Below are 136,095 nucleotides of genomic sequence, written 5' to 3'. Positions count from 1 at the left end.
GGATCATGGAATCATAGAATCAACCAGGTTGGAAGAGACCTCCAAGATCATCCAGTCCAACCTAGCACCCAACCCTAGCCACTCAACTAGACCATGGCACTAAGTGCCTCATCCAGGCTTTTCCTGAAGACCTCCAGGGACGGTGACTCCACCACCTCCCTGGGCAGCCCATTCCAATGCCAATCACTCTCTCTGCCAACAACTTCCTCCTAATATCCAGCCTAGACCTCCCCCAGCACAACTTGAGACTGTGTCCCCTTGTTCTGTTGCTGGTTGCCTGGGAGAAGAGACCAACCCCACCTGGCTACAATGTCCCTTCAGGTAGTTGTAGACAGCAATGAGGTCCCCCCTGAGCCTCCTCTTCTCTAGGCTAAACACCTCCAGCTCCCTCAGCCTCTCCTCATAGGGTTTGTGTTCCAGGCCCCTCACCAGGTTTGTTGCCCTTCTCTGGACACTTTCCAGCATCTCAACATGTCTCTAGAATTGAGTAGCCCAGAACTGGACACAGCACTACAGGAAAAGTTTAATACCCTTGATGTCATGCACAGAGAATTCTCTTCACTCCCTTTGTAGAAAGGCTCTCCTGCTCAGAGGCTCTTCCCTGGATAAAGATGGATGTACTGTGGGTTTCTAAATGCACCATCCAACAAACCAGATTGGTCCATTTTATGGCTTTTGTGGCCTTTTCCATCATGTTGCATTCTGCTATATTAAAGAAAAAAAAAAAAGATCTCCATCCAAACGAAGCCTTTTTAAGGAGTTCTGGAAATGCTCTGGGCTCAGCTTAGTTTTTACTCTTTGTGTTTTCTCAGTTCAACCAAATGCATCTTTTGACACTGCAGCAGCTCCACTGTTTATAGTGAACTTTTCAACATCAAAAGGCTGGATCACAATTCATTGGCTTGTTTGGGGTTTTTTTTTAGTTCAGGTTGGAAGTGACCTCAAAGATCATCCAATTCCACACTTTTACTGCCAGTTTTTGCCATCTCTGACATGTAGGAGCTTAACTATTCCAACTTAGAATCATAGAATGATTTAGGATGGAAGGGACCTCAAAGATCATCCAGTTCCAACCCCCTGCCATAGACAGGGACACCTCCCACTACAACAGGTTGCTCAAGGCCTTATCCAACCTGGCCTTGAACACCTCCAGAGACGGAACAGCCACAACCTCTCTGCACAACCTGTGCCAGTGTCTCACCACCCTCACTGGAAAGAACTTCTTCCTAACATCTAGCTTAAATCTCCCCTCTGCCAGTTTAAACCCATTCCTCCTCACCCTGTCATTACAAGACCTTGTCAATAGTCCCTCCTCAGCCCACCTGTAGCCCCCATTCAGATATTGGAAGGCCACTCCAAGGTCTCCTCAAAGCCTTCTCTTCTCCAGGCTGCAGAGCCCCAACTCTCATAGCCTGTCCTCATGGCAGAGCTGCTGCAGCCCTCTGAGCATCTTTGTGGCCTCCTCTGGACTCTCTCCAACAGTTCCATGTCCTTCTTGTGCTGGGGGCTCCAGAACTGCACCCCTGAGTGGTAACCTTTGTTTTTTGGTTATGGCAGCCCAGGCCAAATACCAATGGAAACAGACCCATTGGCAGCATCAATTTCTTCCCTTTTCATGTTTGAGTTTTATACAGCAAAATAAAAGAAGCAGTAAGGCAGGATTTGTGCCAGGGGAAATGCACTTTTGGATTTGAATGCATGGAATCAGTTTTGAGGAGAGCCCCATTTGCTCAGTGTTTTGGGGATCATTAGGCTGTAAGACAGTGCAGCACAACCCAGCACAGGCCAAGTTTGCCAGTGATGGCTCTCATTGAACGTGGAGCTAATTAGCCCCTCTGAAACTCCTGCTCCATCCCTTGTGGATTTCTTTCTGAAAGGAAAAAACAGAAAGTCAATATAAAAAATTCTTTTAATGCTTTACATATCCAATTCACTCTGTATTTTCCAGAGTATGGCCAGGAAGAATTTCACAGCCTTGAAGAGTGTTCACATCTCATAGGATCATAGGATCATAGGATCATAGGATGTTAGGGGTTGGAAGGGACCCAAGGAGATCATCGAGTCCAACCCCCCTGCCAGAGCAGGACAATGCTATCTACCACAGATCACAGAGGAACACATCCAGACAGGCCTTGAAAGGCTCCAGAGAAGGAGACTCCACAACATCCCTGGGGAGCCTGTTCCAGTGCTCTGGGACCCTTACAGTAAAGAAGTTCTCCCTTGTGTTGAGGCAGAACCTCTTTTGCTGCAACTTACACCTATTGCTCCTTGTCCTATCTCAGGGAGCAAGTGAGCAGAGCCTGTCCCCCCACTCCTAGCCAGCCTTGAGATACTTATAAACCTTTATCAAATCCCCTCTAAGTCTTCTTTTCTCCAGACTAAACAGCCCCAGGTCCCTCAGCCTCTCCAGCTCATTAGGGTTGCAAACACACACACCCCATTCATCTTTACAATTGCTGCCATTAATAAGAAAAAATAAAAGCAAAGGCTTTGTCCTGCTTTGATTTTCTATTGCTAAAGTTAAGGCTGAAGATAAAAGGATGTGTAACTACTCCAGCATTTCTACCTTCAGTGCCTGTAAGCACTGCCACACACAGGAGAACACCATCAATGAAAACACCAGGAATATCCGTGGATCTTCAGGGAAGCCAACAGCTCTGCTTACAAAAGAGCTGATGGCTGCACACCAGAGCCCTATCTTCTTCTGTTCTTCACTTTTTGCTTATTCCTTTCACCCATTCATCTCCTCTCCTGCAATGCCATCATTTATTTCTGCTACATCAAAGGCTTTCTGTGAACAACCACGGTGAAGATACTTTGCCAACCACAGCACAGACTCAGGGTCAAGCCTGAGTGGTTTCACATCTCCTTGTTCAGTAGTGTTGAAAATAAAACTACAGAGCACACTTTACACCTAAAACCTGCATGCACTTTGTATAGATATGTGTTTATATAGAAATAGGACATTGTATGTCCACATCCATGGGCTCCTGCACATCCATGGGCTCCTGCACATTTTAGGCTTGAGGTGAGGAGAAAGTTCTTCACTGAGAGAGTCATTGGACACTGGAATGGGCTGCCCAGGGAGGTGGTGGAGTCGCCGTCCCTGGGGCACTTCAAGGCAAGGTTGGACGTGGCACTTGGTGCCATGGTCTAGCCTTGAGCTCTGTGGTAAAGGGTTGGACTTGATGATCTGTGAGGTCTCTTCCAACCCTGATGATACTGTGATACTGTGATCCTATGCAAAAATAGCTGTCCCATTAAGGCTGTGCAAGGCTTACTATGCTAGTTTGAGCCTAGCTGGGATATTTTAGTGAGAGGAATTAAATTATAGGCTATGAAAAGGAAACAATGGTGATGTCTACTTCACAAAACACCAACAGGACATAGGAAGGAGCACAGCCAGCTTTGAGGGCTTGCAACATGAAGTTTTAACCTTTGGTTTTCAGTCATGCCAGCGCAGGCCAGACACCAATGGAAACAGACCTTTTATGACCCCCATTACGAACTCAGACTCTCACAGTGGTTGTCTTAGCAGAGTAGCAACATGTTTTCTCTTTGTCTGAGCAGTGCCATCAAGCAGCTGCAAAAAATTAGAGGCCGTGAGATCTCTGTATTGTTCCCTCTGCTAGTGGTAAGCATCTGTTGGAGCTGACTCCCCTTGCAAATGTGCAAACTGTGCTCCCTAGGAACACCCTCGATAACTCTGCTCCAGCCGGGCACTGCTGGATTATTTCTAGGCATTAAAAACATTTTCTTCAAACAAACACGTTTAGGATTTTTCCAATAGCAATTTAAACCTAATCTGAGAATGTCTGGAAGTGGAAAATGACTTCTACATGCTGAGGGTACCCTTCCATTACCAGCAATTTATTGTCTTTAAGAGCATCGCTGGAACGCTTATTGACACAACAAAACACAGACATTTCTGGTTTGTTGGAAGATCTCATTGCACTCAGCCATTTGTGACTAAGCACAGCAGTACCCAGGCAGGGCTTCCCTATTTTTCCAAGTGTGTTTGGGCTCATATGAAGATTGTATGATCCAAGGGGTTCAAAAAACAAAACCCACACCCAAACGACCCTGTTTAAAACAAATGGAAAAATTACAAACACTCTTAGTGGAAGAAAATCAAATCAAATCTGTTCAAAAGAAATTTGATTGAGACGTTTTACCATAGAGTTTCCCATCATGTGTGCAAGCATTGGAGAGATTATGACAGATTTCGTGAAGCAAAGGATTTCAGTTATTCTAGATCACAAATCATGTTTCTCTGTGTTAAGCTTTATAGTTCAACAAGCTCATGTAAGACATGAACTTAGAATCGTAGAATCAGTCAGGGTTGGAAGGGACCACAAGGATCACCTACTTCCACAGTATCACAGTAGTCTCACAGTATCACCAAGGTTGGAAGAGACCTCACAGATCATCAAGTCCAACCCTTTACCACAGAGCTCAAGGCCAGACCATGGCACCAAGTGCCACGTCCAATCCTGCCTTGAACAGCTCCAGGGACGGTGACTCCACCACCTCCCCGGGCAGCCCATTCCAGTGTCCAATGACTCTCTCAGTGAAGAACTTTCTCCTCACCTCAAGCCTAAATCTCCCCTGGCGCAGCCTGAGGCTGTGTCCTCTTGTTCTGGTGCTGGCCACCTGAGAGAAGAGAGCAACCTCCTCCTGGCCACAACCACCCCTCAGGTAGTTGTAGACAGCAATAAGGTCACCCCTGAGCCTCCTCTTCTCCAGGCTAACCAATCCCAGCTCCCTCAGCCTCTCCTCGTAGGGCTGTGCTCAAGGCCTCTCCCCAGCCTCGTTGCCCTTCTCTGGACATGCTCAAGCATCTCAATGTCCCTCCTAAACTGGGGGGCCCAGAACTGAACACAGTACTCAAGGTGTGGTCTAACCAGTGCAGAGTACAGGGGCAGAATGACCTCCCTGCTCCTGCTGACCACACCATTCCTGATGCAGGCCAGGATGCCACTGGCTCTCTTGGCCACCTGGGCACACTGCTGGCTCAACCTCCCTGCCATGGGCAGGGACACTTCACACTAGAGGTGTCTATTTACTTGTGTCTATTTACTTGTGTCTAAAACATAAATTCCAGGGAAATACAATTTTTATTAAAAGGTTAGACAAAAGAGCACTGATTAGAAAGCCTGGTTTAGGTCTCTGGGTTGGTTTTTATTTTGATACTTAAATACTTATTATTACTGCTAGCACATTCCAGGGTCATGTCCTGTAAAGTTGTATCTCAAAGTCAGGGATTATACATGTGAGGAACTGTTAGGGATGTTAAAGTATATGAATTGAAATCTTCCTTGAGTTTCATCCACCTGCTAAGGGTGAAGGGATAAATCCATGGATGGTTTTAAGCTGCTTTAAATGCCCTACAACAGCCAGGTTTTTGTTCCAGGTGTCTAAGGATATCCTGAGTGAGTCAGAAGTGTAGGTAAGAGGTGGAGATCATGCTGATATTCTACTGCAATATTCAGGACAGACTCAGAAACAAATTTTGCAAGAATTTAGAGCTGTCCAGTGTGAACTTTAAACTTCCCTATCTTTCAGAGATGATTGAGTCTATTTACTGTGTTACCTTTGGCCAATCCATCCTCCAGCCTGACCTTTATCACTTTTCAAAAGGGAAGGTTGGATGAGGCTTCGAGCAAAGTGGTCTGGTGGGAAGTGTCCCTGCCCTTGGGAGGGGGGTTGGAAATCAATGGTCTTTAAGGTCCCTTCCAGCTTAAGCCCAGGTGGCCAAGAGAGCCAATGGCATCCTGGCCTGCATCAGGAACAGTGTGGCCAGCAGGACAAGGGAGGTTATTCTTCCCCTGTACTCAGCACTGGTCAGGCCACACCTTGAGTACTGTGTCCAGTTTTGGGCCCCTCAATTCAAGAGAGATGTTGAGGTGCTGGAGCATGTCCAGAGAAGGGCAACAAAGCTGGTGAGGGGCCTGGAATATAAACCCTATGAGGAGAGGCTGAGGGAGCTGGGGGTGTTTAGCCTGGAGAAGAGGAGGCTCAGGGGGGACCTCATTGCTGTCTACAACTACCTGAAGGGAGGCTGTAGCCAGGTGGGGGGTTGGTCTCTTCTCCCAGGCAACCAGCAATAGAACAAGGGGACACAGTCTCAAGTTGTGCCAGGGAAGGTATAGGCTGGGTGTTAGGAGGAAGTTCTTCCCAGAGAGAGTGATTGGCATTGGAATGGGCTGCCCAGGGAGGTGGTGGAGGCACCGTCCCTGGGGGTCTTCAGAAAAAGACTGGATAAGGCACTTAGTGCCATGGTCTAGTTGACTGGATAGGGCTGTGTGCTAGGTTGGACTGGATGATCTTGGAGGTCTCTTCCAACCTGGTTGATTCTATGATTCTATGATTCTATGAGTCTCTGACTTCATGTTTGTCTGGGAGAGCCACATTGCTCCACCTTCAGAGTTGCACCTCCCTTGTTTTGTTCTGATGTTCACTAAAAATCTTTTCATTGTGCTTATGCCCAGATAGTTCTCAATAAGAGAAAAGAAACTGATTTATTCTATGACATCCTTCATGGAAGACTTTCAAGCATCACATACATGTTAACTAAAACGATGGCAAAAGCAGATGACACAAACCTCTTCTTCTGCCATCTCACCTTTCCTCATATGAGCAGGACTAAAGTGATTCCCTCCAGCCCAGGCAGTTAACATTTCTCATTGACTGCATTTATTTGCAACACATTACACACAGCTCTGAGAAGATTTCATTTATGTCAACAATATAAACAAGGCCACACAAAAACTTTTCATCTCCCAGCTAATCTACTAGTTTTGGTCATGCATTACAGTTCTTTGTCTTCTCACAAGCTCTGAACGTTTCTTTGTGCTCTTACCCCACAATGATTTCATTAGGATTCTTCATGAGGCTGTTGCATCAGCACAGCATTTTCAGCCCAGGTGTTACTAAAATTAGAACCTATGGGAAGCAATCATAGAATTCTACAGCCTGCAAGCCAGACCTGCTCTGTGTGGGTGGCTTGTTTCTCATTATGAATTGTCCACAGGGTTTCATCCAGAACAATATATTTAGGTGTAGGTCTGGCAGGAAATTCAAGGATCTTGAAGTCGATTCACTTTCTGCAATGGATGGGTTTTACTCTTAAAAGCAGGCCACTTTCACTAGTGATGATTGTGTACTTGGGGGATACTACTATCATAACAGTATCACAGTATCACAGTATCACCAAGGTTGGAAGAGACCTCACAGATCATCAAGTCCAACCCTTTACCACAGAGCTCAAGGCCAGACCATGGCACCAAGTGACACGTCCAATCCTGCCTTGAACAGCTCCAGGGACGGCGACTCCACCACCTCCCCGGGCAGCCCATTCCAGTGTCCAATGACTCTCTCAGGGAAGAACTTTCTCCTCACCTCCAGCCTAAATCTCCCCTGGCGCAGCCTGAGGCTGTGTCCTCTCGTTCTGGTGCTGGCCACCTGAGAGAAGAGAGAAACCTCCTCCTGGCCACAACCACCCCTCAGGTAGTTGCAGACAGCAATAAGGTCACCCCTGAGCCTCCTCTTCTCCAGGCTAACCAATCCCAGCTCCCTCAGCCTCTCCTCGTAGGGCTGTGCTCAAGGCCTCTCCCCAGCCTCGTCGCCCTTCTCTGGACACGCTCAAGCATCTCAATGTCCCTCCTAAACTGGGGGGCCCAGAACTGAACACAGTCCTCAAGGTGTGGTCTAACCAGTGCAGAGTACAGGGGCAGAATGACCTCCCTGCTCCTGCTGACCACACCATTCCTGATGCAACCCACAAACCTCATTCTTGTTACTGACCATATTTCTTAGTAGGTAGGGTTCAGTTAGTGCCTGGAGAGGACTCTGCTTTCCTGCAAAGCCACCCGAGAGGCAGCGCTTCCAAGAGACCTGCAAGCGGTCAATAGAAATGCAGTTTATGTGCAATGACTGAATTCCTCTGAGCTCCAGGGACATGGAAAGGTTTGGTTTTTGTCAGATGCCTTTTAGTTTCAGGCAGATTTCTGAAGAAAATAATTAGGTTTGTAAAACTGAGGGCCAGCCTGCCTTCCCATTGATCGCAGGACTAACGCTGGGCTGCCCTCAGGGTTGTCTTCACTGTAAACAGAATAGCAGCTTGGAAAGGACAGATGAAGTAAGGCATTGTTCAGCCAAGTCGTTTTCCAGCTTTTCATGTTCCTGGCTTTATTTGTCTGTGAATGTGTCAAAGCTACACTTCACCACTGCTAACCTGTGGTCAGTAGTCCCAGCTTTGGGCCAAGGCTGTGTGTCCCAGTTTGGGGCCACGAGCTACCTGGGACTGGAGGACAGAAATGCCACTTAGTCCTTTTGAAGAGTCAGAATGAAGATGCTGCTCACTGATTGGAAGCTTAAAGGGAGATTATATTTACTAGTGCATATAATCAAAAGGCAACCAAGTAGACTGGATACATCCACAAGCTGGACCAAATCTATCAGATTAAAACCTTCTAGAATCCTCTACCCCTTCCCACCTTGGAATCACAGAATTAACCAGGTTGGAAAAGACCTAAAAGATCACTGAGTCCAACCTACCACCTAACACCTTCTAATTAACTAAATCATGGCACTAAGTGCCTCATCCAGCCTTCTTTTAAAAACCTCCAGGCATGAGGACTCCACCACCTCCCTGGGCAGCCCATTCCAATGCCAATCACTCTTGGTGTCAAGAATTTCTTCCTAACATCCAGCCTGAACCTGCCCTGGTGCAGCTTGTAACTGTGTCTTCTTGTTCTGTCCCTAGTTGCTTGGGAGAAGAGACCAACCTTATCTGGCTACAACCTCCCTTCAGGTAGTTGTAGAGAGCAATAAGCTCTCTCTATACAACTACAATAAGCCTCTTCTTCTCCAGGCTGAACACCTCCAGCTCCCTTAGTCTCTCCTCACAGGAGGGGAGAGGCTCAGAGAAGAGATGCTCAGAGAGGAGAGGTTCAGAGAGGAGAGGCAAGGAGAGGCAAAGAGAGGCTCAGAGAGGAGAGGACATCATCCAGGCACTGCCTTATAAGTTATGGTACCAGAAAGCATAATAACCATATTACAACATCCTGGGGTGAACAGGTCCATCCCTTGGGATGGGACTTCGTTTGTGTGGTTTTCTTAAGAGAACTTGGGACCCCTCCAACTGCCACACTGTGTGTGAACAATATTTTAGAACAAGTGCTTGACTTTGAAAACCTTTGCTTTTTAACAGGTTACATGACTCACTGCACAGTGATATCCCATGCTATTTGGTGTTGTGGCCCAGGATTTTCTCTGTGACAGATGTCCAGATAGCTGTCACTTGCCATAAATATCCCAACAAAGCATCACCTATTTATTTTCATCTCTCCCCCCAGCCCTCTTCTGCTGTAGCCTGCCTGTGCCTCTGGTGAATCTGCACCTCCTGCCACAGTGTCTTGGTGCAGTGATGAAATGGCTGCCCTGTGCTCCTACATTAAAATGAACATCCTTGTCTCTGTGCAAAGGGGAGCAAGTGATGCTTCACTTCTGACAGACCCACCAGCTGTGTTAGGTCTCTTTTTCCCTTGGGTGCCTTTTCTCTGCCTTCAGCCCATCTAGCTTTAAAGATTAATCCCTCCTGTGCCTCAGACTTGGTTATTACAGACATCATTGTTCAGTTAAACAAATGCTTGGCATTCTAGATTAATTGATGTAACCCTCTTAAAAGCAACATTTCTGCTTGCTTGCCTCACTCCTCTGAGCAGCCCATGCCACAGTGAACAATTCTATACATAAATATACACATTCACACCTACTGAAGATTAAACTACAGAGCATATCCTCAGCCTCTGGAGAAGAGGGGATGCATTATTCAGTGGAGCTAACTACCACACAGTCTTAATACAGAGTAATTAGTGGCATGACTGTCGGGCAGAGAGGAAAAAAACCTCTTGAATGAGCTACAAAGGTTGAAAAAGCTGACTAAGGATGTTAGCTGTTAGCAAAATTTAAGCTGCCAGGTATGTCTTCCAACCCAAATGGTGAGAATTATTTATAGCAGGGATTTTCTCCAGCAGCAATAACTGCAAATGATTAATTCATCCCAAAAGCTGAGATAATTATGAATTATGGCAAATTAAACCCCCAAGCACTAAAAATGCATGCAAACCTTTAAAACAGATGCTTGATAAAGGGATTACTTTTCCCAGAGAGGCCAGAAAGGATATGAATTTCTCAACCTGGATGGGTGGGGACCAGAAGTGTTTGTTTCTAAATTTCAGCAGTTAAGGGACCTATAGGCAAATGAGCCAAAAAAATCACTTCTCTCTTGTGCTTGCAACAGCATCATGCAACCTCCCATGGCAGTGTCCAGGACATCTTAGAATCATAGAATCAATCAGACTGGAAGAGACCTCCAAGATCATCCAGACCAACCTAGCACCCAGCCCTATCCAGTCAACTAGACCATGGCACTAAGTGCCTCATCCAGGCTTTTCTTGAACACCTCCAGGGATGGTGCCTCCACCACCTCCCTGGGCAGCCCATTCCAATGGCAAATCACTCTCCCTGTGAAGAACTTCTTCCTAACATCCAGCCTATACCTACTCCAGCATAACTTGAGACTGTGTTCTCTGATTCTGTTGCTGGTTGCCTGGGAGAAGAAGCCAACTCCCACCTGGCTACAACCTCCCTTCAGGTAGTTGTAGACAGCAATGAGGTCACCCCTGAGCCTCCTCTTCTCCAGGCTGAGCACTGCTTGGGATTGTTGTGGCCAAAGCATATAACCTTGCACTTAGCCTTGTTAAATCTCATCCTTGTTAAATCTCATGCTACAGAGGAATGTTAGCTGAGGCTATAATTTTGGCTGCTAATAATTACTATTCTCCTACAGCCTTTCTAGACTGATGATCACTTGCAGGCTCATTGCCTGTGTGCTTATGGCTGGTTTATTTTTCTGTATAGTATATCCAGGCAGCCAAGCAGAGCTTCATAGCACCACAGAAACATTTCAGGAGAGTCTGCCCCTCAGTTTGCACAAGTCTGACAGTCAGATGCCACATTAACATGTTTCATCACCAGCCTTATTATACTCCATGCCTTTAAGCCTATGTCCTAATGGCTTGGTTTCTGTAGTGGTTTTGGGGAGTCTGGGATAATTTGGAACCCTTCAAACCATGCCAGGGTGTTTCACTCAGAGGGGTGTGTTTTTTAAGTCATAAAAATATTGATTCCTAAATAAAGACATGCTTTTGGAATACAGAATGTATTTCTTAATGAAAATTAATGAAGTATTAATATTGCTAAATCTGGGTGAAATAAGCACATGTCTGTTTTAAAAGGCAGCTAGAAACAAGTAAAAGGTAAAGGTTTAACAGAAGAGATGGAGCTGAGAAGCCTTTTATGAAGCATGAAATTTTGCTCAGCTGTTCTGCCAGAAGTTCAAATAACAACTGGAAAAAATCCCATGGCTTTTCTTTCCCTCTTTTTAGATCAGTCTTAATTAACAATTAATTTCATATAATAGTAAAGAGTTCAATAGGAAAACCAAGTCAACAGCTTTCCAAAAGTAATTGCTGATCTGGCTGTGGTCCTATTCCTTTTGTGCCTTTTCTTCAGTAGGTCACTGATGAAAGACAAATAAATATCAGTGAAAGAACTGAGCACAGTTTACACCTGCAGAGAGGCAAATCTAGCAGGTTCCCAACCTGTTAACTTCCTAGAGGTAACCACAATGTTCTTGTCTAAATTAGTGCAGCAATAGCATCCAAGCACCAGTAAGCATCTTCATGTGCAGATAGATGTATTCAGATGCTCTCATGCCTATCCATGCTAATAGTGAAGGGAGGTTTTTGCTTATGTATTTGAGTGTTATTTCTCAGACATTCAGTTGGCTGAAGACAAGAGAAATGGGACAGTAGAAAAGAGGAGGTATGTAACATTCAGCAAAGTGAGGTGGATAAAAGCTGTCAGTGTGAGTGTTGGCACTGCAATGGTAGTCAGATGAAGAGGAGGAATATTCTAGAAGAGTGAGAGAAGAGGCATCTGTGAGGTCTCTTCCAACCCTGATGATACTATGATACTATGATACTATGAGAAGGGAAGCTCTACTTTGCCACTTAGATGATGTAGATGGAAGCAAGCTGCTTCTACAGTCCTGTCTCCCTTCAGAAAATGCTGGAAAAGCATCTTAAGTCTCTCCACATCTACATTCCAACAGGTGACAGAAAGAGCAGCACTGCTGTCAGTTAACTCTGCTATGAACTGCTGTGAATACAGAATACCCAAACCCATGTTTCCCTGGTAGAATATTGCTACTGACCTTTCACTGACATTCATCCCATATCAATGCTGCTATCTCGAGCTGGTGTTCCACTTCTCCTCATAAACTCCACCCAAGTTCTCAACTAGATGATGCAATTTGCTGTGGAAGATGAAACCTTTCTCCCCAGTTCAGCCCAGTAGACTTCAATTTTTCCTTTCCTGTAGCCCAGAAGCAGAAGCTGTTTTGAAGATTCAGCTTCAAAGATGAATGTACCAAACTCCTGGTTAAAACAATTTGGAACAGACAAACTATTTGTAAGTCATCATTTAAGAATCAATAGCTTACCAACTGCCTTGTGTGATATTTGTCAGGTACCAGGTCCCATATGAAAATAATAGGTGCTGGACATGTCAAATACAATCAAAGCTACTGCATGCAAACAAGAGAGATGTGCTCTCTGCCTATGCTCTCCCACTTCCCAGCATTTGAAGAAAATCCTTGTATACCAAGTAACTCCTCCCAAGAGGAGCCTGAGGGGAGACTTCATTGCTGCCTACAGCTACCTGAAAGGACATTGTAGAGAGGTTGGTGCTGCTCTCTTCTCACAGTGATAGAACAAGAGGGAATGGCCTCAAGCTGTGACTGGGTAGGTTTAGAGTAGATATTGGGATTTTTTTTTCCTCAACAAGAGTGGTCAGACATTGGAAAGGGCTACCCAGGGAGGTGGTGAAGTTACCAACCCTGGATGTGTTTAAAGGTCATTTGGCTGTGCTGCTTGGGGATACAGTTTAGGGTGCCCCTTGTAGAGTAGGGGTATGGGTTGGATTCGGTGATCCTGAGGGGCTTTTCCAACCACAACGTTTCTGTGGTTCTGTGATTCTGTGAATAACACATTGTGCTGAAAATTTACTCCCCTTCCCAAAGCCTGTTAAACTTCATCCAGAGATGGATGGATTAGGACCTTAGAGAGCAATTTAGACCATAAACATTTATCTTCTGCTGTTACTCACTTTGGCAAAATTCCACAGTGTAAATGGCTTTTGTTATCCCTGAAGATGAGTGTTTACAGCACGAAACGACAGCTTTACAGGAGCACCAGCATGAGTTTGAGCACTGCTTCCTAAGAAACCTGCTGTGAGCAATGAAACTGCATTGCCCTGGGAACAGACACCACTGAGCTGGTATAGGTGATGCTGCTCTGGCAGGGGGATTGGGATGGATGATCTTTCGAGGTCCCTGGCATTCTGTGATTCTATAATTCTGTGAGCTGGTTAGCACACCCAGCAGGCAATGCTGTCATAGAAATAAACGATTTGCATAATGATGATGTCATCAGTTTCAGCCTGACATTTGGTTCTGAGACCATTAAACTCAGTAAGAGACTTCTAGCACATCCAGTGGGCTTTGCCAGAAGTGAGGCTCAGTGGAGACAGCGAAGCGAAGACCAAGTCAGCGCTGGGTGGCTGGAATAAAGCAGTGCATGATGTGATATGAGAGACCAGGGGGGTAAAAATTCCAGGTTTTGTGAAAAAAAAGCACTTCTCTTGGGTCAGCTCAATGCAGTTCATCTCTTTTCTAACACAGACTGAGAGGAAAAGAAGTTCACAATGGTGACAACCAAATGGTGCAGGCTGCGTAGGACACTTGGAATTCCATGCAGAGCAGACGACTAAAATGAGCCATTTTAGGTGCCAAATGGTGTCAATTCCTGGTTTTAGGACAACCACCAACCAGTGGCACTGTTTTGCTTTCTCCCGCCAGTGAGGCACACCGCCCATGTGTTCAGGTGTATGATGGTGCCATTCTCCCCTCTCTAAGTGCTTTGGCACATCTCAGCGGGCACTCGGAGCTGTCGGCGTGGCCCAGAGGTGCGGGCACGCAGCCCTTCCAGTTGCTTGCCCCGGGAGAGGAGAGGAGAGGAGAGGAGAGGAGAGGAGAGGAGAGGAGAGGAGAGGAGAGGAGAGGAGAGGAGAGGAGAGGAGAGGAGAGGAGAGGAGAGGAGAGGAGAGGAGAGAGGAGGGGAGTCTCCCCCTGCGCTGCTTCCAACACTCCCAGGGCTCACACGGGTGCCGCCTCCTTCTCCTCCTCCTCATCTTCCTCCTCCTCCTTCCCCGCTCCTGCCCTGCCGGGCGGCAGCGTACAGCTGTCCGGGCATCTGCGCCGAGAGGCGGGAGCCGAGAGCCGGGTGCGAGGCAGCGGGGAGCGCGGCGGCAGCAGGTGGCTGCGGGACTCCCGTGCCCGCGGAGCTGCAGTCGCCTGTCCGCGCCTTGTCCCGGCGGCCGCTGACGGCCTTTGTCTCTCCGCAGCGAGAGCCGGCGCTGCGGGCACGGGGACCATGGCTTGGGGCGAGTTCAGCCTCCTGCGGTGGCTGCGGGAGAGCCGGCAGTCCAGGAAACTCATCCTGCTGATCGTGTTCATCGCCCTGCTCCTGGACAACATGCTGCTGACGGTAGTCGGTAGGTAGAGTGGAGCTCTCTTGGTATTTCTTTCTCCTCCCAATTTACGCCGACAATAATCTCCGGTGATAGATGTGCTCCCTGAACGAGCGATTAATGCTCCCAAACCAAACCTTTTCGGGCATGGATTTACTGTTTTTTCAAACGACAAATTGTATTGTGGATTTTGTGAGCACACTCTCATGCACACCGAAGTCTTCCTTCAGTTCTGTGTTAACTGCAGGTTGAGGAATTGTATGAAAAGGTCTTCATAATTATTTTTTTTTCCCCTACTAAGTGCCATTAATGCTTCACAGAATGACAGATAACTATTTTTAGCTCGTCATCATTTTTTCTTCTCCTGTGGTCATGCAACTGAAACAGCAGGCTAGATAGCATTGGAGATGCCTGTTTCCTTGTGATAGGTCGTCTTTGCCCCACATCGGTCTTAAAATGGTAGGTTAATAAGAAAAGTGTCTTGCTGGGTTTTAAGAAAAGCTCTTCTACAAGTCGACTGAACAAAATAATCCAAGTCTTGATCAAAGGCAGAGAGATGAAACTTCTCCTGGCTTCAGTGGCATGGCATCAAGGTTTTAGGGACCTGCTCAAATTGCTTGAGTACTTTTTCTCTGGTAGTTGTAGAAGTGATCGTATGAAAGTGCTGGTGTGAATGTAAAGAAAAGGGTTCAGAGGAGCCAGTAGCTCATGGCTGCACAGACACACACACACACACACAAAGTCCCATGCTTCTCTCAGAAGTGGCTGGGCTGTGCACAGCTGCCTCTTGGGCCATGCTGCTTCTGAATCAGGCTCCTTGAATTTCCTGGGAGACATCAGCTTAAAAAAGCTGATGCCACGATGTAGACACCAATATTTTTATCAAGTCAACTTTGGATTTTTTTTCTTTTAACACTAATATACTTTCCTATAAAGCTATTAGTATCTAATTACTCGTTCAGAAGCCCTACAAGTGAATTACAGTTTGCAGACTAATTGAAGGAGTGGGCTTGTCCAGGAGGAGATGCAAGGCAAGCAGTGGTGATTGTGTCAGGGTTAAACGGCATGAGCCTGACATCTGGTTTTACAAATTGTGAGAGGCTAAGTTTTGAGATGTATATCAATAACATTAAATCACAGCTAAGCTCCTAAAGCATATAAAGAAGGCTCTTTCTAGGTGATCTTTTCAATACAACTTAGAAAAAATAAATAATGAGAGAGGCAAACATCAGCACAGGAGTTCCAATCACTTCATATGGGAGTGCTACATTTATTTATTTGATTTTTTTCCTTCTGGTGGCTGTTACTTATCAACATTTTGGGGATTTTTATTGTGGAAATATGTTCTGTTATTATTATTATTATTAATTTAATATTGTGATTTGATAATAGCTTCCACGATTTCCTCATCTTTCATGTTTTCCCAGCCTGATAAATGGGGTTTGTGCAGTCATGTGTTACAAAGATTCCTCAGGCATGGGTCGTGTTGCTTCTTACATCTTGCTTTTTGAGTGATCTCTGTATAGTTATGAAAACTGACCACAAATAAAGACTGGTGTAAAACAACTTTTTGCTTTAACTGCACTTCTGAGCTATGGGGTGTGCTTTTCTCCCATGAGCAAACCTCTGTTTCCATTCAGTGTTTTCTGCCATTCAAAACGCTTACTGATGTGCTCAGTACTTCCTAATACACAGCAAAGCAAACGAGAAAATTTGCTGATTCCACTTAACAGATAATAAGATGCCAATGTATTTCTATTTGTTTTTCCAGTGCCAATAATTCCCAGTTACCTTTACAGCATCAAACACGAGAAAAATGCCACAGAAATCCACACTGCTAAGCCTAATGTAGTCTCAACAACACTGGACAATTTTCAGAGCATCTTCTCCTACTATGACAACTCAACGATGGTTACTGGAAATGAATCTGATAAGACACAACCCAGAGAGCTGCATCATACTCAGACAGAACAAATGATAGTAAATGTGACTCCTTCCCCATCCGACTGCCCGAAGGAAGATAAAGATCTGCTGAACGAAAACGTTCAAGTCGGTCTCTTGTTTGCATCAAAAGCAGCAGTTCAGCTAATGACTAACCCCTTCATAGGGCCACTGACCAACAGGTAAGTTCCTTTTTCTACTCACTTCGGATTTTACCTCAGTGTTTTCACCCAGGCTGCTATTTCAAACAAAGCCTTCTTAATTCTGTAGTGTCCCTAGCTTGCTAGCCTTCTTGCTTTGTCTGGAAGAATATTTCAGTGATGTAAGTTTGGTGAACACTTCTAAACACCTAACACCCTTTCCAAAATAAGGTGGTATGCTGCATGTGAGCCACCTGATATGGTCAGTGTCGTACAGTTTCCCTCCAGCTCCTGAGACCTCAGTTTTTAACAGAAACTTTTGCTGAAGTGGTGTGGAAACTTCTTCAATAGAGTTATATGGGACCAGGAGCCACTGCAGCATAGATTAATGAATCAAAGAATCACAGAATTAACCAGGTTGGAAAAGACCTCTAAGATCATCGAGTCCGACCTATCACCTAACCCTTCTAATTAACTAAACCATGGCACTGAGTGCCTCATCCAGCCTCCTCTTAAACACCTACAGGGATGGTGACTCCACTACCTCCCCGGGAAGCCCATTCCAATAGGAAGAATTTCCTCCGACTGTTCAGCCTAAACCTGCCCTGGTGCGGTTTGAGACTTTGTCCTCTAGTTCTGTCCCTGGGTACCTGGGAGGAGAGACCAACCCCACCTGGCTACAACCTCCCTTCATGTAGCTGTAGACAACAATGAGGTCTGCCCTGAGACGCCTCTTCTGCAGGCTGCACACCCCCAGCTCCCTCAGCCTCTCCCCACAGAGCTGTGCTTCAGCCCCCTCACCAGCCTTGTTGCCCTTCTTTGGACATGTTCCAGCACATCAACATCTTTCTTAAACTGAGGTGATGTTTTATCTGTTTCACCCACATTAGGCAAGCATGTGTTAGGAGTTAAACTGACCTAAACACAAAACCTTTGAATGAGATGGTTTAATATCTTCCCCGCTTTACCTAATCTCCTCCTGCACAACACCTACACAGTTATAAGAACACCACTGCAAAGTTTACTTTTCCACTGGTACTGCTGCAAGTTGAGAAGCAAACCACGTTTTTGATAGCTGTATTGCATTGTGAGAGTGTGATAGCTCTTCCCCTTCAAAGAAACATTTCAGTAGTAGTACTTTAGATAGTCTTCTAGACTCTCCTGAATGTCTAAATGGTTGCCCTATTCATATTTACTCTGCTGAGTTAGCATCATCATTCCCACAACTAGCCAAACCAGGTGAAAGGCAATAATCCATGTTGCCATTGGCTTTTTCAATAGCAAGGTTACATCATACTGTAGATTCTTTCTTTGGAAGATATAGAATGGAATCACAGAGTGGTTTAGGTTGGAAGGAACACCTTCCTAACGAAAAGGGAGCATGCCCCTGCCAATGTCCCTCTGTGTGCCTGCTCATCTTGAGACCAGATCCTGCTGCTGCCTGTGCCAAGGCATGAGGGAACACCTCTCTCCAGAGCCAGCATGATACATCTCTTTGGTTGTGCAGTGAGGCAGCAGATCTTGCAGCAGCTCAGTTTGCTGTTAGGAGCAGGGCTGGCAACACGGGGTGAACACCAGTGCTGTGAGCTGAGATTTCCTCCTGGAAACATCCTGCATGGTTTGGCATGGGGCAGAGTGTCATGACTACAGTCAGAGGAGCAGGTCTCCAAGCTCAAGGGCCTGACATGAGCAAGATGAAAAATTAAGGAACACATCATCCCAATGTTCTGTGCAACAGATTCTTCTCTCACAAGCAGAAATGAGTGCCTTAGTAGCAAAGTGACCCTAAATTAGATTTAAAGATTACTGGTTTTCCTTCATGCATTATTTGTATCTTGGTACCAGTATCTGCCTTTCTTCTGACAAATGCTTCATGGGAAATACCAGTTAAAACATTTATCAACTGACTTTAGAAGTCACTGGAAAAAAACCCCAAAACAACCAAATGAACCAAAACCCCTTAAAGTTGTTGTTTCCTAGAGATGATGCATATGATCAGTTAGAAAAGAGTGTGAAAGTTCTGCTTATTAGAAATGAAAGAGAAAACATTCAAGTTACCATTATAAATATTCTCCCTTAGCACTGATAAGCTGAAATGAAACAGAAAAGATCCAAGTTACTATTACAAAGACTCTCCCTTAGCACTGATAATTGCTTAGCTCCCTTAGCTTAGTGGTAATTGCTACTGCTGTGAATACTTCTGCCAAATTTCAGCACAATACCACAACTTAAGGAGAATTGTTTGCTTGGTCCAACATTAGGGTGCAGAGTTTACTAAGATGTCCACTTTTCAAACAGAACTGTATTCAGAGGCTTTGTTTTTCAGTCAGGTAAAGTTCAAGAGCGGGTTGGAGTTTTAATTGTGTGAAGTCACTGGTTTGCAGCAGGCACTGGCTGAGTGCTTGAGTTTGAGGATACAACAGGATGTGCTATTCATGCCAGTCCATGCCATTATTTTAGGGTTTTTTGAAGTTCTTTAGGCTGTTTTCCTCTTTTTTTTTCCCCCTTTCTAACTGCTGGAGATGTAAATTCTTTTGGGGAGCCCAAAACTGAATGCAATCCCACCTGGGCAGAGTAGAGGAGCAGGAGAACCTCCTTTGATTTGCTGACCACACTCCTCTTAATGCACCCTAGGATCTTCCAGGTTTTGTCAGCTGATTGGCATGACTGGTGTTGCAGGCTGGACCAAGCCCCTCTTTGCACAAAATCCAGCAAGGTGCTACAGAATCACAGAATTAATTAGGTTGGAGCAGACCTTTGAGATCACTGAGTCCAACCTTTCATACAGCATGGAGCATGGTGGTGGAGAGCACATGGACCATGCTCCCTCTGCGGCTAACCCTACACATTCCTCCTCATCTTTGCATATATTCAGTGGTTCACTGGTTTATAACCTTGAGGAAAATGTTCTCCTTCTCCCCAGTCTTCAGTGGCAGTGAAGATGATAGCCAGACTGTCAACCAGCACAGACTTCACAAGGGGTGCTCCCAGTGCTACTCCTGTAGCTCTGTAACAACAGCGACTTGCAACACTGTAATGGATGGATAATTAGGCTCTAATCACTCACAGATGCTGACCTGGTCAGTGTAACCTTTATTTCTCAGCTGCACAGGACCCATGGATCAGTTATCTTATTGTAGGGTAACCTGGTTAGTGAGTGCAATCCACTCCCAAGCAGTCCTGCAATCTGGGGCCGACGTGAGATTGAAAGGGAGTAGTTTAGGTCTTCTCCAGCACTGGCAACACTCCTTCCTTCAACTAATGACTCAGGCTTTCCCAGAGATCAGAAATACTTGTAGGAAGCACTTTTAGCTGCAGAGAGCTTTGCTGAGACATGCTGGACTCTGCTTCAGATTCTCCTGCAGGGTTTTGAAGTGATTGCCCAAGAAAATGACATGCTCCAGTGTGCCACTGAGAAAAACAAAGGGGGAAGTCAGGCTGTCATGTTCTTCTGTGCTGCACATGCAGAGGGACAGAATGCAGAGGTAACTGTGATGGAGTATGCCATGGCGTGGCAGAGAAGTACAAACTTCATAGTCACAGGTTTCACGTGGTAAGACCCTGGAATGGCCCAGGATGACAGGATGGAATCACTGAGTAGTTGGCTCTGACAGCTAGTGCCTCTCCTCATTTCAGTGCTCTGTGTTATGTAGCGTAACTCTTCAGCACACTCTCCCACTTTATGCTCTCTAGTGTCTAATGGTCATAGACTCATTGAATCATAGAATAAGTCAGGATTGGAAGGGACCACAAGGACCATCTAGTTCCAACCCCCCTGCCATGGGCAGGACACCTTGCACTAGACCAGGCTGTCTAGAGCTTCGTCAGCCTGGCCTTAAACAAGATCAGGCAATGCAGCTGCAGATTAGACACTTGGGATAGAACAACTGCCAGCTAACTAGTGCTGCTGTTTCAGGAGGGGACAGGCTTTGCTAAGATGGTGCAGGAGAGGACAATCTGCACACCCAGCTAAACATCAGTGGGATGTGTGTAAGACTACTCCCTGGGCAAGGTAATCACAGCTTCTAGAGGCTCAGCAGCCTCATGCAGGGGCAGCCCCCCAGAACTGTGCACCTCCAAACTGCTTGAAGGTCCAGGCAATTCTTTGGCTTTTTGGTGCATTATAATGCACATCCCATGGTGAGCTGTGTACCTTTCTGTCATCTTGTGTGATGGACCACTGGCAGTACAGTGGCTGCAATGAGAGCTGTGCCACACAGGCTCGAGCTCTGAAAGCACAGAATCACAGGACCTTAGAGATTGGAAAGGACCTCTAGAGATCATCGAGTGCAGCCCTCCTGCCAAGGCACCTATTGCTGTGCACAACCAAAAAGGGATTGGCCCCATCCACTTGACACCCACCCCTCAGATGTTTGTACACATGGATCAGATCTCCTCTCAGCCTTCTCTTCTCCAGACTAAAGAGCCCCAGGGCTCTCACTCTCTGTGCATAGGGGAGATGCTCGAGTCAGCCACTCATCCTCGTGGCTCTCTGTTGGACTCTCTCCAGCAGGTCCCTGTCTCTCCTGAACTGGGGAGCCCAAAACTGGACACAGTATTCCAGGCATGGTTTCACTGGGGAAGAGTAGAGGGGGAGAAGAACCTCCCTATCCCTGCTGGACACAGTTCTCTTGCTGCACTCCAGCATGCCACTGGCTCTCTTGGCCACAAGGGCACATTGCTGGCCCATGGAGAACTTGCTGCCCACCAGCATTCCAAGGTCTTTTTCTGTGATTTCTCAAATGATTGGCTTCTGTTAGGAAGAAAAGTTGAGTTAGACCTTGGTATGCAACATAAAGTATCATAGACTGCTGGGACTGAGTAATGCTCCAGTTCTGCCCTTATCACCTTCTGATACATTTTGCTCCACACCTTGTTGTGACCTCATCTGTCCAAGATAATACCTGCAGCAATTAAGAACAATGCTTGAACAGCATTTCATGGAATGTTAAACTATTTGTTTTCTTACAGCATTCAACCACCAGAAACTTTCCAAGTGTGAAAAGTCTGTTGGGAGATTAGAAATCTGCTTTCACTTGATAGAGTAGCATTTAGAACTATGAGCCAGCAGTGCACACTTGCAGCCCAGAGGGCCAACCAGATCCTGGGCTGCAGCAGGAGAAGTGTGGCCAGCAGGTCGAGGGAGGTGATTCTCCCCCTCTACTCTGCTCTGGGGAGACCCAACCTACAGTACTGCATCCAATTCTGGAGCCCCCATTACAAGAAGGATATGGATGTGCTGGAACATGTCCAGAGAAGGGCCACTGGGTTGATCAGAGGGCTGGAGCAGCTCTGCTATGAGGACAGACTGAAAGAGTTGGGGCTGTTCAGTCTGGAGAAGAGGAGGCTGCGAGGTGACCTTATTGTGGCCTTTCAGTATCTGAAGAGAGCCTACAAAAAAGCTGGGGAAGGACTTTTCAGGATATCAGGGAGTGACAGGACTAGGGGGAATGGAGCAAAGCTGGAAGTGAGTGGGTTCAGGCTGGATGTGAGGAGGAAGTTGTTGAGCATGAGAGTGGTGAGAGCCTGGAATGGTTTGCACAGGGAGGTGGTTGAGGCCCCATCCCTGGAAATGTTTCAGGCCAGGCTGGATGAGGCTGTGGCCAGCCTGATCTAGGGTAGGGTGTCCCTGCCCATGGCAGGGGTTTGGAACTAGATGATCCCTGTGGTCCCTTCCAACCCTGACTGATTCTATGATTCTATGAACTAGTGTGACTGCTCTTCTCTTTAACTCAGTCATGTTTGTGAAAGATCTCACACCTTATGTCTCTGATCTAGTTGTGGAAATGTGAAGGTGTAAGCCAGTTTGCACTTCATGCAAATAACTATTTCAATCTAGTGTTTTCATGGCAGAAGCAAACTGCTGCCTTATGGCCCCTGTCAAGTCTAAGAACTGCTTGGTTCTGCACTAAAATTAGACTGCTTCCTCACACTGTCTATCCTAAATACCTCTGGGATAGCCTTGACAGACATAGCTCTTTGCACTGGAATAAAGCATAAGGTTGTCTAACTTTTGTTTTCATGCTACAGAGAAAGATGATCACAGAATCACAGGAACACTCAGATTGGAAAAGACCCTCAGCATCACCAAGTCCAACCTAGAACCCTACTCTACAATATTCACATTAAACCATATCCCTAAACACTACATCCAAATGACCCTTAAACATATCCAGGGTGGGTGACTCCACCACCTCCCTGAGCAGCTCATTCCAGTGTCTGACCACCCTCTCTGTGAAAAAAAAAATCCTAATGTCCAATCCAAACCTCTCCAGTCTCAGCTTGAGGCCATTCCCCTTTGTTCTGTCTCCAATTACCTGATAGAAGAGCCCAGCAGCAGCCTCTCCACAATGTCCCGTCAGGTAGTTGTAGACAGCAGTGAGGTCTGAAATGATGTTACTCACCAGCAGCAGCAGCCATACCTGCAGGGTTTTTATCTGTACTTCTGTCAATACTTTAATTGGGGAAAAAAAGTCAAAGCCAAAACAATTATGGCCATCAGCTTTGTGCCCTGATCTACCAGAGCACACTGCAAGGGGAGGAGCTCACTTCTTCCCTAAGGCAGGCAAGAAGTTGGTAAGATTTCCTCAGGTATCAGTGGAGATTAACATCCCAAAGAGTTCCTGCTGTGGAAGAGAAGAGATGGGTTATAAAAATCATCCACTTTAAATAAAGCAGACAAAACCCAGCTGGGATTATTCTCTCATAAACCAGGTGCTGAGGGATTAAAATGATTGTCATGAGGCCACTGAGGAAGTCTGTGGTAGTATCAGGGATTTAATTTGCTCTGGAGATAGCAATCAAGTGCCACATGAGTAACTGTGGAACAACTGGGAGAATCTGTGTAGTACATTTTATCAGATTTTAATGCAGTGATGATATTTCAGGAGAAATTACTCTTCCTGAGAGATTTCTGTGGTGCTGTAGAAGTGTGCATGTTTGATTTCTCTCATTCGTGCCACTCAAGTGTGAAACTGAGATGTACAATGAACCATCAAGCCTGGCACTTCAGAGAGGTTTCCATCATCCACAGATCTTAATTGTATGAAAATTGTATTACTCCCCAAAAAACCCAAAACAAACAAAAAACCAAAGCTCAGAATAATTCTTTTGGTTTGCCTATGTCATGGCTGCTAGTATTAAAAATCAGAAGGGTCATCATAGGCTCTTCTATTATTTCACTGACCTACTTGAGCCCACACTGCCTATATAACTCCCCCAATGCTGTCAGATCATTGGAAGTTAAATTCAATCAGCCCTCCTTTGAAAAACATAGAATCATAGAATCAACCAGGCTGGAAGAGACCTCCAAGATCATCCAGACCAACCTAGCACCCAGCCCTAGCCAGTCAACCAGACCATGGTACCAAGTGTCTCATCCAGGCTTTGCTTCAATACCTCCAGGGACAGCAACTGTGCCACCTCCCTGAGCAGCCCATTCCAATGCCAATCACTCTCTCTGGAAAGAACTTCCTCCTAACATCCAGCCTAGACCTCCCCCAGCATAACTTGAAACTGTTGCACTGGTTCTGTTCCTGGTTACCTTGGAGAAAGACCAATCTCCACCTGGCTACAACCTCCCTTCAGGTAGTTGTAGACAGCAATGAGATCATTCCTGAGCCTCCTCTTCTCCTGGCTAAACAACCCCAGCTCCCTCAGCCTCTCCTCATAGGGTTTGTGTTCCAGGCCCCTCATCAGGTTTGTTTCCCCTCTCTGGACACCTTCCAGCACCTCAACATCTCTCTTGAATTGAGGGGCCCAGAACTGGACACAGTACTCAAGGTGTGGCCTGACCAGTGCTGAGTACAGGGGAAGAATAACCTCCCTTGTCCTACTGGCCACACTGTTCCTGATGCAGGCCAGGATGCCATTGGCTCTCTTGGCCACCTGGGCACACTGCTGGCTCATCTTCAGCTACTCTCTACCAGCACCCCCAGGTCCCTCTCTGCCTGGCTGCTCTCGAGCCACTCTGTCCCCAGACTGGTAGCACTGCTTGGGGTTGTTGTGGCCAAAGTGTAGAACCCTGCACTTGGCCATGTTCAATCTCATCCCACTGGCCTCTGCCCACCCATCCAGCCTGCCAAGATCCCTCTGCAGGGCTCTCCTACTCTCCAATAGATCAACACCTGCTCCTAGCTTGGTGTCATCTGCAAACTTACTGATGCTGGATTCAATTCCCTCATCCAGATCATCATTCCTTGTTGAAGAATGTAGCAAATAATATCTTTGCAAATAGACTTGAGATGCACAATCATGCAAAAAAAAAAGAAACCCTGAATAAAATGCTGAGCAGAATATGCAACCTTCAGAGCTGCTTGGGTAGTGGTTTTGGTTCTAGGATAGATTTTTAATGGTGTGAAAAAATATTTGGTCGAGGTTTTGGTCTTATTTCCATTTTAGCTGCTGAAAAAAGTGTAGGTGTTTCCCAGAAAGAAAATTGCAGATTAAAGCCACCAGATATGATATTTATACAGGCTGCTACAGGCTTAATGAGGAAGAAGGATGAAGAAGAAAGCTTTGACCTGCTCCATTTTTTCTCCTACACCCATGGAAATCAAAACTATTGTTCTCAAGCTCTTCCAGTGCTCCTGGCTGAGGCAGAACTCCAAACAAGGCTGATGATAACTTTTCCCAGTCAAAAAGCCATTGGTTTGATCACATCTCATTATAGTCATTAGGAAGACAGAAACAGATGAGCATGGGAACACTGCTGGAATATTTCAAAGTTGAGCATGTTCAGACAAATCTTCTCTACTCATATACTTAGCAACTTCATGGAGGCCCAGAAGGGCTTTATTTGGAACAATTATGGTGGAAGGAGAACAGGACAATCAGATTCTAATGAGGAGAATCTCTTCCAGGGGCTTTTAGCTAAAAACTCATCTCTGTCAGCTGAAAAGGCATTTGTAATGTGGACAGGTCTGGTCCTGTGTCCACAATAGTTCAGAGCTTACCAAGGAACTGCAGGCTGTGTTTCTGTGGTGTGTTGCACTCAGTGCAAGTCTAACACAAACTGTCTGTGAGACAAGCTCAGAAATGTGAATGCTCTTTTTGTTTTCCAGAATAGGCTACCAGATTCCACTGTTTGCTGGCTTCTGCATCATGTTTGTGTCAACCATCAGTAAGTGTTCACATCTTACTCGGTCTGGCCCAAATGCAACGTTTAAATGAATGATCTGTAGTAGTTACCACAAGGAATCCTCCTCATTGATGCTGATTTCCAAGGAGGTTTGACAAGTACACTGATATGAATGTGCTTGGCTGGTCTCTCCCTTAGCTCAGCCTGTCAGGTTCTTGTAACCTGAAGCAACAGTCGTACAGCACTGATAGCCATGAGAGGGCTATTTTGCAGGATCCTGGCCATGGTAGGGGCTTATCAGAAAGATGATGAGGCTGCACTGGCTCATGAGTACAATGTGAGTCAACAGTATCATAGCAGTTGCTAAATGTTGCTGTGGGATGTGCAAACAGGAGCACAGCCTGCAAATCAGCTGAGGCCATTTGTCTGCTTGAATGACACTGATAAGGCTTTGAGCTGCTGGTTTATGTTCTGCTTTGGTGTGACACTTGGAGTAGTGGCCCAGAGGAAAAGAGAGGAGGATATCAAGGACCATTAGAAGCCTGTGAGGAATGGTGAAAGAGCTAAGTTTGCTTCCAGAGGCAGAGGTAAGATGCATTACAGCCTGTGACAAATGGTTTGCCACGTCCGCTGTGTGTAAGAGAAGGAGGAACTGACTTGAAGCACTGTCAAAGAAAATTTAGCTTAAATATTAGGAAAATATTTTTAATAGCAAGAGGTCTGAAGGGCTGGAGAAAATGACCTGGTCTTAGAGTTTCTGACAACTCTGGATTTTAGGAACATGTTAGACACAATTTGGTTGGGATGGAGATAAAAGCACTGAGCCTAGTACCTGACGTGGGGAAGTACTGTCGATTTTCTGCCATGCTTTCTTCTCTTATCTTTCTTGATTTTTCTCTGTCCCCATGGGCAGGGATTGTTGTAAGACCTGGTGAAAAGCATAAGCCTGGAAGTGGAAGGGTAGGTGAAGGAAGTGCATGTGAATCTTGGCTTCAGTTGGTGTGTAAACAGCCCCGGTTGTAACATACCTGGTGAAACCACAGGATGGTAGAGGTTGGAAGGGACCTCTTGAGATCATCTACTGATTGGCCTGCTAGAACAGGTTTTGAATATCTCCAGATAAAGGGATGCACAGCCTCTCTGGGCAGCCTGTTTCAGTGCCCTCCTCACAGCTGAGAAGTTCTTTAGGTGGTCAACAGACAGGAGTTGAAAAAAGCTTTTTGAAACTGCCTGCAGACTTGATGGCACAGATCATGACACAGGCTCTGCAAGCAGAAATGGGCTTGGGTTTCCAAGGTGACCTTATGGTGGACTTTCAGTATCTTAAGTGGGCCTACTAGAAAGCTGGGGAGGGACTTTTTAGGATGTCAGGTAGTGATAGAACTGGAGGGAATATAACAAAAATAGAAATGGGTCGATTCAGACTGGATGCTAGGAAGAAGCTCTTCAGCATGAGGGAGGGAAGAACCTGGAAGGAGTTGCCCAGGGAGGTGTTTAAGGGCAGGCTGGATGGGGCTCTGTACACTGATGTAGTGTGAGGTGTCCCTGCCCACGGCAGGGGAGTTGGAGCTAGATGATCCTTGTGTTCCCTTCCAGCCTTGACTGATTCTATGATTCTGTGACACTCTTGCTTTCCAGTGCTGTGGATGGGGGTGGTGAGTGCAACGCCCAGAGGCTCTATCCCAAAAAGCTGAATGGAACTCAGGGTAAAATCTCATGGGGAAACATGGAGAGGCATCTTCTCAGGTGCGATTTCTCTGGTATTGGAAGGACCAGGAACTTCCTACAGCCCTTGAGTCATACAATCATAGAATCAGAATTGTCAGGGCTGGAAGGGACCTCAAGGATCATCTAATTTCAACCCCCTGCCATGTACAGGGACACCTCGCAGTAGATCAGGTTGCTCAGAGCCCTACCCAGCCTGGCCTTAAAAACTCCCAGGGATGGGGCTTCTACCACCTCCCTGGACAACCTATTCCAGTGTTGGAGCTGCCTTCCCTGCCCCTTCAGCCAGCTGTGCTGCACACATCTTTTGCAGAGCTGGCAGCAGCAGGGTCAAGCCTCTCTCCATCCATGTAGTTATTGTTGGAAGCACTGGTGCATGTGTGCTAAATCCTGCTCTCCCTGATTGCCTGGAGCTTCAGACTGGGCAGCCTTAGGTGAAGCAAGGCTGGAAAGAAAGGTCTCACTTCTCTGTGCAGCTGAATCAGAGCAGGATGTAATCAAATCCTAAGTAATTAGTTAAAACTGCTTGTGCCCTTACATTCTCTGTTACCAGGAGGCTTAAACACCCGAGAACAATTCAGCAATGACAGATCTAAATGCAATAAGTGCAACTAATGCAGTTAGCATTGAAAGTGGCACAAGTCACTGTAAACACTCAACCAAATTGCAGGAAGTTTTTCTTGTGATGCTTTACAGAAATCTAACTTTCAAATCTAGTTAGTGTTAAGCTAATTTTTAAAGTTTAACTCTGGTTTGCTGTTGATTTTTTTTTCCCCCTCTGTAGTGTTTGCCTTCTCTGGAAGCTACACATTACTGTTTATTGCAAGGTCCTTGCAAGGAGTGGGTTCCTCTTGCTCTTCAGTGGCAGGTAAGGAAAGAGATGAGAGAGGAAAATACAAACAGCCAGCTCTGTAATTTTCAGTATCTTCTGAACTGTTCCCCCCCCCTGCAGTTTCCATAATTAATTTAAAAAAAATATTAAATTAATAAGTTTCACCTTTTTTATTCCTGATCCTTTCATGTAACATAGCTGAAAAGCAAATACCCTTTCAGACTTCCTTGGTATTTGGGTTGCAGTGGGATAGAAGACTAAAATGAACTGCACTCTCCCTGGGATTTCTTCATGTGGGTCTTCAACATTTTAAATTCATTTCTAGCTGTTTTAAAGGTCATCAGGAACTTATGTTGATACTTTTTTATAGTAGAGGTAGCAGCTCAGTCTGTTACTGAAATTTCTGTTATAAAACAGTTCATTTTTTCCCCCCAGGGCTTGCCATGCTGTCTGCCAGTTTGGACTCAGGTTACTTGTACCAGATTTCCAGTGCAAGGTTATGAGTTTTAAACGAGTAGGTGAAATGCAGGAAGGGATCACAGGATATTAGGGGTTGGAAGGGACCCAAGGAGATCATCCTGCCAGAGCAGGACCACAGAGGAACACATCCAGACAGGCCTTGAAAGTCTCCAGTGAAGGAGACTCCACAACCTCTCTGGGGAGCCTGTGCCAGTGCTCTGCGACCCCTTACAGTCAATAAGTTCCCCCTTGTGTTGAGGTGGAACCTCTTGTGATGCAATTTAAACTCACTGCTCCTTGTCCTGTCCCAGGGAGCAAGTGAGCAGAGCCTGCCCCCCCACTCCTGACCAGCCCTCAGGTGTTTAAAAGCATTTATTAAATCCCTTCTCAGTCTTCTCTTCTCCAGACTAAACAGCCCCAGAGCTCTCAGTCTCTCTCCATAGGGGAGATGCTCAAGCATCCCTCAGTCTTCCTCGTGGCTCTCCACTCTCTCCATCAGGTCCCTGTCTCTCCTGCACTGGGGAGCCCAAAACTGGACACAGTATTCCAGGTGTGGTCTCACCAGGGCAGAGTAGAGGAGTAGAAGAACCTCTCTAGCCCTGCTGGCCACACTTTTCCTGATGCACCCCAGAATGCTGTTGGCTCTCTTGGCCACAAGGGCACATTGCTGTCCCAATGACTTTACTGTCATGTAATTCAGCTTCCTGTACTTGAAAGAACACAGAGCCCAGTTTCTTTTCATTATCCCTGTGGCTACTTTTCATGTTTCAAGACGATTTTCACATCTCACATTGTATTTTCCTCTCTGGTTTTAAACTGAAAGCCCTGTAGTTGCCTCTCTCAGGTATTTTGCCAAGCCTTTGGCCACCATCATCGTTCTTCACAGGACAGTCTCCAGTCACCCTCATCTTTCTTCCTCCCTTGTGTCAAACCCAGACCCAACACTCAGCAGAAGCTCTAACTCTTTGCAAGGGCCCATATTGGTGAGAGTCACTTCAAGTACCTCACAGGCAAAGGAAGTTCTCAGTAGCACTGCTGCTACTCAATCATTTATCTGTCCTGATGTGTGCATGTAATCATTCCCACTCAAGTGTAAACTTTGTGCTATCTTCTTTGTATTGCCTCTTGGATTTTTTATTTTAGCAGAATATTTCTCCAGGTCTCAAAAAATGCCTTGTGAATTCTGACATCATTCTCTCAGTTGCTCTTCAACTGTTCATGAAATTCAGTCTCACCCTCAACTTTCTAAGCATGATCATGTGTACAGAACCCTTGGTTTTTGGGTGCATGTGATGGATAAATAGTCACTTAATGATCAATCATACAATTCTCCCCCCTGCCTTTCTTTTTTCTGGCTCACTGGAAAGCTGTGGACTCTATTTGCTGACTCCTACTTAAACCTTGATTTGAAAACAGAATTAGCAGTGTCTATGAGGACTCCTCCACAGGATTTGCCTCTACAGTGCCTGAATGCTTCACAGAAAACACAAATCTGGCTTCATGTTTCCCTTTGTGAAATGAAGGCTCATCATGAAATACAGAAGTGAGGGCATATGAAGACAAAGGCCAAAAGAACCTTTTTATTTTGGACACTGAGCTTGAAATGCTGATTTTCAAAGTAATCATCTTTGCATAATACCTCACACCCATAGCTAGCACTGACCAGCAGCAGCTGGGACTGGTCACCAGAGCTTTGCGTCAAGTACCCAGAGTGTAAATAGCAGAGAGTGAATAATTGTCAAAGGCTTTGTTCCAGCCAGTTGAAAAGCATCATCTAAGAGGTCTGTGAAAAAGCCAGGGACAAACAACCTAGCAAACGAGGGCATCATTAAATTACCTGACTAATGTTGTAGAATAGAACATGGGCTTAGAGATCATTTGCATTTGCCAAACCTTGGGTTTGTTTCAAGGTGATTCCAGGTGGAGAGGAGACACATCTACATCTATACCATCTATGTCTATATCTGTGTCATCTATGTCTATGTCACCTGTATCTGCCACAGAATCACAGAATATTAGAGGCTGGAAAGGACTTCCAGAGATCAAGTCCAACTTCCCTGCCAGGGCAGGATCCCCTGGGGTAATTCACATGGGATTGCATCCAGGTGGGTTTGGAAAGTTTCCAGAGAAGGAGACCCCACAACCTCTCTGGGCAGCCTGTTCCAGGGCTCTGTTTCCCTCACCGTAAGGAGGTTGAGGTGAAACCTTCTCTGTTCCAGTTTGTAGCTGTTGCTCCTTTCCTTTTTGCTGCTGACCACTGAAAAGAGCTTGGCCCCAGCCACTTGATACCCACTCCTCAGGTATTTATTGACATTGATCAGGTCTCCTCTCAGCCTTCTCTTCTCCAGACTAAACAGCCCCAGGGCTCTCAGTCTCTCTCCATAAGGGAGATGCTCAAATCCTCCAATTATCTTCGTGGCTCTTTGTTTGACTCTCTCCGTGAGGCTTCTGTCTCTCTTGAACTGGGGAGCCCAAAATTTGACTCTGTATTCCGGGTGTGGTCTCACTAGGGCAGAGTAGAGGGGGAGAAGAACCTCCCTAGACCTGCTGGACACACTGTGTCTATGTCTGCATCATCTATGTCTGTAGATATTTGTATTTATATATTGAGAGCTATCTACTGTGATGCCTGCACAGCACTTGGTAGGGCTGGCAGATGATGACTGTAAACTCTAGCACACAGCTGCCTCATTTTGTGTCGGGCTTTTGAAAGCAAATGTCAATTAGTTGTGCTGGTTTTGATTTCTTTCAGGTATGGGCATGCTTGCCAGTGTATACACAGATGATCAAGAGAGAGGCAACGCAATGGGAATCGCACTAGGAGGCCTTGCCATGGGAGTATTAGGTCAGTGAGATGCACTCTGCCAGCTCCAGCCCTCCCTAAAGCACCTATCTGTGATCTGTGAGAGCAACAGGGAAGTCTCAATGATTGCAGTGCTATTTCTCCCTCTCCAGATTAGATTCTGAGTGCATGTTAGGAATAGTTCTTCCCAGAAAAGCACTTTTCTTATGCAGATAGATAGGTCAGGCAATATTTTCTGTGATATTTGGGGTTTATTCACATGGAAGAGTGTTTTGGGGAGTGGAGGCTACAGTAATTGCCACGATTAACATGCTTTGTGTTTAGTTTGAGTGTTGTTTTGTTGTGGTTTTGCTTTTAAATTGAGCTTTTATGGTCATCGAGTGCCAATAGAAGGATGTCCACATGCTTGCAGGTGGTATTTGTTCAGAGTCAGAGGTGCAGCTTCACAGCTTTGCTTTCTTTCTCCTTGGCAGTGGGCCCACCTTTTGGGAGCATCATGTATGAGTTTGTGGGGAAGAGTTCTCCTTTCCTGGTGCTGGCAGCACTAGCTCTGCTGGATGGAGGTCAGTGAATACAGGGAGTCAGGCTCACTGTGTAGCATATCCTTTGATATTGCTACCATCTGACCTCTTTGCAAAGAAACGTTACAGCATCAATTTCTTTTCACAGCTATTCAGTTATTTGTTCTGCAACCATCCAGAGCACAAGCAGAAGTAAGTATTAAAGTAAAACACCCTGGGCAACAGATGACACTTTGCTTTCCCTAATCCCAAGCTTTTGTTTCACAGAGTCAGAAGGGGACACCGTTACTGACACTTTTGAAGGACCCCTATATCATTATTGCAGCAGGTACCAGATCCTTCTTTATTTTCCTTTAAACTAACCACTGGTGTTGTACCTGGCACCCTGGAGTGCCTCAGGCTGAGCTGGTCTAACCATGCTGTCATTTGCTGGCTTCATTTATGTGAAGCTCTAAGGTCCTGTTTGCAATAGAGGCTGAATGCACCAGCAGAAATACAAAAGGCAGAAAGCATGAGAGGACACCAATGACTTGCAGCTGCATTGCAGTGCTAGACAATTAAATGTGGCCATGAAGCTTTCTAGGAGGCAAGTGAAAGAGGCCAAGGCTTTTGCAGGGAGGGAATGCCAACACATCACAGGAAGGCACTTCTTTTGTGTTTGAAAGGGTGAGTTTGGTCTCTAGAGCATGGATTCTATCTCAGAAGAGGTCTAGGTTGAATGGTGAATGGCAGTTGGTGTTGTACCATTCATCTAATGAGTATTTCACTCTCAAAGTTTGCCTTTTGCACAGCATTTTGTTCAATGTTTATGCTGAAGCCTGTGATTAAGCCTGGTCTTTTTCTAATGGTCATAAAATAGCTTAAAAGAGGCTGTAGCTTTTACAGTTTTGCTCCTTAATCCCAACCTGCTTGTCCAAGGAAGCAATTCTTCCCAGGCAATTTTTGAGCTTGTTGTTTCTAGTGGGTCTTGGGGAATGACCATTATCCATCCTCTTTCACTAGACACTTGAGCAAGCTTTTGCTTGAGAAATTCTTGGAGCATTAGAAGACCTTTCCATAGGATAAAATATGGCCAAGGGACTGATTTCAGGGAGTACTTTCCTCAATAAAGACTTAACTACTCATGCCAAACTATTCTTAGCCAAGGAAAAGTTACCAAAGAAAGCAGATCTCACTGCTGTGACGGTGTCCCATGTCTGCTAAGAGCAGTGATGGGCTTTGTTACCCTTTTCTAACACGTTTGCTGGTGCTCAATTTCGGCAGCTTCTGTCAGAAGTTGTTTCAGCTGATGTTCAGGGGCTCTCTAAAGCAGGGCTGCACCAAGAGTCTCAGGGCAGCAAAGCGGTGAAAAGCCTCAGGGCTGGACAGCCTGGAATCAGGACAATGTGTCAGAGAGATCTTATCTGTGATCCTTGCTGCCCTGGCTCATTTTGCCTCTTGCTTCCCTGCACCTTTCTGCAGGCACTGCCAGTGTCTCCCGTTTCTGCTCCCCATATTCAATCCACAGCAACTGGGCATGCCCAGGAATGATGTACAGAGGGGTAGAAACATAAGGACCCTCTCTGTTCTAATCCTTCCTACTCTTACCAATGGCTCTGGGTGGCCTGACCAGGCATTAGTGCCTATGATCTGAAAGTCCCTCCCGTGGGTTACCAATGGGGTTAGCTACAGCACCCAGGATGCTGCCTCCCGGAGCAGAGGCTGCCCAGCACTTTGTCAGTATGGATGATGTTGGCATTCTTTAACCTCAGCCTCTTCTCCCCGTGCCTCATTTCCCTTGTGGACCAAATTTGGGTTTCTCAGAACTGAATACCAGATACCAGCTAGAAATTCAGCCTTTTTTTTCGTCCTTCCAGTGCACATCAAATCTCTTTGAATACATTCTTTACATGTCACTTGTTTCCATTGAGAATGTGTTGCTTTACACAGTGAAAAGGGTCTGAAATTTTCGTTTCCTCTCCCTTACCTCAAGGAGAAAACAGAGTTGCTCTGTTTTCTAAGATGGGAACTTCCGAATCTGTTAACTAATGGGGAATGGTTGAAAAGTGATTGGTTGAGATGCCAGAGTTATCTCCGTGCTTTAACACTTTGAGGGCAATCAGCCAAGGCATCAAGCTGCATTTTTCCATATCTAAGCCAGGATAATGTCTTCTGCTTCACAAGGATGCTATGAATATAAGTGTCCCATGCTGTGTGCAGTGTTCAGGTATGATGGCTGGAGAGAGGAAGGTTAGAATTCCCATCAGGGTTGTGCTGCTCAGGGGGATTAGAGGATTTGAATGGCTTTTAAGGCAGTTAACTACCTCATTAAAAACTTGCTTGCCTCTCCAGTGGACTGACTTGTTAAACCACAAGTGAAAAACCAGGGATATTTCAGGCTTGCTGCAAATGGACCAGCAGTTTAAGTGGGTTTTTGCACTCCCTATTTGGGCACACTAATTCCGTGGTATAAATTCAGATTCAATCTCCTGAGTGTGCGTCAGACACTTGAGTCATAATTGTTTGTATTCCCAAAGTACAAGCCCTCTCTGACCAATTTGGCTTCTCTATAACACAATATTGCTCTTTAACACAAGGTATCTTGAACTCAAGCACGATGTCCCTCTCTCTCTTTCCTGAAAGCATGACTCTTCCCCTTGATAAGCTGTGTTGCCTGCGAATTAACGACAGTGACTGCCACAGGGGGCAGGGGAACAGGGCTCTAATTCACCCACTGCACACCCTAGCACCTGTGGCCAATCCTGCTGCCCCTGGTGCCAGCAATAGCTTTTGCAGGATGTGCTGTTGAGGTGGGTTGAGAACTTTCCTCCCTCCTCTCTTCCACTCCATTTGAAGTTTACCAGACTAGCTCAGACAGCTTGGAAGTAAGATAAAGCTATATTTACAGCACAGCAAAACTTACAAACACAAACACACAATATTTACAAGTCTTTACAATTAGATGCAAATCAGAAATAATACAGAAATCCAAACTCCCTCCTAGACAAAGGAACTGCCCAGAAAAGATGAAAGCTACCCCCTTTTTCTCCCTCTGCTTTCTCAGACAGGCAAAGAAAAACAGAAGCCAGCAATGCTTAGGAGTTAGTTGAGATTAGAGGAGAGATCATAGAATCACAGAATCAACCAGGTTGGAAGAGACCTCCAAGATCATCCAGCCCAACCTAGCACCCAGCCCTAGCCAGTCAACTAGACCACTGCACCAAGTGCCTCATCCAGGCTTTTCTTGAACACCTCCAGAGACGGTGCCTCCACCACCTCCCTGGGCAGCCCATTCCAATGCCAATCACTCTCTCTGGCAAGAACTTCCTCCTAACATCCAGCCTATACCTACCCTGGCACAACTTGAGACTGTGTCCCCTTGTTCTATTGGTGGTTGCCTGGGAGAAGAGCCCAACCCCCACCTGGCTACAACCTCCCTTCAGGTAGTTGTAGACAGCAATGAGGTCACTCTTGAGCCTCCTCTTCTCCAGGCTGCACACCCCCAGCTCCCTCAGCCTCTCCTCATAGGGTTTGTGTTCCAGGCCCTTCACCAGCCTTGTTGCCCTTCTCTGGACACGTTCCAGATATTAGAGCAGATCAAAGAAGAAATGAACAGGGCAACATCCCAGGACAAAATGAGGAAAAACTGCTTATTTTTTGGCTTTTTATCCCTCTCAGCAAACCAATGAATGGTATAGACTTCTTCATTATTTTCTTTTCACAGCCAATGATCTAATTTCTCTCACTAAAGCATTCCAGTTAGCCTCAAATCAGCACAGCTGTGGTTGACCATCCAGTTCACAGCGAGTGGGGATGTCTCAAAGGTGTGGGCATCAAAGGGACAAGAGCAGACACTGTGGCAAGCTCACATGAAAACCTCTGCAGGAGAAAGGATATGTGAGCAAACACAGACCCTGCCTCCTGTGTGGTTTGTGTCAGGAGTGATGCTTTGAAACAAGCGCCATCGTTACTCGCAGGGCACAGGCAAAACAAACCCCACTGACCTATTTTGGTCACTGCTGGCAGGAGCTCAGTGGATGAAGTCGGTGAAATTCTCACACCCAGACCTCACTGACAGGGATTAAAGAAAGTTTATGTGCTGTAGGGTGATAAAGTTGCCTTGACACACGTTTAGTTTAAACTGCCAGATGCAAAAATCAGAGGTGAGACAGGTGACAACATGGGCTTTTGAGAAGCCATGTCAGCTTTTCACTAGGTACCTGCTTTTTCACAGCAAAAAAAAAACCCCTCAGTGCTGTCTACAGCATTCTGTCAAAAGGCTTCTCATCTGCAGAGATGAGATCTAACCAAAAGATTGCCATTTCACCCCTTCTGACCAGTGTAGGATGTTTAGTTTAAAGAAGGAACAATATAGGACTTATGCCTTTGAGATGTGGCCCTCTAAGGAGAGGTCAGATCGATGGAAGAGAGGAGACAAATGCTCCATCTTCTTTTGGGGACACTTTGCTAAGGTAGCAGAGCCTTTATGGGACTTTGCCCTGAGTTTGCAGGGCACCAGCTCAGGCTCTCACTTTTCTTCTGGTACACATCTTCAAGATCTGCAGTACTTGGTGGCCATGTAACTGATGGCTTTGGTAACCCTTCTTGAGTTAACGAGAAATAGATGCATTACATGCATGCATGCACACCTGTTTCTCTTTTCTTTGTGCACAGTAGAATAAGACCTTTGCTGTTTCAGCCATCTCTGTCAGGCCATTTTTATGTGGCCATTTTTTTCCAGCATCAAGAAAAATCACTTGAGTGACCATGGCTGATTTTTTTTATTCCTGGCTTGGAAGAGGGCAGCCCTGAGGTGTTCAGCGGAGTCTCCTCACAGACACTGAGCAAGCTGGGGGGGTTGAAACAGAGTGGAAAGGTTTGCTTTGGATCTAACCTTTCATCTGTGGGCTAAAGCAGTGCTGAACTGTTGCTCCTTGCCCTGGGAAGGGAGTGAGCCAGCTAGCCTGGAAGTTCATTTTAGGAATTGTGGACACACAATCTAATACATTGTGACAGGTTTGAACAGAGAATGGCATCAGTGCTCATTTTGGTTTGAACTGTATGGGCAGCAACTTGTTCCAGGAGGAAGAATATTTCTCTGACCTCAGACTAATTTCTATTCTTTTGGGAGTTGTTGGGTTTTTTAAAGTAAAATTTGGTTGTTAAATGACTGTTAAGAGCCTAGGCTGTTTTCCTGAGTTTCAGAGATTACAAATATCAGGAAGAAAAGTGGGAACACAAGTTTGAGGTTGTCACTTCTGGTGACTTCCAAACTCCCGTGAAAGTCGTTTTGCAAGGGATTAGCAGAGGACATGTGTCCTGTTGCCCTGCATTAGGCTTTGACTGCCTCAGGTTCTTTTCAGTAAGTGGAAAATGCATCTGAAATCCACAGAAATACCATGGGGCTTAATAATTCCTGTGCTGAAGCTGAAGTGCACTGCTGAGGATGGATGGACCTGACACGAACCCACTGGAGTCTGGATCTGCAGGCAGTGGCATAGGGCAGAGCTGAGCTGGCAGGCAAGACTGAATCAGCAGTTCCAGTGCTTGTTATCCTTTGTGTCTGGGTGACTAAAGGTCCTGAAATTCAACAGAGATTTAGAAACATTTGAAATTCATCAGGCTGGGCAGGCTCAGCCAGACCCATGCTTTGGTGCATGGACTGAGTGGCTGCTGTGCTTGTCTCATGCTATTTTTAGGATCAAGACCTCCATGTCTCGATGTAGTTATTCTCAGAGGACAGAGATATAGGGTCAGAGCCTGTGCCTCACACACAACAGGGCTCTGCTTTTGCCCCAGGAGACCAGAGAAAGCCTTTAGTTTCAGCTAATCATTTGTACAACAGCCAGACCTCATGAACTTTCTAAATGTCATCAAGCTCACTGCAGACTTTCACATTATGAAAAGGGCTTAACCTTTATTGCAGAATTTCTGGGAGAAGAGAAGTATATATAAAGTTTGTCTTCAGTGATTTCACATTCTGTTCTATTTAATATTCATCAACATCCCGTGCATGACAAATAGGACTGCAAAACCTCAGCACCCTTGGTAAAAAACATCTATTCTTTGCATGGCCTTTTGCTGGTAGTCAGAAAAAATATTTATGACTTCTTTTTGTCTCCTCTTTTTTTCTCCCTCCCCTTCAAGGATCAATCTGCTTTGCAAACATGGCCATTGCGATGCTTGAACCGGCGTTACCCATCTGGATGATGGAGACCATGTGCTCAAAAAAATGGCAGCTTGGTAAAGTACACTCTTATCATTTGCATTGCTCTGTTTTGTCTCAGTTTTGGTCCTGTTAATGATGGTCTGACTGCCTGCTTCTGGGTAATCGTTGCTTTTGCTCTCTTGAAACTGTCAGCCTTAGGTCTGCACAGCTGCAAACATCAGTTTGTGAGAAAACCAGGCTCCAGAAATGGGCAATGCTCATTGCAAGGAGAAATAGGTGTAATTCTCCCAGGCAACCAGCAACAGAACAAGGGGACACAGTCTCAAGTTGTGCTGGGGGAGGTATAGGCTGGATGTTAGGAGTGATTTCCCATTGGAATGGGCTGCCGGGGAGGTGGTGGAGTCGCCATCCCTGGAGGTGTTGAAGACAAGCCTGGATGAGGCACTTAGTGCCATGGTCTAGTTGATTGAACAGGGCTGGGTGCTAGGTTGGACTGGATGATCCTGGAGGTCTTTTCCAACCTGGTTGAATCTATGATTCTATGTTAGTCCTGCACAGATGCAAACATAAGTTTGTAGGAAAATCGGGCTCCAGAAATGTGCAATGCTCACTGCATGGGGAAACAGATGCACAATGTTAGGCCTGTGCAGTTGCAAACATGCAAACATCAGCTTGTAGGAAACTCAGCCTCCAGAAATGGGCAACACTCATTGGAAGGGGAAATAGATGCACAATGTTAGGCCTGAACAGTTGCAAACATGCAAACATCAGCTTGTAAGAAAAACAGGATGCAGAAATGGGCAATGCTCATTGCATGGAGAAATAGCTGCAGGCAGCCATGGCACTGTGCTTCACCCCAGCTCCTTTAGGAGCTCCAGCAGTTCTGGTGGTAAGTGTTGGCTGGGGCAGCTGAGGGATGATAACTGAGTCACAGGAGCAGGCCATTGAAGCAAAACAATTTGTCTGGGCATTTTTCCAAAGGGAAAAGTTCCTAGTTTTAATTTCCAGGACCAGGCAGAGAGAGAAAGCTGCAGTTGGTGCAGTATTTGATGCAAAGCATGCTCATGCCAGCAGATGCTCTAACCAGGGCTACTCCTGGCAATGTGGAAATAAAGATGGGGTTTACCTAACTTGTGGCTGTGAAGAACAGGAGCAGCACTTTCCCTTGAGTCTGACAGATGTGACACCCTTTCAGTGTTCACTTTAGTCATATCATTCCACAGAAAGCAATGAGAGAGCCCCAAACTGGACCACCTTATAATGTAGAACAGGGGGCCAGTCTTGGGAATTGAGTGTCTTCAGTGTCCTCTGCCCCATGTATCAGGTTAAACTTCCCAAACTGTGTGCAGGAGGTTAACGTGAATCATCTTGGATACAGGCAAGAGTTACTGTTAGAAACACAGGATATGTCTGCATGTTTACAAATGGTCTGTGCTGTGACCTTTCCTTAGGGTGATTTTAATGTCAGCATAGGGCACTTGAGTGAAAAAGAAGGTTCAGCTTTCATCTGACCAATATCCCTAGGTTTAGGGAGGTTCTTCTTCCCCTCTACTCTGCCCTGGCGAGACCACACCTGGAATACTGTGTCCAGTTTTGGGCTCCCCAGTTCAGGAGAGACAGGGACCTGCTGGAGAGAGTCCAGCAGAGAGCCACGAGGATGAGTAGGTGACTTGAGCACCTCCCCTGTGCAGAGAGACTGAGGGCCCTGCGGCTGTTTAGTCAGGAGAAGAAAAAGCTGAGAGGAGATCTGATCCATGTGTACAAACATCTGAGGGGTGGGTGTCAAGTGGCTGGGGCCAAGCTCTTTTCAGTGGTCAGCAGCAATAAGACAAGAAGCAACAGCTACAAACTGGAACAGAGAAGGTTTCAGCTCAATATGAGGAGAAACTTCCTTACAGTGAGGGAAACAGAACCCTGGAACAGGCTGCCCAGAGAGGCTGTGGAGTCTCCTTCTCTGGAGACTTTCTGAATCCACCTGGTTGCATTCCTGTGTGAGCTACCCTGCTTTGGTAGGGAGGTTGGACTGGATGATCTCTGGAGATCCCTTGCAACCTCTCATATTCTGTGATTCTGTGCTTCTGTGATCCCTACTCACTGTTTATGTTGGTGTCCTTACATACACTGCATAGAAAGCACAAACCCTAGTCCTAATTAAGGCAGCTCAGATCTGGAGTGGCCATAGGTAGCAGTCTTTGCTGTGCTGCTGTACTACTGAACATGGTAATGATTACTGGCCTGTAATACAGCAAAATTAGTACACAAACTTAGCTATTTTAAACCTGAGGAAGGAGAAAGGAAGATTGCTTATCTGCCCCCTTCAGTAGAGTTTCATATTGCTGCTGCAACAGCAATGAGTCTTACAAATCTCTTAGCTGAATAGAGATTTCCTAGAAGGAAAATATCCATTTTAAATTGGGACTAATTTTATCCCTTAATGATAGGAGTAATTGACTCCATTATGCTTTGTCTGTTTTGACAGCATTAATTAAAGTTTTTAAGCCTCTTAAATTGTAACTTGAACTGTAGGGGTTTAAGCAAATTATTATCTCGGGTGATGTGGAGATCCAACTGTTTGAAGCATGATCTGAAGAAGGTATAAAGAACCTTGATTTGATCAATTAATGTGACTGTGCATAAAGCTTGTTTAGCAAATTACAATTCTGCTTCAGTGTACCCCAGCTGACACACCACCCTGCAAGTCTTATTAAACTGGCCTTGGCAGTAGTTCCTTCTTTGTCAGTGGTCAAGGTCTGCCATAAGTGACCCTTTGGTATGAAAAGATAGCCCTGAGCAGTACCAAAGTAGTTGTGATTACATAGGTGAAAAGGTTTCCTCCAGCATCACCACTGTAACCAATCAAAATTTTAATCACAGGATATTGCTGTGCTAAAAATTACCTCTTGAATGATTGGGTTTTGTTTTTTTTTTCTTATGAATATCAGAGAGATAGGAAGGAAGATGGATAGGCAGGAAATGAGAAAGTCTGTGTTGCCTTGGTGAAAGACAAGGAGCATACACACTTAAAGGGAGTGGTTTGATTGTGGTGTGTAATGTGGCTGCTGTCTAAATCTGAATTGCCTGATTTGACAGGCACCAAAGGGAAGGCTTGTGGTGTGCACTGATTAGTCAGCCTTTCCCAATTTTGTCAGTTGACCATTTCTCCCAAGAAGACACAAAATTGAACAACAAAAAAATACTATGTGTTATTTCTTCTAAGGCACACAAACCACTCAAGAGCGTTGCAGAAGGATGCAGGTTTAAGCACAGTCTCCCTGCTTCTCTGCCTCTTGGATGTTTTCCATACAATCTTTTCCCTGGGGGCAGTCTTTGCTTGCACACATCCCTGCATCATCCTCCCTGCTGCTCTCCAGGCAGCCCCATGCTCTCCATTAGCATTTTTCCCTCCAATGCTTTCTCCCAAGCTGGATGCTCTCCTGTGACATCTGTGTAGGGAGAAGATGAATCCTCAAGTATAGACTGGAACTGGCTTTTAAACCAGGAATACCTCAGGACAGCATCCAGCACCTATGCCAGCCAGCACTTACCTATGCCAGCTACACCCCTGCTGTGTAAACCTCAAGACTAGGAAGAATTGCTGGTCCCAAGAGTATGTTATTCTGAGTGGACATGGAGGAGGTAGGAGGGTACCTGGGCCCTCCCATCAGAGTCAGAAGGAATTTACTCTGAAAGTCATTACTGATGATTAGTTTTTCTGGGGGGGAAAAAATTAACCCAATAACTTTTTAATTTAAATGGTAAAATAGATTAACTTTGACTGTAAATATTTTGGCTAAGCAATTTCAAACCCATTTAAAGTTGAAGAAACCTTAAAATCATTATTGATATACAGAAACATTCAGATTGGAGGAGCCCCTCAGGATCACCAAGTCCAACCAATAACTTGGCTTTGGTTGCTGCTTGACCAAGGATCATATCATGGTGTTACAGGAGAGACTGAAGGAGTCAGGGCTGTACAGCCTGGAGAGGAGAAGGCTCCAAGGTGAACTTATCATGGCCTTTTGGTATCTTAAGGGGGCCTACAAGAAAGCTGGGGAGGGACTTTTTAGGGTGTCAGGGAGTGACAGGACTGGGGGGAATGGAACAAAGCTAGAAATGGATAGATTCAGGTTGGATGTTAGGAAGAAGTTCTTCAGCATGAGGGTGGTGAGAGCCTGGAACAGGTTGCCCAGGGAGATGGTCGAAGCCCCATCCCTGGAGGTGTTTAAGGCCAGGTTGGATGAGGCTCTGGACAGCCTGATGTAGTGTGAGGTGTCTGTGCCCATAGCAGGGGGTTGAAACTAGATGATCCTTGTGGTCCCTTCCAGCCTTGAGTCTATGAAACTGACTGTAAACACAAAGCCTTGCTGTATTTATGCGGTGGGAGCAGCACAGCAACTCGCAAAGCCACAGCAGCATTCCTCCAGCGAGGAATTCACCCACCCCTGACCATCACAGGCATGCTGCATGTGCTGAGCATATGTTGCATAAGCCATGCAGCTGAGAAAGAGCTGCTATCCTTGACCTATCCCAAAGCTTATTGGAGTTATAAACCTTTTGCTTAGTTCCATCCCTTCTCCCAAACCAATTCTGTAGCTGATGCTGAAAAACTCTTTTCACAGGCATCATATCGTGGCTTCTGCATTTCAGAGATGATGCCCTTAGATTTCATGAGAGGGCTGCAGCACACCGGATATTTGATTCTCTGGGCTGTGCACAAAGGCACTATTAGATGCCTTCAAATCAGAATGGCAGGGGCTGGGGCTTATTATTTTGTCCTAACACCTCGCTAAACCCCTGGCTGATAAAACATCTTGTTCATATTTTACAGGCGTTGCTTTTCTTCCAGCCAGTATCTCTTATCTCATTGGAACTAATCTTTTTGGGATGCTGGCACACAAGATGGGAAGGTATGCTTCATTTAAAAGCACTAATAACATTCCACTTCAGGTACCATTGACAGTGCTCAGCAGCACAGTTTATTGATGGTAGAAGTTATTAAAGTTTGTTGTACAGGGGGGAAAAATTACCTGGGTTTGAATATGTTGCTGCTTTGGCTGTGCAGCTCAGCACTTCATCCATGACCCAATCTTGAGTACTGCATTCAGTTTTGGGCTCCCCAGTTTAAGAGGAACAGGGATCTGCTGGAGAAGGTCCAGCAGAGGGCTACAAGTATGATTAGGGGACTGGAGCACTGCCTGATGAGGAGAGGCTGAGGGATCTGGGGCTGTTTAGTCTGGAGGAGAGAAGACTGAGAGGGAATCTAATAAATGTCTATAACTATCTGAGGGTTGGGAGGAACAGGCTCTGCTCACTTGCTCCTTGGAATAGGACAAGGAGCAATGGATATAAGCTGCAACATAGGACATTCCACCTCAGCACAAGGGGGAACTTCCTTACTGCAAGGATCCCAGATCGCTGGAACAGGCTGCCCAGAGAATTTGTGGAGCCTCTTTCTTTGGAGCCTTTCAAGGCCTGTCTGGATGTGTTCCTGTGTGACCTGAGCTAGATTGTATGGTCCTGCTTTGGCAGGGAGTTGGAATCGGTGACCTCTTTGGGTCCCTTCCAACCCCTGACATCCTGTGATCCTGTGACTTTGAAATACTGAAGATCACTTCAGCCTGGAGAAGGGGAGACTCAGGGGGAACCTTATCACTCTCCATAACCACCTGAAGAGAAGTTGTAATCAGATGAGGGCCAGGCAATTTGTGACAAGATGAGAGGGCATGGCCCGAAGGTGCATCAGGGGAGGTTTAGGTTGGATGTTAGGAAGCACTTCCTGATGGAAAGGGGAATTAGATGCTGGAATGGACTGCTCAGAGAGGTGGTGAAGTCATCATCATCCCCAGAGATGCTTAAGGAAATATTGGATGTAGCACTTGTTGCCATGGTCTGTTCAATGTGGTGGTGTTAGGTCATAGGCTGCACTTGATGATCTCAGAGGTCCATTCCAGCCTCAATAATTCTGTGATTCTGTCTTCTGACATCTCAGTACCACCAGCCTCTGAGTGCTGTTTTTCCTCTGACAGGTGGCTTTGTGCTTTGCTTGGGATGCTCATCGTGGGAATCAGTATTTTATGTGTAAGTTCTAAGTGTTTGTGTCCTTATCTTCAAATATGTGCTTCCCTCTGAGATTTTGCTGAAGTTTCTGCTTTATATGTAGGTGATTAAGCAGTGTGCAGTTAACAGGTTGCAGATCAGAGTTTTGACTGCTTTCACATTTCAGTGCTTAAATTATCTTGAAGGAAGGCTGGTTGTGAAAGGAGGAGGATAATCCTGGCTTTCTGAGCTGTCACTCAACAGCCTATTCTTGCTTAGAATAGTAAATGTGTCAGTGGTATAATGGCACTGTTGTGGCCCAGAAGAATCCATCTGTACCAAGAATGTCATCACTACTCTGACAGCTTACCTTAGAAAATGACAACAAACCTCATCAGCAATGTGCAGTGTGACAGAATTAACTGCCTGAAATTTCCTTTACAGGTACCATTTGCTAAGAACATTTATGGGCTCATAGCACCAAATTTTGGAGTTGGATTTGCTATTGGTAAGAAAAATCACTATAACTTCTTGTGAGTCTGTGGGTTATGTATGAAGTTACATGGGAAATCAGTTTTGGTGCCATCCTGGTCTCTCTGAGCTCTGGTCCACACTGGTAGGTAGAACAAGATTACTTCTTGTGAGTCTGTGGGTTATGTATGAAGTTACATGGGAAATCAGTTTTGGTGCCATCCTGGTCTCTCTGAGCTCTGCCCCACACTGGTAGGTAGAACAAGAAAGATTACTTCTTGTAAGTCTGTGGGTTATGTATGAAGTTACATGGGAAATCAGTTTTGGTGCCCTCCTGGTCTCTCTGAGCTCTGCCCCACACTGGCAGGTAGAACAAGAAGGATTAAAGGGTGGTGCTGTGGCTGCTGTTAAACTGGATTCTGAAGTTTGTCTGTCCAAAACTGCTCCCCTGACCTACAAAAGATCTTTCAACCTGTCTGTGGATATATACATTGTTTGCAGAAGCTAAGCCATGTGCTGTCCAAACCCCCACAGTCCTTCCCCTTGTGGAAAAATAAAATACATAAACATTTCCATTCAGTGAGACTTGGGCAGGCTGCAGGATTGGGCAGGAAGAAATTGAATGAAATTCAACAAGGACAAGTGTAGAGTCTGGCACCTGGGAAAGAACAAGCCCAGGGATCGGGATAGGTTTGGGACCGATCTGTTGGAAGGCAGCAAAGGAGAGAAGCATTTGGGAGGTCCCAGTTGATGGGAGGCTGACCATAGGCTAACAGTGTGCTCTGGTGGCCAGGAGGGGCAATGCCATTCTGGGGTGTATTAGAAGGGCTGTGGTTAGTAGGTTGAGAGAGGTTCTCCTGCTCCTCTACTCTGCCCTGGTGAGGCCACATCTGGAGTGCTGTGTCCAGTTTTGGGTACCTCAGTTCAAGAGAGACATAGAACTGTTTGAGAGATTCTAGTGCAGAAGCACAAAGATGATGAAGGGAATGAAACATCTCTGTTGCAAGGAGAGCCTGAGGGAGCTGAGGCTGTGCTGCTTGGAGAGCAGGAGACTGAGAGGTGACCTCATTCACATTTATAAAGATGTGCAGGGTGAGTGCCAGGAGGCTGGGGCCAGGCTCTGCTGGGTGATGCCCAATGCCAGGACAAGGGGCAATGGGTAGAAGCTGAGGCATAGGAATTTTCATTTAAACATGAGGAAGAATTTTTTCCCTGTGAGGGTGACAGAACCCTGGAACAGGCTGCTCAGGGGAGTTGTGGACTCTCCCTCTCTTGGAGGTTCAAGACTTGCCTTGGACGTGTTTCTGTGTGATCTGCTCTAGGTGATGCTGCTCTGGCAGGGAGGTCAGATTGGATGAGATTTCAAGGTCCCTTCCAGCATCTGACATTCTATGATTCTATAAAAAAAACCAAACCAAACCTAAAAACACTCAACAGGCTTATTTGTTTTGTTCATCAAGCAGGAATCTCCAAGTCTCTTCTCTATCTGTGTAAACTTTGCTTATCTTGGACCACACAGTTGGGCTGGAGTGGTGTCCATGGATTGGTTTTTAGTGCTTGGCTGGTCAGTAAGTGTTCAGGGGCACCTTGACACAGGAATGTGTGGTTAGGAAAGAAGCTGCAGCACAACTACAGATCCCCAGTATCTTGGCAATGCTGTCAGCTGCCTTGTGCCATTTCTTGCTATTTCTGAGAGTGTGGCTTAAAAGATATCTTAAAAGCACTGTAATAACTTATTGACTGGAAGCTAATGCAGTCTTGCAGACCTATGGTAAATGTAGCTTCCTACAAAATAGCTTCCCCCCAAATGACAGCTGCTTTGCTGCTCATATGTGGTGAGAGCCTTTGCACTGACAGCTCCTGGGAAGCATTTGATGTGCTGTAAGTTTGCATCTCTGGCAAGCATGACATACACCCCCATGCATGCCCTCAGATGCTGGAAAGATCACAAAAAGCACAGCTACCAGAGTCAGTGAAGAATAAGGTAACTCAGATTTTTAAGAATCTGAACTTATTTAAGACTCAACCTCTCCTTAGTTGCTTTTGTATCCCCTTTTAGCACATAGGCAGACAAGACCACAGCGTCACAGGATGATAGGGGTTGGAAGTGACCTATGTAGATAATGGAGTTCAACCTTCCTGCCAGAGCAGGACCAGAGAATCTAGCTCAGGTCACATAGGAACACATCCAGACAGGGCTTGAAAGTCTCCAGAGAAAGAGACTCCACACCACCTCTGGGCAGCCTCTTCCAGTGCTCCATGACCCTTACATTAAAGAAGTTCTTCCTCATGTTAAGGTGGCACCTCCTGTGATGTATTTTATACCCATTGCCCCTTGTCTTATCACAGAGCACAACTGAGGGGTTTGTCCCCTCCCTCTTGACTCCCAGCCTTCAGATATATATAAATATTGATTAAACCCCCTCTAAGTCTTGTCTTCAACAGACCAAACAGCCCCATGTCCCTCAGCTTCTCCTCACAGGGCAGTGCTCCAGCCCCTTCATCATTTTTGTAGCCCTCTGTTGGACTCTTTCAAGTAGATCCCTGTCCCTCATGAACAGATGAGCCCAAAACTGAAGGCAATATTCCAGCTGAGGTCTCACCAGGGCAGAGTAGATGGAGAGGAGAACCTCCCTTGATCTGCTGGCCACACTTCTCTTAATGCACTCCAGGATCTCATTTTCCTTCTTGGCCACAAGAGCACATTGCTGTGCCATGGACAGCTTCTTATTTACCAGCACTCCCAGGTCCTTCTCTGCAGGGCTGCTCTCTAGCCAGCCTGCACTGGTGCAGTTTGTTGTTCCTTCCCAAGCGCAGGACTCAAGATGTTAAAAGAAAGAAGGCAGCAAAAGAAGGCAGCAGTATTTTGCTGAAATGTGTTTCCCTTCCTCATGAGCAGGCATGGTGGACTCCTCCATGATGCCTATTATGGGCTACCTGGTAGACCTGCGCCACGTCTCAGTCTACGGCAGCGTGTACGCAATAGCTGATGTTGCCTTTTGCATGGGCTTTGCCATAGGTAAGTACAAAGCACCCTGGAGGAAACAGGGAGGATGTGCTGGGGTGCCAGGTGTGAATCCCAGTGGCGTTCACAGGCTCTCTGTGCAGGGGTCCTGTGGTTTGATGAGCAGACAGGTTGCTCTGCTGCTCCAAAAGGGGCAAAAGGATAATGCTCACACAATGGATTGGACGCTATAGGAAAGCTGAAATGGAGAAGCAATTCACAAGCTAGGATGTTACAGTTCTACATGGTGGTGAGCATAGCAAAGCACACAAAATACAAAGATATCTGGCTTTAACACAGAAGCTTATTAAGCCAAAGCTTTACACAAAACCTCCACCAAATCAAATCAAAACCCCATCTGGAATTTAACATAAACCACAGTGGCACAAAACCTCCACTAAATCAAACCAAAACCCCATCTGGAGTTTACCATAAACCCCAGTGACACAAAACCTCCACCAAATCAAACCAAAACCCCATCTGGGGTTTACCATAAGCCACAGTGTTTTTTTTTCCCCCTCCCCGTTGCTAGGCTGATTCAGGCTGGCCCTATCCAAACTGTCCTCCCTCGTTTCTCCCTCCAGAAGCCCATCAAGTTTGCACTACACCACTCATGCCTAGGCTGTAATTGCACAACAAAAATGCCAGGAGGTAAGAGAGGTGCCTGCCACGGGAGAAGAGAGGGAAGAAAGAGGAAGAAAATAACTTTGCAGCCAGATTTATAGGGAGGTAGGACTTATGGGCATGAAATACACCATACAGGGCACCTTCTGGAGGTCAGTAACTTTGTGGTTCTTAAAGGCACCACTCAGCCTCAAACTGCCACAAGGGCTTTCTGTTTTCTAGGACAGACTAAAGCAGAGGCATCTTTTGCCCCTCTTTGCCGTGTAGCTTCATTAGCTGAAAGAGGCTTGAAGGAGTCAGGCACTCTTGCTATCGCTCAGAAAGGGGCCTTGGACCATCTAAAACCTAACATTCCAGATGTGCTCCTAACAGTCTGTGAAGGGAGTAACTCCCCACTGACCCCCTTCCTCCTTGAGAGCACAATACAGATGCACTCTGGCTAGAAGCATCTCTAATTTCTTCAGCCAAAGCAGGGTGTGGAGGAAGGAGCCAGGGCAATTTTATGCTATAATTACAAACATGTCCTCCCATCCCTCAAATCAATTTGTAAAGCAGGAGTCGTGCATATAAAATTAGTGTCGTTGCAAGTGGCTGCTGCAAAATTTCGTGTCTGAGTGATCTTCAGAAGAGGTTTGGGGTTTCGTTCACACCAGGTCCCTCTGCTGGCGGTGCTATTGCAAAGGCCATCGGATTTCCTTGGCTCATGACAATTATAGGGATCGTGGATATCCTCTTTGCTCCCCTCTGCTTTTTCCTTCGAAGCCCACCTGCCAAAGAGGAGAAAATGGTAAGCATAATGTCTTTGGTAAGCTTCTTTGTTTGGGCTTGGTATGGGTTTGCTCTTCTTTAGTGGGGAAAAAAAAAAGGAAAAGGTAACTTATTCCTGCATCTTTGTCTCTAACCTCCCCAAAATAGGAGCTCCACAGTTTGTTTCCACCTCATGCACTCTCTCTGGAATGATCTCCCCCTTCTTTTCAGTGCCTAAAGAAAAGCTTTTCATTAGTTACATGTTACAAAGTCACAAACTCGATTACCACAGAACAGGGTGCAGCATTCATTCATCTACAACAGCATCACCTGTGGTGGCAACAGCATAAAAGGCAGTTTTGTTTTACTTGAATTGCCAGAGCTGTATTGACCAATTTTAGTTTATTCCTTCATGTATCTCAGCCTGGCTTTGTTTGGTTGTTTCTTGGGGGGGTGGTGCTCTTTGTTTTCCCCATAGTTCTCTACAGTATATTTTGCTTCCTATTTTTTTCATGGAATCATAGAATGGTTTAGGTTGGAAGTGACCTCAAAGATCATCTATTTCCAACCTCCTGCCACAGGCAGGGACACCTCCCACTAGAACAGGTTGCTCAAGGCCTCATCCAACCTGGCCTTGAATGCTGACAGGGAGGGAGCAGCCACAGCCTCCCTGGGCAACCTGTGCCAGTGTCTCATCACCCTCACTGCAAAGAGCTTCCTCCTAACATCTAGTTTAAATCTCCCCTCTGCCACTTTAAACTCATTACTCCTCATCCTGTCATCACAAGACCTTGTCAATAGTCCCTCCCCAGCCTTCCTGTAGTCCCCTTCAGATACTGGAAGGCCACTCCAAGGTCTCCTTAAAGTCTTCCCTTCTCCAGGCTGCAGAGCCCCAACTCTCATAGCAGAGCTGCTGCAGCCCTCTGAGCATCTTTGTGGCTCTCTTAATACTAACACTCATTGCTTTCTTTTAGGCAATACTCATGGATCACAACTGTCCTGTGAAAACAAAAATGTACACCCAGAACAATATTCAGTCCTACCCCATAGGTGAGGAAGAAGAATATGAAAGTGATGAGTAAGATGAAAAGCCATATGACACGTTTTTGGTGTACAAAATGCAGTGTTTCATGTGAAACATCTCATCTAGATCTAGGTTTTAGTTGTACTCTACATTTGATAGCAAAATGGTCACAAACCCCAAAGGTATAGAATTCATTGCCCATGGTTACAAGAAGCAGGCTGCTAACCACCTTGTAAGGGGAGGGAAAGCTTTTGTAGAGGGTTTGTACAGCATTGATCTTTACTTTGTGCATTGAATTTTATTGAATATTACACTATTTTTTATTCATTGTGTAGAAGAAACCTGTACAAAGGTGAATTTTAACTATTTTTGGCTTTTAAAGTCAACTCACTGACATACAATACTTACTGTTTTGTTTGGGGTCATGAGTTGCTGTCAAGAGTGTGGAAGGGGAAAAGTAAAAAAAAAAACCTAATACATCCAAATCCCATCCTTTGAAATTGTGTATTTGTAAGTACAGGGAGAGGAGCTGAAGGCAGGAATCCAGACTGTGGACATTGCTACCACCTTTTGGATCAACTTTAGGTCATATATGAGTAAAATAAAAGGCACAACTTCCTTGCCAATTTAAAACAAAGGAATCAGAGTGTCAGGGGCTGGAAGTGACCTTGGAAGATCATCCAGTCCAACCCTCCTGCCTAGAGCAGATCACACAGGAATGCAGCCAGGTGGGTTTTGAATATCTCCAGCAAGGGAGACTCCACCACCCCCCTGAACCCTTCCTGAACCACTCAAGCAAGGCTGGGGAAATAACGTTTTAAATAGCTAAGTGCATTACCCTTAGCCAGCACTATTAATGACGTTTTAATTAGCTAAGCAGTTGTGTAACAGGAACCTCCCTAAACACCAGACAGTGAGCAAAACACCTGGCTGTGAATGTTCAGTCCCTTTCCCTTGCAGGGAATAAGACCAGCATGAGAATGCCTTTTATATTTGTCTTTCCTTTTTATTTTAGATGCTGCTTAAGCAGCTGGTTAAGCAAAGCCACAGGACTGAGTCTTAGTCTACACTGAAAGTAAGTTGGTAACTTAAGCAGTCCAAACAAAAACCTGGTTTACTTGCACTGGCAAACACATCTAGACACTCCACAGAGAGCTAGTTTTGGAAAATGAGTTAAAATATCACCTTTGCTAAAAATAATTTGAGAAAGAGACCATTTCTTGACGTTTTGGCACACAGTTTAATGCAAGTAAAGCACTGCTAGCAGGAAGTCCCTCTCTGCACTGAGAAAATCAAAGGCCAGACTTTGAAAGGAAGCATTTTGAAACACTCCCACCATCTTGAAACACTCCCACCATCTATAGCAACTGTGGTGTACCTTTTCATTTGTAAAATTAAGATCTTTATGTGCCTTCTTTCATGTAATTGCAGATGTTTTATGTACGACAGCATAGCTACTATGCTTACCTATAGTTTTGTAAAGCCTATATCCAATGGTGAGGAAATAACAAAAAGCAGAGTGGATCACACTTCAAGCATTGCTTTGTCACTGATGATGCATTCAGGCCACACTAAAACAAAGTTCTCTGAAAGAAGTTCGTGATCTACTGTAATAAAGGATAATTAAAACACAAAGGATCCTCCCCTCATCATTTGCCTTATACACTGTGGTTTACTGCGTGCTGTGGAGTGGGAGGGGGAGAAGCTAACAGATCCAAGTTGTGGGCAAGCACTTCTCATTTCTAGTTCATGTGTAACTTAGGAGAAAAAATGTCACTTGAAATCATAAATCATAGAATGGTCTGGGGTGGAAGGGACCTCCAAAGGTCATCCAGTCCAATCCCCTCTGCAGCCAGCAGGGACAGCCTCAACTAGATCAGATTGCTCAGAACCCTGTCCAGCCTCACCTTGAGTGTCTTTAGGGGTGGGGCCTCAGCCACCTCCCTGGGCAACCTATTGGTGTGCCACCACCCTCGTGGTGCAGAACTTGTTCCTAACATCCCAATCCAAGTCTGCTCTTCTCTATTTTGCAGCCATTGCTCTTGTTCTATCACTGTAAGCTGTTGCAACCAGTCTATCTCCATCCTACTGAGGTCCCTCGGGTAGTAGCAGGATGCTATTAGATATCCCCAGAGCCTCCTCCAGGCTGAACAACCCCAGTTCACTGAGCCTGGCCTCATAGCAGAGGTGCTTCACGCCCCAAGTCATTGCAAGCAACTTGTTTAGCAAACTTAGATGGCTTCCAAAATCAGTCTGTCACGGGCTTGAGCACTTGGGAACCAGCTGAGGCCACAACGAGCAGCACCCCTGTATGGTCTTTAAATAAAAGCCTGAGGATTCTGAGAAAGCTTTTTAAGAGGCTTAAAAGGTGTTGAGAGGGCAACCAGTACATCCTACTAGTGATCTGGAAAACCCACCGGCAGATGGAGTAGGGATGGTTTTTTTCAGCTGTGTTCTTTTTGAATGGATGAAAACCCTTCCTTCAAATCAGAAGCGTTTGGAGAGAAGCAGTAACACAGCTTATTGCGGAATCACTACGGTTGGAAAAGCCCTTCAAAAGTCACAGAATGTTAGGGGTTGGATCTCAAGAGATCACCCAGTCCAACCTCCCTGCCACAGCAGGATCACCTAGAGTAGGTCACGCAGGAAGGCAGCCAGGCAGGTTTGGAGTATCTGCAGGTGCTGCCTTGCGGCGCGCAGCGACCTGGTTCGGTAACGACGCAGCGGCTCATCCTCGGCCGCGCGGACCATCAGCCCACAGACACCGATGCGGTGGAAAGCAAATGGTGTTTATTCAGTGTGCAACGCTGGGTTATATAGTGTGGAATAATACATCATTTCCGCCTGCTTACATCATTAACTAGATATTATTGGTTATGGCAATAAGGAGAGGGGCCCTATCTTCCCGTACAGCGCGATATCTTCCGGCCGCTGGGCCCTAGCTACCCACATTCAGGGAAGGAGATTCCACAGCCTCTCTGGGCAGCCTGTTGTCATCCTCACAGTGAAGATGGTTTTGCTTCTGTTAACGTGGAACTTCCTATGCTCCAGCTTGCACCCACTGCCCCTTGTCCTACCGTTGGGCATCACTGAGCAGAGCCTGGCTCTATCCTCCTGACATTGCCCTTCACAAGTTTATAAACATGACTGAGTTCACTCCCCAGTCTCTTCCCCTCCAAGCTAAAGAGCCCCAGCTCCCCCAGCCTTTCCTCATAAGGTTTCACTGCCTTTAGCAACTTTGTGGCTCTGCACTGGAGTCTTTCAAGCACTTTCCTGAGGTCCTTCTTGAACTAAGGGAGCCAGAACGTGAGAAAATATTGCAGATGTGGCTTCACCAGGGCGAAGTAGAGGGGAAGGAGAACCTTTCTCGACCTACTAACCACTCCCCTTCTAATCCACTCCAGGAGGCCTTAAAAAAATCCAAACAAATATCCTTAGCATTTTATAAAGTTCTCTATACCTATTATCAAACCCTGCAGAATAAATAAGTACGCAAATAGAAGGAATGCAAAGCCCAAACAGTCCAACAATCAGCAGGTTTTATTTCATGTCAGCTATGTGGCTTCCTTCCAAAGCTTTCCCCTTTAAGCAGTGGCCTCAAGACAATTACTGCAATACAAAGAGTTTAAAAAAAAAATAAAACACAATGCAAAGAAGTTGATAATTTAGCAAAACTATTTTATTAAAGCTTATTCTCAGGATAAAATAATAGCCAACAACAAAAAAAAAATCAATATGAGGCAGATCTTCTGCAGATGTGTGCAGCTGCCACCCAGTCAGATATCATTAAGTCAAGATATTCTTGGTTTCTGTGGTATTCTTTATTTTCAACTATATACAGGTAAGCATGAAGCAAAGATTACACCAGGAATGTAGTCCTACCAACCTTTCCCCTCGAGATTCACGATTAGTACCATAGAAGAATTAATGTTTTCCTTCTTAGCACTAAAACACAACTATTTGCCTCTCTTTTTTTTTTTTTTAGCAGCTTATCAGACAATACACCAACACTTAAACATACAATTTTGCTCTGGGAGGCAACCAGCCTCTTCCCTCGAAGACATTCCCAATTCACCTATACCAATATACTGGTATGGACTTTGATATGTAGCATTATTCAATCAGGATATGACAACCTAAAAGGTCTGAAGAGGATTTTTCTTTTCTTTTACTAGGTTTCATGTTGATTACAACACAAACTATGAAAAGTTCCTTTATTCAAACAACAAAAAATAAATATGGAGAACAAATGATATGCAGCATCGTAACTTCAGTAACTATTCCTAACAGACAGAAATGAAAGAGCATCTGTTTGCTTTCAGGATATGTTTGGTGACGAGACACAACTACCTAGAAGGCAATACAATAGAACTGTGATCATCATTTCAAAGCCTGGTCCCTCAGTGACTTCTGTGTCAGTCATCAGCTTAGGCATGCAACAAGCTTATGATGATTTTTTTTTCCCAATCACAAAATGAACACTAAATGCTCTGAAAATCCTGACAGTTTCCTGTTGAAAACAAAAAGTTAAAAGGGGGGGGCAAGAAAAAAAAAGGGGGGGGGGGCAGAAGTGGAGCGTAAGTAATACCTTGAGGACACCACACGCAGTAATGTGAAATGGTTAAGGTTCCATAATTAGAAAAAATAAAAATAAGTTATTAAAAATAAATTTCCAATATAAACCCCCCCCCCAAAAATGTTGTTTTAACCAGCACAGTTTAACAAAAATGATGGTGCTGTTAGCTGGAGGAGAACCATTTATTAGCTGTAGTCTTACACAGGCAAGTAACCGTGGAGAAGCAGGAGGCGTATGTCATACCAGTGTTTTGATTTAATTGGCCTTGTGTTTGTAATTAAGTGCAAAGTATTCTTCTAGTCAAGTCCTTTGAAGGCTAAAGATGTAGAGCTCAATCTACTGATTGAGGTGGGTCGACTGCTTCTTCTGATATGATATTGAATGTTGGCGCCTCCGTCAGACTGACATCTTCGTTATCCATTTCCTCTGCTACGCTGGATTCCTCTGACTCTTTAGTCACTCTCCTGGACTGCCGCTCCAGGGACATGTTCTCCAAAGACTCAATATCCTCAATGCCTGCCCTGTAGTGGATCATCAGCAGCGTAAGGGCCTGCAGTCTTTCACCTGACTTAGCCAGCGCAGCAGCGATCAGGGCTTTTTTCCTTGCCTCAGTTGTCTCTTTCTCTTCTTTAACGAGGGAATTGTTATTTTCCAGCTCCTGGTCTATCTCGTTCTGCAGCTTATCCAACATAAATTCTAATTTCTGGAAGCGCTCCTCCGTGGGTAAGCTTCTGTAGAGGTCGCGGCCAATCTCTTTGACAGCAATGAAGACGCTGTCGTCTAGACCACCCTCCTTTCGGACCAACTTGATGCCAGTGCCTGACGCGCGTTTGGAAGGACTGCTTGGCCCACTGATTTCGGTATCGCTGCTTTCGTTATCAGAAGTGTTTGGCGTGTGCTTTGGTGAGGGTTCCACCACCTCCGCTCCCTGCTCGGAAAGGCGAGCTTTGGGGACTTGGCGCAGGTTTAACAAGCGAGTGCTCGTGTTGATGATATGCCTGGTCAAACCTGTAGTTCTGTTAACAGATTTAGACTCCGAATCAACACGAGAAGAGGCAGCCTGGGGAGGCTCCTGTCCTTCCGCTCTACAACCTCCCGCAGTCCGATCGAGTCGCTTTTCAGCTCCTACACAAAAGGGTGTCTCAGCCAGACACTTCTCTTGACACTTTTTATGGCAAACATAAGCACAGAGCATGCACTGCGAAGCTGCTTTAGTCCACACTTTCTTTTTGCAATAATCGCACCAAGTTGGATTCTGAAACTGAGTGTCTTGAAAGTTATGCTTGTTCTCTGGGAGCACAGCTGGCCCCGAGTAAGAATCCTCTTTCTGAAGGGCATGAGCTTCTTCTTCCAAGTGACATTCTCTTTCTTTCTCCAGGAGGACGCTTGAATCATCCGTTTCTCCTTCATTTAAATATTTGAAGTGCAAAGTTAGGTCGCCGTAACAAAACTTCTCATTGAACCCCTTATGGGTTGTCAAATTCCTCAATGCTGTTCTTGTGACCACGGCTTTGGGTGCAGGAGCATCCAGCTTACATGTTCTACTGTACTCCATTGAGGATGTAGCTATACAATCTAAAGCAATTTCTTCAAGTTTTATGCTTGCATATCCTAAGCAGATGAAACCACCTGCTTTGAAAGGGTCTCTGCACCACAGTGCAACATTAAGGTACTTATGGTATCCTTCTACTTCAAACAGACAAGAAGATGTTCTCGACTTTGGCCATCGGCCTTGCCGGGATTTATAAGGAATTTCTGGTGATTCCCACGGTTTATGGTCATCTCCACGTGTGTTTTCTGGAAGCCCATCTTTCAATGCATCTTGTTTCGATGCCGCTACCATTTTTGTTACTGTTGGGTCTTCCACCTGATCATTATTCTTTGTTACCTTCTCTGTACACTTATCCCCAATATTCATAGGTGGAGGTGGCCTCTCTGGTTTTTCAGCAGATGCACCTCCAGTTTCTAACACGTTTGGAGTCTCACTAGCAGGCAAACTCAGCTTACTCTGCGGCCTGGGTGGCACTGGAGGTTTAGTAATGGATCCTTGTGATTGTTTCCCCGATAGCTGTGGTGCATCTGAACTCTCAGCAGCTTTGGGTGCTGCCGCTTTAGCTCCATCTTTTTGTTGTGTTTTTGATGTCGTCTGGTAACTTCCTAAGTGAAGCTTTCGATTCAGAATGGGAGATATAGTTCCAAGGGGCTTAGCAGCAAGTATGGCTGCCGAACGTTTGGGACTTGGAGTTGGAGGCAGATCCTCTTTTTGGTCAGGTGTTTCACAAGCTAAGTCCTCAAACTCTGAATCAAAATCTCTACTATCGACATCAGCTGACAGACTGGATTGGTCATCTTCTGGTTGTGTCAAGAAGGTAGTGTCTTCTAAGGGCCCAAATCCATCCTGCAGTGCTGAGCCGTGCTGATTGTACCCCACAGGCCTTTCATAGAAGACTAAAACTTTGTCACCAGCCTGTCTGATCAGCTTCAACACTTGGACAGTTGATGTGATCTTAACGCCTATTAAAAAATTAAAGAGAGACAGAAATTGTTACAATTATTGCAGCAATCTACGCGGCCAAACCCCTTTCCCCGAAACACAGTTGGTAAATGTTTAGATCTTTAATAGTGGTGCTAGGAATTAACTGCTTTTAGTCGTGAGCAACACTATGTCAGAGGATGCTGCAACGAAGGGACAGGGAGCCAGCTTCATGCAAGCTAAGTTCTGATTTCATTAGGCAACATACAGGGATATATATACTGTCAGAAGGGTTAAAATTTTTACCTATTGATTAGTCATTTTATCACATGCAAAATCGTCTTTTCTTCTAATCTAAATTCTGTCTGCCACATCTGCTTCCCGGGGAGCAACAGTCTTAGCATATTCATCAGATAACAAGGCCCTGTTTCCTTGCTTCTTCTAATATGCAAATTCTCATTCTTTTCTCTTGCACAATGTTCAGATCACTCTGACTCAGACAGTCTGGCCAAGGGCTTGTGTTGCAGCTCTTTATTAATGACCTGTGATCCTACAAGAGGAGCTAAACTGAAATCTAACAGATGGATCCATCCCACTTTAATCACACAAACATATCACTGCAGGAGCCACTCCACCTTGCTGTTTGTTACTGATGCTGAACACTTAAGAGTGACATTGATTTTTATGCTAACATTTTCAACCTTGCTCTTGCTGCAAATTTGAACTTCCCAGTGAAATTCAAGGGGCTGCAGCAGCTCTGCTACAAGGACAGGCTATGAGAGTTAGGGCTCTTCAGCCTGGAGAAGGGAAAACTTCCAGGAGAGCTTGGAGTGGCTTTCCAGTATCTGAAGGGGGCTACAGGAAGGCTGGGGAGGGACTATTGACAAGGTCTTGTAATGACAGGATGAAGAGTAATGGGTTTAAACTGCCAGACGGGAGATTGAAACTCGATGTTAGGAAGAAGTTCTTTAGAGTGAAGGTGGTGAAAAACTGGCACAGGTTGCCCAGGGAGGTTGTGGCTGCTCCCTCCCTGGCAGTGTTCAAGGCCAGGTTCGATGAGGCTTTGAGCAATCTCTTCTAGCGGGATGTGTCCCTGCCTATGGCAGAGGGTTGGAACTGGATGATTTTTGAGGCCCCTTCCAACCTAAACCATTCTATGATTCTAAGTTGGAAAATTTAGGCTCCTACATGCCAGAGCTGGTAAAAATTGTAATCAAAAGTATGGAAAATAAACTACTGAATATTCAGTGAGTCTTCTAGGATCACTCAGACATTGCAGACAATTACTCTGTTACTGAAGAATGTTTATACTGCTTGTTCTATATTCCATTTAGTACCTTTAGGTTCACAGTCACATGTGCAGACCTAAGGTGTAAAACATTATGGTCTTCTTTGTGAACTAAGCATGTTTTATCACTGGAAGAAACTAAATAGAGACCCTCAAAGTATTGCTACTGGAACAGTTAAAACATATTTACATTCAAATATTAATACAACTTTTTGTTTTGTTTTTGGAGGTTTGGCTTTGTTTTTTCATTACTTGGCAAAAGAAGAATATGCAAGAAAACCAATGAAGTGAATGATAACCTGCAGTGGCCATTGCATAAATCACAGAACTTTAGAAACTGAAAGGGACCTCAAGAGAACAAGTCCAACCCCCTGCCAAGCAGGATCACCTAGAGTAGGTCACACAGGAAGGCATCCAGGCAGGTTCTGAATGTCTCTAGCGAAGGAGACTCCACAACCTCTCTGGGTAGCCTGCTCCAGTGTTTCCTCACGCTCACAGTGAAAAGGCTTTTCCTTATGTTCACATGGAACATCCTCTGCTCCAGCTTGCACCCACTGCCCCTTGTCCTGTCATTTTGAATCACCAAGCAGAGCCTGGCTTCACCCTCCCACCACTCACCCTCCACATTTATGAATATGAATGAAGGTCATCCCTTAAATTCCTCTTCTTCAAGCTAAAGAGACACTGTTCCCCTTTCTCATAAGGGAGATGTTCCATTCCCTTAATTATCTTTATGCCTCTCCACTGGACTTTCTCAAGCAGTTCTCTGAGGTTCTTCTTGAACTCAGGGGCCCAGAACTGGACACAATATTCCAGTTGTGGCCTCCCTCAGAGGAGGAAGAGAACCTCTTTCAACCTGCCAAGCACACACCTTCTAATACACCCCCGAATGCCCATGGCCTTCCTGCCCACAAGCGCACACTGCTGGCTCACAGTTGTCCTTCTACCCACCAGGACAGCCAGGTCCCTCTCCCCTGAACTGCTGAGCTGTATGCAGACATCCTCCAGGTCTGCAAGATGATGGCTATTTCAAAAGCTGACACATTACTCACTGCCAATTGCTAGAAGTCTGTCTCCCCTCTGTAGATCAGCAACCGCAGCAGGTGAGTTTGGAGTCACCGTTTCAATGACAACATGTCCTGCATCATCTTCTTTGGACTGCACAAGGCGAAGTGTGAGGCCAACACTCTGCAGGTTCCCTTTCACTAGCTCTGCCTAGAGAGAAAGAAGTTCAAAGTATGGTGATTAAGCTGACTGCAATGGATTCCTGGTAACTAACTAGCATTTTAATAAGATCCTACAAATGGTATTATTAAACATTTACATCAGGACAGACATTGTCTTCATTAAGCAGATTATCCCATAACGGATTAATTCTCTGGCAATCCAGTTTACACCTGTGGAGAAAGACAGAACTGAATGCCACCACCTCTGAGGAGCCAAATACACCAAAACAAGGAAGCAGTGCAAGGAACTGTCAGCAAAACCAATATACAGAGGTAGATGTATTTGTGTACACATCTGTGCAGTAGTTTATATACAATTAACAACATTATTGAGCTGCCCTGTGCAAATACAACCAGCAGGAAAGGCAAAGCATGGCTCACCTCTGCAAAAGTCCAGGCCTAACAAAGCTATAACCAAACTGACTCCATCACCTAGTTTATTGGGAAGACCTTTCATTAAAAAGGAGCACTGTGCCACCAACCCCAAAGCTATCACTTTGAATATACAACATGTGTGTTGTAAAACCTGTTACTGTGAGTAGCTCTTTAGTAGTCCACAAAAAAGGTGCTTTGAGTGAAAAAACTTACATATTTACAGGTTGTTAAAGCACATTTAGAACAAATCTAAATTAACAATAGCTTAGACTCAGAACCCCTTCCTTAAATTTATCTGGCAAAATAAATACAAGACAAAAGTTACAAGACAAAAGTTAATGACCTCAAATATATTGCTGTTGTTATTACTCCTCCTCAGGTGCAACTCCTGTAGAAGAATTTAATTCCACACTCATGCACAGATCCCTTATCACTTCAAAGTCTCTATTGAAGACTATATCTTAGTGGTCAATTATTTACACACCTCAATGCCTGAGATATTTGGCAACATTTTCTTCATAAAGGCCCTCAATTAATTGAAAATTACATTTTTTCCTTAAAGCATATTTCTTCTGAACTGTCTTAAATGACTGTCTGCTAGCATTCCTCCAAAGGGTATTCTCTCTGTCTGAAAGGGGAACTGATAGTTTGTTTCAGCTCCAAGGACAGAAATGGAATTTTCTTTTTTGATTCCTAAGAAGGAGACAGACACTGCTTGTAGAAAAACTCCACAGGACATTTTGTATTTGGTTTCAATTTAGTGAGTTTAGGTAGGCAGTCTTCTCCCTCCATCAAGCATTTACTTTGTTGCTACCCAGTCGTGGGTGTTCGAACTGTTTGGAGTTGATCCTCCTCTTCTGAGCTCGTTTGCTCAGTTTAGCACATCGGCTTTCCACGTGGATTATTTCAGTACATGGCTGCTCTTAGCTGCATGGCTTTCACTCCTTTCCTGTAACAGTAAGAGCACCACAGCTTGGGTTTTTCACTAATTGTTCACTTCTTCAAAGAAATAAAACTGCTACGCTGCACAACAGTTTGCTAAAGGACAGCAGCAAGTCAGGGTTGTAGGCGACCACAAGGATCACCTAGTTCTAACCCCCCTGCCATGGGCAGGGACACCCTACTTTAGATAAGGCTGGCCAGAGCCTCATCCAGCCTGGCTTTAAACACCTCTTCTATCCTCCCTGTTGAAGCTACCAACCCAGAGAGAGTGAGGAGTATTCACATGCTCAACGCTTGGCTTCAAGACTGGTGCCTCCAACAGGATTTTGGCTTCTTTGACTATGGGTCCCCTCACATGACACCAGGTCTGCTGGCAGCAGATGGGGTGCACCTCCCTCCAAGTCAAAGGAGGTTTATATCGCAGGAGTTGGCTGGGATCATTAACCATGCTTTAAACTAGGTTGGAAGGGGGGAGGGTGGAAGCCAGGCTTACTACAAGCAAGCCTGAGACAACTGTGGGGCCATGTGTCAGCTCCACTGGTGGCTTGGGGGAGGTAGGTAACAATGAATTGTGTGCTGAAGAAAAGGCAAGATATGGCATATCAGGGAGGAAGGCTAATAGGAGCCTTCAGCCTGATACCCTGTAGGACACTGGGGACACACAAGAACTCTTTAAATCTTGCAGAGATGGACCACGGGGATCAAGCAATGAATCAGCACATGCAAAGCTTACTGCTAGGTTGAAGGCCATGGAGGGGGCTGGGAATGATGAGACAGCAAGAGTGGAAGCTAATGGACTAACTCCCTCCCTGAAACACACACCAATGCACAGAGCATGGGGAATAAGCAGGAGGGGCTGGAGACCTGTCTTAGGCTGAATGACTATGACATAATTACCATCACTGAAAAATAGTGGGACAGCTTCCATGAATGGAATGTTGCCATGGATGGCTATGTACTGATCAGGAAGGATAGACCAGCAAGACGAGGTGGGGGAATTGCCCTCTATGTGCAAGAGCAATGGAAATGTGCTGAGTTCTGTCCAAGGCAGGGGGCAGAACAGACTGAAAGCTTGTGGGTAAGAATTATGGGAGCCTCAACCACCTCCCTGGGCAACCCATTCCATTCCAGGCTCTCAAGAAGCAGACTTTCAATAATTTTCTAAGCTTCACCACTGATTTTCTGCATTTCTCAAAGCCACTCAAAGATGATATTTTCTCTCAAACTTTGTTAATGCCTACCCTGTGAACATTCACCAATGGCATCCTGGCCTACATCAGGAACAGTGTGGCCAGTAGGACAAGGGAGGTTATTCTTCCCCTGTACTCAACACTGGTCAGGCCACACCTTGATTGCTGTGTCCAGTTCTGGGCTCCTCAATTCAAGAGAGATGCTGAGATGCTGGAACATGTCCAGAGAAGGGTAACAAAGCTGGTGAGGGGCCTGGAACACAAACCCTATGAGGAGAGGCTGAGGGAGCTGGGGGTGTTTAGCCTAGAGAAGAGGAGGCTCAGGGGTGACCTCATTGCTGTCTACAACTACCTGAAGGGAGGTTGTAGCCAGGTGGGGGTTGGTCTCTTCTCCCAGACAACCAGCAACAGAACAAGGGGACACAGTCTCAAGTTGTGCCAGAGGAGGTATAGGCTGGGTGTTAGGAGGAAGTTGTTGCCAGAGAGAGTGATTGGCATTGGAATGGGCTGCCCAGGGAGGTGGTGGAGGCACCGTCCCTGGAGGTATTCAAGCAAAGCCTGGATGAGGCACTTAGTGCCATGGTCTAGTTGACTGGATAGGGATGGGTGCTAGGTTGGACTGGATGATCTTCGAGGTCTGTTCCAACCTGGTTGATTCTATGACTCTAAGAATTACAAAACTAAACTGCAGTTCTGAGATGCAAATTTATTCTATAATAAAATCAACAGCTGACTACAGAAACAATTATCTCCAATAAAGTCTTCAGTATTCATGTTTAGTTTGGGGTTTCTTTGTGGGTTTGTGGAGTGGTTTTGTTTGGTTGTTTTGTTTCACGGTTTAGGTTTTTCTTGTTTGTTTGCAATTTGTTTTTTAACACTTTTAAGAAGGAGTGTATTTATGGGTATTTTTTATTCCTTACATAGCAAGCCAGTGGGGAGCTTATTCTTTTCCATTCTGCATGGAAACAAAGAACCTTAGAGGTTGGAAGGGACCTTCAGAGATCATCAAGTCCAACCTCCCTGCCAAATCAGTATCACCTAGCATAGTCCGCACAGGAACACATCCAGGGGGGTTTTGAAGGTCTCCAGAGAAAGAGAGTCCACAACCTCTCTGGGTAGACTGTTCCAGGGCTTTGTTACCCTCACTGTAAAGAAGTTTCTCCTCATATTGAGGTGAAACCTTCTCTGTTCCAGTTTGCATCCACTGTTCCTTGTTGATTCTGTGATTCATTGCTGCTGACTACCAAAAAGCGACTGACCCCATCCACTTGACACCCACTCAGATATTTATAGACATTGATCAGATCTCCTCTCAGTCTTCTCTTTTCCAGACTAAACAGCCCCAGGGCTCTCAGTTTCCCTCCATAGGGCAGATGCTCAAGTCCCCCAATCATCCTTGCAGCCTTTTGCTGGACTCCTTCCCTGTCTCTCTTGAACTGGGGAGCCCAAAGCTGGACACAGTATTCCAGGTGTGGTCTGCACCCTTTCCACATGATATCTTATAGAAACCAAAACAAAAAATAAAGTTACGAAATATGATGGCAATTTCATTCTGAAGTGAGCTACATATTGTACCCAGATCATACTTAAAGTAAAAATTCATTAAGGCCACAACAATACCCACTAATGTTACACACATTTAGCTTTGCTGTCATGTGCTGTTTGTCTGAAATAAATGTGACAATTCATGGTAGTAACCTTAAACATCTGCATGCCTGCCTGATGAGCACTAAAAACATCTGCCATCAGTGAAATCCAGCACAGCCTGCTTGCTGAAGGAATGAACGAGCTATATCTGGAAGCCTACCTTCCAACTGTGTGGTGAAACAGGCTGTGTGACATGCAAACATTAAACTGTTTAGCAGTTACCCTAAATTGCTGAGGCATTCTTACTAAACAGCAATTACAGGAGTTGAACTGAGGAGTTAAAAGACAAACAAGGCAGCAGAAAACCTGCATTTACGTTCAAAATGGCAGAAGCAGGTAAAATGCAGACCTTCAGTTTTATATAGAGCTCTTCTATGGTGAGCAATTTAGTGCAAATGCCAATGGAGCTGCTCTTTAAGTGCTCTTATTCACTGACATCCTTTGAGTCTTTATTAAATCCATCAGTGATAATTTCTTTTGGCCCTGAAAAAATGGGAAGGATGGATGAAAAAAAAATAAAAATCAACCTTCTATCACCATTTGTGTCTCTGATTGAAAAAAGGCTTCTGCCAATATTGCTCAAGCATGACTCAATCATCACATAAATATTTAATAGAAACCTCAAGTAGTCTAACAGCAAATACTTAAATACTTACTGAAACTGAGTATTAGAAAGAACAGAGAAAGTTCATTAATATTACCAGAGGTGACACCAAACCAATAAAAAGCTTACCTAGTTAATGGGTTTCTTGGTATAAATTTGCTACAAATGGCTGCAATGCTAATTACAGATAAAGGAGTTTAGTGGGAACAAAAAGAGTTTATTTACTGCACACCAGAGAAAGGGCAAGCCAAGGTGTTATCCACTGAACATGAGCCAGCAGTGTGCCCAGGTAGCCAATGGCATCCTGGCCAGCAGTAGGAATAGTGTAGCCAGCAGGACCAGGGAAGTCATTCTACCCCTGTACTCAGCACTGGTTAGGTCACATATTGAGTACTGTGTCAAGCTCTGGGCTCCTAATTTTAAGAAAGGTGTTAAGGTGCTTGGAAGTGTCCAGAGATAGGCATCAAGGCTGGTAAGGGCGCTGGAGCACAGCCCTGTGAGGAGAGGCTGAGGGAGCTGGGGGTGTTCATCCTGGAGGAGGTTCAGGGGAGACCTTATTGCTCTCTACAACTACCTGAAGGGAGGTTGTAGCCAGGTGGGTTTGGTTTCTTCTGCCAGGTACCTAGGGACAGAATAAAAGGACAGTCTCAAGCTGCACCAAGGCAGGTGATGGAGTCCTCATCCCTGGAGGTGTTTAAAAGGAGACTGGATGAGGCACTCAGTGCCATGGTTTAGTTAATTAGAAGGGCTAGGTGATAGGTTGGACTTGATCTTAGAGGTCTTTTCCAACCTGGTTAATTCTGTGATCTCTAAAACTAATACGTTCTGGGGTTACTTTTGCTTCCAACTGTATACATTAAAAGCAAACCCATTAACCAGCTAGTAATTACTTATAATTATGTACTTTCAAGCTATGTATTAGTGATAAAATTGTTACTATTTGTCTTCATGTAATAAATTCAAAAGATTTGTCAACTAGGTAGGTAAAAAGTTCATAATGGAAGTTAATATTCATGGTGGAAAGTTTTCTTCTTCGCACAGAGAGAAACATCTTGTCCATTTTGAGACTCTCAGCAGCACTAACCATCTGATTACTGACATGGATATTGCCATCAAAAGTAAAAAAATGGAAATTTATTATCTACTGTAGTTACAGTAACATGCATCACAGATGCCAGTTTCCATGGAAATAAAATATATGATACTACTTTCTAATGAACATAAATCATAACTCTTAGTTCTCACTAATGGGCTTAAAAGTCACATTTTAAAGGGCTTAAAAGTTACATTTCTGCTGGAAAAATGCTGGATAAGTGCACTATTTATAGGTTTATTTTATTCTGGAGCAGAGGAGGTTTTTTTCTTTAGAGCCATCAAAATGCTAATTGCAGAGTTACATTGGAGCACAGTGCATCTTCTGAGATGTGCAGGAGCTTCCAAAGGAAACCTGGTCTGGGAATCTTCAGCAAACCCTTGGATCTGGGCCAAGAGCAGCATCCGCACTGCAGCTGTGCTCCGAGGAAGAGCTTGGTGCTGCCAGTGGCAGGCCAGGAGTACCAGCATCCCTAAGGAGGCCACAGCAGCTGCCCCACTGCTGCTCCCCACAACTGCCCCAGCTGAGCAGCTCGGCTGAGCCCAGACACTGCCCTTGGTTCCAATAGAATGGTTACTGCTGAGCCCAAGTCGAAACTGACAAGCAAGTTCTCTTTCTGCAGAGAAGAAAGCTCTTAGGCTTTTGGGGTGTGATAGGACTAGGGGGAATGGATTCAAGCTAGAGGAAGGGAGATTAGATCAGATCTTAGGAAGAAGTTCTTCACCATGACAGTGGTGTTACACTGGAACAGGCTGCCCAAAGAGGTGGTGGAAGCCTCATCCCTGGAAGGGTTTAAAGCCAGGCTGGATGTGGCTCTGGGCAACCTGATCTAGTGCGAGGTGTCCCTGCCCACAGTTGGTAGGTTGAAACTAGATGATCTTTGAGGTCACCTCCAACTCTGACAATTCTGTGATTCACCATGAATATTATTTCCATTATGAAGAAATTTTACATGGTTAGATAAATATTTTGAATATATTTCAGGAAGATTAATGGTAACTGTTTTATCATTAACATTTATCTTGGAAGTATATAATTAAAAGCAATTACTAGCTAGTTTAGTCAGCTTGCTTTTAACATATACAATTGAATGTTTTGGGATTATCAGATTGAGCTTGGTACCAAAGTTGAGGCAATCACAGAACCACAGAATGTTAGAGGCTGGAAGGGACCTCAAAAAATCTTCCAGTCCAGTCCACTTGCCAGAGCAGGACCACCTATACTCAATCACACAGCACTGCATCCAGGTGAGTTTTGAGTATCTCCAGAGAGGGAGACTCCACAACCTCCCTGGGCAGCCTGTTCCAGTGTTCTGTCACCCTCACAGGGAAAAAATTCTTCTTAATGTTTCCATCAAACTTCCTATGCCTCAACTTTCATCCACTGCCCTTTGTCCTGTCATTGGGCATCACCCAGCAGAGCCTGGCTCCATGCTCTTGGCGCTTGCCTTTTCCATATTTATAAACATGAATGAGGTCATCCCTCAGGCTCCTCTTCTCCAAGCAGCACAGTTCCATCTCCCTCAGGCTCTCCTCATAAGAGACATGTTCCATTCCCTTAACCCTATTTGTGTCTCTGCACTGGACTCTCTCAAGCAGTTTTAGGTCCTCTTTGAACTGAGGGGCCCAGAACTGGACACAGTACTCCAAATGTAGCCTCACCAGGGCAGAGTAGAGGCAGGGGGGAAAATCTCTCTCAATCAAGCAGTATCATATGACTTAAAGATGTGACATATAAAAAAAGTTATTTACATAAGTGTGCAAAAAAACCACAAACTGTAAAAAATAAAATCTATGCTCTCCCAATTTTGGGTAATAGAAATGACCCCCTTATCAATAACACTGAGCAACAGAGACCTCACCTGGACCTAGAACCAATGTAAACATACAGCTTGAAACATCACAGGACTGCAGTTGGTTACTTCTGTACTGCATACACCTCCTATCTGCCTGACAACTGTTAATGTTTCTCATCAGTATAAATGGCTAGCTAGCTATTAATGAAAAGCACAAGCCTGAGAGCTATTAAAGCACAAGCCTGAATAGCATCTTGCACAACTCAATCGTTTCTCAGATTCCTACATTCCCACAGAACCCAAATGAACTGAAGCAGATGTAGTAAAATGCTTTGTCATAGTAAGAGCTTTGCAGAGATTAAGCAGAAGATCCTTCTGTATCAAAATGAAGTTCCTGTTACATTCCAACCCATCCCAGTTTACCACACTTGTCTGGCAGAAGAAGACCACCAGCTTTCTTTTGAATTTCCACATTGCTAAGGCCAGAAAAGATGGGAATTTGTCTCTGGCTTATTCCAAAATGATTACTGTAAAAAGGCCAGGGGTTTTGTATATAATCATTTTCTTCTCCAGAAAGGCAGCCAAACCACACTTTGTTTTCAATTAAGTTCTGGACAGAGCACTGCAGTATAAACACATAACTATCTCCCTAGTAAAGATTTCCACAACCATACACCCATTTCTGGTTATTTTGATGAACACATCACATCAAATCAATTTGTTGATGGCTGTAGGGCATAAGTTGCTGCCAGGCAGTGAAACAGCAGCTCAGTGTCACATCTAATTAGCAGCACCAAGACAACAGCACACCTTGAAGCCAGATTTTCATACCGTTACCATTCATCACTTATAAAGACTGCCGCAACTATTAAACTGAGAAGGATCTTTACAGCAACAAAGTCAAATACTGACAATTCACTCTGCAGAAGAAATCAATACCAAGCTACATTTGCTTTGCACTTGAAAAACATTCCAGATCTCCCACCCCACCCAAACACAACTAAAAAAGCAATTCCCAAAACATCTAAACAATGATTTAGAACCTGAGCATTAGCTATAAAATGGAATCAACACAATATCCATTTCTGCAGCCTTGCTTCTAGAAATGCTTTGTAAAGATCTGAGGGTCTGAAGTTTTCAAAGGATCACACAAGAATTTGGCTTGAAAGAGACGTTGAGGTGCTGGAATGCATCCAGAGAAAGGTGACAAAGCTGGTGAAGGGCCTGGAACACAAACCCTATGAGGAGAGGCTGAGGGAGCTGGGGGTGTTTAGCCTGGAGAAGAGGAGGCTCAGGGGTGACCTCACTGCTGTCTACAACTACCTGAAGGGAGGCTGTAGCCAGGCGAGGGTTGGTCTCTTCTCCCAGGCAACCAGTAATAGAACAAGGGGACACAGTCTCAAATTGTGCCAGGGGAAGTACAGGCTGGATGTTAGGAGGAAGTTCTTCCCAGGGAGAGTGATTGGCATTGGAATGGGCTGCCCAGGGAGGAGGTGGAGGCAACATCCCTGGAGGTGTTCAAGAAAAGACTGGATGAGGCACTCGGTGCCATGGTCTAGCTGACTGGCTAGGGCTGGGTGCTAGGTTGGACTGGATGATCCTGGAGGTCTCTTCCAGCCTGGTTGATTCTATGATTCTATTTTTAAAGATCAAGAATTAATTACAATTCTTGGTTATCTCTGTCATACATAACCAAGACTGTGGCTCCTCGTACACTTCTGTGCATCAGCTGGCAAGAACCTGAATGCCTTTGCTCACACTGGTAGCTAAAAGCTCATCCTAGCTGCTACAAAGGTATTTTTTAGAATATGTTGTTATTTGAGAGTGACTTCCAATAGCTAAAGCTGCAAGGAAAATAGTGGAAATGGAAACATTTATCAAATGTGGCAAAAAAAAAAAATCTTCTCCAAAAAAACCCCAAACATCATATTACTTGCTGAAAGATTGTTTGCACAGAATAAAAATTCATTATGGATGTTTCTGTGGTTTGGCTAAGTGTCCACTGTAGCCAAACTGCAGAAGTTTAATAAGCAAAACACAAACGAAACACATTACTTTCCCCCTCCAACAGGTTTGTAAGCTGAGCCATAGATAGCCTTGATAAAACTCCATTACTGCCTCCTGCCCAAACTGCCGGCAGCAAAGAAATTTTACTCCACCTGAAATCATTCCCATAACAAACAGTCCCTGGACTGGTCTTAAGAATAAATCACTCCTGTTATTAATTATTTAAGCAGTTGGAATTAGTTCAGACAACTCTGCTGTCGTCCCTTCCTGTGCAAGAGTATATAGAATCACAGAATCAACCAGGTTGGAAGAGACCTCCAAGATCAACCAGTTCAACCTAGCACTCAACCTTATCCAGTCATCTAGACCATGGCACTAAGTGCTTCAGTAAGGCTTTGCTTCAACATCTCCAGGGACAGTGACCCCACCACCTCCCTGGGCAGCCCATTCCAATGGGAAATCACTCTCTCTGGGAAGAACTTCCTCTTAATATCCAGCCTACACCTCCCCTGGCACAACTTGAAACTCTGTCCCCTCATTCTGTTGCTGGTTGTCTGAAAGAATAGACAGACCCCACCTAGCTACAATCTCCTTTCAGGCAGAGAGCAATGAGTTTACCTCTGAGCCTCCTCTTCTCCTGGCTAAACACCCCAGCCTCTCCTGATAGGGCTGTGTTCCAGGCCTCTCACCAGCCTTGGTGCCCTTCTATGGACACATTCCAGTACCTCAACATCTCTCTTGAATAGAGGGGCCCAGAACTGGACACAGTACTCAAGGTGTGGCCTGACCAAGGCTGAGTACAGGGGAAGAATAATCTCCCTTGTCCTGCTGGCCACACTGTTCCTGATGCAGGCCAGGATGCCATTGGCTCTCCTGGCCACTTGGGCACTCTGCTGGCTCATCTTCAGATTGAAAAGGGACAAGGGGAAAAAATTAATTTGAGATGATGTTGAGTTGAATAATTCCAGCATTTTAGGAAGCTTAAGACATGACACCTAGCCTCAGGGGAATGCAATGCTGTTAAGAATATAAACTATTTAATTCACGTGACTTCATAAAAATTGCAACATTACATAGGATTGCACTTGGAATAAAGGAATTCCTCCCACAAAATTACAGGCTTCCTTTGCAGTCACTTAAGCTTTTATGGTTGTATTTTGACAACTGAACCACAAAACTTAAGGCCACTAGATATCAACTATTGATGGTATATGAAAGTTCATTTCCTTCTCTCTGAATGTCAAATGACTACATTAAAGAACCATGAGTTTGTTAGTTAAATCATCAATATTAGAATCAGAGAACTATCAGGGCAGAAAGGGACATCAAGGTTCATTTAGCTCCAACCCTCCTGTCATGAGCAAGGACACCTCACAGTAGATTAGGTTGCTTAGAGTCACATCCAGCCTGGCCTTAAAAACATCCAGGGATGAAGCCGCTTCCACCTCCTTGGGCAACCTGTTACAGCGTCTCACCACCCTCACACTAAACACCTTCTTCCTAACATCCAATGTGAATCTACATGCTTCCAGTTTTGCAATGATAGTAGTAATTCTAATACTGTAAGATGAAAAGCTGCAATCAAATGAGAATGAAAACTGCTTACTACCCTAACAGTGGTCGTAAATGTTTAAGGTAAATCCCTCTCCTTCCACTTCACTCTGAGCTGCTGGCTCAATGTGGCCATAAAACTTTGCAAGAAGATGTAACAGAACAGTAGAAAAAGTCATTCTAGAAATACACCAAATAACCCAGAAACCACTTTGTTTGCTCTGGGCAATAAAACACTGTTCTCTCTCTCTGTTTATACAAAGTTAGCTTTCAGGCATCGACCATCTATTTATTTAGCAAGATCAGCTATCACTGTAAACCAATTATTTTGCAAATGAGAAACACAGCTGCTGTGAAAGTGACTTAAAACCCCTGCCCTGCATCCAATATTTGGACACTCAGCTAAAGAGATGACAAATATAATACCAAAAAAAAAAGTATATCAAAATCATCATCACCACATCTAGAGACACACTAAAACAGTTGGCCCATCCTAGCTTTTACAAGCACTCTTAAGTAACAGATAGAACATTTACTTAATAGTTACAAATTCCACTTTAAACATAAAGTTTCAAGTTAAAAGGCATGGCAAGAAAAATCTTACAACTGGTAAGCAAACTGGGTGCTAGCAGGATAGAGCAGAGAGGCAGATAAAAGGTAACTCAAAAGAATATGCACCACAGGTTAGTTGTAAGATGGGTAACCTTCATAGAGAAAAAAACCCAAAAACTATAAAGCAACAACAAAAAAAGCATTTCAGCATTTCAAGAACCACTGAGGAAAAGAACCACTGAGGAACATCAAAGAACCACTGAGGAACATCAAAGAACCACTGAGGAAGGTCGAAGAACCACTGAGGAAGGTCAAAGAACAGAAATAATCTCTCAGCAAGCTTGACGTTTGTATCACTTTTTGCCCTAGAACAGCCAGATAGAGGCCTCACAAAGATGAATTCACTCAGCACAGCCACTTAAAAGGCTTGTGCCCCTTTTGTGACTCTGATGAATCAGGAGGTCACTACCATGCTCTCACAGAGTACAACACCCTGAGAAATGCCAGCTTGGGTGACCCTAACTGAACAGACAGCATCACCAACAGCACCTGTAATACAGCTCAGTTATGACAATCTAATGGAGATTTAGACTGAAATTAAGTGGCTTCAAAACTTATTTCAGGATACAAGTACCCAGCTGCAGAAGAACTTCTCTTCCTAACTCTGAGTATCATGGATGAGTTTTCCTGGCAGCTTTTAGTCAAGGATGAGGAAACACACAGAGCCCTGCCCATTAAGGAATCTTCTCACTCATTCACTAATCTTTTCATCTGCATGTTATGTCCATGGCAAGCAGACAATCTTTGCAGCACTCCAGTGGAGACTGGAAAGGGTCACAACTTCAGGCTGGGATATAAGGAGAAAGAAACTGCATGTAAGGGGAGCTACAGACTTGGTCACACAAGGATGCATTTAGTACCACCTGCTGCCAGATGCAGAAGAGTAGCAAGCTCTGCTTTCTGCCTGGCACAGGTGGGAGGATGTGTGTTCAAGGACAGCTTCTGAATGATTTATAAGCAGGCAAGAAGTATCAGGCCAGATTGTGACTAGGGCCATGATATCTGATTCTAAAAATACCTGAATATACATACACTGGGGAAAAAAAAAGGCTAGTGGAGGATTTGATGTTTGTTTGGGGTACTACGGGGGTTTTGTTTGGTCTTTTTCCCTCAGTGTTCATACTCAAACCCCAGGCCAGTGCATTTTCACAGGAAGTCTCTCATTAAATCACAGAACAGTTTTCCAAAGCCTCAAGTCAAAAAGCTTAAACTTTTAGGATGAGACCAAAAAAATAACAAACCACAAACCCTGATGGCCTTCAAGTTTATTTGTGAGACGGATTACAAAATATTATGTAGAGCACAAATCTCAGCACTATTCCCCATTGTATTTACAAATATGATCAAACTGCACAAGATCATGAATTTTCATACAAAGTGACATTTTCAAAGAGCTTCTCTTGCTTTAATCCTCCTCCTTTCTTTTGATAGGATTAAATGCTGAAATGGCAGGCTGTTAAATAAGCAGGCTGAAATGCCAACTGTGAGGCGTTTAACTCTGTGTATTTACAAATTAACGTTTCACAGTTGCTGTAAAATGTTGACAGTACAGTTTAGTGTCTTCAGGCAACTCATTTCAGAAGGTGCTGGATTTAATTTATGTGATTTCTCACTTTACATTCATATGTTACGGTACTGAAATACCTTTAGGATTCCCTTAATCCCTGATAAAAGAAAATCAGGTTTATGAAAGGCTGAGAAATATTGCTTTGTTTTTATAAACAGGTACCAACCAGCCTGCCTGCAGCAGTTTCACAGTTACCATTAAATTCACCTATAAAAAGCCACATCCATCAAGATCTGGGGCCAGACTCTTTTCAGTGGTGCCCAGCAAGAGCGTAAGGGCCGACAGGCACAAACAAGAACACAGGAGTTCCATTAGAACATGAGGGAAAACTTCTTTGGGTGTGACACAGGAATAGGCTGCCCAAAGAGACTCAACACCTCCCTGCCCCCCCGCAGACCTGATCCAGGACTACCTGCTTTGTGTGACTCTGTTTTAGCAGGGGGGTTGGACTAGATCACAGGATGTCAGGGGTTGGAAAGGACCCAAAGAGATCATTGAGTCCAACATCCCTGCCAGAGCAGGACCATACAATCTAGCTCAGGTCACACAGGAACACAGCCAGACAGGCCTTGAAAGTCCCCAGAAAAGGAGACTCCACAACCTCTCTGGGCAGCCTGCGTCAGTGCTCTGGGACCCTTACAGTCAAGAAGTTCCCCCTTGTGTTGAGGTGGAACCTCCTGTGCTGCAGCTTCCATCCATTGCTCCTTGTCCTATCCCAAGGAGCAAGTAAGAGCCTGACACCTGCCCCTGCCTCTCTGCCCCCCAGCCCTCAGATATTTATAAACATTTATTAAATCCCCTTGCAGTCTTCTCCAGACTAAAAAGCCTCAGGTCCCTCAGCCTCTCCTCATCAGACAGTGATCCAGTCCCATAATCATCCTTCTTAGCCCTCCTCTGGACTCTGTCCAGCAGATCCCTGCCCCTCTTAAACTGGGAAGCCCACAACTGAATGCAGTACTCAAAATGAGGTCTCGCCAGGGCAGAGTAAAGGTGGAAGAGAACCTCCCTTGATCTGCTGGACACACTCATCTTAATATATCCCAGGATCTCATTTGCCTTCTTTGCCACAAAGGCACATTGCTGTCCCACAGATGTTATCTACCAGGACTCCCAGGTCCCTCTCTAGAGGTCTGCTCTCTGGCAGATCACTTCCCAGACTGTAATAGCGCAGTTTTTTGTTCTTCCCCAAGAAGATGATCTCCAGAGGTCACATTCCACCCACACCATTTTGATTCTGCAATAACTTCCCCACCAAAAGAAGTATATACATATATTCATATAGACATACATATATGAATATATATATGCATATACATATGTTGACATAAAGAATCACATAATGGGTTGGAAGGGACCTTCAAAGATCATCTAGTCCAATCCCCTCTGCACTAAGCAAGGGCATTCACAACTACATCAGGTTGCCCAGAGCCCTGCCAAGCCTCACTTTGAATATCTCCAGGCACAGGGCCTCAACTACCTCCCTGGGCAACCTGTTCCAGTGTTCCACATATACAGATTCAGAGTGTTATACTGATGGACTCTATTCACCGGTCTCCTCCTTCAGTTACTCCAGTGCTCAGCACAGTGATCACAATCAGAGAGGGATCTGGGGGTACTGATTGATACCCGCCTGAACATGAGCCAGCAGTGTGCCCAGGTGGCCAAGAGAGCCAGTGGCATCCTGGCCTGCATCAGGAATGGTGTGGTCAGCAGGAGCAGGGAGGTCATTCTGCCCCTGTACTCTGCACTGGTTAGACCACACCTTGAGTACTGTGTTCAGTTCTGGGCCCCCCAGTTTAGAAGGGACCTTGAGATGCTTGAGCGTGTCCAGAGAAGGGCAATGAGGCTGGTGAGAGGCCTTGAGCACAGCCCTACGAGGAGAGGCTGAGGGAGCTGGGATTGGTTAGCCTGGAGAAGAGGAGGCTCAGGGGAGACCTTATTGCTGTCTACAACTACTTGAGGGGTGGTTGTGGCCAGGAGGAGGTTGCTCTCTTCTCTCAGGTGGCCAGCACCAGAACGAGAGGACACAGCCTCAGGCTGCACCAGGGGAGATTTAGGCTTGAGGTGAGGAGAAAGTTCTTCACTGAGAGAGTCATTGGACACTGGAATGGGCTGCCCGGGGAGGTGGTGGAGTCGTCGTCCCTGAAGCTGTTGAAGGCAGGATTGGACGTGGCACTTGGTGCCATGGTCTAGCCTTGAGCTCTGTGGTAAAGGGTTGGACTTGATGATCTGTGAGGTCTCTTCCAACCCTGATGATACTGTGATACAATCATAGAACTTCAGAGGTTGAAAGGGACCTCCAGAGATCATTGAGAATGAACTGCAGAAATCATCGAGCTGAGTTCCACTTTAGTGGTGGGATGCTTATCTTAACATTTCAGTTCTTTCCCTTCAGAGAATATTTATGTGCTCCTGAGACAACTCCTGCAGAAGTAATACTATGGACTACTATATGTGGTGGTTTAGATAGCAATTTTTACTCTGCAGATTATGAAGTACAGTTTCTGTATTAAAGAATCACAGAAATATCCAGGTTGGCAAAGCCCCTCAGGATCACCAAGTCCAACCTAGAACTCTATTCGGTTCACATTAAGCCATATCTTTAAGCATCACATCCAAACGACCCTTAAAACACACTCAGGGTTGGTGACTCTACCACCTCTGTGGGCAGCTCATTCCAGTGTCTGACCACTCTGTGTGAAAAATTTTTCCTAATACTCAATCTAAACCTACTCAGTCTCAGCTACAGCTTTGTGAAGTATTGCTAAAGTTAGTAGTTACAGAAGAGCCACAGAACACCTAGCAATCCAAAGCTGCCAAAGCTACTTATTTATGGATGGACTAATAATGCTTTACATAGCAATGCAGTAAGTAATGTGAACTCCAGCAGCATGTAGTACTAATTATGATATTTAAGAACACTTACAGGTGTCACATTGGAATGTGCCAAATCACCTTTCTGAAGTCTTAGTGTTTCAGATTGATGTGATAAACAGAAGCCTCAGACAGCTTTGTATCAGACCTTCTAGATATGTTCAATAACACAGCATTTTTTTGAACCCAATTCTGACACCTACTAATATTCCAGAAATAATGGGATCAGATGAAAAAGTCACACCAAAATTCATTATGAAGTATTAAATCTGTCTAAGCTTTTATCACTACTACTAACATAATAAAAAGAATGAAAATGCCAGGAAGTAGAGAAAGTTATGAGAATTTTCCTCAGGAGCATCATATTAGAGGCTGAATCAGAGAATGTCTTGTCAGGCCTCTGGGAGGCTCCTGTAAATTAGACTCTTCTAAACCAGAATACACCTTCCTGCCTTTCACTGAAGGGGGCCTGCAGGAGGGCTGGGGAGGGGCTATTTACAAGCTGTTGTAATGACAGGAGGAGGAGTAATGGGTTTAAACTGGCAGAGAGGAGATTTCAAATGGATGTTAGGAAGAAGTTCTTTATAGTGAGGGCAGTGAAACACTGGAACACGTTGCCCAGGGAGGTTGTGGCTGCTCCCTCCCTGGAGGTGTTCAAGGCCAGGTTTGATGAGGCTTTGAGCAACCTCTTCTAGCGGGAGGTGTCCCTGCCTATGGCAGGGGGTTGGAACTGGATGATTTTTGAAGTCCCTTCTATGATCCTATTTCTCCTCCACAGTTTCTAAAGTTGTTATTCACTCTAAAAACTTCCTCTCAAATAATTATTGCACACATGGGTATTAGAAGAAGGATTTATTATTAGAAAGATATTAAATATTGTTGCCTTGTGATTAACACTGTGTTAGAACACAAAAAAAAAATCACAATTAAAGGTAGATGCAAACATCACACTATGATAACATTCATTTGCACAGCTACAACTCCTGAGAAAAACAAATAAGTTCAAGTGTTAAGTGTGTTAGCAATGCTTCTGTTGAGGATCTTTAGCAATACTCATATCATCCAGTGAGATATCCTAACATTCTGTAATGTAACTTGCATATCTAGCCTGATTCACTAAGGTCTCACTGGCCTGAAGTCTCACTAACCTGATTCCATGGTCTCACTGCATCTGTTAAGTGTAAGTTGAGAAGCAAAAAGTAGTTCTGCAAGGTGCTAATTATTTTCAGCTTCCATAGTCTGTGATATTCACAGGATGTTAGAGGTTGGGAGGAAGCTCTGGAATTCTTGAAGTCCAGCCCCTCTGCCAGAGGAGGGTCATAAAATCTAGCTCCAGTCACACAGGAACACATTCAGACAAGGCTTGAAAGGCTCCAGAAAAGGAGACTCCACAACCTCTGTGGGGAGCCTATTCCAGTGCTCAGTGAGCAAAGCAGCTCTTCCTCATGTCGAGGCGGAACTTCCTGTGCTGTAGTTTCCATATACTGCCCCTTATCCTATAACAGGGCATAGGAGAGCAGAGCCAGTCCCTTAGTTCTTGACCCCCAGCCCTCAGATATTTATAAACGTTTATTAAATCCCCTCTCAGTCTTCTCCTTTCCAGACTAAAAAGCCCCAGATCTCTCAGCCTCTCCTCACAATGCAGTGCTCCAGTCCCTTACATTAAAATTTATATTTCATATTACATTATATATTTATATTAAATTTTTCAAAAGCAGCATCTTAAAAATTAGGCTGCATATCCACTGGCCTGAAGTTCAGGGAGGTTGACTACAGTGAATTCTTCACACTGACAGCAGAGCTAGAGATGCAGCAACTGAGATCAAGGAGCCTGCGATCAAGGATCTTGCTTGTTGTCAGGCAGCGTCTGAACAATACTTAATGAAGCACTACACCACAGATGCATTGAAAGCCTTTCTGTATATTGCAGGACAGATTTCCAAACGCTTAAGGCATCTCAGAAACCTGCTCTTTCCTTTCAGATGCTGAAACAGGAGTTTCTGAGAGTCTCACCCACATCACTTTTTTAGCAAGGAGCCAGCCGTTCCAGTCTGCATCACTTTAGTCCTACTGCCATCTGCTGTCACAAACACACCAGTGCCATGCTGTCTGCAGTGGGTTTGCTTTCACAGAATCACAGAACCTTAGAGTCTGGAAGTGACCTCCAGAGATCATCCAGTCCAACCTCCCTGTCAAAAAAGGATTCTCCAGGGTAGTTCACACAGGAATGAATCCACATGGGTTTGGAAAGTCTCCAAAGAAGGAGACTCTACAACCCCCCTGGGCAGCCTGTTCCAGTGCTCTGTCACCCTCATTGTAAAGAAGTCTCTCCTCACGTTGAGCTGAAACCTCCTGTTCCAGTTTGTAGCTGTTGCTTCTTGTCTTACTGCTGTGCACCACCAAATGAGACTGGCCCCATCCACTTGACACCCACCTCTCAGATATTTATAGATATCCGAGGTCTCACCTCAGCCTTCTCCAGACTAAACAGGGCTCTCAGCCTCTCTTCACAGGGATGATGCTTAAGTTCCCCAATCCTCATGGCTCTCTGCTGGACTCTCTCCAGCAGGTCCCTGTCTATCCCAAACTGGGGAGCCCAAAACTGGACACAGTATTCCAGGTGTGGTCTTACTAGGGCAGAGCAGAGGGGGAGAAGAACCTCCCTAGAAGAACCTGCCTTTCCTCTTCTGTTAATGTAGAATACATTACACATTGCAACATTACTACTCAGAATTATCTGAAAATAAATGTAACTGCAGACTGGTGTAGATCAGCCACCTTCATTGCTAGAGCATCAAACCTGTAGCTCCACAAATGGTTTCATACAGAGATTACCCCAACAAAGGGCTCATTCACATCATTAACTAGTCCCACATGCCAAAGTTGTTTGGTTTTTTCAGTGTTTGGTTGGTTGGGTTTCTCTGCCACATCATAAGCTGAAAATAACTATGGTAGCTTTTGTCAGGAGTTTTGAAAACAACACAAAGTGCAATTTAATTGCAGAAACTGAATGAGATGCTGAAATTCTGGATTCTTGCTGTTCCTGTGGAAAAACAATGCTGGTCTCACAACACACCCCCAGCCAGAAACAAAAGGTACAAGGCTTAAACTAGTTGCACTCAGACAGCAGAGGGTAGAGTGCAGAACATGAATTCCTGTTTTATTTATTTCTTTGCATGAAACCAAATATTAACACACAGTCTTTTAAAACCTCTGGGTCCATTTTTTTTTTCAGCAAGCATAAGCCAATTTCAATTTGCTGACTACAACATCACTCTAAAGTGAAACTCCAAGGCTGCTTTATGTGTTGTACCTTTTGTTTGAAGGGGGAAAAAGAAAGGTAACTCTCATCCTCACATGCACACAAAAAGAAACACAATTTATGTGCCATATGCTGCTAAACTCATCAAGTATAATAATCAGTAAAAGATTAACTCATAATTCCACCAGCACCAATTTCTATATTTGCACACATTAGTGAAAGTATTTTTCTTAGCAGATGGCAAGACCCATATGTTCTAAAATCAAGTCTGTGGCCATTGGCCACATTAGCACAAAATGCTGGGGCAAAGGAGGAAGCTGGTCACGAGAGCTACCTTTGATCCCACTCACACCAGAAGAGAATACACTACTAATCAGGTGAATCTTACTCTGCTCTAAACACTGCCCTACCCAAATACAACAAGACTATAAAAATGCATATTTGTTTTAATCCAGAGAGACAGTTGACAATGTACAGCATTGATATGTGTGAATAAATTCAGTTATCACAACTGTGCTTAACAATTTGACAGCAAAATACTTTGGCTTAAAACCTAAACAATTGCTCGGTTACATTTTCTGGCTGGTTCGTTGTATCACTCAGTTGACTGTCCAAATAAAATCTCTTTCTAGACAACATATTAAGAGCATAAGACACTACAACATGGAAAGATTATCTCTCTTATTACCGTTTTAATAGAGCTTCTTGATTTCTCCTCCCAAACGTTACTGCTCAGCTCCATTGTGCAATGAACATTTGTTTCTCTTTCATAAGATCCAAAAATAAGCAACCTGAAAGAGAAAAGCCTACAGTAAGAACTGTAATACTACTACATACAGCCCAGACATGACAGTAAATTCACCCTTCTTCAGTGACACAATATTATCGTCCATGTGTACGTACAAAGAAGTCCACACAGAAAGGATTCCACAGACACAGCCTTTCATCAGAGTTAAGACATTGCCACCATCTAGTGGAAGAACTCCATAAATACCAAATAGAACAATTTTTAGCTGCTTTTTTTTTTCCTTTGGAGTTATGTGGGGGTTGTTCTTGCTATTTTGTTTCCCTTTCCTATTTTAAAATAGTGTTCAGCTGGCAAACTATTAGTTTTTTTTAAATAAGAATAGCTTTCTGGTTCTTTAAAAAGCAACAAGAATCACAAAGTCTTCAATTCTAGTCCTAAACTTCACAATATCCTGCAGGCCACCTTGGTTCAAGAGAGTATTACTGCATATTAAAGTCACAGTTTACTACTACTTATGTTTCTGTTTCACTGAACTGTGATCCTCTCATATCTGTAACCCTCTGTAACAGTCAAGCTGAGGAGTGGTTCTGCATGCAGGATATCCTGGTTCAGAAGGCTGTATTTTGGGTAGATAACATTATTATACAATGAAAAAAAAACCAACCCAAACAGAACACTTTTAGGCTATAGAACTGCAATAAAGCTGTGCACAGCTTATCTCACAGTAGGGGGAAGCAGATAAATGTTACTTGTTGAAAATAATGAGTTTTTAATCCTCCTTCCCAGCTTTCTACATACATTTGACAAGGACAATTTTTAAGCTTCCATACAAAGCATCTTATTTGTGGTTGTGATGTGTTGCACAGCTCTTCAGAGGACACAGACAAAAGATGTCAGAAAAACATATTAGTTTTCTCTGCTTATCTTCTTGATGTTTAACATCAATGTTTCCAGGTCGAACACTTATGATTGAAACAATGACCAACTTCCCACTATGAAGATACCAAATTGACACACACTGAAAATTAAAGATATTGCAAATAACTTTCAACAACAATTACAATTGGTAAAATGAATCACAGAGTCAGTTAGGGTTGGAAGCCTGGCCATAAAACACCTCCAGGGATGGGGCGTCCACCACCTCCCTGGGCAGACTGTTCCAGGGTCAAACCACCCTCATGGTGAACAACTTCTTCCTACCATTCATTCTGAATCTACCTATTTCTAGCTTTGTTCCATACCCCATAGTCCTATCACTACTTGACAGCCTAAAAAGTCTCTCCCCAGTTTTCTTGTAGGCCTCCTTAAAAACTGAAAAGCCACAATAAGGTCACTTCAGAGTCTTTTCCTCTCCAGGCTTAACAGCCCCATCTCCCTCAGTCTCTCCTCATAGCAGAGCTGCTCCAGCCCTCTGATCATCCTTGTGGCCCTTCTCTGGACACCTTCCAGCACATCCATATCCCTCTTGTAATAGAGGCTCTAGAACTGGATGCAGTACTCCAGGTGGGGTCTCACCAGTGCAGAGCAGAGGGGCAGGATCACTTCCCTCACCCTGCTGGCCACACTTCTCTTGATGCAGCCCAGGATCTGTTTGGCTCTCTGGGCTGCAAGAGGACACTGACAACTCATAAAATGAAGCTAGTCCAAAGGGAAAATCCCCTCCCTGTTTTTCAGCTGAGCACATGCATGCATAATGGGTATGGCAGCAGAAGATCACATTTGGGTTGGTACTCAGCATACCTGCTTTATACAGTGCCAGACAGTTTTGGTTCAGCATTAGCTGTATCCTCTAAGCCCATCTCCAAGTGGGAAGTTTGCATGCTCTAGTGTAACACCACAAACAGCAGCCTCATCTCCAGCTTGATGTTTAGCACTCACTTGTCTAGACACTTAATTTGATTACTGTGAGCAGAAATCTGGCCTCAGAACCAACTGATTAGGTACTATGTCTGGACAAGCCTCAGTTTGATCAGGGTGACCTGAGATGACAAACTCAAGCCTTCCTTGCTTTTTTTTTTTGGGCCATCCCCAGAAACCCTCCGTGGCTTTTCTGTTCTGCTTTTAGTAGCTGCTTTTGAGTAACAGGTTTTGCTCTGGTATCAGGCAGTTCTTTAAAGCTTTCCCACAGCTGTTCACTGGTTACATACGTTTCATTTTCTGGCCACCTAAAAACACTTTGGGGTAATTTTCCAGGAGTACTTACTGTCCCTCTAAAATATCAGCACAGTAGCTATTTAGCTGTCTTGTACTAACAACAGGTATGAAAAAAAGGAACAAGAGGTACCTGAAAATAGGAATAAACCATTTTTAAGCTAGAGCCACACCACAAAAGCCACAAGGAAAATGAGCCCTCATTAGATGTCACTGTGCATCAGGGTGCCAACACCCAACTTGAAGAGGCATGTCACAAGACAGCAAAACTACACATTTATAGAGATCTTCACAGTGAAGTTTGTAATTCAACCACAAATATCAGAAAGACAAAAGGTGAAATTTTAACTGCTACCACACTTAAATTTTAGTTTGAATAATGCTTCCAGCAGCACACAGAGGTAGTGTATTCTACTGCCAAGCTGCAGATAAAAACTGACATTGTCACAGCACACCCAAAATTATTGCATATTAAGGAGGTAGCTATATCCTACACATTCAAAGCTTGTAAATCAATATGAAAGGATGTATGGAAGACAACCTGAAACAAAGTTTAGCACACCTGATATAATTCAATCAATAAAGAAATGTGACCACCAACTGACCAATTAAAATGTGCATAGAGAAAGTGAATTGCTTTTCCTTCCCCAGCTGTAAATTGGATGGTTCCCAGCGGCAGGCAAGTGTGAGGTAGAAGAGAGTGATTCAGAGCTGCTGTGGATATGAAAGTAATTATTGGGAACTGTTCTAATTTTCAGTTTGAGAGCTACTAGGACTCCAAGACATGAAGTGCCTGTCCTCTGATAGAGAACAGAAGTACATGGAGGCTGTGGTCACCTCAACTCTTAATCCAAGCCAAAAGCTTCAGCAAGTCTTCATAGTGTTCCAGAAAGAAGGATGAGTAAAAGGTTATATAAATTTCCTGATTTTTTTTTCCATAAGAAATTAAGGTAATAACAGATAACAGCATTTTTAAAATAGATTGAGTTCTGTGAGGGCATTGCATTTGTACAAGAAATGCTGCATCTACAACAGGTCAGATAAATGTTTGCAAAATGCATTCCTTATTTTTTACACTGAAGTTCCCAGTCCTTTAGTTTTTAGAAGTGCAAAATACATTTTCTTTCAACACCATGAGAACATGGAAATTAGTATGAACAAGCCTGCAACCAGAAAAGAAACAAGTGCAAGAAGTGCAGCTATTTGGTTTGTCTGAGGAATACAATGAAATTAAGCTGGACATTTATAACATAAGCAGATTGCCAAATGTTTTATCACTATAGGTTCACCACTGTATTTCAAACCACAATAGAAGTAGCAGCAGGACTGTTACCAGATTATGAGGAATAAAACATCAACAGCAAAGAACCCTGCTCCAAATTCTGTTCAGAAGTCAAAGAATAGCTACTGCACTGAGAGAAAAGAGTATAAAAACCTGCTGGGGAGCTAACGAAGACATACAAATAGAAATGATCTTTTCAGGTCTCTATGGCAGGCATAAGTGAAAAAGCTTTGCAGTTCAACATGAAGTGCTGCACTGCAGAAGAACCATTCAGAACTGTCCCAGGCAAGCTTCACACCAGCTCACATATGGTGGTGATGAGAAAAGGAAATCTTGCCATTGTTACTTCTGCATATACTGTATTTTTTCTTTTACTACCCAAATTCTCTCTCTGTGTGTCTTTCAGCTTCTTCCTCATCAGTACCTCCAGGTGCAGAGTAAGCATGAATATTTACTCATAGAGACAGCATCTGTAGTTTAGTTCAAATAAGGATGGAACATCTGGAAGATCTGAGGAATTATTATGGGGCCAAGAGTCAGACATCTAGACTGCAAGGTGTCAGTTGAGACAAAATTTTCAAGTGCGTGCCGAGAAATTCCAAGTTGCATAGAACAGTTGGATTAAGTCAGACCTGAAGCTTAAAAGACCTGACAAGCCAGCAACTGCATCCTCTTCCAGCCATCTGATAAGCATCTGTGACAGCTGAAAGTACTGAGAGGTCAAATGATGATGTCAAACTGAGCAATCTGGCTTCTAAGTGTAATGGAAAGAAACACAACCCTACAGATAAATTGGTGATGTTACAAAACGTTTCAGATTCACAAAAGAGGAATTATTTAAAAGATTGCTTTCCAAACTAAGAACAACTGCACTCAGCTTAAGATATTTTGCCCTCTTAGTGGCCTTCGCATAATGAAAATGAATACAGTACTGGACTTAAATTGGAGATATGAGTTCCCTTACTCAGTGAGGGTAAAGAGGAAACACTTAGTAGCCAAGGAGTGCACAGAGTCATTTAGTATTCATGAATAACTTAAAAGAAACATAACACAAAAGTCAAGGAGACAGCTAAGCAGAAAAGTAATCATTAAAAAAAATCACTGCTGTGATCCAAACAATTCATAGAATCTTCTGGAAATCCATGGCACTAACAATCCACACAGGTACAGCAAATACAGCTTGAGCAGCTGTACAAGGCTACAGAAAATAAAGTGCAAAGAGGAGCTCATATGGGTTATACATGCATTGAAAACAACAGGTTAAAAAAAGTCTTTCTGCAACACAGAGTTTCGTTCATAAAGAGCAGAACAGCGCATGACTAGATCAAAGGCTAAGTACTACTTGGATAAGATCTAACATAAACCAAGAACTAAGAGGTCTGACAAAAGAGAAAACAAACAAACCAAGAGCCCATACACCTTTTCTCCAGCTTTAAAGGGAGTAATTTTCTCTTCAATGAATGAAGTAGATTTTATTTCTTTCCATTATTTTGTTGAAGGCAAAGACAATAAATAATGCCTTAAAAAAGTTATTTGGATTAATCTAAGTAAGAATGAGTGAAAGAATTGTTTCCCTTTGCTTAAAACAAAACACAATAGGATAATTACAACATTTATATTGTCTTGGAAAGAGATTCATAATTTGTGCCAAACAGAAAAGCAAAACAAAACAAATAACAGGAGGTAAAGATTAGCTTTGCAAGCAGGCAAAATTCAAAAGAAAGGCAAATGCATGATGCACACACAAAATATAGAAGCGCCTCAAGAAACTTAGTGCAACTTTTTGTTCCCTTTTACTTCAACCTTCCCTGGTTAGAGCACAATCAGGACACAAAAGCTGCTACTTAGTGAGTCAAACCAAGCCTACAGTTACAATTACTCCAAAGTTAAGAAAAACAAGTACTTGGTTATTCAAGAAAGACCGCAAAACATACCTTGTACATTCAACTAATGTGACTTTTAGTCGACCTTCTGTCAATAGAATATCTTGTATAGAGAGCTCTCGATCTTCATATTCATCAGGTGGCAATACTTGACATGGAAAAAATGGCTTAAACCTGAAAAAAAAGAGAGAAGATATTTTACCTTAACTCAAATGATGTAATTAACACTAAAAGACGTTTTCAAAAGTAACAGAACTACAACGAATCTGTAACACTCCCAAAAAGAAAGAGTGACATTCCTGTGTATTCACTGGTCAAAAGCAACAACTAGAAGCTGCTAAGAGCTTTTTGAATGCAAAGGCCTGGAGCAGACTGAGCTCTATTTACTAGTGTAGATAATTTTGAGAAGGTGGGAAGTTATTCATATCACTGAGCACTCATTTACGACTGCAACCATGATTTAACACAAGAGTCCTTTTGAAGTAAATATCTTACCAGGTCTTTCAAGTTCTCCTACATAAAATATCACAGCAGTGAAAGACAAAAAACATACTATGAACCTAAAGCATAAATTTATGGCACTGCTGCACTCCTAAGAGGACTGATACATCCTGATAAATCCTGCACTTCCTCTCACTTTGTGAAAAAGCATTTGGTTGTTCTTTCCAGCCAGCCTCCTGGAATTAAAATAGACACAGGTATTCTAAATATTTGCCCTTGAGCTTTATTTCCCTCATCACAGTATGTGATCCACGGGAAAACCGGTTCATGTTCAAGATGCTAAGTGTTTTACACACGTTCTCTCACCACGTAATTCTCTCTCTTTGGTTAGAATATGCCGAGTTACGGATATTGTTCTCATTTTTAAGTGATGGTGCTTCAGTGTCAGACACAGCCACAATTCGAGAGGAGAAAGGATGAGCCAGGAAGCTGCCCAGCTGCAGCTCCATCACAAAGCAGGCATGTACATGCAATCCTAACAGCAACGGTCACAACCCTGCAAAGATATTCTGGACTCTGCGTTTCTTTAACATATTTGAAAGAATACTTGCAGAGTGTTCCTTCTTTCTGTTTTTATTTAGTACTCTCATTTCCTAGAACTGTCTCATGCCTTGGTTTCCATCTTCAGCTTCTGACACAGCCACCCAATGATGATTTCTGTTGAGAAGAGTTACAAATAGCAGGACACAAGCACCACTGCCTGCAGGATGTATATGCCGTTTCATGAGAAAGAAGTCTTTCATAAGCGCTGTTCTCTCAACTATCAGAGGCATCTGCTTGTCACATTCAAAGATCACAATATGTTCAGGAAACAGTCACATGGATCTGAACTGAGGAGTTTCAGAAATACAAATAAATAATTAAGCAGCCTTTAACTGTCAGCACAGTCTTTGGGAAGGAGCTCAATGCTCTGATTCGAGACACTTGGTTTCTGTACGAGCACCAGCCTCATACAGTGCCATGAGAAAGACATCTCTTTTGTTCTCCTTGTGAATAAATACAACTCAACACTCCAGCTATTTTCCTGAAATCCAATTCAGCTTCTAACTTTAATTTGGTTCCAAGTTTCTTCCTCATTAACTCCTTCAGGAAGAAGTTAGTAAAAACATTTTATTCTTTTAAGTCTTTGTATGACAAATGTGAAGCTATTACATCGCCCTGGCAGTGGTTTAGGCTTATGACTGTACTGTAAAGAACCAACTCAAAATATTCCTTGTGTATATGGTATCTGGTCTGACATCTTAATCTTTCTTTATAGCTCCTGAATTCAAGAAATAGTAAACATCATAGAATCCTAGAATTGTTTTGGTTGGAAAGGACCTCAAAGATCAAGTTCAACCATCAACCCAAACCCACCATCGCATGGGTAGGTAAAATACCACCCAGATGATTCCACTATTTTCACTCTATAAGACTTAGTGCCACTTCAGGTCCTGGCCACCTCCGTGCTCAGACCCACCCTGCTCATTCCCATCACAATACAATCCACCCCACACGCCTCTCATGAAGCGCAGACAATGGTATGCTGTTCCTTTTAGGAATGATTTTTACCTCCTCAAAAGACAGACTGAACTCAGATTTTTTTAGGAAAGAAAGAAGAATAATTAGGCAAGAACACTGGAAAATAATGACAAGTTGTGAATGAAGAAATATTTGTTGTTTGGTGGGATTTTGTTGGGGTGTTTGGAGGTTTTGTTAGCTTGGGTTTGTTTCCTTGGTGGAAATAAACTTTTCAATTAGTACCAGCAACTGCCCATATATATTTTCCCAGAATCTAGTTTAAAAAAAACCCCCAAAATTCCATGGGAACTTCAAACTACTGACTACCATTGGTGATTGCCTCAGTGAGCAAACTGAAATGACTGCTGGGAAGGAGGAAGGAGCAGGGAAAAAGATCCAATATGTTACCATCAGCCTCTCTGAATTTATGCAAGGCTTAGAAGTGTTAGTATTGATAAGGCCTTTCCATCATATTATATTATATATATATATATACACATATAAAGCCACACACACACATATATCTCCTCACACCATAACACAGCCTGCAATCTAACAAAAACACAAACCTGGACAAATCTGTTTTCAATACTAACAATAAGAACAAATCAAAAAAGGCAACATAACAGCTTCTAATATTGCTCTGAGCATGCAGATTACCTACTTATATATTCAACATATTCAAACATATCCAAAAAATGTCACCTCTCAAGTAACATCAGGAAAAAAAGTACGATGCAATCTTTTGCTGCAGCATGGAATAATCGTTGGAGGAAGCCATTTTTCATGGTACATTAAGAAATCAAAATTACAGTGAGCATGTCTATTTTCAAAACAGACTTTAATTTAACAGACAAGAATGAAAGAAGACCAAAATTCTAAAGTAGCAACACAGATATATACAGTAACATGCAAAACGCTTCAGTGTATGCTGGACTCTGTGCAGCACTAGTTAAATTTTCTACAAACTTGGGATTAAAAAGTAGTCTCAACATCATTTGTAGTTTAACAATGAGCATTTAGGTTTCACATTCCTACCACTGCAATTAATTTGCAAAACCCTTAGCAGGAAAACCTAACATGTTAACTATTTCCATTGGCATTAGTACTGCACACAGAGCTAAATACCCAGCATTAAATGCATTTTTAATGTTTAAGTGCTGCTCTGAAGCCTTCCAATTTTGTAAGCCAGCACTTATCTATTTAAGGTAATTTACTGAGAGTCTGTACATTTCCAAAATTAAATACCAGACAAATTACTATTTCAAGTAGATTTCAATTAATTATTAGCTAAGTCAACTGTTGACAGACTATTTAAGTAAAGGGTAACCCAAATTTATCTGGAAAGACATTTCTACTAGGAGCTGGTAAATTAATACAGACACAGACAGCAAGTCGGTAACGGCACAAGACTCCACTCCCTTGTATCGTTAAGCCACATGCTGGCAACCTGCAATTCACGCACATAGCCAAGCCAGGCATCACAGGTTCTGCCATACTGTATCCCAGGACTGAGAAAGCCTATGAACTAGTCTCTCTCCTAAAATCACCAATAACCATGGGCACTCTGAGGAGCATGTTCTTACAGAGCCATCACTGCTGCAATTTTGTTCAGGCTGGCAGGAGTGCAGCGTAACAGCAACAAATTTTTTCCTCTGCAGAGAAACCAAATTCTCCACCTCTGCAACATCTAATTTTCCTGATGAAAAACAACTTTGTCCCCAGAAAAAAACAATTGTTTCATAAAGGATCTGTGAGAAGCAGAATAAAACACTTAATATGAAGGCAAAGCTGTATTTCATCTTATTAAAGTGTCAACGTAGGCTTTCAGTTAATAATGCAGACGATACCAATTCAGCAAATGAGACAAGCGATACAATTCTGTTCACAGGCTCTGGAGACCATGGCACATTTGATCATTCAGAATCTCCCTGTCCCAAAGATTCCTATGTAAAGAAGAAGCAAGTTTCCTATCACCCTGAGTTCATAATTACACCAGAGAACTCACACTGTATAAGTCCTTGTGTAAATAACCTTGCTATAACTTCTTTAATAGCGTTAAGAGTATATTTTGCTACTGTTTCATGTTTAGTCTGTCTTTCAATAGCAAAAGGTGACCAAATATATGCCTTGGAAAAGTTCATCCTAATGAAAAAATAGTGTAGTCTACCAGGAAGGCTCTATTCAAAAAAGTCTATAAAGAAACCCTAGCATCAATCTAAATGCCTCCGTTAATCCCAGCTGGTCTCTGTCCTCACTGCAGCTGCCACCCCAGGATCTGATGCGCTCTGGTAGGCTGCTTTTGTGAATTCAAGGCTCTCAATTTGCAAACTGTGAACAGAAAAAAACTGTGTTTTCTGTTTGGCTCTCTAGAACTTTAAACGTTCATTCCTTAACCAGTAACAAAAAAAAAGAGTTAGTGACATAAATCGGTTTACCTCCATCAGTGGAGAACAAGCCCGCATCACTCTGTACACTGCTGCAGACAAAGGAAAAGCTTTTAAGCCATGACAATGGTGCTCCTGACAGTGTGACTGTTGAGAAACGTTACCAAAATGTACTTCTGAGAATGAAATCACCTTTCTGAACGCTGCTGAGCTGTCTGCAGGCTCTCCAAGACAGATTTCTATTGCAACCATATTAGATCCCATTCAAGCAGAATCTAATGCTATCATCTCTCACTACTCACCAAGGTCAAAAGACAAAATTCACACTTGTGTCACAGAACTTTAACCTACAAAACAGGATTACACCAACTTAATTTGAAAATATATCCAAAAGCTGCCCTTTCATTTCCAAAATGAAACTAAATTACTATCTCAGAAGTAGGCTTGATTTTTCTGAGGAAATTTTACCATCTTTAAGCCGTATTTGTTAAGATTTTGTCTTTTTATTACATCATAGTTACACGAGAAAACAGACACCTTGTATCTCTGTCCCAAAATCCTACTTGGATACAGCATGCTATTAAAAGAAGTGCCTTATATTAAACGGATACTCTGTGCTTTCAGTTTGTCTTGCAATTATCACACGAATCTGTATTATTTTTACCCCTTAGCTTACGAGTCAAACAGCAGACTATTAAGAAACTGTTTGTTAAAACCCAGTGTTTTATCTTAATATGAAGATGAAGAGGAATAGCCATCAAGTGAACTTTATGTGACATTTTAACAAGGCAAAAAAAGAAAAGCCTAAGAAAATACTTAAAAGAAGCTGCTGAGTAGCAGAAGTTTTTCTCAAGCATTTCAAGACACAAACAGCTAAAAAAAAAAAAGTCATTACTTGTTAGGAATTAGGTCAGATGCCTAGACTGAAAGATAATTAAGATACTCTATTAATACAAAGGATTAAAGCTATATTTAAAGTAGCATAATACTGAGCTCTGCTACAGATAAAGCACAGCAAAACCCCTGCAGGCACCACACTGTGCGGCTCCTTCGTGCAAAAACCTTCTACATTTCATTCATGTCGTATTTCAGTCACGTATTTCAGAGTCACTCCAGTGGTTCATTTACTCTCATCACCTCAAAGTCTAGATGGAAATCTCATAAAACAAACAAACAAAAAAATAAACTCACCAACCACAAAACAACCCCAAACAAATCAAGTTTGTTCCCCTCATTTTAGGTGTTTTCACCCCCTGAATAATACTGTTTGTCCTTCCAGTTCCCAGTTCTGTGAAAGAAGAATTCACCTGCTTGGAACAAGACTAATCAAGTGTTTAGTTTTAGAAATGTCTGACTAATAGTCCTATTAAATCGTATTCATTATTCAGTGATAATTCTTTTATGGTCCTTTAGCCAACTTTTAATAGAGAAGAGGACAGGAGTCTTTTCCAGTTTAGTTTAATCTATTACTTAAATTAACAGCTCCTACTTAACTATAGTATTTTTAGTTCCTCATCTATTAAGAACTGAGGACAAAAAAATCAGTTTATCTTATCATCTGGACAAAGAAAACCGTGTGCTTATATGTTCCTGTTCATTGCATCTGTTAAGAATATCCAGAACCACAGTTTAAAAAAAAAATAAAGAGCTAAATACAAACTTCAAAAGCTCTGAGAACTCCATTTCCTACTTGAAGTAGAACGACTCAGAGCTTCATTTGTAAATGCACGAGGAGGAGGGAATTTTGTAGAGTTTTTGATAAGTAATGAGAGTATTTTTCTATAGTAAGTCCTTGGAAAAGTTTTACATTGCTCCTTGGTTTTATAAATGAAGGTCTTCATACGTAAAAGAGTGGTCTAAAAATTACAGGGTAGCTATTTAGTACCACATAAACCACTTGGACTATATGAATTCGAGTGTTACCATGAACATTAAATATTGTCTGCTTTATGAATTTTTTGATCAGGTTACCTTAACTGAACATTTAAAGCTTAATAAGCTTAAATAAACTTAAATAAAGCTTAAATCTCAGAAGAGCTCACTGGCTAAGAGCACAAATATCTTTAGCATGAAGCTGCTTTACATACACTGCAAGTCTTAGAATTGTTCACCGCTCTGTGTCAAAATTAAATCGACAGATCGTGTCCAGTAAAGCATCAATTTACTTTTTGTACATGCCAGTATCTGAAGTTTAAATAATATCTGCTGGATTAATTTTCTAGAGCACCCAAAAGTTTCAACTAACTACTGAAAAGAATTCAGACATTTTTAGACAGCTTTTTTTAATCCAAATCATAGAAATACAAGTGCTTGTAAAGTGTAGAGAGTTCAAAAAGTGATTGACATCAGATTTTGAGTTATAAAACAGTCCTCTCACACTGTGTGCAACTGAAAATACTTACTTCTACAAAACTATAACATACCACAATCCACTCATAAAAAAGAATGATCACATTAAAGACTTTAACAAGCATAAATGTTAGCTGATAAATACTTTTAAGGTTAAGCATTATAATGTAAACAATCTGTATCTTCTTCACACTGAAGATGTAAAAGCAGAACTCACCCATCCCTTAACATACAACCCCTTTTGTTTCAAAAAAACCAAGAAAGTACTTTAAAAAGAAAATTACCATCACTGTGGAGTTTGGAAGAGCACTTCTTCAGCATCCACCAAGTCCACAAGGAACAAAACTACAGGACTGTGTCAGTCAGCGTAGTCATATTCAGCGGACTACGCCCTCAAACTATTCTCTCACTCAGTATAGAAATCTACTCATTTTAGCTTTACTCACACCTAAGTAAATCTAGCTTACAAGCAACCTGAAAATTCTTGCAGGAAGAGAGCAAGTTTCTTCTCTAGAAAATTCTATGGAAAACTGCAAATCAGTTCTAGCACTCCACCCACTCTGTTACAGGATATTCTGCCACAGGCACGCAGAAGGCTCATAAACTTAAGTTCTCGGTACATGCACAGTCACTTCTTGAATTAAGATCCAAAAAAAATTAAAAAGGGCATTTGATTATTTGGGATTTTCTTCAAAACTGTTTCAGACTTTTCCATATTCTCCAATTATAGCTTTTTTTCTTACACTGATACCAGTATCTCCAAGGTACATCTCAATTCTGACACTCAAGACAAGCAATTTTACAGCTCTAAGACCCATTCTGCAAGAACAAATAAAAGGCCAAAATGTAAATAGTCAAGCAGCTCCTTTCAAAAAGGCTATACAATACTTTGCTTCCTGCTTATATGACAGAAGTTGCTGTAAATATGACAAGGAGTGTATTAAAGATTTGCCATTGCTGTCTGTATTCAAATACCCAAGGCTAAAAAGGAAATCTTGAATCATACTTACCAAAGCTACTTTCTTATCAGCACAAACGAGATTAATTTGACCACATTCAGACGTTTATGCACATTAAGAATAATAGTTTTCCAAAGTCTAAATTCCATCAATACAGAAATAGTTTAGTTAACTCAATGCAGTCAATGTCTGTTTGATCTCTCAGTTATGATGTGTTTGGATGATTTTTTTTAATAGTATATAACCTAGCTGAAGCCAGCTCTTGGGTCAAGTTAAGAGGAGAAGACAAAATCCTACTATATTTCAGTCTCGGACAGGACAAAGACAGAATTTCCGTGCCTAAGCAGAAAGCCTGAATCATTGTGGCTCTGCTCCAAAGGAGACAGAAGATGCAGAATATGTTCTTGTTCACGTAAAGCTGGATGAGAGACAGGTGTGGTTCAGCAAGCACTTTTTAAGCATTCAAGAAGAGCGGCAGGAAAAACCAACACCTAACAAAAACCACTGCACCAAATAAACCCAAGCCACTCCAAATGTCTACCTTCAGCCAGTTGGACTACAGATTGGTTCCAGTAACTGATGCTAGCAAAATGCCAGCTTTTTCTCACTACACCAATATATTCTCCCAGAAGGAGGTCTCAAGTTTCCCTACAAACATCTTCTCTGGTCAGAGGAAAACGATGCTGACAATCTTATAGAAACTTAAGCTCTGTACATAATTCATTCACTGAGTTCAAGAGTTTTAATCCTCTGCTCTAAACTCCAGCCAACATCCATATGAAAACTAACAGCAACCTCTTGAACAACTTAAACAGAAAACAACTGTCTCACTGCTGAAAAGAGTCTCCCAACAGCTGTAAACCAAAAGTGAGAAAGCATTTGTATCTGTTCTGAATTCTAGACAGGACAGCTTTCCAAGGTTTATTCTCACCACTCCAGTTAATCTTAGAAATGCTGAAGCTTCTCCTCAATCTGCATTTACGTAGTCACTTCTACAAGACAGAAGATGGTCCAACTCACACATTTTTTTCCAAAGTGGTGGAGATGGTTCTACTAATCCTACACTATTTTCAAAGCTGAGTTTACTGACAGTAAATTAATCTTAAAATTTTAACAGCAGTAATTACAGATCTGCTCTACTGACAGCTCCAGTATTCAGACTTTGATGGTGGGAAGGACACTGAAGGGGGACAGGGATGTATAATGGCATATACTTGTCGACTGTTCCCTGAACAAAAGGTGCCAACGTTTGTCACAGCATTTTCACAGAAGCAACCTGCTGACAATCAAATATAGGAAAGGCTTGCACAATTTTGCACAATTAAATTACTAGAAAGAGTTCCTGCACATTGCAAATCGTGTATCAATGACGGCAAGCTAGAGTTGGGACCTGTGATTACAGCTGAAAACCCAGCTGCTTGAGTTGCCATGATCATCTTCCACCATCCACATAACGAATTTGGATACTTTCTCTAATTTTCCCTTCTTTCAAAAGGAACAGGAAAGGAAAAAAAAAAAGTTAAAAAATAAAAATCTGAGGTTTTGTAGTATTGTTTTAAAACAATGCTACTGCCCAACACTGCTGTTCCCACCCCACCTCCCCTTGTAATCCACTGGGCTCTTTGCTTGGCAACATTAGAATTTGTTTTGTGTATTCTCACATACTGCATTAAGTATTGTTAGCAAGTATGCAGAGTTGTTCTTTAAAAGGAAAATATAAAATACAAACTTGAAGTTTTCAGAGTTACACTGCATCATTTCCACTCTAAGTATTTAAGACTCACTGCTCAAACCGGATTATTCACAGCGGTGATTCAAACACCACCATGAAGTTTTCTACCATGTCACGGCAAGGCTATGAACTTCCCTACTCAGTCTTCCTGGTTTAGCTCAGGCAAACAGGAATAATGGTTTAAGTCATTTATTACACAAGTGACATTGATGTAAAACTCCATTTTAGCTCTTGCTACAAAACAGTTTAAAAATATTAATATGAAAAGTGTATTTGAGAAGGTAATTTTAAAGTATTTTAGCATCATTTAAAACATCTTACACACGTGACATTAGTTACTGTTAAGTATTAGCATCTTCATTTCAGTGACACTGGCAAACAACATAGCAAGCAGATCATAGTATTGGTACAAATTTCCTTCTGAAAGGGCATTTTTCACAACTATGTTGCCTTTTAAACTGATACAGGAAAATAGCTTTAATGTCAACCTTCAATATAAGTTAAAAGAAGCCAGGAACAAACTGAGTGTTATGATTTCCATCAGATATCCCCAGATGATCTTAAAATATTAGATGGAAATTAAGAATTAATTTTGTACATTTATGTAAGTTTCACAGCTAAGCAAAACAAAATTGCTTTAAAAAAAAAGAGTATTCCCAAATGATTATCCTAATTTAATTTTATGCTAGTCATATCTGGCAATTAATTACTGTCTTTGAGTAAGTGCAACAGTCTGATTATAATCAGCTGATCTCTGCAACACACTCTCTATTGTGGACAGATTTTTATGACATCTGGGAAGTCTTCAAAAGTGTGAAAACTGTGTTGCTGTAGTAGAATCCCTGTATTTTCCACTACACAAACTAGCTTTAATGGAGAGGGTTGGGTGCATTGCACCTCATAGGCTGTTTTAATGAGCTGTAGCGTGGCTGCTAGCTGAACAAGGGAAGTAAGAATTTATGGAGGTAAGTAGTTTTAAGACTAAAATGAATTGAAACAGGGAGGAAAAATACTGAAATAGCACTCCAGAACCCAACCTAGAATTGAAAACAATTTCTGCCTTTCTCTTCCTCCCTGCTACACTGAGTACCTCCTCACCAGTTTTAATAACTATGTACAGCCACACACAGGTCTCAAAGTCTGCCAGGCTCTAGTTTGATCCTGTAGTACACCCTAAGGGATGGCAAAGGGCTCAGGTCCAGCCAGCATGGGTTTAGGAAGGGCAGATAGTGCCTTTCTAACCTGATCTCCTTCTATGATCAGGTGACTGCTTGGTGGATGTGGGGAGGCCTGTGGATGTGGTCTATCTGGACTTCAGCAAGGCCTTTGACACTGTCCCCCACAGCAAACTGCTGGCTAAGCTGTCAGCCCGTGGCTTGGATGGCAACACTCTGTGCTGGGTTGGGAACTGGCTGGAGGGCCAGACCCAGAGAGTGGTGGTGAATGGTGCCACATCCAGCTGGCGGCTGTCACTAGTGGTGTCCCTCAGGGATCTGTGCTGGGCCCCATCCTCTTTAACATCTTCATTGATGACCTGGATGAGGGCATGAAGTCAGCCATCAGCAAGTTTGCAGATGACACCAAGCTGGGGGCAGATGTGACTGAGTTGGAAGGCAGAAGGGCTCTGCAGCGGGACCTTGACCGCCTGGACAGATGGGCAGAGTCCAATGGGATGGGGTTCAATAGCTTCAAGTGCAGGGTGCTGCACTTTGGCCACAACAACCCCATGCAGAGATACAGGCTAGGGTCGGAGTGGCTGAGAGCAGCCAGACAGAGAGGGATCTGGGGGTGCTGATTGATACCCGCCTGAACATGAGCCAGCAGTGTGTCCAGGTGGCCAAGAGAGCCAGTGGCATCCTGGCCTGCATCAGGAATGGTGTGGTCAGCAGGAGCAGGGAGGTCATTCTGTCCCTGTACTCTGCACTGGTTAGACCACACCTTGAGTACTGTGTTCAGTTCTGGGCCCCCCAGTTTAGGAGGGACGTTGAGATGCTTGAGCGTGTTCAGAGAAGGGCGACGAGGCTGGGGAGAGGCCTTGAGCACAGCCCTACGAGGAGAGGCTGAGGGAGCTGGGATTGGTTAGCCTGGAGAAGAGGAGGCTCAGGGGTGACCTTATTGCTGTCTACAACTACCTGAGGGGTGGTTGTGGCCAGGAGGAGGTTGCTCTCTTCTCTCAGGTGGCCAGCACCAGAACGAGAGGACACAGCCTCAGGCTGCGCCAGGGGAAATTTAGGCTGGAGGTGAGGAGAAAGTTCTTCACTGAGAGAGTCATTGGACACTGGAATGGGCTGCCCGGGGAGGTGGTGGAGTCGCCGTCCCTGGGGCACTTCAAGGCAAGGTTGGACGTGGCACTTGGTGCCATGGTCTAGCCTTGAGCTCTGTGGTAAAGGGTTGGACTTGATGATCTGTGAGGTCTCTTCCAACCCTGATGATACTGTGATACTGAGATGCACTCTCAAGCCCTGGGAGGGCTTATAAACCCAGAGAGGGCAAGAATCCCTCCAGGAAGAGTGCTCAGCGAAGCAGATGCACTGAAATGCCTTTGTGCAGGTGTGATATAGAAGTCTGAGCTACTAAACCCAGCACAGCATATACCTAACTTGCTGGGGAGAGCATACACATCCATGGCACCACATGGATAACCATTTCACTGCTGGTTGAGGACTTTCCTTACAACACAAACTTGTTTGTTAATTGAAGTCTTCATTAGTGATTTTTCACACACACACACACATTAATTTACTAGACAATGCTGGGATCACTGAGTATCTTGAAGATTTGAATTCTAGTCTAGAGTAGATTTGTGATACAACTGCAATTCATTAAATATTGAAGGTAAACACCAACAAGAAAAACTTCTGAGACTGGCATGGGTTTTACTCATATCCCTAGTTTAACCAGAAACCCAGCAAAAACTTCTCAAAGAAACTGTGTATAAATTGTGTGTTCCTCTTAGTATGTCACAATTAACCTGACAAATGTTTTTAAAACAATGACTTCCAATTCTTCTTCCCAGAAGGCAGCATCCATACTCATTTCCAAACTGAGAATTTATCTGCTGTTGCAAACAAATTCTCTTCAATCCCCAACCAACCAACCAGACACTTTCAGAAGAGCATTCTGAATGCTGATATTTATGTAGCACACAGAACAGAATATGCTCAGAAAACTAATTGTTCCCAGCTAACATTTGCAATATTGGATTATTGCTCTCTTCTGGACAAAACCACAGTTTAAGAACATCGTGCAAAGAGCTTTGTAGCTCTGCAAATAATGGATTTTAGAAGACTGGGGTGGCACAAATTATCTATTAATTTATCCAACCACATAGGTATGCAACATTACCTCCTTGCTAATTTTAGACAATAAAATATATTCATCCTAGAAGCAGTTTTTAATTTAAAGCCGTTTACTATTTGCTGAAGGACAATAGTGTCAAGAACAACCAAATGGTGAAACAGTTTTAATCAAACAAGTGTGAACAAGAACAGTAAACACAGGAGCATATTGGGTGACTCGAGGCAATCTCTGCAGGAATGCAGAATAAGCAGTTCCCCACAGAAAAACCCAGTAACATGAAAGCACTAGCTCCAAGTAAAATTAGCAGCCTAAGACTAAGCTTCACCATCAATGGAGCACCATGCTGATTACTAAAACCTACTGTCCTTGCCCAAGCTGCTTAAGAGCTTGCTAATCAAGTATCATTTGCTAATAAAAAGATTAACTATTTCACATGCTTAATATCACAGTATAGATAGAGTAGGTTTTGCAAGAGATTCATACATTCTGACATTAAATGAGATAAGGAGAGCTGTATTAGCTACCCATCTTTACAGGTAAATTCCATGCCTCTGCTCCTCGAGGTAAATCTCCTTCAAGGAAAATCCAGCGTTCAGCTTTGTGTGACAGATAGAGGGAACATAAGTCACACTAACTATCCACTAAGAACCATAATGCAGCCTGTAGAAGGTAACTCAGCCCAACTCTAGTGTTTGAACACACTTACCTGCTTCAACAGAGAGGCTCAGAGCCAAACTCACACGCTGGATGCCTACAGCATCTCAGGTAATCAGATTAACTCCTGTATGCCTATGTTTACTTTGAAATAAGTTGCCTTTCAAAAAATAAAACAGTACAACTGCTTATTTCATATTTTAAAAGAACTGGAAGCTATGTAAATTATGACAAGTGAATAAAAATCATTAGCTCTCACTGAGCAAGATGTAGCTTGAATAGTCATGACTGGAGTTCTAATGAACAAATGTGTTAAGTCCCAGTGCTAGTGCATGCAAAACACCATGAAGTACTAAATGAATCTTAGATTTTTCAGACCTTTCATTCACTGTCCACATGAAAAAAGTTCACTGTAGGACAAAGATCATGTAATTTTTAAACACAAAACAACCAATGAGTTAAACGAGGTGATTTTCATTTTGTTATTACTGCACAACGAATCTTTTACACCTTGTTTCAAATTGCAGGTGGTTTTATTTTCCTGTCAGGCCAATTAACCTCACTGCTTAGTGGTTTGATAGCTGCAGCAAAAGGAAACAGTCTTCAGCGATCTCTCCTTCCAACTGAGATAAATTATTTTTGAGTCTTTGGTCTCACAGTTTCTTCACTAATCCATCTCAAGTTAGTGGCATCAAGTTCACCACTGCTGCAGAAACAAAAAAATGGACCATTTGTTAATTAATCATAGGAAAAGGCTCACTCCTAACCTCAAAAGAACGTCACCTGTATACTAGGAATTGTCCAGTATGTAGCTGGTCATTCATTAAATCTGACTTTATATCAGATGTTACACCAGTGTTCTTTCAGAATTAGGTCTTTCCAGTCTGAAGCTCTGCTAAAAAGATTTAAACCCCCTAGAACCAATAGGTTTTGAACGTCATATGCAGATGAGGAGATTTACATACATACTTTGTACCACACATATCCATTTACTCTGAAGAAACACATATCCAGCAACCCTCCAGACAATCTATATCCGAGATAAACCACTCCCAAAACACAGACAGTAGAAAACTTCACTACAAAAAGCTTCTTTCTACACACAATGAAATTCTACACTGGAGAAATAAAACTGTTTTATGTTCTGGGCATTGGTTTTGTTTCCCATGTGTCAAATTGCCAAGAGATCCATTCATCTAGTTCCTACATGAGTTAAAAAAAAAATTACTTGTCCATATACTACAAATATAATCTTCCACACATGAAAAGATCTGCCTACAGTCAGACCTACTGATTCAAAGCATAGCTGCTTTGCTATTAGTGGAACAAGTCTTTGTGCTGGCATCATTCAGAGCATTATTCCTCTGGGGCAGTCTGAAAACCTACATGAATCACTCTACCTGGGAATAGCACTGCAGTGCTGCTTTGCCAGCAATTTTTGCAGAGCAGAAAAAATACCCCTCAGATTCAGGGGAGAACATGAACACTAGATTTCCAGACCTAAAACAGGCACAGTATTAACAACAGCAGCAACAGGAATGAGAACTTCATAAACAGGAGTGCTTCACACAGATTTAAACTAGTAAGAGAAATTCATATTACAGCTACAGTAGGAATCTCCTCAGGAAAAGAACTTCCATAGCCTCTCCTTTTTGGAGAAGGTGTAGAGAAAGCAGCTATACCTACTGGCTGCTGTTTGCTGCAGTTAAGACAGGTTCACATTCTCAAGCTCAGTATAACCTCATCATATGAATAATATATACTTCCTTTAATTTAATACTCTTTCCAATACCTCTATTACCGTATTATGAAGTCATTTCTATTACAAAGCACAATTCAAATCAATAGCTACTTCCATTACTTCTTAAGTTCTGCCAAAAATAAGAAACTGCTGTGTAACTCTCAAATTGCATTCTATGATGGTAAATTAAAATAGGTTTGGCTAATTATTCTTCCCTTTGAAATTCAATACAGCCCTAGCTCCCAAATAAAGCATACAACTATTTAATATGACTAATTATATTGCAAATGATCAGTTCTAAGGATAATTCTTATTGGAAGGGACCTCAGGAGGTCATCTAAATACTTGATACAGAAGTGTTAAAAGTAATAGTTTGTGAATTACTTTTAAAGAAAAGAAAGCTATTCCACTCAGTGGTAACATGCATTAAAGCAAGGCATAGCTTCTCAGACTAGTCAATACAAATTACATGATTTTTTTTAATTAACAAATTGAGAAACTAAGTGTTCTTAAAATATGCAGAACTGACTCACTGCTTTGGCAATAACCTGCTCTGAAGCTAAATGGATGAAATTCCAAGATCTTAAATTTAGAAAAAAAAATGTAGCTGCTGCCAGATTAATTTTTTTTCTCCACACCGATTAAGAAATATTGTGAAATTAAAGTCTAGAGGGAGACTAGACTGCAAGTACTTCCTCCTCACCCTTTTCATACACACAAAGGGCTTTCTATGTTCATTAAGGCCAAGTATATTTTTACTGTCCTGAAACCAAAGCTCTCTTCACTGGTCAGACCACACCTCGAGTACTGCGTTCAGTTCTGGGCCCCCCAGTTTAGGAGGGACATTGAGATGCTTGAGCGTGTCCAGAGAAGGGCGACGAGGCTGGTGAGAGGCCTCGAGCACAAGCCCTACGAGGAGAGGCTTAGGGAGCTGGGGTTGTTTAGCCTGGAGAAGAGGAGGCTCAGGGGTGACCTTATTGCTGTCTACAACTACCTGAGGGGTGGTTGTGGCCAGGAGGAGGTTGCTCTCTTCTCTCAGGTGGCCAGCTCCAGAACAAGAGGACACAGCCTCAGGCTGCGCCAGGGGAAATTTCGGCTCGAGGTGAGGAGAAAGTTCTTCACTGAGAGAGTCATTAGGCACTGGAATGGGCTGCCTGGGGAGGTGGTGGAGTCGTCGTCCCTGGGGCAGTTCAAGGCAAGGTTGGATGTGGCACTTGGTGCCATGGTCTAGCCTTGGGCACTGTGGTAAAGGGTTGGACTTGATGATCTGTGAGGTCTCTTCCAACCTTGGTGATACTGTGATACTGTGATACTGTGTGATACTCTCCAAAACCTCTGTAAAGCAAGATCAGGACCTGTTCAAAACAAAACTACAGTTGACTGGTAAGGACAGGCTAGACAGCACAACAAATTGGTGAACCAATGCATTTGACATGATGGGGGAAGTATTAAGGTTACCATCAATAAGTAGCTTAGTAAGTTAATGAGCAAGGTACAGTTTCTTAAGAGACCTAGCAGAGATGACCCCATGACAACAGCAAAAGCATAAGCAAACGAGTAGATGTACACCTAAAACAGTCCTCATTATTTGTCTCTGAACACTAAACACACGATGGCAATGCTAATAACTACAGCTTAGTGTTAACTACTTTATCCTGCTATTAAAAGGACAAGATATAAAAAGCTAAAGCCAACATGAACAATGTCTATAGTACTACTTTTAAAGAACTGTTGCTGGATTCGGGACACTAGATAAACTCCACTTTGTGCTGATCTACCATCCTGCTCTAGTAACAGAAACCTATGTGAGAAAGGGTCAAGTCAAGCTATGTCTATGGGCAACACTCACTGAGTATGGCTCCTGAAAATGCAAGCATTAGAGTTTCTGGGACAGCAAGACACAGCTGCTGGGTCCATGGCTGCTCTGCAGAGCACCAATAGTTGACATCAAAGCCAGCCAACAAGGAAATCAAAGTCTTCCATGCTCATTCTCAAACTCCACTCACTGGCCTTAGGAAAACAAAACCAAAACTAATTTAAACAGTTAATTCAAGTGAAAATAGACTTATGGAACATGTAGAGCCAAATAAATGATAGTTTTTTATTAACTTGCTAAGGATTCAGCTGGTTACATTTGAAAAACAGGTAACTGTCAGTCAATATATTTTTTTAGAGTACACCAGAACTTGTGTATATTGGAGAAGAAGGAAAAAAGTCATTTTAGGTCTTCCCCACATCTGAACAAAGAAATTCTGTCAGACCACAAAGTTTACAGCAAAGATGTTTGCATTTCTACTACAAAGCAACAACAAATACCTCAAAGTTGACATGAATTATAAATAGTAGTAACTTGCTACTATCAATTGAATTGCACAAATCCTTTACCAACCACAACTAAAGGAAAAAAGCCTACCAATTACTGAATTTTACCAGCAGCTTTGCTTCCAGTGTCAACCAAAATCTACTACATGAGATACCGATCACCATTCAATGACAGAGCACCTTTCAAAGAGATTGTTTTGCAGGACACAAACACAACCTGTTCTAGTGGGAGGTGTCCCTGCCTATGGTGGGGGGTTAGAGCTGGATGATCCTTGAGGTCTCTTCCAACCTAGACCATTCTATGATTATAGAGCCAAGGAAAAGTAAGGAGACACTACTAGAATAAACCCCAAATTGCTACTTATTTTTTTGTCCACAAAACACATCCCACCTTTTTCAATGAGTAGACAATAGGTTTTATGAAGAAAATTGTACATAAAAATGCTAAGTGAACTTTAGAATGCACTTATTAGTCTACATGGCCTCCTCTCTGACATTTAAGAGCGTGCCAGGGATGCAAGATAGCTTCTTTCACATTCAAGCTGCAGTTATGTGCATTGTACTCCTAGCAATAAATAATACAAGAGAAGATTATCATGCTAATTACTATTTTGCTGCACCAAATTTTGTACTTCCCTGGAAAGAACACAAAAGTGTATGCGTAGTAATTTGGCTGCAGCAACAGGCAGGACAAGTGACAATAATGGTTTTTCAATTAATATTTCACAACCAAGTATCAGAGCAGGGGGGGATTTGCCTTACACACACTTGTAGGATGCTCAAAATAATTTACTGGCAGAAGTCCTCCTCTTTCACCCTTCACTACCAAGTAATAACCTCTAGAAATTGCCCAAAGCACACAGCAAATGGCACATTTTAATTTTTAATGCTACTTAGCATCCGGAAACAAGATAAAACTCCCTAGTGGCCTTCAATCTCCAAGCCAGCAAGGTAACAAAGTGCCCCTTTTAATCAACTGAAAAGGATCTCCTTAGCTCCAAGTGCTTGTTTACAAGGTTGTAATTACTGCTTTTCAAAGATTTATTTACAAAGTTACTTGAGCATGAGTAGAGAGACATCAAAAAGATTTTGAACTACACATGGAAGTAAATACTCTGTACTTGAACAAAAGGCATACAGGCCACACCAAAAAAAATGAGGGGAGGATAAGCACATTTTCTGTAGATGAGAAATTGTTAAGCTTTGAGTAAGGTAACAGGTTATTACCCAGTTGTGAAACTCTCCTGACTTCTTTCTATATATGCTCTGCTCAGGAATATATTAACACGCCATAACCCCAAGCCAATGTATTCTTACAAATGCTATTTAAAATACCAAGCTTTGCATCTTATCAGCAGAGGGCTTGATTTTCTAAGTCAGTTCTCCATACCATCTGGACCACCACACCTCAATTCTCAACAATGCCACCACGTAAGAGTGGCATACTACTCAGCTGTTACCCAATTTTGCTGTCTAGGGATCTACCTCCATCATCTCAGAGACATGCTGCTGGTGAACACCTTTGCAGCCTGTGTTCCACAAAACCTCGAGCAACTGTGGAGGGCTAAATGTTCTTAGACAGCTAAGAATTGCCACACAGGGGTCTGTGCTCCCACTTGAAGTCTTAAAGGCAAAATTCTAGACAGCTAGGACAACCAATGACCCAATCTTCCTCTCTTAAGACAATCTGATTGATGAGCATTAAGCCTTCCCCCTTTACCACAGTGTGTCAGAATGATATGTGCAGAACATGGCATAAAAATCAAAGGTCAAAAGCACCATGTAGAGGGTGGGACATCATTTCACTGAACATCTGCCATCCTCTGTTAGTGACCAGCCTACTATCTAGTGTAAAAAACATGATGATGTATTCCTCACTCAAACATTCATAAACTCCCCACTCCTGATAAGGTAAAAATGTAATATAACAGTTCATTCTTAGTTCTATAATATAATATTGTTCTCAGTGACAGTCACCTATCTTCACACTTCATTTCTGTCTCAAACACTGTGCTTCACTTGCTTCTTTCCTTATTTTCCCTCCCATCCCTTTAACATGGCTCACACACACCTCATCCACTCTTTCTGGCTCAGAAAGTTTGAGGATTATGTGGACAATTCATCGCCTGTAAATAATGAGAGCACCCTACTGCCCATGTGTACCTCCCAAAGGAGGTGTCTGTCTTGCTTTGCATACCATCACTAATTCCACAAGCACCTTAATAACTTGTCTAGAGCGCATAAAGATCATCTGCTCTACCTGCTCTTCCTAGGTGTGCTGAGAGTGCTCACCCTGCACCACAACTGTGCAGCCTCTCCTTTGGACTCTTCTCTATAGTTTATACCTTCAGTCTCTTTCCAACACAGTAAGAGAATGAAAGCAAACTTACACTCAACTGATTTCCTGCTCTCCAGCCGTTTTTCACTTCTGGAGAGCAACTCGGTTCCTCAGTATCTGAGGCACCAACACATTACTTGTGGAAACTTACTGTCCTGTCAGGATTTTCCAAATCTTGGATATTTTACACATCTACTTTCAGGAGAATGCTTATAGACTGCAGCAGAACCAGCAAAAAAGGCTTGGGAAATTACATCACTACAAAGCTAATTACCCTTGAACTAGGCATTTGCAGTTACTCATCCCTGATGAATTTCAGAGGAATGTGGTAAATAAAACAAAAATCCTTACTTAACACATAATGCAGACTACAAAGAATAAACAAAGAAGGCAGTGAAGACGGTATCCTAGGAGTGGTAAGACACATGACTGAAAGAGAACGTGGTACCTGAAGCGTGGTTAAGACATTCAGTATCTTTTAATCAGAAACGTGGGTGGAATCTACAAAGTAAAGATGATGCTTGCCACTTCTACTGCAGAAAGATCACTGATCATTTCACTACATTCACTACACACTCTGCTGTAATGTGTGCATTTATAAAACACAGTCTTACACAAAACGAAACAAAACAAATAAACAAAAACCCCAAGAGGTCTCCCAGTATGGTTTTGCTTGCCGCAATTGTGGTAACACTTCTCTTACCAACTTTTAGATTTCCCCAGTTACTGAAGAAATTCAGCAAGCCTGAAGAGGACATCATGGCATCTCAAAATAATTCCCAAGAGAATGAACTTTATCACATCATTAAGTAACACCCACCTTGCCTCTATAGGTAAGCCACAAGTCTTGCCCAAGTGGCTTACCAGTGGCCAAAGTTTGAAAGAAGGACAGCCCAAACACACACATGATGCCCACAGATCCATCCTCCTATCTTTCCCAAATAGGGATATCACGGTCCTCTCATTGTACACCTGGCAGAAACCCCAAAATTTAGGTACCTCCTCATTCTGTCATTTAAATCCCCATAGTTTGGGGCACATCACAATCTCATTGCGCAACGGCTTCTTCACCCATCATAAACAGAGAATGATGCTTATCTTCACAGAAAGGCTTTGCTACCAGACAAGCAACGTACCTCTATTGTAAAAGTGCCAACATAAATCTCTTTTTACTTATCAAGATAAAACAGCAATTCTAATGCACACAGTACCACAGGAGGCCGCGGGACATCTTACCTGATTTTGTAATTGGGTAAGGTGTGCTTGCGCTTAATAACCTTCTTGAACTGATTCACAATGATGGAAGTGAGCTGCGGCATGGGCCGCCCTTCAAACTGAGACTTCACCTCAAAGAGTATCACAGGGTCATCCATAAAAGAGAAGTACCAGTGTGTGAAGGGCAGGCGTGTGAAGACCAGCTTCAGCTTCCCCACCACCCTGGAGATCTTGACAAAGAGGTAGGCCGACTTGCCAAAGACTAGATCCGCATCAATGGCCAAGTGGAAGCCACCGTTGTACTCCAGGTCTACCTCAAAGCCCAGCTCCTCAGGGGAGCCCTCTTCGTTGCAGGCTACCGGTCGAATGAGCTTGACAGATTTGAAGACCGGAAGGACACTGCCGAGAGAGACCTCCCTAAGGCTGAGTCCCTCCAGCACCTTCCCTGTCATCTTGGCCTGGAGCAGCTCCTCAAACTCCACCTTGATCTTCTTGGTGACCCAGTTCCTGACCAGGGCCGTGTCCCTGAGCTCCCTGAAGAGGAAGAGGAAGATGGCATTGAGGAAGTGGCACGATTCCGACTCCTCCTCGGACTCTGGCTGTTGCTGCTGTTGCTGTTTGGCGCTGGGCTCCGGGCCCGGGGTACCGGCGGGAGTCGCGGCGGCGGCCGTCGCTGAGGCCGAGGCAGAGGCCGGGCCGGGGGTTGGCTCAGGAGACGACTGGTTGCCGACCTGCTCCGAGCCCTGGAGGTAGTCCTTGAGGCTGTAGTCAGCCGCGACATGGGAGTAGGAGACGCGGACGGAGGATCCGGCCGCCCCTGGGGGCTCCGGCTTCTTCCTGTAGAGGAGTAGAAGCTGAAGCAGGAGGGTGAGGAAGCAGCCGGCCAGCGCCGACAGCAGGATCACATAGACCTGCAGCATCCTCGCCGCGCCTCGCGCCGCACCCAAACGCGCTGCCCTCACCGCGCCGCCGCCATGGCGGGGGCCGCGCCCGCAGGCCGGCGCTTAACGGCCGCGGCCGCCCCAGGCAGCCTCATCCGGGTCGCCCCACCGCACTCTCCGCGGCGGCGGCCAGGGGCGGGGCGAGGGCGGGGCCAGCCAACGGCAGGGCGGCCTTGCCCTCCGCGCGGTCTCATTGGAGGAGCTGGGGAGCTACGTCACGGCGCCGCTCATTGTGGCGTCCCAGGGCGGGAGGGAGCATGCGTACACGGGGAGCTGCCTGGGTGCGCTGCGGGAGGTGTAGGCGAGGTTGAGTCCGTGGGGACGGTGCCTCGCCTCCGACAGAGCGGGCGAGCGTCTGAATCCTGTCCCTCGGCACGGTCACTCGAGAGGGGGCCTCTGGCACGCAGTCACCCTCAGCCGTATTTGAGGCATCACCGCTGAGCCGGGTGGAGACGGAGAACTTGCCGCCTGAGAAGAGCGATGAGAGAAAAATGACATTTAATCCTGTCAGAAATGGGCAGGCAGATGCTAGTTGATGTAGAAAATTTGCGCTGTAGAGAGGCAGAGGGAAGGCGTTTGTTTACATGGGCGTTCTGTGACTTCCTAGAACCTCTTCTCGGTTACCTGCTGACAGTACTACTCACGACATTTCATCAAGCTCCACCGTCATTGGTGATAAGACCATCCTCTTCATCTAGTTGCTAATGCTTTAAAGATGTCCTAAACGCAGTAAAACCCCCAACCAACACCGGGAGGAAGAGAATAGGAAGAAAAAATGAGAAATTTGCACAACATCATCGTGTTTCAGCCTGTGCCGTAGGCGAGATTGCTCTAGTGTGTAGGACTGAACTACCGCAACCATCAGGGTCAGCTGCCTGTTCATAGGACGGGGTCCGAGGCAAGAAAAGGAGGAAGCACAGAATCACAGAAACATCCAGGTTGGAAAAGACCCTCAGGTTCACCAAGTCCAGCCTATAACTCTATTATACAAGAGTCACCTTAAACTGCATCCCTAAGCACCATATCCAAATGAAATACCTCCAGGCTCGGCGACTCACCAACATCCTATTCAGGGGAGGCAAACAGACAAAATCAAGCAGGGCAAGTGGCAGCTGATCAGCCTGAGGAGGGATGGACATGTGTAGAAATGGCATTAAAAGCAATGAAGAAAGATAGAATGTGGAAACATAGCATCAGGAAGGACTACAGTGCATGAGAAGAACTCTGGAACAGAGTTATTTTGAGAACAATCCAAAAGACCCATTATATTCAAATTTAGTTTGCAAAAGTGTCAGAAAGTAACAGGTTTGTTCTCCCTAGAAAATACAAACCTACTTGCAAAACTCTTGTTTTTTTAACCCAGCAAACTGATTTAAAGGCTAAATCAAATCTGTACATACTGCTGGAGAATGAACTGTGATAGCACAGTGTTTTTCTAGGTAATTCCCTTTGTCAGGGCTAATCGTTTTTCCAGTCTTGTAAATTTTATGGTTTCTGAAAGGCAGCCACAATTAAGACAAAAACTACTTAAATGATAAAGTCTAGCGTTTGCTGTTCACAGGATCACAGGATGTCAGAGGTTAGAAGGGACCCAAAGAGATCATTGAGTCTAACCCCCCTGCCAGAGCAGCACTTCATTTTTAGTTAAACATTTAACCAAAACATTCTTAGATAATGTTGTCTTTTAGTAGAATAAAAGAAAACTCAAGCTCATATATTTGGGTGTTACCTGCCACCCCACCCCCCCCCCCCCCCCCACACCTTATGAAAGCACCCAGACTAGACTCAGCCAAGCTGGAAGTTAAGGAATGAAGCTATATTTGCAGCTTAGCACAATTTACAAGCATATATGTATATAAACACAAATATATACAGTTATATATAAGTTAAAAGTAATATAGAAACACAGTACCCCTCCCAGAACAATCAGATTGGCAGGAGGGCTCCCAGCCCAAACCCCCTTCCCCCTCTCTCTTTCCTTCCCTAGAGAAATAACCAGATCAACCCACAGGTGTTTACTGGGTGAGGCACTTAGTGCCATGATCTAGTTGATTGGATAGGGCTGGGGATAGGTTGGATTGGATGATCTTGGAGGTCTCTTCCAACCTGGTTGATTCTGTGACATATATCTCACATGATAAATTTGGGGATCCAAGGTGAGATGTCAAAAAAGAGAGCAAAGATGTTAGAGGAAAAAAGGGTTAGGTCAGATTAAAAAGTTAAGGCAGATACAGCCACAGAGACCAGACCACCAGAAAAAAGGAACAAAAGAGAACTGAGAGCTGAGAAGTGTGTGGGAAGTGAGTGTCTCATCTATGCTTTGACTAGTTGCATTTCTCAGCAGAAGAATGGGTGATATAGGGTATGGTTGTTTTTCCTTACTTCTCACAGCTAAGGATTTCATTTCTCTTAGTAAAATATTCCAGTTAGCCTTAAACCAGCACAGCCAACCTCCAGAACTACTGAAAAAATGCAAACAAGAGGAAAAGAAAATGTGAAATTTAAATGCTGGGAAGAGAAAAGCTGTCTTCTCCCCTCCCCCTTTATAAAGTGTATAGGGCGAGAGGATTGAAAGGCTCTTAATGGTGCAGAGCTGCGGTTTGAAACTAGAGATTCAGAGTATGAATTTTTTATAGGCCTTGTGACTGAAAGTTGAAATGCCTGGGTGTTTAACAGAGCATTTCTATAGAGATGCCAAAGGGGTCATTAGTCCAACATTTGAGCTGCTCTGTTATGGGCCTTTACCATGGCTAACACAGTAAGAATGGAAAGGTTTTGGATTTGCAACTAAATAGCTTTTCAGATAAGGAATACTGTATTCAGAAAGGCAGTAGCAGCCTTGGAGTTGGGTCGGGAGGAACTGCAGGAAGAGAATTAAAAAAAGAAAAGAAAAGAATGAAAGTCACATTGCAGATGTCTCAATCGAGTATTTCCTGTTAAAGAAGCAGAATGGGAAATTTGGCACTCTTTGTGTGCCTGATGGCAGCTGAAGAGCCTCTGAAATGTTCAGCTCAGTAATAGCTTTTCTCCTTGCCCAGGAACGTTTTCAACAGGAGCTGTGTTATCTTAATGACATGTTATGAAGCAAGAATCAGGCATGGTTTAGCATTTCCAACAAGAAGAAAAGAGAAAAGGCAGCAAATGCGTTGAGTACAGAAAGGACATGTGAAAATGTTATATAACAAAATAAGATTGAGCAAAAGACATTACTTCAATTTGCCAGGTAGCTGAGAAAAAAAGAGATTCATCTTAATACAGCCTAAAAAGAGCCTTTAAGAGCATATATTACTTTGGCTTCAGTTTGGAAATTGCTATTTACAGGGGCTGGAAGTGGCAATAAATAGAAAGGTGTGTGGAGTCTCACTGATTTTCACCCTGGTTACATAGAGCTTTGTAAAATGGTGCACATTATACTCAGCTATTTGCACTTTTGAACAGCTGGAAATTATTAAATAGAAGTTAAAAAAGACATGCAAAACCACACACCCTATATGTATATCTATTTTTTTTGTTTTTTGTTTAAGTAGTCTAGATTATTTTTCAAAGCAGGAAGTGCTGAGTTGTTTTGTAAGATGTGGGGTTTGTAATTTTCTTCATCACTGGACTGGAGCTGCTGCTTGCTTTTGCAGTACCTGTTGGCAAAATGATTTCATTTGTTCCTGGACCTCCTACTGGGTTAGTATTGCATCTTTTGAGATCAGAATCAGATTATCGCTCTCATGGTGCTGCATGAAAGAGGATTTAGAAAGTGATTAGGTAAATTCATGAGGGACCAAAAAGGAAAAAGCCACTGAAGGCTGTTAAATACAAGTGCTAGAAGTTACACTGTTGACAGGATACTGGGGGTGTCCTTTACTTTTGATTGTCCTCAAGCATCTACAATTCCAAATAGGATGCACAGTGAGCTGCTGATCTCATCCAGTTCTGAAAAACTGAGGTTTGTCCAGCCTGAAGAAGAGAAAAGGCTCCAGGGAAACCTTATTGCAGCCTTATGCAGCAAGGGAAGGGGTGATGGGTTGAAACTAAACGAGGGGAGATTTAGACTAGATATAAGGGTGAGGGTGGTGAAACCCTGGAGCAGGTTGTCCATAGAGGTTATTGTCCCTGGAAACATTGGAATGCATGACAAATGTTGCTTTTTTGTTAGATATTGCATGAAATGCCTAAACCATGATAGTCAGAGCAAATGAAAAATAGTTTACTTTGGAATAGTGAATTCTGCGTACAGCAGGAGAAGAAAAATTCAACTGATTATCTGAATATATGAGTACTGCAAATTAACATTCATATCTGTAAGAGAATTAAGATTTTAAACTTTGTTTCTCATTTTGCCAGTTTAATACAACCTCACAACAAGGATACTCAATGTTGGTCACGAACAGCTCTGCAGTCTCATGTACAAGTAAAGCACTTGAGTTGGTTAGTAATAGTGACTTAGAGCCCAAACAGTTTTGATCAGAACATGTTAAAACATAAAGAGAAGTGAAGGTTTGCATCCAAGGTTTAGTTTGGCTCAAATGCAAATCCACTATTTTGACTGAAGCTCATCTTTAGGTATGTTTGGCTTGTTTAATGAAGAGTTTAATGTTTTTGATATAAAGGTGTTTTGGTTATTTACTTCAAGAGGCTCACATTCAAGCTTGAAGTAGCCTGGCTTTTCATTAGGGATTCTATTACTATCTCACCCAGATCCTGCCTTTTATTATATCACAAAACAAGATCTTCCACTTAGGAAGTGTATCTCTCAGATATCTTTTCCAAGATTCAAAGGAAAAGCCATTTTAATTCTAAATATAATAAACCCATCCTTTTTCTATTACCAGTATCCAAGGCAAAATGTAGATTTCCTTTATCCCCTGCCTGCTGTTACCTCTCAAAGTCCAGAAACTGCTTTTTTTTAAATTATTGTTGTTCTTATTTTGCATTTATTTCACTGGCTTCTGGTAGTCATGCAAATGAGAGCTTCCTTAAGCTTTGGAAAGTGAAATGTTTGGGATAGCAATTGTCACATTTGTCACTTCATGTTCACTCAAGTACCTTTTCCTTACATACTCTGAAGCAGATTCACCCTCTCATCAGAATTGGAGGCAGCCTCCCTAAGGCCCTCTTGTGTGCCCCCAAATCATCTTCTTCAGAGTAGAGTTTGTTTTAGCTACTTCCCCTAATACATTTCAAGTATAATTGTACTGTGATCAACGTATTTTCAATGTTTCACTATCTTGCCTTTTTTTTATTATTAATATTTGTCTCAATTCCTAGATTAGTCCAAAGCAGCCTCTGGCTAATGGAGAGGCTTCAAAAAACTGCATTAAAAAGCAATTTAGAGTTTGTATAAGGGTTCAATGGCTAAAGAGTTAATAGGCACTTCAGGGATGAATATAATTTTTTGAGATGAGGGTCCCTGTGAGGCATTGTGCCTCACTTGCCCTTCATTAAAAATGTAATTCCCTGCATCAGTCTGCAGGTAGTTGGTTACTGGGCTGGATTTTCTGCCTCGGGTCCCCACAGCAGCTGGTTGCTGAGTGCTCTGTCTCATTAGCCTCCAGATAAGCTCAGGCAAATCAGGCCACGGCAGGATGCTTCCTCCCTTCTGCTGGAGGTTACCACCCCTGCGGTAAGGTCAGAGCTGAGCATATGTCTATGCTGCAGCCATTTGGGCGCAGAGCAGAGACATTTTATTAGCCTTTATGGCCATGAAGGGGGTGTGTGAAAGGGCTGCATATGAGGAGTGGCAGAGAACCACCTGGCACTTCAGCAGTCTGAGCCCTGAGATCCATGTCCTGGTCTCAAGAGAGCACTTACTTGTGCAAATACGTGGTAATCCAATTTCAGCAGTTCCAGTCCTGGGATCAGTGGCATGCCATGGCAGGTCTTGGGTTTCTGTGGCAGCTCACAGCTCCTGGGTATCCCTGCTGGCTCAGCTGGAAAGAAAAACTAAGTAAGAGGGAAATTTGAGGAAAGCTGTCCCTATTCTCTTAAGTCAGAAGGAGTATCTCAGAAATGTTAGCCTTAATCTATGAGGTTTCCTGGAAAGAGAAGGTTCAAGGATTTGTCTGTTACCCTCCTTTGCCTCTCTGATTATCTCCAAGTTTCATACAGGGTATCAAGCCCCTAAAAGATTAAAAAAGGACTTCACTGGTCATCTGCTTTCTTTGTGGAGGAGTGGTTTGTGTAAGTGCAGTGGGAAGGCATGCCTACATACTGCTGTTCTGGGACTCCTTGGGCTTCTTGTGCTTATAGGCATCCATACAGGGCTGTACATAAAAGCTGTCTAAGCCTGCATTAACGTCTTTGCAGGATTGAACATTTCCCAACTGCCTGAAGACATCCTTTCACTTGCCCTTCTATTTGGTCAGCTTCACCCCTCCTCCAAAGCTAAACAGCTGAAACTAAAATGAAAATAAACTTGTTCCAGGCAGTAGAAGCTGGACCAGGCATTCTGATGTAAATAGATCTGGTGGTAAAAAACTATCTGGTTTAGAGATGGATCTGACAAGCCCTAAGTAAAGAAACCATTAGCTCAGTTCCCACAGCAAAGCTGGGAGATGGCCATTCCTTCTATGAACCCAATGCCATTTGAGCATGGAAAAGCAGATTGGCTTTTTGTTGCTTGGTCTTTTGTATGGGCAGAAGCTGGGGAAAGGTAAACAGAAACACTTATTTACATATTCTTGTTTCTGTACCTTCCTACTAACAGATTTCCACAACAATCTTCTTATGTCTGTATTGAGGTTCCTATATTCAGAGGATGAAAAGATGCATGTGGCCTCCCATGGCTACTCTTCAGGCACATTTTATTCCCTTCACAAGAGATTCTTTTTTCCACAAGCTCAAGTAGCTTTTCTTCAAGACATGGCTCAGAGACTATGTTTAATTATAATCACTGCACACATATCCCAGCAACATATTGTAATACATACACACATATATATATGCATGTAATATATATACATAGCAATCTGGGCTACATAGTTCTAATACTGTGAGTGACTCTGCTCAGCTAGGTAAGACAAATAGCTGTATTACTGAAATCTCTGTAAATGCCATTAGTAACACATTGCAGCTGTTATAAATTCTGTTTTTCTCTCATTAAGAGTTTATTTAATAGTCTGGTTTCATACTGTGCTGTCTGCGCTGCTTTTGTTCAGAGTCTGTTCAGAGCAAGGCAAACACTAGGCAGATTTAAATTCACCCAGAAACACGAGCTTGTGTTTCACACTCAAAAAGTGACATTTGAAAGGCCAGAAGCAACTTGTTGTTTCACTGCAAGTTAGGCAGCTTCATTATCTCTGTAGTAATAAAGAGATTTTATCCATTAGACACTGAGACTGTGCCCTAACTTTTCCACACTTTCTGTCTTTTCACTGAATAGGATGCTTCAGGGGAATGGGCTAAATTGCCTAGGCAAGGAAGGTATCAAAAGTAAATAGGAAAATATTGGGGGAGTGGGTGGTGTTCTAATGTTTGTCTAATTATCAGTAAAAGCAGATAAACCCCCCTGGCAATAGTACGATTTAAATCACTGCTCTTCATGATCACTTCCAAATCACTGACAGGAGAGGGGGAAAAAAATAAAATCCTTCTTAACTGAAGAATAATTTCCCCATTTTGGGGACTAATTATGTTATTGCAGCTTCATTAAGCCAGAAGGCAAAACTCATGTATATTCATGCAGTTTTGGTTAGAGGTAGTTACCATTATTATTTATTCTGTTCTTTTTTTCCCCAGGCATCCCATGATGCTGCAGATACTGCATAGACTGACAAGGTGAAAGTTTAGTCTGCAGGCTAGAGGAAGTGCCAGACTTTTCTGTTGTCCTCAGTGCTGCAGCAAATTAGAAATTCCTCCCACTATCAACCTACAACTCTTTCTGTTACTCCCAATAATTTCAGGAGTCTGCCTCTAAAACTACAGCAGCCTGAAGCGCAGCTTGTGCGCTTCTGTTTGGTCACTCTTTCTGGGAGGAGGAGGATCTGGTGCAGGAGTAGAATGGATCTGTCTCTTCCACAGAATCACAGTGAGCTCTTGGTTTAACAAATGGAAAAAAAACCTGAAGTAAATATTTTCAGTCTGAAATGTAAAACTTCTCTGAAACAAGCCCTAAAAGAAGCTTGGCTTCCTGAATAATTTCTGCTACAATTTGTCAGCTGTACGAGGTTATTTAATCTGAGTCAATACTAAAGAAAATGAAGCAGAAGCCAGGAAGATGAAAACTGTCATAGAAAAAGTGAAACTGAAGTTCTGAGAGCTGCATTCCCAAATGCTGTTATTTTTATTGGCATGGTAAAGATTAGAGTATGGTAATGAAAACTGGAGGGTTTATTGCCAAGGTTTTGACTTAACCACTTCTGATCTGCAGCATTTTCTCAAGAGCATTACAACAAATAAAAGGCAGCCCTTGTAACTACGTGGGCACCAGCAATACATTTTCTCCCTTCACTGCTGTGAACTAATCAACCAGGCTTCTTAAAGACAAATAAAATCTTGACTGCAGTTAGTATGGTTATAGTTTGAAACTACTCAGGTTTAACCAAGAGAGCTCCTGATCTGTGCACTGCCAGCCATACGGATTCTAACCCTTATTTTTATAGACTTATAGAATTGTCAGGGCTGGAAGGGACCTTGAGGTCCCTCACTTAGCTCCAACCCCCCTGCCATGGGCAGGGACACCTCACACTAGATAATGTTGCTCAGAGCCACGTCCCGTCTGGCCTTAAACACTTCCAGGGATGAGGCTTCCACCACCTTCCTGGGCAACCTGTTCCAGTGTCTCACCACCCTCATGGTGAAGAACTTCTTCCTAACATACAATCTGAATCTACCCACTTCTAGTTTTTCTCCATTCCCCCCAGGTCCTATCACTACCTGACACCCTAAAACGCCCCTCAGCAACTTTCTTGTAGCCCACTTCAGATACTGTAAGGCCACAATAATGTCTCCTCAGAGCCTTCTCCTCTCCAGACTGAACAGCCCCAACTTTCTCAGTCTCTCTCCACAGAAGAGGTGCTCCAGCCCTCCAATCACCCTCCTGGCCCTTCTCTGCATTTGTTACCTCAACTGCAATGTTCCTAAGCCCTTTTGCCTCAGAAAAGACAGAATGTATCAAACAAAGGTGGAATGGTGGAAAACTGTTAACAGGGTACTAAAACTGCACATTTGGAAATCTTTAAGAGCAGAAAAAACTAAGCATTGTTTAGTTGCATAACCTGTATGCTCCTACACACCAGCTCATACAAGTGGGAGTCTTGTCAGCTTCTGCTAAGAGAGTAATGTTACCCATGTGGAATACAATCCATGCACATCACCTACAATGGCTGTAATAAAGGTCTCCGTGGCAACATTAAGAACAATTATTTCACGACGTTCTACCTTAGTCTCACGTTCATGTTTTTTTAACTACAGCTCTTAACTCTTTGCACTGCAGATGCTGCTGTGAGACAGTCATCCAATAAAGCTCCTTTGTCAAGGCTTGAAAAGATGAGCCCTGCTTTGTTTTTCTGCAGGCCACTGCAGGCTTGCTTTCCTTTACAGGCAGTAAATAACCACTAAATATTGCATAATTATTTTTCAGCACCTTAGCTGCTCTGGAAGATGAACCTGTAAGAGGTCACTTTCTGGGAGAAGGAACTGGTGCTGTATAGAAGGGTTCTCTTTTTACCTTCTAGTAGCATGGGAGAGCAGATTTCTGTGGGCAAGTACAGCTGTGTTCTGGATGACATTTGTCTGGGGAAGTTCTTCAGCTCCGTGGAGAAAGACCTTGGAGTGCTGGTGGGCAGCAAGGTCTGCATGGGCCAGCAATGACCCTTGTGGCCAAGAGAGCCAGTGGCATCCTGGGGTGCATCAGGAAAAGTGTGGCCAGCAGGGCTAGGGAGGTTCTTCGCCCCCTCTACTCTGCCCTGGTAAGACCACACCTGGAATACTGTGTCCAGTTTTGGGCTCCCCAGTTCAGGAGAGATAGGGACCTGCTGGAGAGAGTCTAGGGGAGAGCCACAAGGCTGACTGGGGGACTTGAACATCTCCCCGATGAAGAGAGATTGAGGGCCCTGTGGCTGTTTAGTCTGGAGAAGACAGAGAGGAGATCTGATCAATTTGTATAAATATCTGAGGGGTGGGTGCCAAGTGGCTGGGGCCAATCTCTTTTTAGTGGTCAGCAGCAATAAGACAAGGAGCAACAGCTACAAACTGTAATGTAGGAGGTTTCAGCTCAACATGAGGAGAAACTTCTTTACGGTGAGGGTGACAGAGCCCTGGAACAAGCTGTGCAGAGAGGTTGTGGAGTCTCCTCTGAAGACTTTCAAAACCCACCTGGACACATTCCTGTGTGAACTACCCAAGGGGATCCTGGCTGGGCAAGGGGTTTGGTCTTGATGATCTCTGAGGGTACTTCCAACCTCTGAGGTTCTGTGATTCTATGATTGTATCTCCCTTTGACTTATAAAACCCTCTGCTGTTTTACTGGGAAACCCTGTGAGAAAGCCTGTCTGGGCAGGCAGTTTGGCTGAGCTGCCCATAGCTCTAGGAAATGGGCAACCATCAGCAGCTGTGTGAATGCTTAATGTAATCTGTATGGCTGCCAGCCAAATCAGGGTGGGAGGAGGAAGTGTCTGAAGATTTAGAACCAACTGCAAGGTCAGTCCATGAGCTGTGCTAAAGAGCATCTGGACAGGCTGCTAGCTGCAGCCTGTTACACCACCGTGGTTCATAACCAAGGTAATTGTCTCTGTTTGATTTTACACAGGAGATTTGTGGGCATTAATACTTCCTCCACACCAGTTGCTCAGCTCATCTGATGCTGTAACATGAGCTTGCCTGCTTGCTTGTTGACTAAAAGGGCAGCATCAAGGACATCTTCAGAGTCTATGCCAAGTTATCTGTGAAACTCTCAGAGCAGTGAAAATGCTGTTTTTCCACAAGGCAGCTTTCTTCTTTGCTACCAGCAGTAGATCTCATTGGATGACACTTCCCACAGTAACTTTGTTTTTAGCAGGTTTCTTTTGTTGGAAAGATGCATCTGCCAGGGGAGATTGTTCACTTGACATGAGCCAGCAGCCATTAAGAGCACACACAGAGGTTCAAATTCAGGTGAAGGAGGAGGTCACAGACACAATGTGTGCTCTACTGCACACCATCAACTCCTCCCTTCTACTTCCCCCATTTTTCAGCAGTGCTAGCAGTAATATCCAAATCTGTGGTTGCTTTGCATTTTGTATGGTGTTTTGTTGCTGTTTTGGGGTTTTTTGACACAAGCCTTTTGGTGAGAATTCAGCAGCACAGTCCTGTCTTCCTACTCATCACTCTGGCTCAGCGCTTTGCTCCCCTGTTACTCTCTCTGGGCTCTATCATAGAATTCCATGATAGTTACAAATCAAGACAGAACTTTAGCTACTCTGACATAAAAGAGCATCAATGAGATTTGAGTTTTATTCTATTCTCCTTGTTGGGGATTCTCAGACATTTCCTCCATGTTAATTCAAGGCTTCTCAAAACATTTTACAGATCTATTCTTGGCATTTTTACAGATGAGCAGAAAGAAGCAATTAAGAGAGGGGAGCTCAGCCTAAGTAAGGCAGCCCAGCCAGCACCCATAGGTGATGTTAGAGTAGCAATCATTTCTCTTCCCTAGCTAACCGGGGGGCCAACCAGGCCCCCCGGCCTTTTAGAATCCACTCCCATTCACCCAGTGCACACCATGGGGACTCACCAGTGGTGACAGGAGGAGGATCCCTCTGCCCAGTTGGGCAAGCTTGGAGAGTCTGCCTTCCCTGGGGCTGATTATAAAGGGGAGTAGGCAGGGAGAGCAAAGTGGTCACACCTGGGATGGGAGGAGACTCCAACAGAAGCCAGGTGCTCTGGGTTTGGGGAAAAAAGGATAAAATGTGGGGTGGGAAGAGGACAGGCATAGTGGAGAAGGGGAGATGGTGCTGAAGGGAGGGGACACAGTCTCTAGTTATGCTGGGGGAGGTATAGGCTGGATGTTAGGAGGAAGTTCTTCCCAGAGAGAGTGATTGGCATTGGAATGAGCTGCCCAGGGAGGTAATAGATTCACTGTCCCTGGAGGTGTTCAAGAAAGGACTGGATGAGGCACTTAGTGCCATGGTTGAGTTGATTGGATAGGGCTGAGTGCTAAGTTGGCCTGGATGATCTTGGAGGTCTCTTCCAACCTGGTTGATTCTATGATTTTTTTCTATGATTCTATGAAATGGAGAGGAACAGGATGGAGATGAAAAGAGGGAGATGGGAAAAAAGGAAGGGGATGAAGAAGAAAAGAGGAAGATGGGGGAACATAGGAGATGGAAAGGACTGAGACATAAGAGAAGTGAGGTAATAAAGATGAAAACTGGACTGTAGTGTTTGCATTGAAGCCACCCTTTTTATGGCTAATTGTTTGCATTTCTGCTTGGAGTAGTAGCCAGCCATTTGCCCCAGTGTGCAGTGTTGGCTGAAGTCTTTACAGTGAAGGTGACAGAGCCCTGGAACAGGCTGCCCAGAAAGGCTGTGGAGTCTCCTTCTCTGGAAACTTTCAAACCCACCTGGATGCATTCCTGTGCAAACTACCTAGGTGATCCTGCCTTGGCAGGGGAGTTGGACTTGGTGATCTCTGAAGGTCTCTTCCAACCTCTAAGATTCTGTGATTCTATGATTCTGTGATCTCCTTTCCATTGCCCAGAGTAGCTGAGTGTACCCTTCACAAATTTGCAGATGACACCAAGCTGTGTGACACAGTTGACTTGCTAGAGGGCAGGGATCCATCCAGAGGAACCTGGACAGGCTGGAGAGGTGAGCTCAGGCCAATCTCATGGCATTCAACAAGGCCAAGTGTAAGGTCCTGCACCTGGGTCGGTGCAATTCCAAGCACAAATTCAGGCTGGATGGTGAATGGCTGAGAGCAGCTCTGAGGAAAAGGACCTGGGGGTCTGGGGTGATGAAAAGCTCAACATGAGCCTGCAGTGTGAGTGCAGCCCAGACAGCAGCTGTGTGCTGGGCTGCAGCAAGAGCAGTGTGGGCAGCAGGGCAAGGGAGGGGATTCTGCCCCTTGGCTCTGCTCTCCTCAGACCCCACCTGGAGTACTGTGTGCAGTTCTGGAGCCCCCAGCACAAGAAGGACATGGAACTGTTGGAGCCAGTCCAGAGGAGGCCACAAAGATGCTTGGAGAGCTGCAGCAGCTCTGCTGTCAGGACAGGCTGAGAGAGTTGGGGCTCTGCAGCCTGGAGAAGAGAAGGCTTGGAGGAGACCTTGGAGTGGCCTTCCAGTATCTGAAGGGATCTACAGGAAGGTGGAGTGGGGACTATTGACAAGGTCTTGTAATGACAGGACAAGGAGGAATGAGTTTAAACTGGCAGAGGAGAGATTCAAACTAGAAGTTAGGAAGAAGTTCTTTAGAGTGAGGGTGGTGAGACACTGGCACAGGTTGCCCTGGAGAAGTTGTGGCTGCTCCCTCCCTGTCAGCGTTCAAGGCCAGGTTGGATGAGGCCTTAAGTGACCTGTTCTAGTGGGAGGTGTCCCTGCCTGTGGTGGAGGGTTGGAACTGGATGATCTTTGAGGTTGCTTCCAACCTAAACCATTCTATGATTCTATTCTATTCTACATAGGAACACACCCAGATGAGCCTGGAAAGCCTCCAGAGATGGAAACTCCAACACCTCCCTGGCATCCTGCGGCAGTGCTCTGCCACCCTCTAAATAAAGAAGAACCTTCTCATGTTTAGATGAAGCTTCCTCTGTTCAAGTTTATGCCCATTACCTCTTATCCTGTCACTGGGACCACTGAGAAGAGTCTGACACCCACCTCTTAGATATTCATAAATGTTAATAAGATCCCCTTCAGCCTCTTCTCTAAGCTAAACAGACACATCTCTCTGAGCCTTTCCTCCCCTGACAGATAGTCCAATTTCCCTGTAACAGATCAGCATCTGCACATCAGTGCATAAACCAGACCAGCAAGAACATGAGGCCTTGCTGAGGTTTGTCCAGTCAGGCTTCCTGTAATGTGATACTGACTCTAGCAACAGAGGAATACTGGAAAACCTAAGTGCAATTCCTTCCTGGGCAGTGATGTGCCATTACAGCTTGTCTGAATGCTTGGTTTCAGGACTACTTATTGATGGTGATGGGAAGGCTTAGAAACTGTGTAGGCAAACTCAAGCAATCATTACAATGAAGAAGACTTCCAGCTTCTTCCCTGTTTGCCCCCAGACTGAGCCTCATTGAGCTCGAATCAGCACAAGGAGACGTGAGCTCATGCAGCACCATGTGGGGTTTCTTTTTCATCTCTGGTTAACAGCAGCCTTGGTGCCCTCACCACAGAGCACAACCCTCTTTCCTTAGCAGTTTTTGAAGAATGTTTTCCACCACACAGTTGAGCTGCAGATATGTAAAGCCACACCAGACTCCTTTTGGTGAGAGAGGTCCTGGGAGAAGAGCTGAGAGCAGCTAAAAGCCAGTAAATGTTCCAGTTCTCTGCATTTGGAAGAGGCTGGGAGAGTTCCCCTTATAACCAGCACTGAATCCAGTCATTGATCCACTCTGCTTGGGGGATCTACTTTTCATGCTGCCACCACCTAGCAAATAACCTATTTCCTGCTTGTCTCTATAGCTGAGATTTTCCTGGGCAGATGCACAGGAGAGACTGAGGGAGCTGGGGTTGTTTAGCCTGGAAAATATGAGGCTCAGGGGTGACCTGTAGCCAGGTGGAGATTGGTCTCTTATGCCAGGCAACCTGCAACAGAACAAGGGGACACAGTCTCAAGTTATGCCGGGGGAGGTATAGGCTGGATGTTAGGAAGAAGTTCTTCACAGAGTGATTGGCATTGGAATGGGCTGCCCAGGGAGGTGGTGGAGTTGCCATCCCTGGAGGTGTTCAAGAAAAGCCTGGCTGAGGCACTTAGTGCCATGGTCTAGTTGACTGGATAGGGCTGGGTGCTAGGTTAGACTGGATGGTCTTGGAGGTCTCTTCCAACCTGGTTGATTCTATGATTCACATTGAAGTTAATAGAAAATTTTGTACCTTATCAGTCCCTCTATATTCTTCCTGTATCTTCACTGGGAGCTGGGCTGCTCCCTTGACACAGGCTTCAAGACATCCTTAGGGTCAGTGCAGAACCTGCACCTCAAGGTGTATCCTTATCCATTGTTTGGATTCCCAGTGTGTAAAGTGACAAGGATGAAGAGAAGGATAAAAAAATGGATGAAGTAAGGATAAAAAAAGCAATAGGTCAAGCAGTGGTTCACCTCCTACAAACACTGTTCTCTTTTTTGGTGGTAGGATTAGGAGCATGAGGCAAGACTCCAGCTTTCTCCAGGTCACTGTATTGCTAGTAGTTGCTCCTGCTTTGGCCTGCTACTTGCCTTTCAAGTGCCTGCATGAGACCAGATACCAACAGAGTTTTGTTGTTTCAGCTCTGCTCAACCCCAGCTGACCTTCTCCATGGATTTGGGCAACTCTAATTGCTCTATATACATTTCTTCTAATTTTTTTCTTTTGGGGGTGTGGAGGAGGGGAAGCAGTTGGGAACATTGTCAGGAAATAAATCAAACTCTGTTTTCCTCCAGGAATTAATAATAAAAAACCTAAAAATTGAGAAACAGCCAACAGCTGTTGGCTATATAAACAAAAGAATCCCCTTTTCCACACATAGTAGGGACTAAATCTATACACCCTGTATCTCCAGCAGCAGGTAGCTGCCTTGAATCCTTCACCATGGTGGCAGTGATCTCAAGTCTTGGAGAAGGATGCAGGCACCCAAGCAGAAATACATTGCACTGCAAGACAGCATAGCATGGCCAGGCCACAAACTTTACTCTTTTCAGCCAGCAGCCACCCTCCATTCATATTACCTCTTCTACAAGTAGGTTACCTAAGGACCATATCCCAGTCAGGGATTTGAAAAATTAGTAAAAATAACAACAAATACTCCAACTACCCCTTTTAAGGTTCATTCCTTAGTGAACTGCCAAACCTCCAAATCTGAAACCGCTGAGAAAGGAAATCTCAATATTTTCTCTGAATTGAGCCAAGTTTAATCCTATTAGTTTCTATTAACCCCTGCTAGACTTACTCTGCCTCCTGAAAACCCTGCTAGAGACCAGTATTCTCACTTACTCCCTCCTCCTTTCACCAAGTCTGCTCTCTTACCCAACCCAGCACTGCTGGCATAAAGATTTCCGTTTTCTTCTTGACTTGCAGCCTGATGTTTTTTCTCAGATGTCATCCTGACATCTGGTAGTGGCAATCTGTTCACTTTCTCCTGGTTCATAGGATGTGCTTTACATCCCAGGACACAGGGATACCCAGGTAGCAGCTAAGAGCTACTGTGAAGACAGACAGTGTTTACTTTCCATTTCTGTTACTTTAGCAGGAATCAAGCTTCTGGGTGAAGCTGAATTTCTGGACTGGTTCAGCACACTAAGAGAGAGGTAATTTTATTGCTGCAGCATTACTAAGGTCCTTGCATATCTTTTTTGGAAATCATCCCAACATTTTCTGAAAGGAGCAGAATCCAGGTTTTATGAAGGTACCCATCTGGGTTAGAAATTAGTATCAGTGATCTGCATTGTGATTTTAAGTACTGGCTGAGTATAGATCACAGAATCATAGGACCTTAGATGTTGGAAGAGACCTCCAGGGATCATCGAGTCCAAACCCCTGCCAAGGCAGGATCACCTAGGGTAGTTCACACAGGAATGCATCCAGGTGAGTTTTGAAAGTCTCCAGAGAAGGAGACTCCACAACCTCTCTGGGCAGCCTGTTCCAGGGCTCTGTCACCTTCACTATAAAGAAGCTTCTCCTCATGTTGGTCTGAAACCTTCTGTTCCTCTTTGTAGCTGTTGCTCCTTGTCTTATTGCTGCTGACCACTGAAAAGAGCTTGGCCCCATCCACTTGACACCCAGCCCTCAGATATTTGTACACATTGATCAAAGCTCTCAGTCTTCTCTTCTCTAGACTAAATGGCCCCAGTTTTCTCTGTTTCTCCTTGTAGTATTGATGCTCAAGTCTCCAAATAATCCTCGTGGCTCTGCTGGACTCTCTCTTGAACTGGGGAGCCCAAAACTGGACACAGTATTCCAGGTGTGGTCTCATCAGGGCAGAGTAGAGGCAGTGCTCCTGTGTCTGCTTGCTCAAGGTCAGGGAGATATCTGGAAGCTTGAAGTACGAGCTTTGCTGTGTTTAGCACATTGTGGGTCAAAACACCATGAGAACACGATAAGAAAGGGAAAATAATGATGTAAAAAAAAAAAGAATCTCTCATGATGTAGTATTGCCAAGTTGGACTTAAACTATCTAGATCTCATGAGCATTTCTAAATCTCAGGAAACAATGCTATGAAAGTTTTGATGGATGTCTGCACTAGGAAACCGCATTTGAAAAGAACAGAGAAAAAGGGAAGGGAAGGCAAATATTAGCAGTTCTCTCATCCTTCATATAGAAATCATGACACCTCTATGACTCTGGGCAATGCAGATAACCCCTTTGTTCAAACAGCATTTCCTGAACATGTATTAGAATCATAAAATCATAGAATGAACTTGATTGGAAGAGATCCCCAAGATCATCCACTCCAACCTATCCCCCAGCCCTATCCAGTCAACTAGACCATGGCACTAAGTGCCTCATCCAGGCTTTGCTTGAACACCTCCAGGGATGGTGACTCCACCACCTCCATGGGCAGCCCATTCCAATGGGAAATCACTCTCTCTGTGAAGAAGTTCCTCCAACATCCAGCCTATACCTCCTCTGACACAACTTGAGACTGTGTCCCCTTGTTCTGTTGCTGGTTGCCAAGCAGATAAATAGAAAGCATCTGAAAGCCACAAAGTCCTTTGAAAAAAACAAAAACTGGTGAAACAAGGCACCATCCTGCAGAGGCAAGCAAGCTAAGGTCACCTGTAAGACCTTTACCTTAAACTCACTTCAAAGTACCTTGCTGAGTGAATTAAGCTTCTTCTGGAGGCCAGCTCCAGTGGGAAGGGAACATACTTTACTCTGTGGGTCAGAGCAGAGCAACACCACCAAGGACAAGAAGTTGTTGCAGTAGCCCCTGAAAAGATGAATTGAGAGGCTGTGGTGTTTGACTTCACTCCATGGGCAGTGATACTTCTAAAACATAGATACAGTTGTGCTGGGGAAAGTATAGGCTGGATGTTAGGAGGAAGTTCTTCACAGAGAGAGTGATTGGCATTGGAATGGGCTGCCCAAGGAGGTGGTGGAGGCACCGTCCCTGGAGGTGTTCAAGAAAAGCCTGGCTGAGGCACTTAGTGCCATGGTCTAGTTGACTGGCTAGGGTTGGGGGATAGGTTGAACTGGATGATCTTGGAGGTCTCTTCCAACCTGGTTGATTCTATGATTCTATGATTCTCTATACAGACATAAATACAGACATATAGATACAGATATCTAGATACAGGTGTAGATATAGGTATAGATAGCTATAGCTAAAGATACAGGTGTAGGTATAGGTAATTTGTTGTTGCTGCTGGTTTGCATACAAAACGGTTTTAGGTGTGAACAGTGGTAAATGCAGTCCATGCTTGTTACAACTCAAACTTACTGTAGCTGTCTCAGTTCGTGGCCACTTGATGTCACTACTGATCCACTGCAGAAGACTAGCAGATAGTTCCAAGAGCAAAACAAATGCCCTCCTTGCTTGGAGAAAATGAAATCCTATTTTACATGTCATTATTGTTTACAAGAATTTGCCAGCTCATGTTGCTAAGTCAGCAGAGCATGCCTGTCACCTTGGCTGTAACTGTGAAGGGGCACATGCACAGAGCGTTTGCTTGCACTGCCCCACAGGCTTCTCAGCATGAAGGAGACCTCAGGATCCAGGAGAAGGAACTGCAGATTTTAGAGTGACGACACCGTGTCAAGGCCTCTGTGGAGCAGGATCACCTCTGTGCAACCCAGAATCATGAGCTGGGTCAACGCAGAAAGCAGGCAGGTATGAGTGATAAGACCCCAGCAGGCAGGTAAGTGTGGGTGCTAGAACACAAGAGACAGACAGGTGTGGGTGCTGAGATCCCAAGAGGCAGGTAAGGGTGCTGGGACCCTGCTCCATGCTTTCCTGGAGCTTGTGTTAATTCATCATAGAATAATAGAATGATCTGGCTTGGAAGGGGTCTCCAAAGGTCATCCAGTCCAACTGCCTCTGCAGTAAGCAGAGGCACCCACCCTCAACTAGATCAGATTGCCCTCTTCACCACCCTCTTATCTGCATCTTCTGTGGAAACAGTGCAGATCTGCTTATTTTCTTGGGGATAAAAGTCTGATCCCATTGTAAAAAGTAGTGGAGACAAAGCACCTGCCATGTCACTGAAAATGAGGTCTCTATGGCTCTGTGCTGGACACAGGTGAGAAGTGCACCTGCTTCTGAAGCCTTTCAAGAAGGAAGTAGCAGAGATGAGAGGACAAAAAGATTCTTTTCTGCAGTATCTTTGCTCTGCCCTTGCTGGCATTCTCACAGATAAGAGGGGAGACAATCTGATGGGAGTCAATGAAATGGGGTACTAGGGAGGGAAGAGGGAAGATGGCATCAAGAGGAGAGACTGGGGGTTTGTGGCAATGAAGGGGAACTTAAGGAGATTCTGGAACAAAGATGTAACCAGGAATTAGCTTTGCTTGCCTGAGCCCTCGGGGCAGCCCATACACATTTAAATGCTCCATACAGTGCTCTGGAGGGTCTGACACCTCTCACCAGCCCAACCAGTGGAGTGCCCTGCTGAACACTGCCAGTCAAGCCTTCATCCCCTGAGTCCCACCTTGCGCCAAGGCTACTCAGTGTTTGCCACTAAACTTCTGTCATTCAAGCTGAACATTTCTGTTCGGTTTTCTGCCTCAAGCAGAAAAAACAAGGGAACAAAACTATTAATCTAATTTAAAGAAAGGAAATTGAAAGAGAAATCATATATACTCAGTAGAGACTTCTAGAGATTAGTGATTGGACTTTTCCAAGATTTATCCCCTTTAGGCAAACAGGATCCCCCAGGCCATTTAAAGTCTGGGTGACAGCCTGGGAAGAGGAAGAACAGGACCAGACAGCTAGAGGGATGCAGAGCTGATTTTATACACAAGGTGGAATTAAGTTGGTATAGACAACCTAAAATTACTGCCTTTGAGCCCCTCCTTGTCACCTTGAAGTGTTTTGAGTGTAATTTTTGGAGTAGATATCTTCCTCTTGTGAAGCAGTTTAAGGTGGTTCAGGTATTTGCCAAGGCTGAAGGCTTTTGAGCTCTGAGGTTCCTGAGCTCCAATACAGGCTGTTGAGGAGCAGAGCATGGCCACAGAGCCTCCTTACTCAGAAGTTCTTTACAGTAAGGGTGGTGAGACACTGGCACAGGTTGCCCAGGGAGTTTGTGGATGCTCCCTCCCTGGAGGGGTTCAAGGCCACGTTGGATGATGCCTTAAGTGACCTGTTCTAGTGGGAGGTGTCCCTGCCTATGGCGGGGGGTTGGAACTGGATGATCTTTGAGGTCACTTCCAAACTAAACCATTCTATGATTCTAATCAAGGAGCTTGGTCCCGTGTGAATTATGTGAATTACATCATTTTGTTGAATTACTTGTAGTGACATAGCCAGATAAAGATAGTGATGACTAACACCCAGTTATCTCATGGACCTGTGAATCTGGCAGGGCTCAGCTGAGGCTGTCCCCATCACCAGCCTCTGCAGCACTGAGCCCACTGGAAACCTGAGAAACTCATCTATTTCTGCTGGGAGGTTCATTTTCACTTAATTAGTCTGGCTTTTTGCCAGGGTAAAGATTTCCTCCCTGAAATTTCCAACCTGTTTCAATGAGAGGTAAAGCAAAGAGGTCTTCTGCACGGCTCCTGTGTGCCTCCTATTTCCTCATGTGTGAAGCTGTGTTAATGCCGTGGGGAAATGGCACAATGTGCAGAGGTGCATTCATGGCATAGAATCGTAGAGACAGTCAGGGTTAGAAGGCATCACAAAGATCATGTAGTTCCAAACCCCCTGCCAGGGGCAGGGACACCTCACACTACATCAGGCTGTCTAGGGCCTCATCCAGCCTGGCCTTAAACACCTCCAGGCATGAGGCTTCCACCACCTCCCTCAGAAACCCATTCCAGGCTCTCACCACCCTTATGCTGAAGAACTTCTTCCTAACATCCAGCTTGAATCTACCCATTTCTAGCTTTGTTTCTAACTGGTTTCAGGAGGATTACTTGCAGAGTAAGAATCTGTTCAGCCTGAGGGAGGGAACCTGAGCCTTTGTTTTGAACTGAAGATGTAAACTTTGGGGCAAGGATCACTTCAATTTCTCAGAGGCTCAGTTTGACTCCTGCTCAAGCTAGGGGAAAAGGTGAGCATTCTGGAGAGCAGCCTATTGCAGGAAAGCCATTTACCAGTACAAACCAGGAGACTGAGTATCAAATTTAAATCATCAGCACAGTTTCACAATCATGCCATGTAGTAGGCTAGTAAAGCTGAATTTTCCTAACAACGAAGCAGGGAGGGAAGAAACTCGCTGGAGATTTCTGAAACACATGGGTAGGATCCTTCCTGCTCTGCCCTGGTGAGGCTTCGTCTGGAGTACTGTGTCCAGTTCTGGGCCCCCCAGCTCAAGAAGGACAGGGAGCTGCTTGAGACAGTCCAGCACAGAGCCACAGAAATGATTAAGAAGTTGAACATACTCCTTATGAGGAGAGCCTGAGGGAGCTGGGGCTGTGCTGCTTGGAGAGGAGGAGACCAAGGGGTGACCTCATTCATGTTTATAAATATGTAAAGGTGAGTGCCAGGAGGCTGGAGCCAGGCTCTGCTGGGTGATGCCTAGTGACAGGCCAAGGGGCAATGGGTGGAAGCTGAGGCATTGGAGGATCTATGTGAACCTGAGGAAGATTTTTTTTCTCCTGTAAGGGTGACAGAGCACTGGAACAGGCTGCCCAGGGAGGTTGTGGACTCTCCCTCTCTGCAGATATTCAAGAACCATCTGGATGTGTTCCAGTGTGATCTGTTCTAGGTGATCCTGCTCTGGCAGGGGGCTGGACCAGATGATATTTCGAGGTCTCTTGCAGCACCTGACATCCTATGATTCTATGATTCCCTCCCCACTCCCTCACCTATCAAATGGCTTTCCCAATAGCATAGCACCAGCTGCATGCTTTCTGCCTTCTTCTTTGGAAGTATTGCTTTGTCCAGTGGAAACTCAAATACATGTGGTAATATCTGAGAAGTGCTCACCAGCAATTTTTATGAGCATTATGCAAGATGCCAGATGATGATCTAAGGCCTGCCCATCAGCCTCACAGCTTCAGAGGGATGCATGGAGGCTGGCAAGACAGGGAAATCCTGTGGCCAGAAGCTTTTGCAGAGATCAGTTTCTCCTCCCACTTGCAGATACCACACTTACATAGTTGTGGTATGATAAATATGCTCTTTAGTGTGCAGACTAACAGAATACATCTGGGTTTAGGAGCTCTGGACTCTCTGACTTGTGCAAGGCAAGGTGAGAAGTGTCCAGTGTGTGTGCTGCGGATGTTGAGTGGGTGCCTGATGGGCTCAGTGCCATTCTGTTTGATCCCCATCCAGGTACTAATGCAACCAGCCACCTCTACAGCTGTAGGAGTTTGAAATAGCAGTTTTCTATCATTAATGTGGATGACTATAGCTTGAATATTACATATAGGGAGGAAAAGGCCCCATTCCTGGAGACATTCAAGGTCAGGCTTGATGAAGCTCTGAGCAACCTGATCTGTTTTGGGATATTGAGGTCTCCTAAGCCATTGAGGTCTCCTAAGCCATTCCTAAGCATTGAGGTCTCCTAAGCCATTCCATGATTCTGTGATTCTTTGTCCCTGTAGGGATGCTGGACTAGATGCACTTTAAAGGTGCCTTCCAAGCCAGTGCATTCTATGATTCATCCTAAAAATTACTACCATAGGGAGAAAACTTAACAAAACAGGCTTCTGGTGCCTTACAGGTTCTGTAGCCACTCACACACATAAGAAAAGCACATAGGATATTCTCAAATGTGATTATACAAACATATCATAATGCCATGCATTCCCTCTGTACAGTGATCTTATGCTAAAAGGAGTCACTTATATAACACGGTACTACAGCTTTGATCTAAAGTCATAGTTCCCTTCTTTGGGCATATTAAAACTCCTCCTTGGGGACAAACTCTCTTTTCTCCCATGCTCTTGTTCTCCTATGCTACTCATGTCTTCAGAGAAGTCTCTTCAGCCTCAAAAGCTGAGGTCCTTCCTAAGAAAAGCACAGTTAAAGACATGCTCTAGGCTTTACTTGTGGAAGTTTGGTGTAAGAAGACAGCAGTCCCTCAGGGGTAGAGGGACTGAGGTTGATTTTAATGATTTCCTTCACGTCAAGAGGAAAGTTTAAATAGATTTCTGTGCCCTGAATGTGAGAGCAGAAGAAGTTATTTCTGTTTAAGTAGGTGTTAGGAGGTAGGAAAGAGCGTCGTAATAACAACCTGTCTGAAGCTGTGGAAGTGAGATGTTGAATCTGTACCCAAACAAAGAGTGAACTTGAGTCACAAGAACACTTTGTATTTATAGGGCAGCTTTCATCTGAGAATTTCAGAGTGTTTCACCAACCTGGAGAACCAGAGGTAAATACACAGATTTACACCAAGCCCTCCTTTCATTGGTGGTGGTGTGGAGCCAAACAGTTAAGAAGTGCAGACCCAGGGGCTGTTTCACTATGAGTAAGAGGACTGAATTTGGCCCCACATGCTTGACTTTCACATCTTTTTCCCTCTAAAGCAAGCTTTCATTCCACTCTATAGATGGGCAACCAGTGCACAGAGATCCCAGGGAGTTTGTCCAAAGTCACAAATTGAGGAAGTTAATGAAAAAGGACCCCAGAGTTTTGACTTTGTGCTCTAACCCCAAGGAAAACTTAATTTGGCACTAGCAGCAGCTTGATCTTTAGGGCTTCTGCATGAGCAGGGAGTAGTTTGCTTAATGAAATAATATCCCAGGCACGTATGAAGAGCAATTACTTGCTCTCATATAAACTCTCATGTATTCATCTAGGAAAAATGTTCATGACTCAGTCATCTGGGATGGTTCAAGCTACTCACCCTCCAGCATGAGGCGTAGGCATTACAGTGGTGAAGTTACAAAGGAAGACACATGACCTCAATTACTCACAAGGAGTCAAATTATGATCTCAGATACAGTGGTATAAATCCAGAGTCATTCCCCCCGAAGTAATTGGCATCATACTGTATTTCTTTAACATAGAGGGAATCAGAATGCAGTCTATAATCTCAGTATGCCTGTAGAGCTTTATTCGGAGAGAGGCTGTGCTCTCCAGCAGTGGAGTTTGCAATGGAGAAAAATAAAGTTGGAAAAGATACAAGTAATGAAATGTGCCAAGCTTCTCTGTAGCAAGAGCAACAAATTATTGCCTAGTTTTAACAGCATACTTAATAGTCATTTCACTTCCCCCTCCCCCCCCCCTTTTTTTTTTCTTTTTAAATGAGATTTTCTCCACTTTTTAAACAAACAATATAAATTAGCTGATGCACAGGAATGCTTCAAAAGGACCTGTTCAGTTGGAGTCTGTTAGCTGATGCACAGGAATGCTTCATGAGGACCTGTCCAGTTGGAGTCTATTAGCTGATGCACATGAATGTTTCATAAGGACCTGTCCAGTTGGAGTCTATCTTCAATTCCTCATTTTTGCTCTGGGTACTGTAAATGGTAAGGAAGGAAGCATTTAACTATTAAGGAAGATAAAGAAAATTATGAACTTACAATTTTACAGGTGTGATTATGATCATATAGATCCAGAATTAGGGACATTGCAAGTTCCAAGAAAAGAGTGATTGATGTAACAACTGCAATGAGCTGTCCTGGTGGGACATCTGAAACGATATGAAACTGCTTCCATCAGTGCAGAACAAAGAACCTGTGTCCTGAAGAGCAGGGACAGTAGGTTCAGCACGACAGGAGACCTCACAGCAAAATGTTATAAATGGACCATTGATAATTTCTGAACTTCCAGAACTCTGATGCTCTCAACCTTACAGTTCCAGTACTTTGGAACTGATAGATGAGGATCTTGTCCCCTTGAGACTACATAAACCCTGGGAGAAATGAATGGGGAATGGATTCAGTTTGTCAGAGGAAACACATCAGAGGCACTTTACAAGATTTCAGCTCATCAGGCAACCCAGAGTTTTCACAAGTATGTATGTTTATAACATTTTCTAAGCCTACAGAGCAGTCTGTAGCCTTTGCATAACCACTAGCATCCCAGTCTCTGAACCAAGGAGAGAGGCAGCAAGCATGACACATTCATGGGGTGGAGGTGACTGTGAACCTGGAAACATCTAAAGGACCCTGGGAAATTAAAATGTACCTTGTGAACACCAGCTGGGAGAAAGCCAGGCAGTACAGGGCTTTCTTCACAACCAGGGGAGCTTCTTTTGAGAAGCTTTAATGGAAGAGATTCTAGCTAATGCTGCATGAAAAGGCAGTATCAGCTCTGGAGGTGCTTAGGGAGCTTGAGTCTCGTCATAGACTCCATCTCTTAAAATCTCTGCTGGGTGCCCAGGGCTGCTTTCTGGCACCACCATCTCAGGCTCTAGCCAGCCCTGAGCGTGCAAGGCTATATTCTAGGAAAGTTAAATCCCTAAAACCACATAAAGATCCCTAAAATCACATAAAGGTCATGCTGCAGCCCTATTTTCAAAGGTCCTTGGTACTGATATAACTCCTCTCCGTCGGAAAGCTACCTAAAAACACTTGGGTGAGCATTGCAGAGCTGCAGCTCAGCACCTCAAACTGTCTTTTCCCCATACTGGGTGAACAGAGAAATACTTGATTGGGATTTATTTGATGTACCAGAGCCAGCAGGTGGAGGTAATTCAGAACTGCTGAGGACAAATCACCACATGTAAGGTTAAGGCAATTACTCCAGGGAGGAGAGAGGGAGGGGGAAAATGCCACGTAACAGCGTGGTTATCTCTTCACACATCCTCTCTTCTCTTTGCATAATATCCCAGTCCTGTGGGTCCCCACCAGCAAAATAAAGCAATGATCCTTAGCCCTGTGGGCTCGTTGCTATTAATTTGTCAAATACCCCCAGCCAGGTGTGTTAAATGTGTCCTTCCAGAGAAGGGTGACAAAGCTGGTGAGGGGCCTGGAACACAAACCCTATGAGGAGAGGCTGAGGGAGCTGGGGGTGTGCAGCCTGGAGAAGAGGAGGCTCAGGGGTGACCTCATTGCTGTCTACAACTACCTGAAGGGAGGTTGTAGCCAGGTGGGGTTGGTCTCTTCTCCCAGGCAACCAGCAACAGAAGAAGGGGACACAGTCTCAAGTTGTGCCGGGGTAGGTCTAGGCTGGATGTTAGGAGGAAGTTGTTGGCAGAGAGAGTGATTGGCATTGGAATGGGCTGCCCAGGGAGGTGGTGGAGGCACTGTCCCTGGAGGTCTTTGAGCAAAGACTGGATGAGGCACTCAGTGCCATGGTCTGGTTGAGTGGATAGGGCTGGGTGCTAGGTTGGACTGGATGATCTTGGAGGTCTCTTCCACCCTGGTTGATTCTATGATTCCACTGCAAGAAAGGGTTGCTGGGCACACAAGTGGTGGCGTTATTATGCTACATAAATTAGCCACAGAGGCATCTTCAAAACCTCTTCTGCTTTTTGAGGCATTTCCACCCCTTCGTGGAAAGCCATCTGGAAATAAATGTAGCTGGTCTAATGTATGTAATGAATTTAATGTGCCATTCTTCCACATTAAGGGGGGTGGGGGCAGGGGGGGAAATCTAATAGGATGATTGAGTGGGGCCAAAGTTCTGCAGGAAATTCCTCTGTAATACGCGATTGAATTCTTGTTTTTCTGTTAGGGCAGCCAAAACATTGGGTGTCCTCCACAATACAGGATGTGTGCCGTAGCTTTTCTGCCACTAAGCTAGGCATGCTGCAGCTGGCCATGTGCCCAGCTACTTGAGCATTCCCATTTCCAGTGATTTATTTGTTTTCCAGGCGGGGAAAAACCTACATAAGTTCAGCAGAACTTGGCAGATTTCTTTCGGTCCAGACTACGGAGCTGGGTGCCTGGCTGCCAAATGAATGAAATCTAAGGAATCCAGAGGCATTTGCAGCAAAGCTGAGATTTGCCTAATGGATGCCTCAAAGCTATTGTTCATGAGGCTCTTGACTCTTTTCTCAACAGGAGCTGGGCACCTGAACATGAGCCAGCAGTGTGCCCAGGTGGCCAAGAGAGCCAGTGGCATCCTGGCCTGCATCAAGAATGGTGTGGTCAGCAGGAGCAGGGAGGTCATTCTGCCCCTGTACTCTGCACTGGTTAGACCACACCTTGAGTACTGTGTTCAGTTCTGGGCTCCCCAGTTTAGGAGGGACATTGAGATGCTTGAGCGTGTCCAGAGAAGGGCGACGAGGCTGGGGAGAGGCCTTGAGCACAGCCCTACGAGGAGAGGCTGAGGGAGCTGGGATTGGTTAGCCTGGAGAAGAGGAGGCTCAGGGGTGACCTTATTGCTGTCTACAACTACCTGAGGGGTGGTTGTGGCCAGGAGGAGGTTGCTCTCTTCTCTCAGGTGGCCAGCACCAGAACAAGAGGACACAGCCTCAGGCTGTGCCAGGGGAGATTTAGGCTGGAGGTGAGGAGAAAGTTCTTCACTGAGAGAGTCATTGGACACTGGAATGGGCTGCCTGGGGAGGTGGTGGAGTCGCCGTCCCTGGGGCACTTCAAGGCAAGGTTGGACGTGGCACTTGGTGCCATGGTCTAGCCTTGAGCTCTGTGGTAAAGGGTTGGACTTGATGATCTGTGAGGTCTCTTCCAACCCTGATGATACTGTGTGAACTACCTACGTCTCAAGTCTGCATTCAAGCCCCTGAATATCCTGGTTTTCAAAAATGCTGTGACCACCTAGGCTGGGAGAACACAGCCTGTGTGAAAAATCATAGGATTCATTTACTAGCCTAAATAGTATCACAGTCTCACAGTATCACAGTATCACCAAAGTTGGAAGGGACCTCACAGATCATCAAGTCCAACCCTTTACCACAGAGCTCAAGGCTAGACCATGGCACCAAGTGCCACGTCCAATCCTGCCTCAAACAGCTCCAGGGCCCTAGGTGCCTGACTTTAAATGCCTTTTAAAACCTAAGGCAAATAAGGCCACAATGATGCTCAAAGGGCTGGAGCAGCTCTCCTATGAGGACAAGCTACAACAGATGGGGCTCTGCAGACTGGAGAAGAGAAGGCTTCAAGGAGACCTAGTAAGAGCCTTCCAGTATCTGAAGGGGGCTGCAGAAGGGCTGAGGAAGGACTATTGACAAGGTCTTGTAATGATAGGGCAAGTAATGGGTTTAAACTGTCAGAGGGGAGATATAAACTGGATGTTAGGAAGAAGTTGTTTGCAGTGAGGGTGGTGAGACACTGGCACGGGTTGCCCAGGGAGGCTGTGGCTGCTCCCAGTTTGGATGAGGTCTTGAGCAATCTGTTCTAGTGAAAGGTGTCCCTGCCTATGGCAGGGAATTGGAACTAGATGATCTTTGATGTCCCTTCCAACCTAAACCACTCTATGATTCACATTGCACAGAACAAGATGCTTTACAAACTTCTCACAGGAGATAGATTTAGATTTAGACTGGATATTGGGAAGAAATTCTTCACAGTGAAGATGGTGAGACACTGGAACAGATTGCCCAGGGAAGTTGTTGATGCCCCCTCCCTGGAAGTGTTCAAGGCCAAGTTGGATGGGGCTTTGTGCAACCTGGGCTAGCCAAAGGTGTCCCTGCTTGTGGTAGGGGAGGGTGGGAACTGGAGGATCTTTAGGCTCCCTTC

General features: G+C 44.1%; 2 protein-coding genes across 4 annotated transcripts; one reads left to right on the top strand and one right to left on the bottom strand.

Moving 5' to 3' along the window:
- The first annotated feature begins 14,424 nt into the window (after positions 1-14,424).
- On the top strand, positions 14,425-51,847 carry SLC18A2 (solute carrier family 18 member A2). Its single transcript, XM_064144295.1, has 15 exons — positions 14,425-14,682; positions 16,430-16,781; positions 25,802-25,860; positions 28,328-28,411; positions 31,587-31,679; positions 32,111-32,200; positions 32,307-32,350; positions 32,426-32,486; positions 38,285-38,380; positions 43,135-43,213; positions 44,333-44,384; positions 44,787-44,850; positions 47,713-47,832; positions 49,095-49,228; positions 50,163-51,847. Exons 1-15 carry the CDS (start codon positions 14,562-14,564, stop codon positions 50,268-50,270), a joined length of 1,557 nt encoding a protein of 518 aa, XP_064000365.1. The 5' UTR covers positions 14,425-14,561; the 3' UTR covers positions 50,271-51,847.
- Positions 51,848-52,980: 1,133 nt separating this feature from the next.
- On the bottom strand, positions 52,981-119,059 carry PDZD8 (PDZ domain containing 8). Of its 3 annotated transcripts, XM_064144292.1 has the most exons (9): positions 118,999-119,059; positions 113,100-113,218; positions 108,356-108,418; positions 107,942-108,017; positions 106,378-107,765; positions 85,410-85,532; positions 79,983-80,085; positions 59,602-59,764; positions 52,981-57,302 (listed from the first exon to the last, which is right to left on the bottom strand). In XM_064144292.1, exons 5-9 carry the CDS (start codon positions 107,274-107,276, stop codon positions 55,120-55,122), a joined length of 3,471 nt encoding a protein of 1,156 aa, XP_064000362.1. In that variant the 5' UTR covers positions 107,277-107,765; positions 107,942-108,017; positions 108,356-108,418; positions 113,100-113,218; positions 118,999-119,059; the 3' UTR covers positions 52,981-55,119. The 3 variants fall into 3 exon arrangements, with proteins under 3 accessions (XP_064000362.1, XP_064000363.1, XP_064000361.1); XM_064144293.1 differs by lacking the exon at positions 108,356-108,418; XM_064144291.1 differs by lacking the exons at positions 107,942-108,017; positions 108,356-108,418.
- Positions 119,060-136,095: the final 17,036 nt, after the last annotated feature.

Source organism: Pogoniulus pusillus, chromosome 6 (assembly GCF_015220805.1).
Source record: "Pogoniulus pusillus isolate bPogPus1 chromosome 6, bPogPus1.pri, whole genome shotgun sequence".
NCBI classification, from domain to species: domain Eukaryota; kingdom Metazoa; phylum Chordata; class Aves; order Piciformes; family Lybiidae; genus Pogoniulus; species Pogoniulus pusillus.
The sequence above is the reverse complement of the archived record's forward strand: the minus strand, read 5'-3'. Positions and strand labels throughout refer to the sequence as shown.

Bases quoted from the DNA above. Each gene is read 5' to 3' on its own strand.
- PDZD8 (XM_064144292.1), bottom strand. From the start codon at position 107,276: ATGCTGCAGGTCTATGTGATCCTGCTGTCGGCGCTGGCCGGCTGCTTC. The intron at 80,086-85,409 runs GTATGTTTTGCG...TTTCTCTTTCAG, and splicing joins ACATTAGTTGAATGTACAAG to GTTGCTTATTTTTGGATCTT. The intron at 59,765-79,982 runs GTAATAAGAGAG...CTTTCTCTCTAG, and splicing joins CAAGAAGCTCTATTAAAACG to GCAGAGCTAGTGAAAGGGAA.
- SLC18A2 (XM_064144295.1), top strand. From the start codon at position 14,562: ATGGCTTGGGGCGAGTTCAGCCTCCTGCGGTGGCTGCGGGAGAGCCGG. The intron at 25,861-28,327 runs GTAAGTGTTCAC...CCCCCTCTGTAG, and splicing joins CATGTTTGTGTCAACCATCA to TGTTTGCCTTCTCTGGAAGC. The intron at 31,680-32,110 runs GTCAGTGAGATG...TCTCCTTGGCAG, and splicing joins CCTTGCCATGGGAGTATTAG to TGGGCCCACCTTTTGGGAGC.